Here is a 144,179-nt window from a genome sequence, read left to right on the forward strand (position 1 = left end):
ATGTACCAGAATGGGGAACTAGGATGGTGGACAATATATCACAGCCGCCTGCAAATTGAGGTTATCAGCTGATGTTGTGCGGGGGCAGGAAAGCCGACTCCGAAGTAGGCTTTCACAGCCTCCTGCTAATTCAAGAAGAAGAGAGAAGAGGAAAGAATAGGAACATAGTATGAAAAGTTGAAGGAAGACCTAACATGTTGATCCAGAGGAAGGCAAAAAAAAACATGCTCCGTTTGGGGGAAAAATTCCTTCCTGACTCCACATACGGCAATCAGACTAGTTCCTTGGATCAACGCCCTATCAAGAATCTAGTATATATAACCTGTAATCAGAGTCAGACTCATGGTGCACGGTATGGCAGATCATTGCCATAGAGTGCACGATGACTATGACCCCAAACACTAAAACAAGGGAAGTAGGAGGAGGAGGGGAAGAAGACCAGCTGGGAAGAAGACCAGAGGACACAGGGAGAAGACAGAAGACAGGTGATGAAGCCTGGAGCGGGAAGAGGAGAAGGGGAGGAGGTGATCACCAGCGGAGAGCAGGGATGGGAATGGAGGGGAGGGAACAGAGGGTGGGGGGGTCGGAGGGCAGGGGTGAGGGGTCCCACCCTCGGGAAGAGGTAAAGCAGAAAAGAAGACAACAAAAAACATTATTTCAATCAGGGGGAGATCGGAGGGCAGGGGTAAAGTTAAAAAAGGACAATAAAACATTTTTTTTTATAAACAAACAAAAATGTGAACAATTTTAACAATTTAAATAGGTATTAAATTAACAATATTTACAAAATGATAAAATTTGAAATGAAACATCACTACAGTTCTTCGTATCAATTGCCTGTATTTGTGTATCCATGCCTGGGGGAAACAAAAGAATCCGAACACATGGGATACTGTGGGGGGGGGGGGGCAAGGCTTTGTGGATGTCAGATACTCTGCACTGGTATGCTGCGAAGTGGGTCCGGCTTATGTTGTTGAAAAGGGCCAGGGTCGATCAGAGTATGTACAGTAGAAGTTTCATTAAGTTCACCGGCTGCCGCTTTATTTAAAGTCTCAAACATGACCCTTTCTGCGTGCGCCCTCTGTCGGTCATCCAGCCTCTGTAGTCTCTCGCCAGCAAATGTTGCGAAGTTGTCCCGCTTGGCCTGGGTCTGTAGCAGTAGAATCTTGTTCACCAGAGATATTAGATCTGGTGATGGCGGCAAGCTGGCCTTTATTTTCCTTGATTTTCTTTGTCGCTGAGGCACAAGGTCTTCACTTGTAGAGGCCATAGGGTCTTCATTCGCCGATGCCATAGGTTCCTCATTCCTTGACAGCACACTCGCCTCCTCCATACCACGTTCCGTAGCCGGGATGTCGTCATCTTGCCGATGGTGCTGTGGGAACACAAAATTAAAGTTAAGATTTTGGTTACAACATCCAGCAGGTATGTCATGACCAGCATGGGTACACGTGCACTAAAAAACAAATGTGAGGGGCGGCTAAACTATGGCATGTACATTGAAAGTATAAATGCTATTTACAGGGAAGCAAAGAAGGTACTTACATCTTCAACAGGGGAGTCAGTCTGGATATCAGGGTCTTCTTCCGGGGTCGGCCGCATCGTACACGCCATTTTCCGAGGTAGCTCCTGGTCACGGGTGAAGGCAAGCAAGTCATAATACCATAATGTTGGCACATAATGCTCATCTGTGCCGGTAACCGACTTCTTTGACTTCTCCACCCGGTTCTTTCTTATATATGGTGCGTAGACCCTGTATTTTTCTCTTCTCCAGCTCTTCATCCACCTTCTCGTTGGGGCCATGCCTTTTAAAGAGGGCAATCAATTGCTGGTATGCCTCCCTCTTTTTCTCTCTACTGCAGTAGTCTGTTGATTTTATTTGCCAAAGGCACAGCAGGGAGCGGTAGAGGTCAATCATTTCCCTCATAAACTCTTCACTTTTGAAAGCCATCTGAAAAAGGATAGCATTCAGTGAGCATACATGAAACATTTTAAAACACAGTAAAAAATACTGCACACTGTTTGTTGACCCCCTTAAAATGGCCTCCGATGCATAAGCAAATGTATACTTGTTGGGTGTGGCAAAAACCCACTAAAATAACTTACCGTGTAAACAATGCAATATAGCTGCCTGAAGAACCAAAACATCGATGTCGAGTCACAGCCGAAGAAAATTCACAAACCAGAAAGCTTGTCAGGAACAAAGCCCAGATGAATGGAATCACAGCTGTAGAACGCTGCTAGGATCCAAAATCAGGACGCTGACAGGGCCTTAACAAAGCCCAGATGAAAGAATCTTGCCCGGAGAACACTGCTACGATCCGAAAGCAGAGCGCAGATAGGAATAAAGGAACAATCCGAAACCAAAGCGCAGATAGGAACAAAGGAACGGAATTGCTGCAACGTCGCCTTATTTTAAACCTGCCGCCAATCAGAACGCAGTAGTGTCCACCAATCGGAGATGAGGGGGCACGGAAAAGTAATTTTATGCAAGCCTTTGTGACACAGTACAATTCCTATCAAGGTGTGGATCGTTGAAATAGGTGCTGTGTGAAAGCGCCCCAACGACCAACGAGATCGATAGATCGCTGGGGCGGCCGAAATCGTTGGCAAGTTCTGCATGTTTGACGGCTCCCCAACGATCACGATAAGACTCTCCAGCGATGTCAAAACCGTGACGTAGTAACGATCTCGCTAGCGATCTCGTTATGTGTGACAGGGCCTTTAGCTCTGCAGAAAGCCAAAGGAGAGATACAGTTATATGAAAAAGTTTGGGCACCCCTATTAATCTTAAGCTTAATGTTTTATAAAAATTGGTGTTTTTGCAACAGCTATTTCAGTTTGATATATGTAATAACTGTTGGACACAGTAATGTTTCTGCCTTGAAATGAGGTTTATTGTACTAACAGAAAATGTGCAATCTGCATTCAAACAAAATTTGACAGGTGCATAAGTATGGGCACCCTTATCATTTTCTTGTTTTAAATACTCCTACCTACTTTTTACTGACTTACTAAAGCACTTTTTTTTTGTTTTGTAACCTCATTGAGCTTTGAACTTCATAGCCAGGTGTATGCAATCATGAGAAAAGCTACATAAAGTGGCCACTTGCAAGTTGTTCTCCTGTTTGAATCTCCTCTGAAGAGTGGCATCATGGGCTCCTCAAAACAACTGTCAAATGATCTGAAAACAAAGATTATTCAACATAGTTGTTCAGGGGAAGGATACAAAAAGCTGTCTCAGAGATTTAACCTGTCAGTTTCCACTGTGAGGAACATAGTAAGGAAATGGAAGAACACATGGGCAGTTCTGTTAAGGCCAGAAGTGGCAGGCCAAGAAAAACATCAGAAAGGCAGAGAAGAAGAATGGTGAGATCAGTCAAGGACAATCCTCAGACCACCTCCAGAGAGCTGCAGCATCAACTTGCTGCAGATGGTGTCACTGTGCATCGGTCAACTATACAACGCACTTTACACAAGGAGAAACTGTATGGGAGAGTGATGCGAAAGAAGCCGTTTCTGCAAGCACGCCACAAACAGAGTCGGCTGAGGTATGCAAAAGCACATTTGGAGAAGCCAATTTCTTTTTGGAAGAAGGTCCTGTGGACTGATGAAACCAAGATTGAGTTGTTTGGTCATACAAAAAGGCGTTATGCATGGCGGCAAAAAAACACAGCATTCCAAGAAAAACACTTGCTACCCACAGTAAAATTTGGTGGAGGTTCAATCATGCTTTGGGGCTGTGTGGCCAATGCCGGCACCGGGAATCTTGTTAAAGTTGAGGGACGCATGGATTCCACTCAGTATCAGCAGATTCTTGACATTAATGTTCAAGAATCAGTGACAAAGTTGAAGTTACGCAGGGGATGGATCTTTCAGCAAGACAATGATCCAAAACACCGCTCCAAATCTACTCAGGCATTCATGCAGAGGAACAATTACAATGTTCTGGAATGGCCATCCCAGTCCCCAGACCTGAATATCATTGAACATCTGTGGGATCATTTGAAGAGGGCTGTCCATGCTCGGCGACCATCAAACTTAACTGAACTGGAATTGTTTTGTAAAGAGGAATGGTCAAAAATACCTTCATCCAGGATCCAGGAAATCATTAAAAGCTACAGGAAGCGACTAGAGGCTGTTATTTTTGCAAAAGGAGGATCTACTAAATATTAATGTCACTTTTCTGGTGAGGTGCCCATACTTATGCACCTGTCAAATTTTGTTTGAATGCAGATTGCACATTTTCTGTTAGTACAATAAACCTCATTTCAAGGCAGAAACATTACTGTGTCCAAAAGTTATTACATATATCAAACTGAAATAGCTGTTGCAAAAACACCAATTTTTATAAAACAATAAGCTTAAGATTAATAGGGGTGCCCAAACTTTTTCATATAACTGTAAGAGGAATCGATCTCCTTCTGTCTCACTTGATACTTGTTGTGGTCACTTTAATTGCATCAAGTAAATTGTTAATTAAGCAAACACTGGCAGCACTCAAATTCCTGTTACATCTCTGCTAGGAGGAGGAATTAAAAGCCGCAAAGCAGTAATCACCCAAGGATCAGGATTCCTGAGTGAGTAATCACTGCCCTTTCACATCCTAATGGAAAGTGGCAACTCTATAATGACATGAAAGGACAGTGCAGTGACGGGAAGTGGTTAACTGTTATAACTTCCTTTATCCTGAACATGAATACGGCTTCTCCTCTGAGTTCTTTGATGCATCACCCTTTCTGTGCCTTAAAGCCCAATGAGACGAGTAGATAATTGTAATGTGATTTACTATATGATCATCAGAAGTGACCTATCATTTAAGTCGGTCAAAAATTTACATGTAAAGATTATTGTGTACAAATAATTGCTTATTCTTTCGTCATTTACAGGTGTTGTTATGGAAACAACCTCCATCTCCACTGCATAATCAATGAGCATGAAATTATTATTTATTACATTACACAAATATTATAAATTGATAAATCATAAAAGGTTGTCCCACGAACCAAAGGACATATTAATCAATAGATCTTGGAATAAAAATAAGTTCCACAGTTGGATGTGTTAAAAAAAATGTTCCTGTGGCGAGATAATCTCATAAATGTGCCCCTGCTATTTACTGTATAATGACTGTGTCTAATTGTGTAGGAATATGGTCTGATCATACCACAGCTATTGGCGGTGGAGTAAATACAAGAGTATACAGAGAGGACAGAATGGGTTCGTAGATGCTGCTTGTGAGACAAAACATTTACTTGCCTCATAGAAAGAAACAGCTGGGATCCCATGTGTCATGATTCCACCACTCACTGTCCTGGATGCAGTGAGTGAAAGCTCAGCTGCCCTGTTGAATCAGGGTCGTGCTGAGCTGTCAGTATTGTGAATGACAGCTCATCCGTCCATTCTGAGGCTTTGGCATGCTGAGCTGTCGGTTTTGTGAGTGACAGTCCAGCCGCTTAATCAGGGCAGGGTCACAGTAGGTGTCTCCTATTTTGTGCGATTACCTGCATATTAAGACGGCTGTTAGTGTCCGATTATTGCCAGTCATAGCTTTATCTTGGTGGTGTGTGTGTGTGTGCCTTGTTTTCCAGTGCTGTTTCTGATCTTTTGCTGCCCAACCTTGGACCTTGCCTTTGACCATCCATTTGCCTAGTCCCTTTATATTGATAAGCTACCTTCCTCGAATTCTGACCTTGAACTGTGACCTGACTACACCTTTGTCTTGCCCCTCTGTTTATGATGAGCTCTCTATGTATTGGGCATTGAACCTTTAGACAAACATGCCTCAAGGCTTGTCCATGAGTAGTGACTCAGCACCACACCATGCTGTCTTGTCTATACACTCTGTATAATGTCTTGAGTAAAACATAAAAATGGCTTTAACCCTGTGGAAGTCCTTTGATGTTCAATCCTACTTGATTTAGAGCTATAATGTGTTCCACATTCTAAACTTGAAAATGTTTTTTCCTGTGTAAATTCACTGATGTTTAACAAGATCTGATCTAATAGTGAAACATTTTCCACATTCAAAACATGAAAATGGCTTCCCTTTCTGTGAACTCTTTCGTGTCTAACAAGAGCTGATTTTTACTAAAAACATTTTTCACATTTAGGGCATGAAAATGGCTTTTACCCTTTTTGAATCCTTTGATGTCCAATGAGATTATTTTTCTAATTGAAACATTTCCCACATTGTGAACATAAAAATTGTTTCTCCCATGTGTGAATTCTTTGATGTCTAACCAAGTGAGACTTCTGTTCAAAACATTTCCCACATTCTGAACATGAATACAGCTTTCCTTATCTGTGAATTCTCTCATGTTTTACCAGATTTGATTTCTGATTAAAGCATTTTCCACATTCCTCACATGAAAATGGCTTCTCCCCAGTGTGAATTCTCTGATGAGTAAGTAGATATTGTTTCCCGGAAAAACATTTTCCACATTGTGAACATGAAAATGGCTTCTCCCCTGTGTGAATTATCTGATGTCTAACAAGTTGACGTTTGCTGGCAAAACATTTTCCACATTGTAAACATGAAAATGGCTTCTCCCCTGTGTGAATTCTCTGATGTGTAACAAGATGTTGTTTTCTGCCGAAACATTTTCCACATTGGGAACATGAATACGGCTTGTTCCCTGTGTGAATTCTTTGATGTCCAATAAGATCTGATTTCTGGTGAAAACATTTCCCACATTCTGAACATGAAAATGGCTTCTCCCCTGTGTGAATTCTTTGATGTCCAATTAGAGTTATCTTTTGGTTAAAACATTTTCCACATTCTGAACATGAAAATGGCTTCTCCCCTGTGTGAATTCTCTGATGTGTAACAAGATATTGTTTCGTGATAAAACATTTTCCACATTCTGAACATGAAAATGGCTTCTCCACTGTGTGAATTCTCTGATGATTAAGAAGATATTGTTTCGTGATAAAACATTTCCCACAATGTGAACATGAAAATTGCTTCTCCACTGTGTGAATTCTCTGATGATTAAGAAGATATTTTTTCGTGGTAAAACATTTTCCACATTGTAAACATGAAAATGGCTTTTCCCCTAAGGGAACTTTTTGACGTCCGACACCCAGTCGGTCTTTTCTATTTTGCTTTACAGTCTGTGATGAATCATGAGATATGATCTGTGTAAAAGGATCAGATGAGACATTTTGGATATGAGGGGTGGAGGGTATATCTTCAATCTTGGCATTCTCCTCATAGGCATATTGAATGCTTTTACAATCATCTGCATAAAACTGTGAAGATACCGGATGTTCCTCTGGGTTCCAGGTAAAGTCATCTACAAAAATAAAACAAATTATATTATCTTTTAGCAATATAACCTCCATAATTATATTAATGTTTTATGACATTATAAAGAAGAGATTTATAAAAAAAAAATCACTCATTAACTGACTAAAATAATTGCAAAATAATTTAATTGCAAAACGGATCACAATGTCAGAGCAGGGAGCACAAGGTCACGATGTTACAGTTTTCTCCTTCTGTGCTGAAGACATCTTCATGTTTCATATGTCTCATTGCTCTTTTCTAGTAAATTACCAGGTGGAGAATCATAAGTGAACCTGTAGGTCAGAGCTGCGGGGGGCGTCTATCTCACATAATCCCGGTCATGTCTGCTACATTTACTTTAGCAGAGAGCATAGCAAAGGGGAGGAGAAGTATGGTCATGGTCAAAGAAAACCGATCAAAGGATCTCACTGAGAAGCCCTGTGATGTACACACTTGGATAAAGGGTGTATAATGAAATGAATAGTCATGTGACTGATAACACGGGCATATACAGTGGGTACGGAAAGTATTCGGACCTCTTTAAATTTTTCACTGTTTCATTGTAGCCATTTGGTAACTTCTAAAAAGTTAATTTTTTTTCTAATTAAAGTACACTCTGCACCCCATCTTGACTGAAAAATACCAGAAATGTAGAAATTTTTGCAAATTTATTAAAAAAGAAAAATTGAAATATCACATGGTCATAAGTATTCAGACCCTTTGCTCAGTATTGAGTAGAAGCCCCCTTTTGAGCTAGTACAGCCATGAGTGTGTATAATGAAACGTATACACGTGGTCAAAATTTTGGTACCCCTCGTTTAATGAAAGAAAAAAAACACAATAATCACAGAAATAACTTAAATCTGAGAAAAGTAATAATAAATTAAAAATCTATGAAAATGAACAACTGAAAGTCAGACATTGCTTTTCTGCTTCCAGAGAATTTTTAAAAAAAATTAAACTCATGAAATAGGCCTGGATTTTTATTTATAAGCAATTTTTCCTTTATTTGGTGCTGGATTTTTTCTCTTTTTGATGCGTTCTGCTGTTGGGGAAACCGGCCCTGCTATATCCGAGCATCAGTCCTGGTACTTCATATGTATAGGCCGGGACTTCATGGTGTGCTGCCAATCAGAGGTGGGGCGGGGTTATACAGAATATGAATATCATGAATACGCTAGACTACCTGGCAGCAGGTTTACTAGTCCTCTAGTGATAATCCCCGTGATATTATCAAAACTACAGCAATCAGCCCAATAAGAGACACATCTTTGGAATCAGGGTCTCTGACTGTTAAATATTAATTATGGATATTCATTTTATTTTGAATTCTGTAAGATTGCATCAGCCTCGTGCTAAGGGTGTCTAGATGACATGCGCTATTTGTGTGTGTATTTTTTGTTCACTACCATATACAAAATAAAAGGGCCTATAAAAGCCCATGTTAGAGATGGGGGGGTGGTCTCTTGCCATTCCACAGGACACAGGACGAGGGTCTGTGTGTTAACCAGCAGCTGATGTAGGGCCAAGGAAACACGTTCTTTACCCGGACACACGTGCTGGATCCCAGGAAAAGATGGGTGAATTTCAACTATTAAGCTAATTATGGACAAATGGACAATCACTCTATTACTATCTAATTATTGTATGTACCTTTTGCAATAATTCTTTTTAATGGACAATCCAAGAATAAATCGATACATTTTTTTATAAGAAAATCTTGATATTGATACCTTGAGAAGTCCTCGATAGAGAAAAATAATACAGAAACACCAAGGTTACTTACCGGTAGCCGGTTTTTACTGAGCTCATGACAGCACACCTTGAGAGAGAGGATCCGCCCCACCAAGGACAGGAAACCGTCTGAAATAAAAGGGCGGCACCTCTCCCTCGCTTCAGATGTTTACAGAGCATTGAGAGGACCTCCCTAAACAGGTTAGGCACATAACCAACACCACAATATACATATACACACCACCCCAAACAGTGCACACCAGTGTGTGAGAAACATAGAAAAAATAAGGGGGGGAAACTACGGGTGCTGTCATGGGCTCAGGAAAAACCGGCTACCGGTAAGTAACCTTGGTGTTTTCCCCTCCCCCATGACAGCACACCTTGAGAGAATTTTGGAGAATTTATGAGCACCCTAGGGAGGGACCACCGCCTGAAGTACCCTTCTCCCAAAGGTGAGATCAGAAGAGGATAGATCCAACCGATAGTGCTTAAAGAAGGTGGATGGTGTAGACCAAGTAGCAGCCCTACATATCTGCTCGATCGAGACGTCTGCTCTCTCTGCCCAGGAGGTTGCAACGGCTCTGGTGGAATGAGCCCTCACATTGTCCGGGGTTGAAACCCCTGTGGACGTATAGGCTAAGCAAATGGCCTCCCTGAGACACCTAGAGATGGTACCCTTGGACACCCCATGACCTTTCCTACACCCTTGAAAGGCCAGGAACAGAGAACAGTCTTTCCTCCACAGACTAGTCATGTGAATGTACTGTAGCAGGGACCTCCTAACATCTAGGCTATGGAACCTGACTTCCCCTGGGTTCTTGGGATTGCTGCAGAACGAGGGTAGCACAATCTCCTGACTACGGTGAAATCTAGATACCACCTTGGGAAGGTATGCTGGATCTGGCCGCAAGGTGACCCTATCCTCAAAGATTTGTGTGTAAGGAGGATTAACCGAGAGGGCCTGCAGATCACCCACCCTACGGGCTGACGTTAAGGCCACTAGAAGGATGGTCTTAAGGGTGAGAATTTTTCGAGAAACCTTGTGTAGGGGTTCGAATGGTTCACTAGTAAGAGCGTTCAAGACTAAATTCAGGTCCCAAGGAGGAACACCCATGGACCTAACCGGTCCAGCTCTGGCACAGGACTTGATAAACCTTGAGATCCACCTATTCCCAGCCAGATTACAATTGTAGAGTGCTCCCAAAGCTGAAACTTGAACCTTAAGGGTCCCTGTAGCTAGACCCAGGTCCCGCCCCTTTTGCAGAAATTCCAGGATCCCTCTGATCGGAGGTTTGCTCGATAGCGGAATATCTATAAACTCTAGGAATTTACCCCAAACCCTGCTATAAATCTTAGTTGTAATCGGTTTTCTGCTCCCCAATAAAGTAGAAACTAAGCCTGGTGAAAACCCCTTGCTACTCAATAGCGACCTCTCAAATTCCATGCCGAAAGATGGAACCCCCTGGCCTGGGCATGGAATACTGGTCCCTGCATGAGAAGGTCCGGCCTTTCTGGTAGAATCCAGGGATCTGACACCGACATTAGCCGAAGCAGAGAGAACCAAGGCCTCTTGGGCCAAAAAGGGGCTATCAAAATCACCCTGGCGCCTTCCTCCCGGATCTTCCTCACCACTACTGGAATCATCACTAATGGCGGAAAGGCATAGGCCTTCCTGAACCCCCAAGGAATCTGGAGGGCATCTACGGCATGGGGATTTTCTGCCGGATTTAGGGAGCAAAATCTCTGCACCTTTCTGTTTGCCCTTGTGGCGAACAGGTCTATGTCTGGCTGCCCCCATAACTGGACAATCTGATGGAAGACCTCCGGGTTCAACCCCCACTACCCCTGTCTTAGGGTATGGCGGCTTAGAAAATCTGCTTTCACGTTTTCTATCCCCTTTATGTGAAGGGCGCTGAGGGATAGGAGGTTTCGCTCTGCTAGACCAAGGATCCTGTCTGCCACCACCATCAGAGGGCGTGACCTTGTCCCTCCTTGGTGATTCACATAGGCTACTGCGGTCCGGTTGTCGGACCTGACCTGGACATGGTGATTTTGGATGTGAGGGAGGAAGCCCCTGAGGGATCTTTCTACTGCCCAAAGCTCCTTTAAGTTTGAGGATGATCCCCTCTCGTGGTAAGCCCAGTGACCCTGTATTGAGAGTTCTGCCAGATGACCCCCCCATCCGGAACTGCTTGCGTCGGTCGTAACTACCCGATCTATCGATCTGGACCATTGAACGCCTGTGGTCAGATTTCCCCTGACTGTCCACCACGAAAGAGAATCTACTACTTCTGGGGAGAGAGAGAGCCTGCCTTCTAAACGCCCGTTGCAGGACCTCTGTGCTGACAGGACCTCCCACTGAAGCCGCCTCATATGCCCCTGGGCCCACATTACTGCTGGGAGACAGGCCGTCATAGAACCCAGGAGGGACATTGCCTCTCTCAGAGACATCTCTGGAGCTTGAATGGACTTCGAGACTAATGCAATTAACCTGTAGATTTTGTCCTCTGGGAGGAAGCAGGTTTGACGACGAGAGTCTAGGATTAGACCCAGAAAGGTCTGAGTCCTGGAGGGGGTTAGTCTTGATTTTTGGAAATTTACTAACCACCCCAGCTGATGCAACACTTCCGTGACCACTAGGAGCTGACCGGAGCAGTGGGCTTCTGTTTTCCCTATTATCAAGAAGTCGTCTAAATATGGCACGATCACTACATTCTTGATCCGTAGGAAGGCTGTCACTTCTGCTATTAGTTTCGTAAATATTCTCGGGGCAATGGAGAGGCCAAAGGGTAGGGCAGCAAACTGAAAATGCCTCAGCTTCCCCTGAATAAACCGGGCTACTCTCAGATACTTCTGATACTCCGGATGGATTGGGACGTGATAATATGCGTCCTTCAAGTCTATTACAGCCATAAAGCAGTTGCGATGTAAGAGCTTCACTGCCGAGCTTACTGACTCCATCTTGAAAGTCTGGTTTTCTACTACTTGGTTCAGACTCCTGAGGTTGATGATGGTCCTTAAGGACCCGTTTGTTTTTTTTATCATGAATAGTGGGGAATAGAACCCCCTCCCTCTCTGTGTTGCTGGTACTTCGAGAAGGACCTGCTTTCCTACTAACTCTAACACTTCTGTTTCCAGGGCTAATTGTTCTTCCTGGACCTTCCGTAGGGGGGTAACCACAAAGGTCCGCCAGGGGGTCTGGCTGAACCGGATCTTCAGGCCCCCACTGATAATTTTCAGAATCCATGGGTTTGTTGTTATCGCGTCCCAAGCTGGAAAAAAGTGGGAAAGCCTTCCACCCACTTCCAGCCTGGCGTCATTGGGAGGATCTCTTCGAACTCGAGGATGGTCCTCCAAACATGTAGCCCGATTCTTTTTTGGACTTGGTTTCCCATTTCTTTTTGTCTCCCGGAGGACGACCCCGGTTAAATTTTCTCCTCCGAAAACTAAATCTTCTTGGTTCCCCCGAAAATCCCGGGAACCCTTTGGTTTTATCGCCTGCTTTTTCTAACCGGTCTTCTAACTTTTGGCCAAACAGGAGTCTACCGTCACACGGGAGGGAGCACAGTTTCTGTTTCGAAGGTAGGTCGCCTAGGCAACCCTTGAGCCACAAGGCCCGCCTGGCTGCGTTGGATAGTCCCGCTGCCCTAACTGACAGTCTGACAGAGTCAGCTGAAGAGCCGATGCTGTTTGTATTAAAGGTAGCTCTGCAAGTATTGCCTCCCGGGATTTAGATGCTCTCTCTTCCTCCAGACCCATGGTTGATCTTACTGCCCTAACCAGTCTGTCTGTATTCTTAATGGGGAAGCAGGGTCTACCGCCCCCCGATGAGGAAGAGGACGATGAATCCCACTGCTCCTCGGACTGGGAAGAATCAGAGACGGAGGAAACCTCTCTACGGGGCCTTTTCTTCCCTCTAAGGAACCCCTTCAGGGACCCCTGAACTTCTGCATGTACTATGGACTTTAAATTTGCAGCAAAATCCCGGGAATTCTCAGCTAAGGTTTTGGTCACACAGCCCTGGCAAAGTGGTTTCTGCCACTCTACTGAGAGAGAAGCTTGGCAAAGGGCACACATCCTATGCTTTTGCTTGGCACTACTCTTCTTAGGCTCCTAAAAAAAGGAAGCACATAAGAGACTTCCCGTTACTAACCAGTGACATTCACGAAGCTCACTCACCCTCGGAGGTCACAAAAGGGTACCGGATTCGGAGGCTGTCGCGGAACCGATGATTCCATTCTGGATGGTCCCGAGGCACTAGAAGCCTTACTCCTGCGGCTGCCACTACGATTACTCGAGCGGCTGTCTGTATACGATGCATCCCTCTGCTTCTGTTGCTGAGGTGGGGGGGTAAGCTGCTGCTCCTGGCTATCTGGATCAGCCATGTCTCAGAAGCGCACCACGCTTCCAGGATAGCTCCCCCCCCTTAAATATAGGGCCATCCAGCCTCCTCCGGTTTGTGGGCCCTCCCCCTTCCTCAGGCCGGAGCTCCGTTGGAAAAAAAAACAAAAAAAAAACGGCCTGGGACGCTCCGATGGGCGCCTCCATCTTCGATCGGCGCCGCCTCCTGACGTCACCCAGCGCGCCGCTCCCAGCGTGCCCTGCGCCGTGACGTCAGGCGCGTCACACCTGGAAGCGTTCCACACTGCAGGGGGAGGACGGCGCCGCGGTCTCCGGGAGGACAGAGCCTGCCTCACCGCGTGCGCCCCGCTCGGCGCAGAGACCCCAGGGGAAGCTGCGGACGGCGCTTCTGGGATACTGAACCCGGTGCACAGGCCAGTGCCCGCTCTTCCACACCGGGACAGCCCCAGGTAAGTCTTCTTTCCAGACAGGTTCCCCATCAAGGACAGGAAACCAACTGAAGCGAGGGAGAGGTGCCGCCCTTTTATTTCAGATGGTTTCCTGTCCTTGGTGGGGTGGATCCTCTCTCTCAAGGTGTGCTGTCATGGGGGAGGGGAAAAGAAGTATTATTTAACACTGATCCTATGATAAGCTGCACTGCTGATCAAGTGGGAAAGGCCTAATGACAGATTCCCTTTAAACTAAACTAGTAAGGCTTAGTGCCCACGATGCAGAAATGAAGCAGAAATTTCCTGAGCATATCTGCACCTCCTTGGCAGAAAAACGCATGCGTTTTTGACGTGGTTTTGCATGCGTATTTGCCATGCGTTTTTCCAATGCATTGTATAGGCAAATACGCATGCAGAAACGCACAAGAATTGGTCATGTCCGTATTTTTTCTTTGAGTAAAATCTGCGCAGAAAAAATCCGGACCATGTGCACAGAACTTGCAGAATGTCAAAGGAAGTCAAGGGAAAAGGTATGAAATGCGTTTCTGGAGCGTTTACGAGCTGCAAATACGCACCAAAAACGCATAGTGGGCTCACAGTCTAAGACTAAAAAGTGAATAATAATAATAGTTAAATTAATTAAACAAATGTAAATATATACATACATACAGTTATGTTATATATCTGTAGCGCCCCGAGGGTTCGGTCGCTACAGAGGTATTGCATCTCACCCAGAGGTGTGATATCTCACTTCCAGGTAAGGATGGAGTGTGGCTCAGGACCCTAACACCCACATGCACTACACCACATTTCCGGGGGGCAGGGCGACAATGCTCCCGGGTTTGAGCACAACTGTCCCTGTCCCTGGCAGGAGTGGGGGGAGAGAACACCTAGAAAGGGGGAACCCAGTAGTGTGTGGGTGGGGAGAGTAGATTCAGGGTGCACTGAAAGTAGGTGTATATAAGGTGGGCACCATCTTAGAGAAAGGGAGAGAGCAGAGAGAGAAGGCGGCTGGGAGCAGAGGCTCTGCATGGGCTCTGCTCCGCAGGCAGGCCAAGTCTCAAGGCCTGTGCCTGGAGGAGAAGAAAGGAGAGGAGAGAAACGGAGGAGGCTCCAGGAGTGGAATGAAGGGACACCAGGGGTGCGGACCGCTCAGCCGCCACCGCACGCCCGCCACTACCAGAGTAGGGGGGTCAGGCCAAGAAAGGGAACCGGATCCTTCATCTAGTGGAGGAGAGCAACTACCCTCAGCTAGTAACCGGAGGCCGTGGCATTGTACGTGCACGGCCCACCACTACACCCGTTAGGAAGGCACCACATAGGACCCAGGGAAACGGAACATACGTTTGCCCGCCAAGGCCCGAGGCAGCTGGACAGAAACGTGGTCAATTGTGGGGTACAACAGGCCAGAGAAAGGACACACGAAGGGGGTCCTGAAAAGCATTCCAAAGGTACCTGGGAGTTGGCTGAGCCCCCTCACCTGGTGAGCACAGCACGACGTGGGCAGCCATCACCTGCAGAAGTGGCTTGGAGTGTAAAACTGTGAGTAAAGACCCTGGACTGCATCACTGGACTCAGAGTCATTACTGTTGCTCCCGTGCACCATCACCCCCACCATCTGCACTCACTGCCCTGAGGCTATACTCCTCCCGTGGGGAGTTATACTACCCTCTGCTGCGCACACATCAGCCTCAGCGGTCTGCCCCGCAGCGGCAGTTCTCAGTGACCGCAATCCACGGGTGGCGTAGTCGGACATTTAAACATTACGAAACCAAGTAAACAGATCCGCCACTGGTTTGACCACCCTGAGCCACGGGACCGGGTCGCCGCCACAGAGACTACAACCCCCAGCGTTACACAGAGGCCCGGCTCCGGGTATTCTCATACACACATGGCCCAGGGGACACGTCAGCTTTGGCATAGTCGGCAGGATCGAAACCAACCCGTTATCATCGGGTATTGTGTGCCTAGAGACTGTTTCACTGTATTGAATGTGGCGCCCGCCCCAGAAGAATGGACGCCATTATGAGCGTGCCAAAAGACAACAAGAAGCCACCTCCCATCGTGGGCCAGGTCCCAGAATGGCGCCAAAGACAGAGCCCACCCCCAACAGCCATGAGTGCGGCTGTAGAGATGTCCATCAACGTGGGGGGGCTGCCCCTGAGAGTGATTGTCAGCAGATTGCCCCGGGACCACCCCCAACAGGGGTGGAAAGGAAAGAAAGCTGAAGGGCAGGGTGTGTTTGGATCAGTCTTTGCAGACCACACCCGGAGATGGTGGGGAGCGCCAGTCCCAGTACCCTGACCAGTGGCCTGCTGCAGGCCGAAGCGGCTTCGTGCAGCCTCACGGAGCTGATGGCCCAGCTCCCCGGAGAGGACCCTGAATTCCTCCGGGCTGGGCTGGATGAATTGGACCGGAGGATGGTCCAGGCACAGCGGGAGGCCATCGCGGGGTGGAAGGAAGAGATGGACCGGCGGGTCGCGGCCTGGCAGCAAGTGGCGCTGCAAGCACCCGACAGCGTGCCTGCCCCTGAGGACAGAGGAGGACCTCCGGAGGCTGAGAGCAGCGCTGCAAAGGGAATAAGTAAGGGGGACGCCCCTGCTTCAAGCTCGGGCGCCACTAGCCTGCCCCTAGACCCCGTCGCGGAGCCGATCGCCCCAGAAGTCGCTGCACCTCCTCCGCTCCTGCCGCCTACACCTAGGCCCCAAGTCCCGAGGGCAGGCACCGGACCACACCCCACGCCGTGCCTATTGATCCCGGGTGTGGTCAGAAGCGGCCCGCTCCAAGCCTGGTCGCAAGGCCTGATGCCCCCAGGAGCCTTCCACCAACGGGCGCCCCCGGTTCCAACACTACCACCCCTGGGTACGGACCTATATAGTCAGGATGCCGGTCCTGATGGAGAGCCGGTCCCCCTGCTACGCGGATGGGTTCACCATTGCCACCGGAGGGACCTGTCCGCAGGGACCAAAGCCCCGCTTCCTCCGCTACGCAGCCAGTCACCATCCCCCGGCTCCCGGATGAAGAGGTCCAAATATAGTGGGGCCAGACCGGGGAGGACTTGATGGGGTTCTCGCAAGAGACGCGGGCGGACGCAGCTCGCAGGCGGGAATTCTGCCGCTGGGAGATAGCCTAGTTGGAGAAGGAGAAGCAGGCGCGGCGCCAGAGAAAGGAACAGCTACAGGCCCGGAGCACGGAGGAAAAGACCCGGACCCGCTGAGACCCCCAGGCTGCACGCGGTCCCAAAGTCACCGGGATCGTGGTCAGGTTTCGCCAGGAGAAGGGGTGGGGGTTCATTCGGGACCCGACAACTGACACAGACCTCTTTGTTAATCGGAGGGATGTGGAGAGTCGCCTGCCCGCGGGTAACCCGAAACGGGATCTGTTTCCGGGGGATCAGGTGTCATACACCCGACACCGAGGCCTGCGGGGGTGGTACGCCCTCAATGTTCAGAGGGTAGAAGAACACCGCTACCCTGAATCCTGCTACTTGGAGGACCCGGACGAGTCTGAAGAGTATGAGGAGCAGGAACGTCCACCAGGGGGATACCGCTACTAAAGAGCAGCAGCAGAAACTGTAAATAGTTACCCGTCAGGGTGGAAGAAGAAAGAGACACGCCGTTTGGGGATTATAAAAAGTTCACCCGGTTCGGGATTGTTGTCAGTTTATTTGTTTGCTAAAGTTACCCGAAAAGGGTCAGTGAACTATCCGGCTGAGGACTGTGAGCAGCCAATCCTAACTATCCGGCTGAGGACTGGGAGCAGCCAACCCTTGTAAATAGTTGCACTTCTTGAAGTGCCCCCTATTGGTTTTATATACGCCTACCTCAAAAGATACCTGAAGGTGTTTGTTGCACTTAGTAAAATTGCACCTTGTTGGGTGACATGGACACCTGGTCGCGGCAAGGACTGTGGCCTGTTAAAGAGACTTCGCCGATGAAATATTGCTGATAATGTTTTATATTTTGTACTTAAAAGAATGTTGATGGAGAAAAATGTTTTATATGTGACAGATGTGTTTATGCAAGTGAAAAGAGTTTTATAATGTCTTAAGTACATGAAGAAAGTATTACAATATTTTTGAAAAGGAAAAAGTTTTATGGCAAGTAACGTTTAAAAAAAACCAAAACTTTAATTCTGCATGTTTTGAAATCAATTGTCTTTTGCTCTGTTCCAGCCCGCAGACGTGCTGTGATTTACCAGGGGGGAATGTAGCGCCCCGAGGGTTCGGTCGCTACAGAGGTATTGCATCTCACCCAGAGGTGTGATATCTCACTTCCAGGTAAGGATGGAGTGTGGCTCAGGATCCTAACATCCACATGCACAACACCACATTTCCGGGGGGCAGGGCGACAATGCTCCCGGGTTTGAGCACAACTCTGTCCCTGTTCCTGGCTGGAGTGGGGGAGGGAACACTTAGAAAGGGGGAACCCAGTAGTGTGTGGGTGGAGAGAGTAGATTCAGGGTGCACTAGAAGTAGGAGTATATAAGGTGGGCACCATCTTAGAGAAAGGGAGAGAGCAGAGAGAGAAGGTGGCTGGGAGCAGAGGCTCTGCATGGGCTCTGCTCCGCAGGCAGGCCAAGTCTCAAGGCCTGTGCCTGGAGGAGAAGAAAGGAGAGGAGAGAAACGGAGGAGGCTCCAGGAGTGGAGTGAAGGGACCCCAGGGGTGCGGACCGGTCTGCCGCCACCACACGCCCGCCGCTACCAGAGTAGGGGGGTCAGGCCAAGAAAGGGAACCTGATCCCTCATCTAGTGGAGGAGAGCAACTACCCTCAGCTAGTAACTGGAGGCCGTGGCATTGTACGTGCACGGCCCATCACTACATCCGTTAGGAAGGCACCACATAGGACCCAGGGAAACGGAACATTTGCCCGCCAAGGCCCGAGGCAGCTGGACAGAAACGTGGTCAATTGTGGGGTACGACAGGCCAGAGAAAGGACACACGAAGGGGGTCCTGAAAAGCATTCCAAAGGTACCTGGGAGTTGGCCGAGCCCCTCACCTGGTGAGCACAGCACGACGTGGGCAGCCATCACCTGCAGAAGTGGCTTGGAGTGTAAAACTGTGAGTAAAGACCCTGGACTGCATCACTGGACTCAGAGTCATTACTGTTGCTCCCGCGCACCATCACCCCCACCATCTGCACTCACTGCCCTGAGGCTATACTCCTCGCGTTGGGAGTTATACTACCATCTGCTGCGCACACATCAGCCTCAGCGGTCTGCCCCGCAGCGGCAGTTCTCAGTGACCACAATCCATGGGTGGCGTAGTCGGACATTTAAACATTACAAAACCAAGTAAACAATCCGCCACTGGTTTGACCACCCTGAGCCACGGGACCGGGTCGCCGCCACGGAGACTACAACCCCCAGCGTTACACAGAGGCCCAGCTCCGGGTATTCCCATACACACACGGCCAAGGGGGAGCGTCATATCTATGTATGTGTCTCTCTCTCGCTACATAAATATCTATCTATCTATCTATCCATATATATCTCTCTATCTATCTATATATATATATATATATTGGCTATAGATATACAGTACAGACCAAAAGTTTGGACACACCTTCTCTTTTAAAGATTTTTCTGTATTTTCATGACTATGAAAATTGTACATTCACACTGAAGACATCAAAACTATGAATTAACACATGTGGAATTATATATTTAACAAAAAAGTGTGAAACAACTGAAAATATGTCTTATATTCTAGGCTCTTCAAAGTAGCCACCTTTTGCTTTGATGACTGCTTTGCACACTCTTGGCATTCTCATGATGAGCTTCAAGAGGTAGTCACCGGAAATGGTCTTCCAACAATCTTGAAGGAGTTCCCAGAGATGCTTAGCACTTGTTGGCCCTTTTGCCTTCACTCTGCGGTCCAGCTCACCCCAAACCATCTCAATTGGGTTCAGGTCTGATGACTGGAGGCCAGGTCATCTGGCGTAGCACCCCATCACTCTCCCTCTTGGTCAAATAGCCCTTACACAGCCTGGAGGTATGTTTGGGATCATTGTCCTGTTGAAAAATAAATGATGGTCCAACTAAACGCAAAGCGGATGGAACAGCATGCCGCTGCAAGATGCTGTGGTAGCCATGCTGGTTCAGTATGCCTTCAATTTTGTGCTAAGATTTACATGGGGAGAGCTCTTATACTGACAAATGGTCAATTGCTAAATTCCTAGCTCTTGTCTTGTGACAATAGGTGGATAAGAGAGGGGTGAGAGGGGCTTCAGGGGAAGAAAGAATATGTCCAATATTTCTCAATATTTCCATGACATCGCCCCCTCTTTGAGGTGGCGTAGGGGCCGATTTACAGATCACTCCTTTAAGCCTACCTCCTGGCCCAACTTTCCTGGTGATCCGACTAGCCGTGGACCCAACTCGCCCACCATTTTGGCCAACTGGTGATCCAGCTTTCCGATCACCCTGACCGGCTCGGGATACCTTTTCCCCACACCTCTGACAGGCTATGGGTAACCTTCTTCCCATACTCCTGACAGACAGGGGGACACACATTTCTTTTACCTTGCCCGGTTGTGGGGCCTATGCTTCCTGCCATCATTTTTACCTTGGGAGCCGTGCTAGTTATGGGGCAGCTACCATCGACCATGTCACCATCTGACGTGACCCTGGTCACCTGCACGGAACGACCTGCTTCCTGGTGTCCGTGCCTGCTCCCCTTGACCTTAGCACTTATGCTGGCTCATTTTAGGGGATCCTCAGCAGCATCACCCCGCGGTGTGATGTGGCTGAGTTCCCCTTTACCGCAACACACATGTTTATTATGCATTACATCGACACTGACAGTGGCATTAAATGACGTATCAGATCTGGGAGGGTTGTTAGGAATGTAACGGGCAACCATCTGACCCAGATCATTTCACCAATAGCACATTATTGGGGAGATTCTCCAACACCCCCACTTCCCTTAACCCCCTCCCCGCACCCCAGTCCAGGAAAACTCGGGCCATCGGTATGGGACAGTCAGGGTCTTCCAAAGAAGGAGTTCCTCTGATAACACCAACTCAGGGCGTATGAGGGAACATTCTGCGCCAGTGTCCTTACGGCCAACAGTAACCGGTTGTGATTTCTCCCGGGCCCTTCCAACCGCCCCACCCACAAAAAGAATGGCTGCAGTAGGCCCGGGGGCCTCAGGTGTGGTGTCCCTTTTCTGCCTCTCCTGGGCAGACAAGGCTGAGGTGACCCATTTGGCCACAAGTATAGCACTTACGGGAATCAAATGCAGGACGGGTTATGGAAGATGGGGCAGAACACCCTGAGAACGGCTAGCTGGAGCACTGGGGGTGGTGGTCGGCCTACCCCCTTTCCAGCCGGCGGCGGCCGATTTCTGCACCTCTGGTGTGCAGTTGGCATCATATGCATCCACAATATGGGCTGCTTTGGCGGCCTCCTTTGGCTCCCGGTCCAGCACAAACTGTCGCATTTCCACTGGGCAAAGACAAAGAAACTGGTCCTTCACCATCATATCCTTCAAGTCCTCAAAGTTGGTCCTGAGCTCATCCACCATGTCACTGTAACTATCCCGTGGTCCAAGTTGGAGAGTTCTGAACTTTTTCCGGTAAATCTCCGGAGTCAGCTGGTACTTTTTTTTTTATCAGGGCCTGCTTGACGGCCTCATAGTGTCCATCTTGGTCTTGAGGGAGAGAAGCAAACACCTCCCCTGAGCCCTGGAGTTAAATATCTGACCCAATGGGCTTTGGGCAGCTGATACTGCTTGCAAGCTTTTTCAAATCCATGCAGAAATATGTCCAAGTCCCCATCCTTTTCCATCACAGGGAAATGCTCAGGAAGGGGCTTAAAACAGTTGGCACTGTTGGACTCACGGGTTTGGGTGGAGGATGGCTCCTTCTGGATCCGGGCTAGCTCCAGCTGGTACAGACGCTCCTCTTGGGCCTGTCGCTCAGCTCGCTCGGCCTCTCGGAATTTCATGATCAGCTGCAGTTATCCGTCACAATCGTCTGTGGTGTGCTGCTCCAAGGCCATCTGCAGGCGGGGGTCCACACTACCCTGGCTGCAGGTCTGGCTGGCAATCACAGGTGGGACCCATGTAGCAGCGCATCCGGGCCTTGGCTGGCTGCCCCATCATCAGGGTACTGCTGTCGGACGGGCTCTGCAGCACCTTGCAATAGTTCAGCAATCATTCGGGCCTTGGTTTTGTCCATGGGTTCAATCTGTCCCAGCTCACATAGGGCAGTAAGAGTGTCCTTTGACTGCTGATGATACCAGGGCTATCTACGCCAAATAAAAGATAGGACAGAAAAACAAGAGAAGGGGAGGGGATGCAACTGCTACACGTACCGTAATGTCCCAGATAAAAAATATTAAAACAATCAATCTGATTTCTTAAAACTCTGCACAGAATTCTTGGAAGAACCATGCAAGTTTTCAGTGACAGGAATGATTGCTCAATCCAGCCACTGATGTTCTGTAATATCCCACTGCTGCCAACAATTGGTCAAGGTCTCACAGAGAAGACACCGGGGAGATCGTGCAATACCTCAACGTTGCTGTGTCAGGATTTAGTCAGGGATTCACGAGCACACGATCCAGACTACTCACTACTTAGGTATCGGCAAGCGACCAGTTAGCGTATGGCGTCACACCTCCAGATTACAAAGCATGAAATATGTGTCTATGTCCCCGTATGGTCACTGTCAGCTTCACGATAGCCCAATTATTAATATTAGTCGATGCCGCCACTGGCCGACTTTGAAATATAATACAGGCCTGGCCGGACACCTGCGTTCTGGTAGCGTATGGCTTCGGAGGAGGGAACGATTACAGAGCAAAAGAAACAGGACTATTGAATTTTATATTTAATCCAAAAGGGAGGCAGTGTTATGAAAAATATACAAGATTTTACAAAAGGGGACAATACAATACAGAAAAGTCAGTTACATAAAATAAACAGGATTACAGAAGAAACTTACTATAGAGATCGCAGGGATGAATCAGTATAGCTGGAAGAGGGGCTCCGTTGGATATAGCACCTATAACCCCCTGGCAAAGAATGATGATCATCCTCAGTGTATTCTTTTTATGCCGAGAGAGAGACCGGCCCACACACCCCCTGGGGTGACATAACATGGGATGGGCTCCATCCTTCACATTTTATTAAGATATCTGTTTTTTGGGATAACTTATCGCTGGTTTATCCCAGAAGCCCAAAAGTGGTACCATATTTCCTACTATGATTTTACCTTTCTTTAGAGACCACGCATGATATAGCTGTGATTCATTATTTGGTACTTTTGCGCCACAGCTCCCTGGAGAGGCTTACAGCTCTTGAAAAATAAGCAAATTGGTCCTCAGCAGACCCTGCCACTAAAAATATAGATCCCACCATTATCGTATGTATGGAACTTTAGTTATTCCATATTTCGCTTAGGCTCCGAAGAGTGTGGGGTCTTTTGTTAAACTCTCTTTGAAGTCCTGAAAATGAAATTTCAACAGGCAGCTGTAGATTTATCGCAAGCCTGCATCTAATTGTCTCTTGCCTTTGCCAGGGAAAATCTACTCGCATTTTAAGTAGGTTGGTGGCACCTCTCTTGCCAGCATTTGTTTACAAGGCCTTACTCATGTGTGTGTTAATTGGGTTTTTGTGCTGAGATTCACATGGGGACAGCTTTTGTACTGACAAATGGTTGATTGCTAGCTCTTGTCTTGTGACAAAAGGTAGATAAGGGAGAGGTGAGAGGGGCTTCAGGGGAAGAAAGAATATGTCCAATATTTCTCAATATTTTCCTGACACATATTATAAATGCACGACCTGTGACATCACATATAACAGGATCACATTATTATCAATTCAGATTGTGGCTGAACAGTGAATATTCATCTAAAGCTCCTCACCTGGGCGGTTATCTGTAGGAGTTTCCTCTTTACACCGCTGATCGCCCCTCACATTTCTCTCTGGAGCAGTAATATTGTTCAGTTCCTGATCCAAAAGCTGCAAAACAAATATTGTAAAAGTCGCAGATGATTGGAGAAGTCACCGGGAATAATGGTGAGAAGATCCGGCCATGTCTGTGGTCAGCTGTGATCCTGCCGTCTCCATCGCTCTCATTACACAAGTATAAAACATCTAATACTGGAGGAGAAAACAAGACTGAACACAAGCAGGTCACAGCCGTCTACACATCATAGGGGAGATCTCCATCTACCTGATGGTCCTGTGCAGGAGGAGGAGCGGGACATCTCTCTGGGGCTGTCCTCTTACTGGAAAGACCTGCAGGAGACACAGACAGGACTGACATCATTATTACATACAGAGAATTATAGGCCGTGTGGATTTAGTCCTGTCTATTACCTGGTGATGTGCGGGGCCGGTGCTCCTCCATCATCACCTCTTTGTACCGATCCTTGTGTCCTTCTAGATACTCCCACTCCTCCATGGAGAAATGGACAGTGACGTCCTGACACCTTATAGGAACCTGACACACACAATGATACCGTCATCACCCAGAATCCTCCAGTGCTGTCCCGCATAATGTCCCAGCATTCCCAGCAGTGTCACCTCTCCAGTCAGCAGCTCAATCATCTTGTGGGTGAGTTCTAGGATCTTCTGGTCATTGATGTCCTCATGTATCCGGGAGTGAGGTGGAGGCCCCGGGATTGGGCTCAGGGTTCCTCCCTGTCCTCCAGACACAGGGGCCTGACAGCGATCACTAGAGGTCTTCTTCACTACTGTGTAATCCTGAGTGTGGAGACATTAATAATATCACTACAGACATTTCCAGAGTCCATCACCTCTCCGGTCATGTCACCTGTTATTCCCATACATAATGATGTCATGTGATGACATCACAACCTCTCACCTCTCCGGTAAGATGGAAGATTATCTCCAGGGTGAGGTTTAATATCCTCTCCTCCATCTGGTCTCTGTCCTTATTCATCCTTGACGAGTCAATCGGGAAAGTCATTTCATATAGAATTTATTAGCAGAGGATCCTTTTTTGAAGGAACCTAAATAGAAAGAAGACGAGACAATATAAAAATGACATTAATGTTATGTCGGTTGGTCACATCTGCACATGATGGCTGCAGCCAATTACTGGGACTGGGTGTAGTGCTGATATCAGTATGTACTGCGGAATACCATCAACGGCAACAATGGTCATGTGACATACATAATGTCATTAAGTTATACTTAACCCCGAAGGCTGTTTGTACGTTAATGACGAGGCCAATTTATAAAATTCTGATCACTGTCACTGTATGAGGTAATAAGTCTCTGTGCCCACGATGCAGAAATGCTCAGGATTTTTTCCTGAGCGTTTCTGCATCTCCCTTGCAGAAAAAAACGCATGCGGATTGTACATGCAGATTGTACATTCGGATTGTACATGAGTTTCCTGCCAGGGACATGCGGAAATGGAGCGTTATTCACTGACATTTCCGCATGCGGATTGACAAGCGCTTTCCAAGCGATTAACATCACTTGGAAAGTGCTTGTGACAACTAGGTCACACTATATAAATCTATGCAAACAGAGAGAGTGGTTAAAAATGGTTAAATGCAAACAGAGAGTGGTTAAAAATGTATACTTACCCTCAGATGGCCCCCGGTGTCCTGCTTTACACTCCGTTCTCCCTTGCCGACAGCGGTGGATTGAAAGACCTGCCGACGTCAGCGTCGCGTGACCCGTCACATGACTCTGACGTCAGCGCAGGTCCTTCTATCCACTGGGAAGCAAGGAGGAGCGCACCGCGGGTCGCCGGAAGGTAAATATACATTTATTATTTTATTCTTTTTTTACAGATTTTTTAATGGTATCTGGGTGTGGATGAGACTCTCCTCTCATCTACACCCGGGTACCATCCGCACATTAGAACGCTTGGATTACGCATCTAAATATACAGTGATGCTTAATCCATGCGGTCTAATGCAAGTCAATGGCGGCGAAGACGCAGCACTTCCGCAAAATAATTCGTAGTGCTGCGTTTTTTTCCGCAATGATAATCCGCAGCGGAAATTTCCGCACCATGTGCACAGCACATGCGGATTATCATTGGGGAACATTGCTGCCCTTCTACCATGCGTTTTTAATGCGTTTCCGCAGCTGCAAAAACGCTGCAGAAACGCATTAAAAACACATTGTGGGCACACAGCCTTACTCTGGAGCGCTTCAACAGATCCCCCCTGATTATGAGACAGTTTTTTTGTGACATATTGTACTTCATAATAGTGGTAATAATTATTTGATATGACTTGCGTTTATTAGTGAAAAATAAGAAATCTGGCGAAAATTTAGCAATTTTCAAGCTTTGAATTTTTATGCCCTTAAATCAGAGATATGTCACACAAAATAGTTAATAAAAAAACATTTCTCACATGTCTACTTTACATCAGCACAATTTTGGAGACAATTTTTTTTTTTGTTATGAAGTTATAAAGGTTAAAAGTTGACCAGCGATTTCTAATTTTTCCAACAAATTTCCAAAAAACATTTTTTTAGGGACCACATCACATTTGCAGTGACTTTGAGGGGTCTATATGACCCTAAATACCCAAAGATGACACCATTCTAAAAACTGCACCCCTCAAGGTGCTCAAACCCACATTCAAGAAGTTTATTAACCCTTCAGGTGCTCCACAGGAATTTTTGGAATGTGGAAGAAAACAATGAACATTTAACTTTTTTTCACAAAAATGTTACTCTAGACCCAATTTTTTTTATTTTCGCAAGGGTAACAGGAAAAAATGGACCCCAAAATTACTTGTGCTATTTCTTCTGAACATGCAGATACTGCATATATGGGGAAAACCACTGTTTTGGTGCACAGCAGTGCTCGGAAGGGAAGAAGGACTGTTTGACTTTTTCAACGCAAAACTTGCGTGTGTTTGGAGAGCCTGTGATGTGCCTAAAAGGTGGAAAACCCCCACAAGTGACCCAATTTTGGAAAATAGACCCCTTAGAACTTATCTCGATGTGTGGTAACCACTTTGAACCCCCAAGTGCTTCACAAATGTTTAGAACGTACAGCCGTGAAAATACAAAAAATCACTTTTTCTCCATAAAAATGATCTTTTTTATTTTCACTAGGGTAACAGGAGAAATTGGACCCCAAAAGTTGTTGTGCAATTTATCCTGAGTATGCTGATACTCCATATATGAGAGAAAACTACTGTTTGGGCGCACCTCAAGGCTCGGAAGGGAAGGAGTGACGCTTTGGAATGCAGAATTTGATAGCATGGTCTGCGGACGTCATGCCCTGTTTGCAGAGCCCCTGATGTGGCTAAACAGTGGAAATGCCCAATAAGTGCCCCTTTTTGGAAATTAGACCACTAATGAATTTATCTAGAGGTGTGGTGAGCACCTTGAACCCCCAGGTGCTTCACAGAAAATTATAATGTTGACTTGTGAAAATAAAAAAAATTATTACATTTTTTCTACAAAAATGTTATTTTAGACAAAATAAAATTATTTTCACAAGGGTAACAGGAGAAAGTGGACCCCAAAATTTGTTGTGCAATTTCTACTGAGCACACATATACCCCATATGTGGTCGAAAACTACTTTTGAGGCACAGTGCAAAGCTCAGAAGGGAAGAAGCACCATATTGGAGTTCATATTTTGCTGGGCTGGTTTGACGGTGCCAAGTCACATTAGCAGAGTCTATAAGGTGCCAGAACAGCAGAACCTCCTATAAAATACCCCATTTTACACCTCTAAATGAATTCATCTAGGGGTGCAGTGAGCATGTTGACACCATATGTGCCTCACAGAATTTTAGGCGGTAAAGAAAGAATAATTAAATTTTTACCATCAAAGTTTTGTTTTAGCCCCAGATTTTACATTTTCACACTGTGAAATGGGTAAAAATGACAACAAAATTTGTCACACAAATTTGTCGAGGCTTTCTTTTTTCACCACCATTATCTGCAGCGCTTCGGTTGTGTTTCGCCTGTACTCTGGTAAGATTTTGGGACCTATTGAATTTAGTTATGGCATTATGTGCACCTTTACCTTGTGAATTATGGCCCCTGCTTACTTAGTCTTAAGGAAAATTTTGGCAGATTACCCTCCCCTGGCTGACTCACCCTTATGCTCTGCAGCTGCCTGGCACACTTCACTTTTTTCGTCCATTTATTCTATGATAATTGAGTATTATGTATATTGTAATGCAGCGGCTTGCTGCATTGCTAAAATGACAAGGGTGTGTGTTCTAGCTGACCATTTACCTCCCCTCAGGTGACTGATCACATGACTGTGACATCATCACAGGTCCTGTGTGCACAGAAGGATATATAAATCCTGGTGGTTTTGAAACAGAGAGAGAGGCCTGGTGAGGCAAGAAGCCTGGTCCCTGTATCTCGGACTCCACTAGCCTGGAAGGCAAATGCTGGATCCCTGTGTCTGGGATACCAGTAGCCTTGAAAAGTAAGAGGCCTGGTCCCTTTGTCTGGGACTCCACTAGCCTGCAAGGCAAGACGCTGGATCCCTGTGTCTGAGATACCAGTAGCCTTGGAAGGTACGTGGCCTGGAGACTACGTCTGGGGAGCCTTAAAGCCACAGCTGTGGCAGAACAGAGCTGATAGAAGCAGCTGAGACCCAGCAAAGGTAAATCGTCTCTTTAAGTGAATATTGATGCTATACGTTGCTGAAGTCTGTATCTGTAGCCAAGGGGGCATAGCTGCCACTGAAAAGGCTCGAGGATATACATGTGTACCATTCCTGCGACCCATTGAGATGGACTATGTTATAAGCAGTTTATGAGGTGTAATAAACTGCTGGATTTCATATTACCGGAAAACGTTGAATTTGTGCTTTAATTGACCCGGTGAAGCGAGTGCCCTCAGCGTGATGAATAGCGCTACCTTACAATTGGTTGGAGAATGCGGGCAACTGCAGCCTGGTTGCTAGGGGTAACGGCACAGGAAAACGAATGTGGATGCAAGCATCTTGCTGTGGCTCGGGGGGGCCATGAAGATTAAAGCATCTGGCTGTAACTTGGCGGGGTTATGAAAATTGTCGTTGCACTGAAACCTGGTTTGCTGTGGCTTGGTGGGGCCACGAAAATTTTCCAGGGAAAGAGGTGTGAAGTGTCTAATGTGAACAGTGTACCGCGATGGCTATGATTGGAGCCATATCCCCAGACGGAATGGAGAAGTGGTTAGATGACCGGCTGCAAACTCTCTTCAGCAAAATAGAGTTTTCTGAAGAAATGCAGGAGCAGATAAAGATGGCTGTGAAGGGAGCAGCAGATGAGTCTGAAGCTGCTGAGCGGTTAAGGTACCTGTTAAAGTTACAGCAACAAGACATGGTGCAGGAATGGCAGGAGCTGTTGGCACCGTATAGAATGGCGGCAGCGGACCATTCTGTGAGTTCTCCTGGGGCGCCGGTATTGTACCAGAGTGCCCGGGGAGGTGGTAAGAGATGTTGTGAACTGGGTCCTGAGACTATCGCGTGTTTTTTAAAAAAAAATTCCCGTACAGGTGTGGGTGTCCGAAAGGGGGCGGAGTCTCAAAGGGGCAGAGTTTCCAAAGAGCGTGGAGTATAGAAAACCAAAATTGGTTACTGGTTGTGGGTTGGTACCGCCTAAAAATGTCAATTTGACCGTTGATAACGGGGTAGCTCCAGTAGAAGGGGTTAACGTCAAACTGGGAGGTGACTTGTTGGTCCACAACACCATGGGGAGTGACACAGACCCCAGATCCCATAGCTGACGGTGACACTACGAAAGTAGAAAGAGAGTTCAGTCATGAGGAGCTAGACGAGGTGAGAAAGTCCCCCTCTTGTCGTCGACAGCGCAAAGGCCACAAAAAAGTTGCTCCTGTAGCCTTTGCTGAAAGGGCAAATAAAGAAAATGCACTTTATTCCGAGTGTGGATCCTCCTTTAGAAGCAGAAGAGATCAGGAGAGAAGAGGAGGTGACGTTGCCAGTAGCAACCTCCGGTGCAGTATCAGACAACAATTGGAAGGAAAAGTTCCAGAAAAATAAAGACGAGGTTTTTCAGTTGGAGCTTGACAAAGCGGAGTTTCAAGATGAGCTGTGCGAGATGAAAGATCGTTTCTCCCTGGTACAGTTAGAGCTGATGCACGTGAAGCAAAAGCTGAATGAGGGTCTACACCAGAGGGATAGCCAGCTGTCTGCCTTAAAAGAGGCGCTGCAGGATGAAGTTTCTAGAAGTGATCAAAACCTAGAACGGCTGCGCGAACAGTTCAACCAGGAGCTGTGTGAATCCAAGAAGGAGTATGGTGAACTCAGTAAGGATCTGCAACAAATTATGAGAGATTATGAGGATCTCCTCAAGGTTAAGGAAAAACTAGAGGATGATAAGGCGGATACAGACCACATGCGCCAAGTGATTGAGACCACTCTACAGGACACCCAGGATGAGAATGATGATCTCCGCAGAAAGATCCTAGGACTGGAAGCTCAGGGGAAGGAGCCGCAGACGTTCTGTGATGATCTCCAGAGGGCAGAGACGTGCCTTAAGGATAGAATCTGCAGGATGGAGGAGTCTATCGGAGAAGGGAGGTATGAAGCAAATACCTCTTCGAATAATGCAAACTCGGATGATTCGGTGGATGTAAGAGCTGAGATCAAGGAGCTCAAGGAGACGCTACAAGCCCATTTGAAGCAAGAGCAGCTTGAGAGACTGGCTGTCGAGAGCCGAGTGGGCGCATTGGAGACAGAGAGGTCTGAGAAAACTCTACTGTTAAAGGAGCAGTTGAAGCAGGAAGAGCTTCAGAGATGGGCTGCGGAGAGGCAAGTAAGTGAGCTAGAGCAAGAAGTTTTCGAGCTCAAAGGTCGCCTGGCAAAGTACCAATCAGTGAACGAGGCCTCCTTGGGGAAAGAAAAGGGCAAACAAGTTGTGCTTAATCCTCTATACCATGAGAAGGTGGACCTGAGGAGAGCTGAGAGAGTGTTAAAAGAAGATAAGTATGAAATGGAGGTGGTCAAGACGAGAATTCTTGAGTTCATAACTGTGAGTCAGCTCAGGGAAAGCATACAGGGTGAAGAAGCTGAAAGTCAGTTGTCCCTGAAACCTGAGCCAGATGATCATTTGGAGACCACTGGTGAGACAGAAACGTCTCGGTACAAGAGCCTCATAGATGTACCCAAAGATTTGAGAGAAGAATGCACCAGAGAGTCAGTGCATGAAGAGTTTAAGAAGGCCGTGGGAGCCTGTAAGGTGTACTCGACCTCAGAAGCTAAACAGCTGGTGCTCCTGTCCACAACCGATGTCACAGTGAAGAGGGTGGCTATCCTAAGTGACATGCACTGGCGATGTGCTCGCACGAAGCGGTTTGTCCGGTTGAAGACGGAACAAGCCATTAGACAACTGGAGCTTATGAGAAAAGCTCAAAGTCTGCGGGAAGAAGTCATCCGGGTGCCTCAGGCTTTGGTAAGAAAGCTCATTGGGAGAAATGGCCAAACCATGCAAATGATAGTAAGGAAGTCTGGTGTGATGAAAGTAAGCAGTCCACGCGATCATCAGGACTGGATACCAGATGAAGACGGCATGGTGTCATTCTCCGCTGTTGGAACGAAAGAAAATATTGCATATATACGCAAGCTGATGGAGTACCGAGTGACCTACCTGCTAGAGGTAGAACAGTTGAATCTCGCCAGACTGCGAATGGAAAGACAGCATCGCCTGAGCAGCAGAAGATGGCAGCCGTCTAGAAATTGTGAGACCAGACAGAGAAAGGGCCCTTCAAATAATAGGACGGCTACAGTAGAAGTTAGAGACCTTTCAGGATGTCCTTAGGATAGTGGGCGTGGGTTTAGTGGTAGTGAGACCTCCAGTAACTAAGGTCTAAGAGGTCCATACAAACGACCCAATAGTGTACGGGACAGCACGAAGTCAGACCTGACCTTAGATAGAAGGGCAAGTAAGTCACACTGCTGTATTGACCACTGGGAGCGGGGGAGGTCTGACAAGGTTACGACTCGGAAATGTGACTTGACGAAGTTAGTGACAATGACAGATGGTAGGTCCCTAAGGAATGGGCTAATGTTGATGACTAATGTTCCAGGGGCTGAGCAGCGCAATTGTCAAGTACATGGTCTCTGTGTGAACCGTGGTTTATAATGTGATTGTGTATATTATGTGTTCAACCCCACGAGTTTGAACAGGGGGGGAAATGTAATGCAGCGGCTTGCTGCATTGCTAAAATGTCCAGGGGGCCTGTTCTTGCTGACCATTTACCTCCCCCTCAGGTGAATTATCACATGACTGTGACATCATCACAGGTCCTGTGTGCACAGAAGGATATATAAATCCTGGTGGTTTTGAAACAGAAAGAGAGGCCTGGTGAGGCAAGAAGCCTGGTCCCTGTCTGGGACTCCACTAGCCTGGAAGGCAAGAGGCTGGATCCCTATGTCTGAGATACCAGTATACTTGGAAGGCACGTGGCCTGGAGACTAAGTCTGGGGAGCCTTAAAGCCACAGCTGTGGCAGAACAGAGCTGATAGAAGCAGCTGAGACCCAGGAAAGGTAAATCGGCGCTTTAAGTGAATATTGATGCTATACGATGCTGAAGTCTGTATCTGCAGCCAAGCGGGCATAGCTGCCACTGAAAAGGCTCGAGGATATACATGTGTAACATTACTGCGAGCCATTGAGATGGACTATGTTATAAACAGTTTATGAGGTGTAATAAACTGCTGGGCTTCATATTACCAGAAAACATTGCATGTGTGCTTTAATTGACCCGGTGAAGCAAGTGCCCTCAGCGTGATGAATAGCGCTACCTTACAATATTTATACTCTAATAAAAATTACAATTTTATGCTATTCAAACTCTGATCTTTTTTTCTAGAATTTTTGCTGAATGTAGAAATACCCCATATGTGGCTGTGCAGTACTGCTTAGCAACATGACGAGACTCGGGAGGGATGGAGCGCTATTTGCCTCCTGGAGCGCAGATTTTCCTAGAATAGTATGCAGACTCCAAATACACAGTTCTTGATCCGCCTCTTGAGAAAGCCTTACGGTTGAGGGCGAAACGCGCGTCGAGGCGTTTTTCGTCCACATGGGCATTTGGCACTGAGCACTTTAAACCTCTGCATCCTTGGTAAGATGGCTCCTCTTATAATATTGAGCGAAGGGAACATTTGGGTGGTCTTATTGTCTATGATGATGTGATTCTACATACTGTCTGTTCTACTACAACTGTTCCTTGAGTCAGCCTCTTGCCTTAAAGGTCCCCACTGCATTATTTTGATACCTGACATCCCCATGTGGGGTCATTATTGTGTCTCTGCATATTATCTAGTGCTACTATCCCCTGGATTCTTTGTGTGTTCCCCATTTTCTAGTGCTATTAATTGCTATGATTACTTTGCCATAATCATGTAAAGTTTCGATATGTAATAAAATAATACTCTTGATATGAATCACTCTTTTTCCTCTTTTGTTGTTATACAGTTCTTAAGTGCTAGAAGAGCAGAAACCCCCTTCAAGTGGCACCATTTTGGAAATTATACCCCTTTGGAAATTTATCTACAGGTGTGGTGAGGATTTTAATGACATGGGTGCTTTCCAGAAACAAGCAGCAGTGGATGCTGCAGTGTTAAAATTGCAAATTGCCGTTGTAGTGATTAGTACATTATGCCCAGCTCGTGCTTCTGGACACATGCACCTGTAAATTAAGCGGGCCTATTGCCTATTGTCCTGTAGCCCATCCCAGACACGTCTACAATTTTGTCTCTGGTACCCTTAGACAGCTCTTTGGTCTTGGCCATGGTGGAGAGGTTGGAGTGTGATTGATTGAGTGTGTGAAGAGGTGTTTTTTATACAGGTAACAAGTTCAAACACGTGCAATTAATACAGGTAATGAGTGCAGAGTAGGAGGGCTTCTTAAAGAAAAACTAATAGGTCTGTGAGAGCCAGAATTCTTACTGGTTGGTAGGTGATCAAATAGTTATTTCATGCAATAAAATGCACAGTTGAAGTGCCCTACGATAAAAATTACAGACCTCTCCATTCTTTGAAGGTGGGAAAACTTGCAAAATCGGCAGTGTATCAAATACTTATTTTCCCCACTGTACTTAAATCACTATGTACAGACAAAGGCAGCATCTTATTCATTTAATAATCTACCCAGTTCATTGTTATATAAATTCGTGATTGAGGATAATGCCACATTTGCATGTAGCCAAAAAGTGGGGCCCTGGAGTTGGTTACTGGTTGGCCCTTGGCAAAGCAGTCCGACGCTGACGTTACATGCAAGTGGAGATAAGTCAGAGGGTTGGTCGCTCATCTGGGCAGGTTGTGTGAGGCACATCTGTGGAAAAGCTAGATGGATTCCAATATGGCTGCAGCTTCGCAGTTGTGCTCACACCAAATAGATTAAGGACATAATAAGTGAAAGAGAAGAGAGGGCGGTGGATGCGGGGCGCTGTCGCTGACAAAGGTGATTCCAGGCGCTAAGTGTAAAAAACTCCCACATTATTCATGCAGCACGTTTCAGAGTAGATTCTATTCCTTTCTCAAGTATACACTGCGTGCAGAATTATTAGGCAAAGGCGTATTTTGATCAATTTGATACATGTTGTCCTACTCCAAGCTGCATAGGCTTGAGAGCCAACTACCAATTAAGTAAATCTGGTGATGTGCATCTCTGTAATGAGGAGGGGTGTTGTCTAATGACATCAACACCCTATATAAGGAGCGCTTAATTATTAGGCAACTTCCTTTCCTTTGGCAAAATAGGTCAGAAGAGAGATTTGACGGCTCTGAAAAGTTCAAAATTGTGAGATGTCTTGTAGAGGGATGCAGCAGTCTTGAAATTTCCAAACTTTTGAAGCGTGATCACCGAACAATCAAGCGTTTCATGGCAAATAGCCAACAGGGTCGCAAGAAGCGTGTTGGCCAAAAAAGGCGCAAAATAACTGCCCATGAATTGAGGAAAATCAAGCGTGAAGCTGCCAAGATGCCATTCGCCACCAGTTTTGCCATATTTCAGAGCTGCAACGTTACTGGAGTATCAAAAAGCACAAGGTGTGCGATACTCAGGGACATAGCCAAGGTAAGGAAGGCTGAAAAACGACCACCTTTGAACAAGAAACATAAGATAAAACGTCAAGAATGGGCCAGGAAATATCTTAAGACTGATTTTTCAAAGGTTTTATGGACTGATGAAATGAGAGTGGCTGTTGATGGGCCAAATGGATGGGCAAGAGGCTGGATCAATAAAGGGCAGAGAGCTCCACTCCGACTCAGACGCCAGCAAGGTGGAGGTGGGGTACTGTTATGGGCTGGTATCATCAAAGATGAACTTGTGGGACCTTTTCGGGTTGAGGATGGAGTGCAGCTCAACTCCCAGACCTACTGCCAGTTTCTGGAAGACAACTTCTTCAAGCAGTGGTACAGGAAGAAGTTGGTATCGTTCAAGAAAAACATGATTTTCATGCAGGACAATGCTCCATCACATGAATCCATCTACTCCACAGCGTGGCTGGCCAGTAAAGGTCTAAAAGAAGAAAAAATAATGACATGGCCCCCTTGTTCACCTGATCTGAACCCCATAGAGAACCTGTGGTCCATCATAAAATGTGAGATCTACAGGGAGGTAAAACCGTACACCTCTCGGAACAGTGTCTGGGAGGCTGTGGTGGCTGCTGCATGTAATGTTGATCGAAAACAGATCAAGCAACTGACAGAATCTATGGATGGAAGGCTGTTGAGTATCATCATAAAGAAAGGTGGCTATACTGATCACTAATTTTTTTGGTTTTTGTTTTTGCATGTCAGAAATGTTTATTTCTAAATTTTGTGCACTGATATTGGTTTACCTGGTGAAAATAAACAAGTGAGATGGGATTATATTTGGTTTTTATTAAGTTGCCTAATAATTCTGCACAGAAATAGTTACCTGCACAAACAGATATCCTCCAAAGATAGCCAAATCTAAAAAAAAAACTACTCCAACTTCCAAAAATATTAAGCTTGGATATTTATGAGTCTTTTGGGTTGATTGAGAACATAGTTGTTGATCAATAATAAAAATAATCCTCTAAAATACAACTTGCCTAATAATTCTGCACACAGTGTATGTCTGAAATTGGAGTAGAATCTACTCTCAAACGTGTTGTATGAATACACTGGGATTTTTTTACACTGTGAGACAGTTAGGGGGATCATATGCGAAGGATGGTATGCATCCCCTAGGACGCGCATAGAGGATTATTAAATCCGCTGGAGTGCATTGCAGTCACAGATATAGCTGTGGTTGCAGTGCAACATAAAAGTAAGTTTGGACTTGGTCAAGATATTTGACCAAGTTGGATTGAAGAAAACCCGACATGGGCTTGTATTTTTGGAGTGATCTGCAGGATGGTAGTGGGGTGGATCATTTCCTCCAGCCCAGGTCTTATAAGTGGCTCATGGCCACAATTCTTCATTTAAACCAGCAGCAAAGGTTTGAGTGTGTCAGTGTTGGGATTGCTAGCAGCAGAGTTGGAAGCTCTGCAATGCAAGTCTGTGTGAAAGCTGAACACAGGCCTGTGAAGGCAACGTACCTGATGCACCCCAAGAGACACGGTGGTGCTGTCGTCCACGGCAACGGGTTTGGAACCGGACTGTTTTGACGACCTGGCTGTGATCTGGAGGATACTCTCTGCCTTCAATTTTTGAGTTTTGGAAAATAAATGTAGCATCAGCATCTCTGCCCCCTGCTAGGCAGAGACGCCATCCCCCTTACTGCTGCGGTCCCGCTCCGGCGTCTTCCGGCCTCCCTTCTGCACGCAGCTTCCCTGGCACTGTGCTTAGGGAACGCGCGCTCTCCCTATCGCTTCAAGGGGCCGTGCGCGCCGTCCTAAAAAGTCCCCGGCCGATGGCAGGAGGACTTTCTCTATAAAAGGTACCTCCTCCAATATGGAGGTGCCCGTGCAAGGTTGTTGCTCTGTGTTACTTACTTTGCTTCAGCCCTCAGGTCCTCCGCAAGTCAGTCCTGTCCGCCAGTCTGATCTTCAGTCCAGTTCGCCAGTCTGACTACTATCCAGCCCGATAGTCTGCCTGCAGTCCAGTTTGCCAGTGTGTCTATGGGCTCAGCCCGCCCGCTTACCTGGAAGCACCTGCCTGTTACCTGCCGTGCCCGCCAACCCGCTTACCTGGAAGCACATGCCTGTTACCTGCCGTGCCCGCCTGCCTGCTTTCCTGGAAGCATTTCCCACTTACCTGTTGTGCCCACCTGCTTGCTTACCTGGAAGCTCCTGCCTGTTACCTGCCGTGCCCGCCTGCCTGCTTACATGGAAGCACCTGCCAGCTTGCCTACCCGGAGCACCCGTCTGGCTATCAGCCGAATCAGCCTGCCTGCCATGCTCATCCGCTGTACCGGTCAGTTCCTGCCTTCTGTCCCGTCGGAGTCACCTGCTCTCATACAAGGTCGGTCCCAGAGTGGCACCTGGTCCCTCTGCTCGGTCCCTCCCTGGTTCACGGAGTCGACTGAGCCGCCGTGCGACCTTGGTCAGGCCGAGTAGATACTTAGTCATGCCCCTCTGGTCCCTCCTTGCACCGCAGCACAGAGGTTCCACCACTCGGATCACTAACAGTTTGCACGGGCTATGGAACCTGGTGGCCCCCAGGCTCCTTCGCTTTCTGACCTGTACCAGGAGGTTTCTCGTCAGAGATCCCAACAGGAAACTATCCTGACCTACCTGCGGTCTGTCAACTCCCGCCTGGACACGCCGTCCATCCCACCTGTGTCCGTCTCGAGCCGAGCGGCAACCTCTCCAGCGGCGCCTCAGCCTACTAGTGCCATGGCATCCGGCCCTAGTCCCCGACTCTCTGCGCCTCAACGTTTTGGTGGCGATCCCGTCTATGTCGGGGTTTTCTAAACCAGTGCACGCTGCACTTTGAACTCCTGGCACATCAGTTTCCCTCCGACCGGGCCAAGGTGGCGTTCATCATGTCTCACCTCACCGGGGAAGCATTGGCATGGCTAAACCCTCTATGGGAGAGAGGGGATCCCCTGGGGTCTGATCTTCCGGCTTTCCTCACTGCCTTCCGGAAAGTCTTCGATGAGCCCGGACAAAAGACTTCTACTGCCTCCTCTCTTCTCCGTCTCCGCCAAGGGAGTCTCACCGTGGGCCAGTATGCCATACATTTCGCACTCTCGCATCTGAGCTCGTCTGGAACAACGAGGCCCTGGTGTCTACCTTCTGGGAACATCTTTCCGGATGGATCAAGGACGAGCTAGCCGGTCGGGACATTCCTTCCACCCTGGACGACCTGGTGTCACTAGCTACCCGGATTGACATCCGTTTCTTGGAACGAGTTAAGGAGACTACCCGGGAGAGAAGATTTTCTCGTCTCGCTCCTGTATTCCAAAAACCTGCCTCCCAAAGAGCAATTCCCCGGGCACGCTCGTCCGAACCCATGCAAATTGACGAGACCAAGATGGTCAAGTCTCGCCAAGAGACGCGCAGAGCCGAGGGTAGCTGCTTCTACTGTGGCAGTAAGGAGAATCTGATCCGTTCCTGCCCGGTGAAGCCGGGAAACTCCAGTGTCTAGGACCGCTCGGAGAGGTCGTCCTAGGCAAGAGTAAATCCTCTCCGTCCTTGACTCTATCCGTTTCCATCTCCAGTGGTGTGACCCGCTTCTTTGAGACCGTCCACCTGGATTCCGAAGCCGCTGGGAATCTCATTTCTCAGGCCCTTGTGGAGCGGTATCAGATTCTTACCAAACATCTGGCCGAACCATTGGCAGTCGCTTGTGTGGATGGGAGACTCCTTCCGGAGACCATCTTGCTCGTTACAGAGCCTGTAACCCTTCAGGTGAGAATGCTGCACTCAGAGATCTCCTTTCATGTGCTATCTGGACTCTCTCACTCCCTTTTGCTAGGTCTACCCTGGCTACAGAGATATGAACCCGTCCTGAATTGGCGATCTGGTGAGGTGCTCCGTTGGGGCCAGGATTGCCATGAGACCTGCCTGGTTCCGGTTCGTCCGGCTCAACCTCCGTCTACTCTGGCTAATCTACCTGGTCTGCCGGCACCCTACTGGTCCTATGCAGACGTCTTCGACAAGAAGCAAGCTGAGACACTACGACCTCATAGGCTGTATGATTGCCCAATCGACCTGGTACCCGGTGCTTCTCCTCCCCGCGGGCGTATCTACCCCTTGTCGCTGGCTGAGACCCAGGCCATGTCTGAGTACATTGAGGAGAACCTTGCTAGGGGATTCATTCAGAAATCTACTTCCCCGGCTAGAGCAGGATTCTTCTTTGTTAAAAAGAAAGAAGGCTCGCTACAGCCATGTATTGACTACAGGGGTCTTAAACAGATTACCATCAAGAATAAGTACCCCCTGCCTCTCATCTCGGGGCTGTTCGACCGCCTTAAAGGCGTGAAGGTCTTCACCAAGCTCGATCTTCGTGGGGCGTACAATTTGGTCCGGATCCGCCAGGGAGACGAGTGGAAGAAGGCATTCAACACCCGGGACGGTCACTATCAATACCGCGTGATGCCCTTTGGTCTCTGTAATGCCCCTGCCGTCTTCCAGGAGCTGGTTAACGACATCTTCCACGATATCTCTTGTATTCTTGCGTGGTGGTGTACCTGGACAATATCTTCTCTCCGGATCTGCCCGCACACCGGAGGAATGTTTGTCAGGTTCTGTTAAGGCACCGGGAGAATCGTCTCTATGCAAAATTTGAAAAATGTATTTTCGAGAAGACTTCCCTTCCGTTCCTGGGATATATTATCTCCGAGACTGGTCTTCAGATGGACCCCGAGAAGGTTTCTGCCGTCTTAAAATGGCCCCGACGGGAGAGGTTGAAGGCGATTCAGTGATTCCTGGGCTTCGCAAATTATTACCGCCTCTTCATCCCTCATTTCTCCTCCCGGACAGCTCCCATCTCCACGCTCAGCCGTAAGGGAGCAAATGCCAAGAAATGGACTTCCGAAGCGGAGGAGGCCTTCGTCTCTCCTCCGCCTCGGTGCTGCACCGTCCGGATTGCAACAAGCAGTTCTTCCTGGAGGTTGATGCTTCCTCCTCCGGAGCCGGAGAGGAGCTCACCCAGAAATCCTCGTCTGGGAGAATGGTAACCTGCGGCTTCTTCTCCAAGCTCTTCAACTCTTCCGAGCGCAACTACTCCATAGGAGATCGTGAGCTGTTTGCCATCAAATTGGCGCTGGAGGAGTGGCGCTACCTGCTGGAAGAGGCTCTGCACCCAGTGATTACCTACACAGACCACAAAAACCTGGCCTATTTACAAAAAGCCCAGACTCAATCCGCATCAGGCCCGGTGGTCTCTGTTCTTTGCCTGATTCTGCTTTACTCTACATTACCGCCCTGCGGACAAGAACATTAAAGCCAACGCTCTATCCCGCTCATTACTGTCCTCCGACCAAGAGGAGGAGCCTCTGCATATCATCGACCCATCCAGAGTAATGACTGTGGCCCCAGTAAGACTTTTGTAGCTGTTCCGGATCGTAAGAAGGTTCTTCTCTGGGGTCATTCGTCCAAATTAGCCGGCCATGCAGGCCAGAGGAAGACCTTCCTGCTCATCATCCGGCATTACTGGTGGCCTTCTCTACGCAAGGATGTTGTGGATTTTGTCACGGCTTGTTCCTCCTGTTCTCGTAACAATGTTCCCAGGCATCTTCCTGCCGGCCATCTCCTGCCTCTACCCGTACCTTCCGCTCCGTGACAACACATTGCTATGGACTTTATTACAGATCTCCCAGTTTCTGCCGGTTGTGCTGTCATTTGGGTGGTCGCTGACCGCTTTTCTAAAATGGTCCACTTCATCCCTCTGCCTGGTCTCCCGTCCACATCTGTGCTAGCTAAGGACTTCATCCATCACATCTTTCATATCCACGGCCTACCCCTCCACATGGTGTCTGATCGCGGGGGCCAGTTCACTTTGCGCTTCTGGAGAGCTACGTGTAAGCTGCTGGATGTCACCCTGGATTTCTCCTCTGCTTATCATCCTCAGTCCAATGGTCAAGTGTAACGTATCAACCAAGTACTTACCAGCTTTCTCTGGCATTTCGTCAATGCTCACCATAACGATTGGGTTGAGCTCCAACCATGGGCCGAGTTCTCCTATAACAACCATGAGAGTGAGTCTTCTTCCAAATCCCCGTTCTTTGTGGTCTACGGTCAACACCCCCGGATTCCGATTCCCGTCTCCACTTCTGTGGACAATCCTGCCGCGGAGTCTCTGGTCAGCGAATTTTCTACTATTTGGGAGGACACTAGATCCGCACTTCTTCACTCCTCTGAGCGGATGAAGAAACATGCCGATAAGAGATGTCTGGATCCGCCTCAATTCCATCCGGGAGACAGGTTATGGCTCTCCTCCAAACATGTCTGGCTCAAAATACCATCGTATAAATTGGGTCCGCGGTTCATCGGCCCGTTTGAGGTTCTCAAACAAATCAATCCTGTGGCTTACAAACTAAAACTCCCGGCCACCTTACGGATTCCCAACTTCTTCCACGTATCTCTCCTTAAACCAGTTGTTCTTAATTCTTTTTCTGATGATTCAGGTACCACTCCAGCTCCAGTCTCCGCTAAGGACGTCTATGAGATAGAGAACATTTTGGCAACCAAAAGGGTAAGGGGAAAAACTTTTTTTCTGGTGGATTGGAAGGGGTTTCGCCCAGAGGAGAGGTCTTGGGAACCCAGGGAGAACATCCATGCCCCTCTTCTTCTTAAAGAATTTCTTGCAGGCCTAAAAAAGAGGGGGCGTAAAGGGGCCATCCTAAAAAGTCCCCAGCCGATGGCCGGAGGACTTTCTCTATAAAAGGCACCTCCTCCAATATGGAGGTGCCCGTGCAAGGTTGTTGCTCTGTGTTACTTATTTTGCTTCAGCCCTCAGGTCCTCTGCAAGTCAGTCTTGTCCGCCAGTCTGTTCTTCAGTCCAGTTCGTCAGTCTGACTACTATGCAGCCTGACAGTCGGCCTGCAGTCCAGTCCTGGTCTCGGCCCGCCCGCATACCTTGAAGCACCTGCCTGTTACCTGCCGTGCCCGCCAGCCCGCTTACCTGGAAGGACCTGCCTGTTACCTGCCGTGCCCGCCTGCCTGCTTACCTGGAAGTACCTGCCTGTTACCTGCCGTGCAAGCCTGCCTGCTTACCTGAAAGCACCTGCCAGTTACCTGTTGTGCTCGCCTGCCTGCTTACCTGGAAGCTCCGGCCTGTTACCTGCCGTGCCCGCCTGCCTGCTTACCCTGAAGTACCTGCCTGTTACCTGCCGTGCAAGACTGCCTGCTTACCTGAAAGCACATGCCAGTTACCTGTTGTGCTCGCCTGCCTGCTTACCTGGAAGCTCCGGCCTGTTACCTGCCGTGCCCGCCTGCCTGCTTACCCTGAAGTACCTGCCTGTTACCTGCCGTGCAAGACTGCCTGCTTACCTGAAAGCACATGCCAGTTACCTGTTGTGCCCGCCTGCCTGCTTACCTGGAAGCTCCCGCCTGTTACCTGCCGTGCCCGCCTGCCTGCTTACATGGAAGCACCTGCCAGTTACCTGTTGTGCCCACCTGCCTGCTTACCTGGAAGCACCTGCCAGTTACCTGTTGAGCCCCCCAGCTTGCCTACCCAGAGCACCCGTCTGGCTATCAGCCAAATCAGCCTGCTTGTCTACCCGGACCACCCGTCAGCCTGCCTGCCGTGCTCATCTGCTGTACCGGTCAAAGTCCGGTCAGCATTGAGGAAGTAGAGTCTGGAGGACGACATGGAAGCCATCCTCACCATCTATGAACACCACGGGGCAGGAGAACTTGCCAAATTCCCAGTGGGCTGAAGTAGTGGCCCCATTCCTGATAGGAGACGCCAAGAAGGCCTACTTTGACCACAGATGGGAGGATGCCCAGGACATGGGAAGCTGAAAGGTGAGATCCTTGCCCGACTGGGGGTTATTACATATGAGTAAACCCAACGTATGTTTCAATAGACCTTTGTGAATCCCCGACACGCCAGGTTTCAGGCGTATGACTTGATGCTGCTAGTCAAAAGACGGCTCCAGCCTGAGACCTTGTCTCCTTCCCAGATGGTAGAGAGGGTAGTCGTCGACCGTCTTGTGGCAACCCTGCCAGCAGCTATACAGCTTTGGGAGGGTCAAGGGGACCAGGGACGTCTAGACCAGGTAGTTAGCCTGATTGAGTGGTACACGGCCACTCATGACTTCATACGAGACTCTACCCCATTGCGGCTAACACGCTGGCCCTTGCAAGCAAAAGAGCCTGGGAAAGGGACACAACCCGTTGCTGACGTCAGTCAGGACCGATCCCGCACTGAGGGGGTACACCGGGGTGAGGGTGGCAGGAGACCAGTTCCCCCTAAACTGGTCTCGTGGACTAGCGGTTCTTCAGCAATCCGGTGCTGGCAGTGCCAAGGGCCAGGACATGTGGCTGCCAACTGCACATTAACGACTGTACCCATGAATTGCAGGTTTTTCAGCTGTGACAGTGACCCGCGGTAAATAGCTCACCACAGGTCATATGCGCTGGTTGATGGGGCTACTACCACCATCAGCTGGCGCCTGCTGTCATAGGAAATAGAGAGCACAGGCACCGCTGGATAGGAGCAGTAGTCTCTCATCCACCGGCGCCTGTGCTGAAAGTAAAAAAAATGTTAAAATTAAAAAAAAAAAAAAAAACACATTATACTCACCTGCACCTTGTCCCCGATGTTCTCATCCCCTGCAAAAAATAAAAAAACACCATATACTCACCTTACACCTAGTCCTCAAAGCCCATGATCACCTGCAATAAGATAAACCAACCTCATCCTCACCTGTCCGCAGTAGTCCATATAGCTAGGGTCCCACGATGATCTCATGAATAGAATGGCCACATTTTGAAATGTGACCACTCTATTCAGCAGCCAACGATACATTGACAAGAGCGCGATCGCTTCAGTCAGTGTACTGCCTAAGCTGCGGGAGTGAGGTCAGACGAGTTCATCATGAACTCGTGTGCCCTCACTTACAGCTGTACTGCTGCGTGGCAATTTCCGCAGTAGTGCTGTGAGGTCACAAGAGTTCATCAGCTGATGAACGTGTGTGAACTCTCTGTCAGCAGCTCAGTCTGTACACTGACACAGGAGTAATTTCACTCCTGTTTCAGTGTATAGCCTGCTGTTCTATAGTACAGTCACATGAGTGACTGCCGATGTGACTGTTCTTGAGGTGACCTGGATCGCCATGGGACAAGTGGGAAAATCTGGAGCATCATAGCGTCGGACAGGTGAGGGATATGTTTTTTTTTTATTAATTAAGAATCAAATAAATTTGTGTGTGCTTTTTATTTCAAATACAGGACTTTTTTCTGGTCGTGTTTTAATTTCTCCAATTTACTATAGAATAAGTAATGGAGGCATCTTATAGACGCCGCTCCATTACTAACCTGGGCTAATATCTATCTAGCAGTCTGTCTATCTATCATCTATATATCTATCACTTATCTATCTATATAACTATGCATCCATCTACCGATAGATAATAGTTAGATATATGGATATATAGATAAATAGATATATTATTAGATATATGGATAGATAAATAGATTAATAGATAGATATATAGATAAATAGATAGAAATATGGATAGATTTATAATAGATAGAATGATAGATAATTAGATAGGTAAATACACGTGGTCAAAATTGTTGGTACCCCTCGTTTGTTGAAAGAAAAACCCACAATAGTCACAGAAATTACTTGAATCTGACAAAAGTAATAATAAATTAAAAATCTATGAAAATGAACAAATGAAAGTCAGACATTGCTTTTCTGCTTCCACAGAATTTAAAAAAAAATTAACCTTATGAAATCGGCCTGGACAGAAATGATGGTTCTTCTTAACTTAATATTTTGTTGAACAACCTTTTGCGGCAATCACTGCAATCAAACGATTCCTGTAACTGTCAATGAGACTTCTGCACCTCTCGACAGGTATTTTGGCCCACTCCTCATGAGCAAACTGCTCCAGTTGTCTCGTGTTTGAAGGTCGCCTTTTCCAGACTCCATGTTTCAGCTCTTTCCAAAGATGCTCAATAGGATTTAGGTCAGGGCTCATAGAAGGCCACTTCAGAATAGTGGTAGCGTACCCCTCCTTGGTGCCCTTGTGTTTCCCTTCTAGTATTGTTCTTCTACCAGCTGGAGTTACATTATCGCCATCTGGATATTTTTAAAAAATTCTAAATAAAAGACATTTGTTTTTACTATTGGATTCTGTGGAGCTGGATCATTGTTTTTTCCATTACACTTTAGAATACTCCAATGTTTTCCTCTTCGCCATTCTTGGGTGTTTTTAGCTGTGTGTTTTGGGTCATTATCCTGTTGCAAGACCCATGAATTGTGACTGAGACCAAGCTTTCTGACACTGGGCAGCACATTTCTCTCTAGAATCCTTTGATAGTCTTGAGATTTCATTGTACCCAGCACAGATTCAAGACACCCAGTGCCAAATGCAGCAAAGCAGCCCCATAACATAATAGAGGCTCCTCCATGTTTCACAGTAGGGACAGTGTTCTTTTCTTGATATGCTTCATTTTTCCGTCTGTGAACATAGAGCTGATGTGCCTTGCCAAAAACTTCCATTGTTGTCTCATCTGTCCATAGGACATTCTCCCAGAGGCTTTGTGGTTTGTCAACATGTAGTTTGGCAAATACCAGTCTGGCTTTTTTATGATTTTTTTCAACAATGGTATTCTTCTTGGTCGTCTCCCATGAAGTCCACTTTGGATCACACAACGACGGATGGTGCGATCTGACACTGATGTTCCTTGAGCTTGAAGTTCACCTTTAACCTCTTTAGAAGTAATCCTGGTCTCTTTTGTTACCATTCGCATTATCCGTCTCTTTGATTTGTCATCAATTTTCCTCCTGCAGCCACGTCCATGGAGGTTGGCTACAGTCCCATGGATCTTACATTTCTGAATAATATGTGCAACTGTAGTCACAAGAACATCAAACTGCTTGGAGATGGTCTTATAACCTTTACCTTTAACATGCTTGTCTATAATTTTCTTTCTAATCCCCTGAGACAACTCTTTCCTTTGCTTCCTCTGGTCCATGTTGAGTGTGGTACACACCATGTCACCAAACAGCACAGTGAGTATCTATAACCCTATATACAGGCCCACTGACTGATTACAAGATTGTAGACGCCTGTGATGCTAATTAGTGGACACAACTTGATTTAACATGTCCCTTTTGTCACATTACTTTCAGGGGTACCATCATTTCTGTCCAGGCCTATTTCATGAGTTTAATTTTTTTTTTTAAATTCCGTAGAAGCAGGGTTGAAAAGCAATGTCTCACTTTCATTTGTTCATTTTCATAGACTTTTAATTTATTATTACTTTTGTCATATTCAAGTTATATCTGTGACCATTGTGGGTTTTTCCTTCATTAAACGAGGGCTACCAACAATTTTGACCACGTGTGTAATAGATAGATAAATAAATACAGTGGGTACAGAAAGTATTCAGACCCCTTTACATTTTTCACTCTTTGTTTCATTGCAGCCATTTGGTAAATTCTAAAAAGTTCAATATTTCTTTCTCATTAAAGTGCACTCTGCACTCCATCTTGACTGAAAAAAAACAGAAAAGTAGACATTTTTACAAATTTACTAAAAAAGAAAACTGGTCATAATTATTCAGACCCTTCTTCCTTGCAGCTCCTCTCCAGTTCCGTCAGGTTGGATGGTGAACGTTGGTGGACAGCCATTTTCAGGTCTCTCCAGAGATGCTCAATTGGGTTTAGGTCGGGGCTCTGGCTGGGCCAGTCAAGAATGGACACAGATGTTCTGAAGCCACTCATTTGTTATTTTAGCCGTGTGCTTAGGGTCATTGTCTTGTTGGAAGGTGATTCTTCGGCCAAGTCTGAGGTCCAGAGCACTCTGGAAGAGGTTTTCATTCAGGATATCTCTGTACTTGGCCGCATTCATGTTTTCTTCAATTGCAACCAGTCGTCCTGTCCCTGCAGCTGAAAAACACCCCCATAGCATGATGCTGCCACCACCATGTTTCACTGTTGGGATTGTATTGGGCAGGTGATGAGCAGTGCCTGGTTTTCTCCACACATACCGCTTAGAATTATCACCAAAAAGTTCTATCTTCGTCTCATCAGACCAGAGAATCTTATTTCTCATAGTCTGGGAGTCCTTCATGTGATTTTGAGCAAACTCTATGCGGGCTTTCATATGTCTTGCACTGAGGAGAGGCTTCCGTCAGGCCACTCTGCCACAAAGGCCCGACTGGTGGAGAGCTGCAGTGATAGTTGACTTTGTGAAACTTTCTCCCATCTCCCTACAGCATCTCTGGAGCTAAGCCACAGTGACCTTGGGGTTCTTCTTTACCTCTCTCACTAATGCTCTTTCCCACGATTGCTCAATTTGGCTGGATGGCCAGGTCTAGGAAGACTTCTGGTGGCCCCAAACTTCTTCCATTTAAGGATTATGGAGGCCACTGTGCTCTTAGGAACTTTGAGTAATGCAGAAATTATTTTGTAACCTTGGCCAGATCTGTGCCTTGCCACAATTCTGTCTCTGAGCTCCTTGGGCAGTTCCTTTGAGCTCATGATTCTCATTTGGTCTGACATGTACTGTGAGCTGTGAGGTCTTATATAGACAGGTGTGTGCCTTTCCAAATCAACTCCTATCCGTTTAATTAAACACAGCTGGACTCTAATGAAGTAGTAGAACCATCTCAAAGAGGATCACAAGGAAATGGACAGCATGTGCCTTAAATATGGGTGTCTGAGCAAAGGGTCTGAATACTTATGACCATGTGATATTTCAGTTTTTCTTTTATAATAAATTTGCAAAAATTTCTACATTTCTGGTTTCCTTCAGTCGAGATGGGGTGCAGAGTGTACTTTAATGAGAAAAAAATTAACTTTTTAGAATTTACCAAATGGCTGCAATGAAACAAAGATTGAAAATTTTAAAGGGGTCTGAATCCTTCCCTACTAAACAGAATCCCACAATGTCTGTCCGCTATGTCCTTCTCCGACAGATTTCTAAAACTTAACATGGATAAAACTGAGTTCATCATCTTTCCACCGTCTCATTCAACCCACCCCAACTGACTTATCCATCAAAGTTAATGGTTGCCCACTCTCCCCAGTCCCACAAGCCCGCTGCCTCGGGGTAACCCTGGACCTCTCCTTTAAACCACATATCCAAACCGTTTCCACTCCTGCCAACTCCAACTCAAAAATATCTCCCAGATCCGTACATTCCTCAACCACGAATCTGCAAAAACACTAGTGCATGCCCTCATCATCTCCCGCCTTGACTACTGCAACCTCCTGCTTTGTGGCCTCCCTTCTAACACTCTCGCACCCCTCCAATCTATCCTAAACTCTGCTGCCCGACTAATCCACCTGCCCCCCCGCTATTCCCCAGCCTCTCCTCTCTGTCAATCCCTTCACTGGCTCCCCATTACCCAGAGACGCCAGTTCAAAACCCTAACCACGGCATACAAAGCCATCCACAACCTGTCTCCTCCATATATCTGTGACCTAGTCTCCCGGTCCTTACCTACACGCAACCTCCGATCCTCACAAGATCTCCTTCTCTACTCCCATCTTAACTCCTCTTCCCACAATCGTATACAAGATTTCTCCCGTGCATCCCCCCTACTCTGGAACTCTCTACCCCAACACATCAGACTCGCCTACCGTGGAAACCTTCAAAAGGAACCTGAAGACCCACCTCTTCTGACAAGCCTACAACCTGCAGCAACCCTCACTCCACCATACCGCTGCATGACCAGCTCTGCCCTCACCTACTGTATCCTCACCCATCCCCTGTAGATTGTGAGCCCTCGCGGGCAGAGTCCTCACTCCTCCTGTACCAGTCGCCGACTTGTATTGTTCAAATTTATTGTAATTGTTTGTGCCATGTATACCCCTTTCACATGTAAAGAGTTATGGAATAAATGGAGCTATAATAATAATAATAATAATAATAATATGGATAGATAATAGATACATAGATAAATAGATAGATGATATATAGATAATATATAGTATATGGACAGATAGATAGTGTATGGATAGATAGATAAACAGATAGATCTATGGATAGAGATTTATAGATAGATAATAGTTAGATATAAGGATATATAGATAATTGATAGATGATAAACAGATTAATAGATATATGGATAGATAGATTATAGATATATGGATAGCTATATGCATATATGGATAGAAAGAGACGTGGTTAGCTAGATATATAGATAATAGATAGATATACATATGTGAGATATATCAGTGATTTGCGTGTGCACCTTACTGTTCATGTAATTTATTAATAAATTATTACATTTCTGGGAAAAAAAAGGCATGGGGTCCCCTGTAGTTTTATTAACCAGCAGAAGGAAAGCGGACAGCTGGGGCTGATGTTTTTAGCCTGGGAAGGGGGTAATACCCATGGAGCTTCTCAGGCTACTAATATCAGCCCTCAGCTGTATACTTAGCCTTTACTGGCTATTAAAATGGGGGAACCCCAAAAAAATTGACGTGAGGTCCCCCTATTTTAACAGCCAGCAAAGTCTAGGCAGCCACCTGGGGACTGATATTAATAGCCTAGCAAGGGGCCATGATTATTGGCCCCCTCTGAGGCTAGAAACAGGAGCTCTCAGCCGCTCCAGAAATTGCGTATCCATAAGATGGATATCTATCTATCCATCCATATATATATTTATTGATGTATTATCTAACTATCTAATTATCTATTAATCTATCTATCCATATATCTATCTGTGAAGAATATTCTAGAATAATCACATGTGCCCTGGTTGTCAGGCCTCCAGGCATAGTGTAATCCGACTCTCTTGAATTCCTTTACAGCCAGCAAAGGGGGGTGAGAAATACCCCTCCCCTGGCAGCTGTGAGCTGAGCTGACAGACAGGCTCCCTTTGTTTGTTCTCAACAGGTGCTATGTTTTGTAAGGTAGTATACTTCGATAAAAAGCTGTGGAAGAATTATATGTCCCAGCTCTTCACAAAATGAATTTGCTAGCTCAGGGGAAGATAGCGAATGCCAGACTGCATCCTAGCCCACTCTAGCGTGTAGTGATGAGGAGATACATGTCCCAGCATTTTGGAACCTCCTACAACTGCTGTGTTTGGTACCCACATATGGCAGGGTCCCGGTCGGGTCCATTGACACCCGAACCGGTTCCCTGGGACCATCCAGTAAGGAGGTATGGGCCACATTAGTTCTGGGAGTCTCTTAGTCAGGAAGGAACAGGGGGTGGAGACTTGGGCTGAACAGGGGACAGGTAGTGTGAGTTCCCAGAGAGTTGGAAGGTCTGTGTAGCAAAAGCCTATTGTCTTTTCCCTGGGGAAGTTCATGACATGCAGACGTGAGGGACAAGTCCAGCAACCAAGCAGGGCACACATTCTTCCCAATGTGGTCGCCCAACCCCCGAGCCATGCTTTCCATCTAACCGGTAATTGACCTTAAGATCTGTTATGCTTGAAGTACCATGCTTTTGTATTTGTAACTCTGACCACTGTATATGTAACCCTTATGTATATAGTAGATTGTTTAGTCAGCCCTTATGGCGATTAAATATATCATTTAATCTTGGGCTGTTTTTTTATCTCGACCCCCGAACCCTACGTCTGTTGTTCGGTCTGATGAATGCGCTACCGGGCTGGTTTCTAGTCTGATATAAGTCTGTTATATCAAAAAGAAACTGGTGGTTGTTCTATCCAGGCCAACAAGGCTCTGCTTCACTGGAATAGCGTCTGAGTGGACCACCTTGTCCCACTCCCTGGTTCCTCGATGCACCCATGTGGACAGGAGGTGACTGTGTAGAACTGTGCCGATCTGACCTTACGCGCCCAGTCAATCTGGGGGGGTGCGTACATCTGGTTCACGTCTGGGTGAATCAAGGAAATCTGGAAGTTGACGTGACATCAACAGACATCAGCGACGGCTACAAATGGGGTCACGTGGTGCGGACTGATTGAGCAGAGATAGCTCTGCTCACAGGCACCTATGGCAACCAGAGGTGTTTAAGAGCCACAGCATGCTAAATTATGTAGCGAAGACGCTAGTCTCCGCTGCGTAGTTTCACCCATAGTCAGTCATTAGATGCGGTAAATTCTCATAGTTCCCTAAACACATGTGAATTTAAGTGCGTGATCAGAACGCAGTTTTTTTCGACGCAACGAAAATACGCTGCATCCAAAACGCTGCTATTCCTGATCGTGGGCATGGACCCTTAGGAGCACAATTTTAAACAAGATTTTTTTTTCTTGCTAAAATTTGTGTCTAATAGCCCTAAAAGTACATTGTATAGAAAAAAAACTATAATGAGGTTGTGCAAAATAATGAAAACGATGCACACAGGATTCAATATACACTCCCCCTTATAGCTTGCAGATCTCCAGTGCCATGTCTCCGGTGCTTCTATTTTAACCCCCCATAAATGACCCCATTTAACAAACTACAACTCTCAATGAATTCATCTAGGTGTGCAGTGAGCATGTTGACAACACAAGTGCCTCACAGAGAATTATATCTTTATCTCTAAAATGTTGTTTTAGCTCCAAGTTTTTAATTTTTTTTAAGGGCTAAAAGTAAAAAATTAACCTCTCAGATTGTTGTAAAAATTTCTTCCCAATGAGCCAATACTCTACATACACTGCTTAAAAAAATAAAGGGAACACTTAAACAACAGAATATAACTCCAAGTAAATTAAACTTCTGTGAAATCAAACTGTCCACTTAGGAAGCAACACTGATAATCAATTTCACATGCAGCTGTGCAAATGGAATAGACAATAGATGGAAATTATTGGCAATTATCAAGACACCCTCAATAAAGGAGTGGTTCTGCAGGTGGGGACCACAGACCACATCTCAGTACCAATGCTTTCTGGCAGATGTTTTGGTCACTTTTGAATGTTGGTTGTGCTTTCACACTCATTGTAGCATGAGACGGACTCTACAACCCACAGAAGTTGCTCAGGTAGTGCAGCTCATCCAGGATGGCACATCAATGCGAGCTGTGGCAAGAAGGTTTGCTGTGTCTGTCAGTGTAGTGTCCAGAGGCTGGAGGGGCTACAAGGAGACAGGCCAGTACACCAGGAGACGTGGAGGGGGCCGTAGGAGGGCAACAACCCAGCAGCAGGACCGCTACCTTCGCCTTTGTGCAAGGAGGAACAGGAGGAGCACTGCCAGAGCCCTGCAAAATGACCTCCAGCAGGCGACAAATGGTTAGAAACTGACTCCATGAGTGTGGTATGAGGGCCTGACGTCCACAAAAGGGGGTTGAGCTCATATCCCAACACCGTGCAGGACGCTTGGCATTTGACACAAAACACCAGGATTGGCAAAGTCGCCACTGACGCCCTGTGCTCTTCACAGATGAAAGCAGGTTCACACTGAGCACATGTGACAGACGTGACAGTCTGGAGACGCCGTGGAGAGTGATATGCGGCCTGCAATATCCTTCAGCATGACCGGTTTGGCAGTGGGTCAGCAATAGTTGAGGTGGCATTTCTTTGGAGGGCCGCACAGCCCTCCATGTGCTCGCCAGAGGTAGCCTGACTGTCATTAAGTAACGAGATGAGATCCTCAGACCCCTTGTGAAACCATATGCTGGTGCGGTTGGCCCTGGGTTCCTCCTAATGCAGGACAATGCCAGATCTCATGTGGCTGGAGTGTGTCAGCAGTTCCTGCAAGATGAAGACATTGAAGCTATGGACTGGCACGCCCGTTCCCCAGACCTGAATTCGATTGAGCACATCTGGGACATCATGTCTCGCTCCATCCACCAACGTCACGTTGCACCACAGACTGTCCAGGAGTTGGAGGATGCTTTAGTCCAGGTCTGGGAGGAGATCCCACAGGAGACCATCCGCAACCTCATCAGGAGCATGCCCAGGCATTGTAGGGAGGTCATACAGGCACGTGGAGGCCACACAGAATACTGAGACTCATTTTGACTTGTTTTAAGGACATTACATCAAAGTTGGTTCAGCCTGTAGTGTGTTTTTCCACTTTAATTTTGGGGGTGACTCCAAATCCAGGCCTCCATTGGTTAATAAATTTAATTTCCACTGATGATTTTTGTGTGATATTGTTCTCAGCACATTCATCTTTGTACAGAACAAAGTATTCATTGAGAATATTTCATTCATTCAGATCTAGGATATGTTATTTGAGAGTTCCCTTTATTTTTTTGAGCAATATATATATATATATATATATATATATATATATATATATATATATATATATATATATATATATATATACACATATATATATATATATATATATATACACATATATATAAAGACTCACTTGAGCTGTCAGAGACAAACACAGGGGCACTTTGGGTCAAAGTCTGCAAGTGGTTTATTACTTCATGAACCCGCAAACAAAATAAACAGGGCCTTCCTGGCAAAACGGCAAAACAAAAGATAACTTAATGCACAGTCCATATACAGTACAGACCAAAAGTTTGGACACACCTTCTCATTTAAAGATTTTTCTGTATTTACTTGACTATGAAAATTGTACATTCACACTTAAGGCATCAAAACTATGAATTAACACAGGTGGAATTATATACTTAACAAAAAAGTGTGAAACAACTGAAAATATGTCTTACATTCTAGGTTCTTCAAAGTAGCCACTTTTTGCTTTGATGACTGCTTTGCACACTCTTGATGAGCTTCAAGAGGTAGTCAACGGAAATGGTCTTCCTTCCAACAATCTGGAAGGAGTTCCCAGAGATGCTTAGCACTTGTTGGCCCCTTTGCCTTCACTCTGCGGTCCAGCTCACCCTAAACCATCTCGATTGGGTTCAGGTCTGGTGACTGTGGAGGCCAGGTCATCTAGCATAGCACCCCATCACTCTCCTTCTTGGTCAAATAGCCCTTACACAGCCTGGAGGTGTGTTTGGGGTCATTGTCCTGTTGAAAAATAAATGATGGTCCAACTAAACGCAAACCAGATGGAATAGCATGCCGCTGCAAGATCCTGTGGTACCCATGCTGGTTCAGTATGCCTTCAATTTTGAATAAATCCCCAACAGTGTCACCAGCAAAGCACCCCCACACCATCACACCTCCTCCTCCATGCTTCACAGTGGGAACCAGGCATGTAGAGGCCATCCGTTCACCTTTTCTGCGTTGCACAAAGACACGGTGGTTGGAACCAAAGTTCTCAAATTTGGACTCATCAGACCAAAGCACAGATTTCCACTGGTCTAATGTCCATTCCTTGTGTTCTTTAACCCAAACAAGTCTCTTCTGCTTGTTGCCTGTCCTTAGCAGTGGTTTCCTAGCAGCTATTTTACCATGAAGGCCTGCTGCACAAAGTCTCCTCTTAACAATTGTTGAAGAGATGTGTCTGCTGCTAGAACTCTGTGTGGCATTGACCTGGTCTCTAATCTGAGCTGCTGTTAACTTGCGATTTCTGAGGCTGGTGACTCAGATAAACTTAGCCTCAGAAGCAGAGGTGACTCTTGGTCTTCCTTTCCTGGGGCGGTCCTCATGTGAGCCAGTTTCTTTGTAGCGCTTGATGGTTTTTGCAACTGCACTTGGGGACACTTTCAAAGTTTTCCCAATTTTTCAGACTGACTGACCTTCATTTCTTAAAGTAATGATGGCCACTCGTTTTTCTTTACTTAGCTGCTTTTTTCTTGCCATAATACAAATTCTAACAGTCTATTCAGTAGGACTATCAGCTGTATATCCACCAGACTTCTGCACAACACAACTGATGGTCCCAACCCCGTTTATAAGGCAAGAAATCCCTCTTATTAAACCTGACCGGGCACACCTGTGAAGTGAAAACCATTTCCGGTGACTACCACTTGAAGCTCATCAACAAACTAAAACTACACATCACCCTGAAAACACCATCCCCACCGTCACATATGGTGATGGCAGCATCTAGTTGTAGTGCAACTGTGTGTTTCTTTAGAGTCTTCTCTGGGGCCTTGCACTTTTAATCCTCCTTCATAGTTCCTGCAGCATCTAGGAGGGAGGAGTGAAAGTGAACACCCCCATAGAATACCCTAAAGAAATGCCCAGTTGCACTGGAACCAGAGGTTACACATACTCCTATCTTCTTCATCCCACAACCCCTAACAGTTATTCAACACTTTTAACTGCCTCCTCGGCCCACTATTGCTCCTTCCAACCTCCCTCATCTTTGAAATGTGTGGCAAAATCTTCTGCAAAAACAAAATCAAACAAATCAGACAAGTCTTTACTAATCAACCACCACATCACTTCCATATAATAGATCAATGCTCTTCCCCCATAACCTTCCTCCCCACCATCACTGAAGGAGAGCTTACTCATCTCTCCAAATAACACCGCACCACTTGTGCACTTTATTTTCTCTTCACTTGGTGTCAAAGACCTTGTCCTCTCCTGGATCTCCTCATATATCACTAACCACACGTTTAGTGTCTCCCATTCCCACACTACCTTCTCATCCCACCCTCTCTCTGTTGGTGTCCCTCAAAGCTCTGTCTAGGGACCCCTACAGTTTTCCATCTATACCTTTTGGCCTGGGACAACTTATAAAGTCCAATACCATCTATATGCCGATGATCTACCTCTCTGGCCCAGACATCACCTCTCTGCTGTCTAGAATCCCAGAGTGTCTGTTTGCCATATTCTCCTTCAATAGATCTTGGAAGAAGAATTTCCACAATTGAATGTGTTTAAATAAAATGTTCCTGTGCTGAGATAATCTTATAAATGTGCCCCTGCTGTGTACTGTGTAATGGCTGTGTCTGATCGTACCACATCTCTTCGGCAGGGGAGGAAGCAAAAGAATATACAGATATTACAGCCCGGGATCACAGCTGATTCTTTTTCTGAGGCAAAACATTTCACTGCCTGTTTTTAAACAATGTTTTACTTCAAAGAAATAATCAGCCGCAATTCCATGCTGTAATGTCTGTATACTCTTTTGCTTCCTCCCCTGCCCAGGAGCTGTGGTATTATCAAACCGTGTTCTCTACACGGTCAGACACAACCATTAAACAGGGGAACATTATCTCAGCACAGGAATACTTTATTTAAATACATTAAATTGTGGAACTTATTATTATTTAAAGATCTATTGATTAAACTGAACTTTTGTTCGTGCGAAAACCCCTTTAATTAGACATCTAGATTTGTTAGGCCAAGAGTAATAAACTATTGTGTTTGTGTTGACTTTTGATTGTGTGTGTTTCATTGGTGGGTCAAGAAGGACAGACTAGTATTTGTATAACCCTGATTGTTGACTTCTCTTGGTCTGTGAATAATGATGCATGTTACTATGCTAACTGCATATTGTACTAAGCCAGCTAGTTGTTGATTTACAAGAGCAGGAGGATACCAACTAGGTAAATTGATTAAATGCTCAAACAATCAGACCTGAGCCCTGCATCTTTCTCCCTGAACTGTGAATGATGACCTGAGCCACAGTAAATTATAAAAAGGGATTTCTAGCGTGCTACAAGGAGAATCAAAGATTCAGAGAGACTCTTCTGGACAGCAGTTTGGTAGCATGGCTCGATCCAAAGAGACACAGATTTGGATTCTACAGGATTCCAGCCTAAGGGTACACGGCCCTGGCTGGAAGGATACAGGGTCTGCTTCATTGACCATCAGAGAACCCATGGATACATTTAGGGAAACCAGGTTGGGACAATGAGGTCACCTCGCCCCATGGATATGTTGTTTGGAGTAGCCAGGTGGGACCCTCCGGTCGCCTGGAACACATGGAAACTCTAGGAGAAGCCAGGGTGGGACCCTCGCACCTCGATGGACTGTCAGCTTCCTAAGCTTGCTGCTACTTCCTCTCTGTGGGGGCCCACCAAAAGGGGGGGGGGGGGCACTGGTTGAGGTAGTTGGCCCTGGAAGTCCCAAAGTTGCAGCTGCTCTATTCCAAGCGGGCCAGTGGAAGGGTGAGACTATGTAATTTTACACCATCTTGGGTATTTGCTGGGACTGTTCTATATGTTTATTGTCTGTTTGGTGGTTCAATAAAATATTGCCACACTATTTTACCCTCCTCCTGTGTTGTCTGAGTAGTATTACGGCCACGGAAGACCCTGGGTCTTCACACAGCACATCCAAGCCCTTACCACCTCCAGCTGCCCCCAACTCAAAAATTGTCAGAATCCGTACTTTCCTCAACCCTGAATCTACTCAAATGCTAGTGCCCTCATCTCTTGCCTCGACTATTGCAATATACTCTTCTGTGACCTTCCTGCTAACACTCTCACACCTCTCCAGTCCGTCCTTAACTCTACTTCCCAAAGAATCTACCTCTCTCCTCTACTCCTCTGTCATACTAGAGAAGAGAGAGAGAGGATTCAAAAAGACCTAAATAAACTGGAGCAGTGGGCAGCAACCAACAGAATGGTTTTTAACAGGGAAAAATGCAAAGTACTACATCTGGGCAATAAAAATGAAAAAAGCATATACAGAATGGGAGGAATAGAGCTAAGCAACAGTACATGTGAAAAAGACTTAGGTATACTAATAGATCATAGACTGAACATGAGTCAACAGTGTGATGCAGCAGCAAAAAAGGCAAATACAATTCTGGGATGTATTAACAGAAGCATACAGTCTAGATCACGTGAAGTCATTATCGGTCTTTACTCCTCTTTGGTCAGACCTCATCTGGAATACTGTGTACAGTTTTGGGCACCACATTTTAAAAAAGACATAGACAAACTGGAGCAAGTTCAGAGAAGAGCGACCAGAATGGTGACTGGTCTGCAAACCATGTCCTATGAGGAACGGTTGCAGGATTTGGGAATGTTTAGCTTGCAAAAAAGAAGACTGAGAGGAGACTTAATAGCTGTCTACAAATATGTCAAGGGCTGTCACATTGTAGAAGGATCATCTTTATTCTCATTTGCACAAGGAAAGACTAGAAGCAATGGGATGAAACTAAATAGGAGGAGACACAGATTAGATATTAGAAAAAACTTTTTGACAGTTAGGGTGATTAATGAGTGGAACAGGCTGCCACGAGAGGTGGTGAGTTCCCCTTCAATGGACGTCTTCAAACAGAGGCTGGACAGACATCTGTCTGAGATGATTTAGCGAATCCTGCTTTGAGCAGGGGGTTGGACCAGATGACCCAGGAGGTCCCTTCCAACTCTACCATTCTATGATTCTATGATAATAAGAAGCAATGAAATCCCTGAAGAGCCCTTGCAGGATGTACCATTAATAAGAAGAGACTGCCATCTACTGGCCAGGCAAAATCAAGTGGAACCAAACTGCACCAGAAAAATTGCAGGGGGAGCAAGTGCTTGTGCCATGCATGACAGAATTACAGGATATAAAAGCCCTGCGCGCCAAATCGTAGGGGGCTTTGGAGCTAAGAGAGCGCAAGGTGCAGAAGTGCACAGGAGAAGACGCTGCAACCAGAGTGAAAGGCCACAGCATGAAACGTGTACCATCAGGGTGCTGGCTGCTTGCAGACAAGGTCCAGACAATGCCCAGTGAGACTCAGAGTTCAGACTGCGCCGGTAACTACCTGGACCGGCATCCTATGCCGGTCAAGCCTTGGAGACCAGACATCGCCTATTAGGATCCGAGGCCCAGTCCTTTCCGCCCCATGCCCAAGAGACTTTTGCCGGCGGTCAAGCTGAGTAGATCCGCGAGGAAACTGCACCAGGAGAGGCATGCGATCGTGGGTGTGATTAGGACAGCAGGCTGGGAGGGGCCGGTTGGTGTGTGGGAGGCTCAAAGTGCTTTAATAGACTAGGTCAGAGAGAGACTTGCTGCCTAGTGGGAAAATCCAGTGACCCCCACTAGGCCAGAGCTGCAGAAGGAACTTATGTGGTGACTCCAACAAGTGAGTGTTAAAGGAATTAGAATATTAACATTATACAGTGAAAGACTTTATTTGAAATTCCAAGCTTATTATTTGTTTCAATGATTATTTGCCTAGTTACTAACACAAATTGTTCAGTTACTTTAAATTACTGTAAAATTACTACTGCATTTAGGCTGTGTGCCTACAGTGCAGATTTAATGCATTTCTGCGCGGCGGCATTTCCGTGGCAGAAACGCATTAAAATGTCTGCCATGTTTCCCAATGATAATCCGCATGCGCTGTGCACATGCAGCGGAATTTTCCACTGCGGATTATCATTGCGGAAAAAAACGCAGCACAACCAATTTGGGCGCGATTTTGAGGCGAAATCGCAATTATTGACTTGTATTGAACCGCATAAAATCCGCATGTATAGATTTAAACATGCGGAGTTTATGCAATTCAATGCGCGGATGGTACCTGGGTCTGGAGAAGAGGAGACTTTCATCTGACCCAGGTACCATCGTACCCGCAAAGTTAAAAAAGAATTATAAAGTAAAAAATAAAAAAAATTATTCATAATCACCTCTCCGGCCGTGGTCAAGCGACCATCACCTGACCGCTGACGTCAGGGGTCGCGTGACCATCAGCTGACTAAATGACGTCACCGCAGGTCCTGCCAGTAAACCGCGGGCCGCCGAGGAGGGAGGATCGCCGCCGGGAGGAGACCGGGAGCCGCCGGAGAGGTGAGTATAAGGGTTTTTTTTTTTTAATTATTTTTTTCAGTATAGATGCACCATTTGAAAGCAGAACTCTCCTCATAAGTTGGTCACACAATATAAATCCATGCCAGTTGCATGGATTTATATTGTGTGACCATTGAAAGCAGAACTCTCCTCATAAGTTGGTCACACAATATAAATCCATGCCAGTTGCATGGATTTATATTGTGTGACCAACTTGTCAAGCCCTTTTTCAAGTGATGCTCAAAATCGCTTGGAAAACTGCTTGAAAGAGATTAGTTACTTACCGGTAACGGGATTTCTCGGAGACCATGACAGCACCACGAGAGAGGGAATCCGCCCACCAAGGACAGGAAACCTACAGGCTTAAAAGGGGGCGGCCCTCCCTCTCGCCTCAGTTTGGATTACAGAGCATTGAGAGGACCGCCCAGTTAGTAGACATAGCAACATAATCATGAAACAAACAGTATATACATTTTCTTACAACACCAATGTGTGAGAATAAAGATTGAAAACAAATAAGAAGTGCTCCCAAAAGGGGTGAAGGGAGGGAATATAAGGGTGCTGTCATGGTCTCCGAGAAATCCCGTTACCGGTAAGTAACTAATCTCTTTATCGGTCCACCATGACAGCACCACGAGAGAATTGCAGAGATGAAGATTCTAGGGAGGGACCACCGCTTGGAGCACCCTTCTCCCAAATGTGAGGTCAGACGAAGTACCCGGATCTAGTCTATAGTGCTTATAGAAGGTAGATGGAAAAGACCAGGTAGCTGTCTTACATACGTCCTCCATCGAGACGCCAGACCTCTCTGCCCATGAGGTTGCCACCGCCCGGGTAGAGTGAGCTTTCAGGCCACGAGGTGCTTCCTCTCCGCTGGATACATAGGCTAGCGTAATGGCCTCCCTAATCCATCTAGCTATGTTGGATCTAGAGACCTTGAGCCCCTTCCTAACCCCCTGATAGGAGATAAACAAGGAACTCTCTCTCCTAAAGGGCTGAGTGACAGCAAGGTACCTAACCACACACCTTCTCACATCTAAAGTATGGAAATCTGCTTCTCTCTGATTACTAGGGTTCGGCAAAAAGAGGGTAATGTTACTTCCTGAAGTCTATGAAACCGGGAAGCTACCTTAGGCAAGTATGCTGGATCTGCTCTAAGAATTATTCTGTCGTCCAGGACCTGGGTGAAGGGAGGGCCAGAGGACAGAGCCTGAATATCACCAATCCTCCTAGCAGATGTTAGGGCTACAAGAAGCGCTGTTTTGAGGGAAATAGATCTCAGGGATACAGAATCTATCGGCTCAAAGGGTGACCCAGCTAACGCTTTCAGAACCAGGTTTAGGTCCCATGGAACGAAATTAGTTTTGGTAACCGGCCTAGACCTACCTACCGCTTTTATAAAGCGGGAAATCCAATAGTTTCCTGCGAGGACACAGCTATAGAGAGCACCTAGTGCCGACACTTGGACCTTCAGGGTGCTCGTTGCTAACCCCAGCTCGAAGCCCCTTTGTAGGAACCCTAAAATCTTCCCAATTGGCGCTCCCTCATCCACTGAAGATTTAGAAAAAGATAAAAACTTGTTCGAAATTTTTGCATAAATTTTGGTAGTGACAGGCTTTCTACTACGTAATAAAGTAGATACTAGACTCTGGGAAAACCCCTTTAGTTCTAGCAGGGACCTCTCAAATTCCACGCCGTCAAGTGGAGGCCCGGAGCTTGCGGATGGAGCACTGGACTCTGGCTGAGGAGATCTGGAACTTCGGGCAGGACCCAAGGGTACGAGATGGACATGTTCCTCAGGCATGAGAACCAGGGTCTTTTGGGCCAAAAGGAGGCGATCAAGAGAACCCTTGCCTTGTCCTCTGTGATCTTTCTTAGCACCATAGGCAGAAGGTTTAACAGTGGGAAGGCATACGCCAGACTGAAGTTCCAAGTGATTTGTCAGGGGCCTTTCTCTCGGATCTAGGGAGCAAAAAATCTTTGTCTTCAGGTTTTGCTTTGTGGCGAAGAGATCCACCACCGGAAGACCCCATTTCCGGACTAACAGGGAAAAAATGTCCGGTTTTAGTTCCCATTCGCCTTGCCTTAAAAAATGACGGCTTAAGAACTCTGCCTTTGAATTTTCTTTCCCTTTGATGTGGAGGGCTGTTAAAGAGAGGAGATGGTGTTCCGAGATCTGAAAGAGATGATCCGCCACTCTCATTAGCGATCCAGCACGTGTACCCCCCTGATGGTTAATATAAGCTACTGCTATATTATTATCGGACAGGATCCTAATGTTCTTATTGTGAAGAAATGGTAAGAAATGATCAACAGCTCTATCAACTGCCAGTAGTTCCCTAGTATTAGAGGAAAGAGCCCTCTCAGCGTCCGACCAGGACCCCTGGGCAATCATATCCCCTAAGTGAGCTCCCCATCCATGTAGACTTGCGTCAGTTGTAATTATTTCAGATATTCTGACCACCCAGGGAACTCCTCGAGACAAGTTTTCTAAATTCACCCACCACTGTAGAGAGTCAATTGACCGAGGAGATAAGAACATCCGTCTCTCCAAGTGCCCACGTAACGAGACCTCATTCTGTAGGACGTCCCAGTGTAAAACTCTGGAGTGGTATTGTGCCCACATTACCCCCGGCAGACAAGATATTAGGGTACCAAGCAAGGACATTGCAGCCCTAAGGGACATGACCGGGTTCGCAAGAGCTCCTTCCACCAGCCTTTTGACCTTCTGTTTTTTGGCTTCTGGAGGTCTGAGTCTAGCATGATACCTAGATACTGCTGTACTCTCGAAGGGACTACCCAGGATTTCTCCAGATTTAGGATCCAGCCCAGACCTTCCAAAATAGTGGAGACCAATTTAAGATGGGAGACACATTGAGAGGCTGAGTCTCCAACGATCAAAAAATCATCTAAGTAAGGGATAATTAACACATTATGTTCCCGTACATGAGCCATCACCTAAGCTATCACCTTCGTAAATACTCTAGGGGCTATAGCGAGACCGAATGGCAAGGCCGCAAATTGGAAATGTTTGATTTCATCCCCTATGACCAAGGCCACTCTAAGGTATTTTTGGAAGTCTCTGTGTATAGGTATATGGTAATATGCGTCCCTTAGGTCCAATACTACCATGTGACAGCCTGAAAACAACAGTTTTATTGTAGACTTAATAGACTCCATTTTAAAGGTGGGAATTAACAAAAATTTATTCAGGGCCTTAAGGTTAATAATACACCTAAAGGATCCGTCAGGTTTAGTGACCAAAAATAACGGTGAGTAGAACCCCAGTCCCTTCTCTGCTATCGGGACCTCCACTAAGACGGCCTTATGGACCAGATTCAGGACCTCCACTTGCAGGGCCATCAGCTCCCGTGTTGAGGACCGGTTTGGGGTCAGGACGAACCTCCCACGAGGGACTCGCTGAAAGTCGAGTCTCAGGCCGGAACCTACCAGACCAAGGATCCAATTATTAGAAGAGATATTTGTCCAGGCAGATAAGAAGCCCAATAACCTCCCCCCTACCAGGGCCGTGAGTCATTGGCTCGGTTTTCGGGGGCTTTGGCTAGTAGAAGAGGATCCGAACAGGAGCCCTTTACCTTTCGGTCTACGGTCTTCCCATTTATCCTGACTCTTCTGCCGCTTATTACGTAGAAATCTTCTTTTCTGAAAAGGACGTTTGTACGTGGGGGCAGATAGGCTAGGAAAACCCCTTTTTGTGTCACTTGCTCTATCCAGCAGTTCATCCAGAACCAACCCAAAAAGATGTTCCCCTTCACAAGGGATAGCGCAGAGTCTTGTCCTCGCTTGAATGTCCCCCGGCTAACATTTTAGCCACAAGGCTCTCCGGGCCGAGTTAGACATGGCGGCCGAACTTGCTGCTAATCTGACAGATTCTGCCGATGCGTCCGCCAGAAAGGCTGCCGCCCCCTGAAGAAGAGACATGTCCACCAAGATTTTCTTCCTGGGGGTATTGTTTTTAAGATGGACTTCAAGCTGGTCCAGCCAGATCATTAGGGACCTGGCGGTACAAGTAGCTGCCACAGCGGGCTTTAGGGCTCCCGCCGAAGTCTCCCAGGTCCCTCTAAGGAAAGTATCAGCCTTCCTATCCAGGGGGTCTTTAAGAGCTCCCATATCATCAAACGGAAGGGAGGAACTTTTAGAGGCTTTGGAGATGGCCACATCTATCTTGGGGGCTTTTTCCCAGGAGGAAGAAGCAGATTCCTCAAAGGGGTATTTCCTTTTGAAGAATGGAGGTAGAGCACCCTTTCTTTCCGGTCTTTTCCACTCACTATGGATTAAGCCCTGAATTTTTTCGTTCAACGGAAAACTCCTGCTCTTCCTTTGTCCCAGCCCCCCGAACATAACGTCCTGGACTGACTTCTCCTGTCTGGCCTCTGTGATGCCCACAGTGGACCGAACCATTTTAATCAATCCGTCCACTTCACCAAGGGGGAAGCAATTTTGTCCCACAACACTATGAGAGGAGGAAGCAGAGGAAAAAGCTGCACCATCTGAATCGGACTCATAGGGAGAGGATAGGGGGTCATCCAGGACTAAGGGGATCTCATAGTCCGAGTCCACTCTCCCTTTAACTCTCTTGGAGAGGACCTTGTGAATCTCTGTTTTAACTAAGGTTTTTAAACCATAAGTTAGAGCAGGACCCTCTTCTGCCAGGGTCTGGTTTATGCATAACTGACATAGCTTTTTAGGGTATCCGTCAGGAAGAAGAGACTTGCATAGCACACACTGTATATGCCTTGCCTTGGAGGTACATTTCTTCCCCTGTTAAAATTTGGAAGGGGAGAAGGGATACCATATTACTAAGTGAACTTACTCGAAGATCACTTACCCAGGCGGCTCAGGAAGAAAAAACAGCTGGTACCGGTTTGGAGGAAGGACCCTTCTCAGCCGGGGGATCTTCCCTAGAGGCTGCAGATTCGTCCGTTCTACCGGAGGTATGGTGACCGGACCTAGACACCGAGCTCCGTTTTCCTGAGGACCGGCTACCAGAACCACGTGCGCGATGCGTTTTTTGGGGCTCCCTAGACAGCCGCTGAGATGGTGAAGATGGCGGCTGCTCAACTTGCTGCTGCTGCTGCAACTGAACACCTTCAGATTCCATAAGGAAAGAATTAAGTTTTGGGAAGCTCTGAGTCATGTTACCTGATGGGTTAAATAGGTATTGGCTCCTCCCCTCTAGCAGCGCATCAGCACACTTTTTCCATTTTTTTTTTTTTGAATTTCGCGCTCTTTTGACACCGGAACCACTACTTCCGGGTTCCGGTCACATCATCGCCGAGTCGCGGTGATGTCATCGGGCCGCGATTTACCGAAACCCGGAAGTACGCGTCGCGCGAGGACGCATGCCGTTAGCGCTCCCTCAGGTAAGCCGCGCTTTAGCGATGCACCGCGCTGCGTTCACCCAGGGCAGGGCGAGGGGACACAATCACCTTGGCCCTCGCCCCCTTTCCCCATACTTACGGAGGGTGATGGTGGGTTGTCACCCCCACTCGGAGTGCAGACCCCACCGCACTTTTGGGGCTCAGCCAGGGCCTACACTCCCACGGGAGGCGCACCTGGCTGAGGCAGAAAAGGGGATGCCACCCCAGACAGGGCAGAAGGAACCCCCAGTGCCTCAGGATGCTGTGCCTCTCCCATATAGGGGCGCACGAGCATCGGCCAAATGCTGGAGCTGCCGTCCCCAGAGAGGAGCGCAGCATCGACAGCCGTCGCCATCCACGTTTTTCGCCTGCGACAGGCTTCCTCCATCAAGGACAGGAAACCAAACTGAGGCGAGAGGGAGGGCCGCCCCCTTTTAAGCCTGTAGGTTTCCTGTCCTTGGTGGGCGGATTCCCTCTCTCGTGGTGCTGTCATGGTCGACCGATAAAAAACGCATGTAAAAACGCTGAAAAAATGCATGTAAAATCTGCATGCGTTTTTTCAGCCAGGGAGAGGAAAAAACACTCAGGAAATTTCTGCATCAAATCTGTATCATGGGCATATACCCTTGAATAGATTTTTATCGATCATTGACTGTCGTTGCCTAGTGATATCTGTGCGTTGCATCCGACACCTGCATTATATCTCCCCTCTGTAAACCCCTTCACTGACCCCCAGTTCCCAACGTATCCAGTTCAAACTACTGACGTTGACCTACAAAGCCATCCATAACCTCTCTCCTCAGTATATCTCCGAGATAATCTCCCGATATCTTCCAACAGGTCATCTAAAGACCTCCTTCTCTACTCCACACTCATTCATTCCTCACCCAATTGCCTCCAACACTATTCCAAAGGAGACTTCTCCATGAACTGGAATTCGGTGCCTCAACACGTCCGATTATCCATCACATTCGGAACTTTCACACGGAACTTGAAAACCCATCTCTTCAAGAAAGCTACAGCCATCAATGACAACGCTGCCTCCTCACCACCACCAGAGCTGCTGCAACCCCCCAAAGCTACTGTCTCCTTCCCCATTATCCTATAGACTGTAACCCTGCAAAGACAGGGTCCTCTCCTTTCTTTTTCAGTCTGTCATTGTTAGTTTGTTCACAGTATTTTATATTTGTATTTTATATGTACCGAAACTCATTGTCATGTACAGCACCATGGAATCTATGGATATTTTTTTTTATATAAAAAGTTAAAATCAGACTTCTTTATCACTGTTAAATATTAATTAGGGATATTCATTTTATTCTTAATTCTGAACCATACATTGCATAAGATTGAATCAGCCATCGTGCTAGGGTTTCTAGATGACATGCGTTATTTGTGTATTTTTAGTTAGTAGTACCATAAATAGAAGAACAGCTGGTATGACCGGCTATATAACCCCATGTTAGAGACAGGGGGAACTTTTGCCATCTCACAGGACGAGAATCTGTGTGTGAAGAAAACAGCTGCTGATATAGGCCCAAGGAGACACGTCCCTTACCCGGACACATGGTGTCATCCTGACACACGTGCTGGACACAGACAGATGTAGTCTACCATTCAGGATCCCAGGGAAAGATGGGTGAATCTCAACTATTAAGCTAATTATGGATAAATGGACAATCACTTTGTAATTAACTAATTTATGTAACTATTGCAATCATTCTTTTTAATGGACAATCCAAGAATAAATCAATACGTTTTTTACAATTAGTCCTCGATAGAAAAAATATACAGAAATAAGTATTCTTTTACAATCACCAATCAAAAGCAATATTAGATATATACACGTATGTGATATCACCTCATGTATAAAAGTCTGATCTGTCATAATATGAGTAATTAAGCCAATCAGTAAACACCGTAACAAGAAAGAGAAGAATGGAAACATCAGAACTGCAGCAACTCTACAATAAGAAACAATCAAAACGTTTTATCTGCTCCCAAACGGTATCAATAAAAGCATCAGCTCAGGGGGCAAAAAACAACCCCTCACAGCCCGATCCACCGATGAATGCGAACGCCACGGGTCTCTGACACAATGCTGGCGCATTGCTGTATATAGCACGAGAGGTCGGAGGATCACAGGTTCAGGTCCCCTAAGGGGACTAACAAATACTTTGGAAAAAGATTTAAAAAATATGAAAAAAAAATTTTTTTTAAAAATTATAAAAAAAAAAATGTAAACTCACCAGCTTCTCTCCATTAAAAATTAAGAAATACAAAAACCCTTATAATACAGATATTTGGGATCAGTGTGTTCATAAAGCTCCAATCTATCAAAATATAAAATAAATGAATGTGATCAGTAAATGGTGGAGAGGGAAAAAGTCACAATGTCAGAATTGTGTTTTTTTTGGCAGCCAGAACATAAGAAAATGTAATAAGAGGCGATGAGAACATGGCGACTGCCCCAAAGAGACCCCAATAAAAGCATCGAGTCAGGGGGCGAAACACCAGAGCCAGGATGGCTATAGGGAGGGAGAAACAACAGCGTTATGGAAGAAGGGAGGAAAGAAGGAGAGGAGCGAAGACAAAGAGGGTCAGGAAGGGGTTAAACGCTACAACTTATCCCGCAAAGAAAACCTTCACCGTCTTTCAGCCCAAAACCGGCCCCAAAGGGGTTAATGAGCCGGAGCTGAGGAGACACACACGCACATACCTGCACGGCAGCGACTAGATCGGAGCGGAGGATTGGAGGGGGTGACGTCACCGGAAGGGGCGGGGCCTCCTCAGTCCAGTGAGGACCCGATGGCGGGAAGCAGCGCTTGTCTCTGTGCTGAGGAGAGGACGGAGCAGCTGCAGATGGAGCTGTGTGCAGATGGGCTGAGGATGAGGGTCCTGTATGGGGGCTGCACAGGGAAATGGCCGCTGCTGCTTGTATAAGGCTGCTTATGGGGGAGGCATTCACAGGAAAAGGGTTTATGTTATTTGAGTGGAGCTGCATGGGAGGGGGACGAGGGTGATGAGGAGGGGCTGTGAGGAAGGAGGACGAGGGTGATGATGAGGAGAGGGATGAGGGGCTGTGATGAGGATGATGACTAGGAGGGGCTGTGAAGAGGGGGACGAGGAGGGGCTGTGGGGAGGGTGATGACGAGGAGGGGCTGTGGGGAGGGTGATGACGAGGAGGGGCTGTGGGGAGGGTGATGACGAGGAGGGGCTGTGGGGAGGGTGATGACGAGGAGGGGCTGTGAGGAGGAGGGGCTGTGAGGAGGGTGATGACGAGGAGGGGCTGTGAGGAGGGTGATGACGAGGAGGGGCTGTGGGGAGGGTGATGACGAGGAGGGGCTGTGGGGAGGGTGATGACGAGGAGGGGCTGTGGGGAGGGTGATGACGAGGAGGGGCTGTGAGGAGGAGGGTGATGACGAGGAGGGGCTGTGAGGAGGAGGGTGATGACGAGGAGGGGCTGTGAGGAGGAGGGTGATGACGAGGAGGGGCTGTGAGGAGGGTGATGACGAGGAGGGGCTGTGAGGAGGGTGATGACGAGGAGGGGCTGTGAGGAGGGTGATGATGACGAGGAGGGGCTGTGAGGAGGAGGGTGATGACGAGGAGGGGCTGTGAGGAGGAGGGTGATGACGAGGAGGGGCTGTGAGGAGGAGGGTGATGACGAGGAGGGGCTGTGAGGAGGAGGGTGATGACGAGGAGGGGCTGTGAGGAGGAGGGTGATGACGAGGAGGGGCTGTGAGGAGGAGGGTGATGACGAGGAGGGGCTGTGAGGAGGAGGGTGATGACGAGGAGGGGCTGTGAGGAGGAGGGTGATGACGAGGAGGGGCTGTGAGGAGGAGGGTGATGACGAGGAGGGGCTGTGAGGAGGAGGGTGATGACGAGGAGGGGCTGTGAGGAGGAGGGTGATGACGAGGAGGGGCTGTGGGGAGGAGGGGCTGTGGGGAGGGTGATGACGAGGGGCTGATCAGTTGTAGAAGTAATATGGGATGAAACATTTTTTTTTACAGATTTTTATGAAAGGGCTGTGAGTTGCTGAGGGTCTGACTGCAGGAGCCCCCACTGCTCCATAGGACGGGTTCTGGCAGAGGTCATACTACATATTTTACAGAGGGGTAAAAAATACTCCTCTCACCATTTTTGAGGAATATTTTTAGCTAAGAAGGAGGACATCATTTGCAGTAACTCAAATCTATATACATAGATGGGTGCACATTAGACCTGGGCAAAGTGCAGCGCGCAGGCCACGTCCGGCCCTTTGGCTGCTTGGTTCGTGGACTAAGGCAGCTAAAGGGCTGAAAATAGTGGCCCACGGGCTGCACCATGCGTCCACTCTGCCCCCTCTCGGAGTCCAAAGATACCAACCGTCCACAAATTCCAGGGCAGTCTATAAAAATATGGCAATTTTTTTTCCCAGTCTGTAAAAAAAAATGTAATTGTTCACGATTTTTTTTTTTTTAGAAGAAACTTATGCAGATAATTTTGACTGGAATTGTCATCATTTTTTGGTGACAGCAGCTATTGTCTTAATATCAGAATTATGGGCTGTAGAGATGTATCATTTACTGTCATTATGATTTTTCAATGTGTGCATGAAATTTTTTTTGCCCGTCTAATTTTTTTGATAAGCTGTCCAGAAAAAAAAGTAAAGTTTGTGGCCCTGCCGGCGTCCCAATGTTTAATGGAGGAGGCGGCCCTGCCGGCGTCCCAATGTTTAATGGAGGAGGCGGCCCTGCCGGCGTCCCGATGTATAATGGAGGAGGCGGCCCTGCCGGCGTCCCGATGTATAATGGAGGAGGCGGCCCTGCCGGCGTCCCGATGTATAATGGAGGAGGCGGCCCTGCCGGCGTCCCGATGTATAATGGAGGAGGCGGCCCTGCCGGCGTCCCGATGTATGATGGAGGAGGCGGCCCTGCCGGCGTCCCGATGTATGATGGAGGAGGCGGCCCTGCCGGCGTCCCGATGTATGATGGAGGAGGCGGCCCTGCCGGCGTCCCGATGTATGATGGAGGAGGCGGCCCTGCCGGCGTCCCGATGTATGATGGAGGAGGCGGCCCTGCCGGCGTCCCAATGTATGATGGAGGAGGCGGCCCTGCCGGCGTCCCAATGTATGATGGAGGAGGCGGCCCTGCCGGCGTCCCAATGTATGATGGAGGAGGCGGCCCTGCCGGCGTCCCAATGTATGATGGAGGAGGCGGCCCTGCCGGTGTCCCAATGTATGATGGAGGAGGCGGCCCTGCCGGCGTCCCAATGTATGATGGAGGAGGCGGCCCTGCCGGCGTCCCAATGTATGATGGAGGAGGCGGCCCTGCCGGCGTCCCAATGTATGATGGAGGAGGCGGCCCTGCCGGCGTCCCAATGTATGATGGAGGAGGCGGCCCTGCCGGCGTCCCAATGTATGATGGAGGAGGCGGCCCTGCCGGCGTCCCAATGTATGATGGAGGAGGCGGCCCTGCTGGCGTCCCAATGTATGATGGAGGAGGCGGCCCTGCCGGCGTCCCAATGTATGATGGAGGAGGCGGCCCTGCCGGCGTCCCAATGTATGATGGAGGAGGCGGCCCAATGTATGATGGAGGAGGCGGCCCTGCCGGCGGCCCAATGTATGATGGAGGAGGCGGCCCTGCCGGCGTCCCAATGTATGATGGAGGAGGCAGCCCTGCTGGCGTCCCAATGTATGATGGAGGAGGCTGCCCAACTGACATGAATATATTGAAGGAGAGGGAGCCTCTGTCTCCTCCCACTATTCAGCACAAGCAACTGTGACAGCAGACATGAGGATGTCACTACATCTTGTCTGTTGTGCAGAATGTCAGTGCACACAGGAAACACAGAACAAGAGTGCCGGGGGAATGGGAGCAAGGTATTTTTTTGTGTGTGAAGTCTCATCAGTATATAGGGGGTCTGTGTGTGGGAGCTTATGTTATATAGGGTGGTTGTGGTGGATCATACTGTGTATAGAGGCCATTATACCATGTGTTGGGCCCTGTGAGGGCAGTCCTGCCATGTGTGGCTGGCTGTGAGGACCATCCTGTGTGTGGGGAGGGCTGTGAGGACCATCATTACTATCTGGGAGAGGGGGATATGGGTGCTATCCCTGTTTTTAGGGGGCTGTGATGACTATCAAACCATGTGTATGGGGGGGGGTCCTGTCAAATTCGTCATACTGTTTGTGTGGAGCCATCAAATTTTATTGGGGAGCTGGGGCTGTGGGGGCATTGTACATTGTGTGGGAGGGATGTGGTGACATTGTACAACAGACACAACAGAAAAAAAAATAGCAACGGAGTATTTAACTCTGCTCATCCACACCCTGAGGAGAGGTAGAGTGAATGACTTCCCACCCGATCTCTATGCCATTCACACAAAACCACACCCTTTGTAGGCGAATTAACCCCCCAACACATAACATGCTGGAGAATAGTTCATGGTTCAGTTCACACAGGCCATCAGCCAGAGTGACACATACCTCCCCTCGCATATAACACCAGTGACTCTGTCACAAGTATAACATGCCCAATTCTAACAGCGTGTATTATACGCACTGTCAGGATGTGGCTCTTCTTGCCGGTTCCAGCGGTCATCACTTGAGTGATCACTCATATGCGATTTTCATATTTCCCAACTCTCTCAGTGAAGCAGGGGCTGTAGTATTTCACTGAACATTGAGTCACGAAAAACAGTTCATCGTCCCGTCACTGTAAGTATGCAAATCACATAAGTGGTTACATGACAATTCAAACCCCTTGAGCAGGGGGGTGGACAAATTTAATTCTTGCCCCGGAAAACCTAGATACACCTCTGATTAATGTGCTACTTTTTGTTTAGAATGACAATAACAAATTCATTTCGATTTTTCAATGTTTTTATTAGAATACATGACTTTTTTTAAAATTTAAAATCGTTTTTTTTACAATATTTATTGGTCCCACAAGGGGAATTGAAGACCAGATCTGTTCCCATTGGTAATATTCTGTACTACATAGACAGTACAGATCATTACCCATCCTCTCAGTGTTAAGGTAGGTTCACACGACAGTTTTCTCCACGTCTGAGAAAAATGGTCCGACTATTCTCATTAGACTCTGATCAATCAGTTTTTGTCAGACATGGGGAGAAAAAAGTTTCTCAACTTTCTCCATTTTGTTTATCCGTGAAATTCGGACTGCACTAGGATGTCGTCTGAGAGCGGTCCAATTTTCATTCATTGACCCATAGACACTCGGTTCAAAATCGGACATGTCTGATTTTTTCCATGGCCCACTCGGTCCGAGGAGAAAATCGGACATAGAATATCATGGGACCAAGTGCTATTCGTGAAAACCATGGAGATGAAAATCGGTTGTGTGCACGAGACTGTACAGACTGCCTAATAAACCGTGCCTCAGCATATTATATTAGGCTTTGATCTATGGCAGACCCGGAGGTCATCCTTAGGTCTCCAGTAGCCCTAACAATCATTGGCTTTCTTAGCTCTGCAGAAAGCCAATGGGGTCATTCCACATCAAGTGGACTAGTTTTAAAAATCGTCCCCACTCGACCTCCAATTTTGTTGAAAATTTATAAGGATGTACATGTATGTTTGAAAAGAGGTTCTGTAAATTTTTAGGGCCAGATCTCAAATACATTGGGCACTGTTGACCTTTCACTGGAGGTTCCACCAAGCCTGCGGCTTCAGCTAAGAGGATTTTGCAAACTTTGGCACATAGCCATTAGAGTTCTATACTGGCTATGATGCTGAAATTTGGCATACTAGCTCACCTTTTGCTGCTAAACACAATAAAATTATTACCGGCTATGACAAAACAATATTTCGGCCGCAATTTTGTGTCAAAGTAGCTTGTAAAACGCGTCGCATAAAATTTATGCCAAACTTTGCCCATATATAACTCAAGACCAAAAACCAATAGTAACTGGTGCTTTGCCCTGTACACCAAACATCTACATGACTTTGCATTGCTGCAATATCACGGTCAAACCATATGTATTTGTGGAAATATTCACACCCACATATGATGAAAAACTTTAAAAAAACGAATTTTACCTATTTTTAGGGCAAATTTCTCAAAAAGGGTACCCCTAAAATATATTAATTCTGATATCATTAGAAAGAGCACATTTTTCTCTACAAGGATCATTGTTGTTTTTTTTTGGAGTCTCTCGGTTTAAGAAAAGAAAAATGCCACTGAACATGGTGTTATTTATGCGCGTAATGCATTGATTTTGTGTTTGATTTTCAGATTCTTATCACATGTTACAGAGTTGTATTGTTGCTAGCAATGTCTATTATAATCAAAAACCTATAAACCTTTTTGTTTATGAAAAGTTATTGACTATTGTTACATTTTAATGCATATATTATTTATTTTTTAGCGATGGAGAATGAAATTGATGAAGAATCGGCCCAGTGCTCTATCGGCCTTGCGAACAATTCGAAGTGCCACCTTAAGACATTCACCCATAGCAAGGATGAGTTGAAATTGTTTACAAGCTTTGGATTGGATGAACAGAAATTGCTGCGTCGACGAGTGGGACTAAATTTTGACGAACATTCACAAATCTGTTTACACCATGAAGCTTCTTTCTTGACCAAATATGAGCATTTGCAAAAATCGTGTTGCAATCCTTTTGGGAAGAAAGGTCATAACACCAAAAAGAATTTGCGAGCTATCAATTTGTTAGCAGCTGACCAGTTGAACGAATTTACAAATAATGATGTGAAGCCTGGCCAGAAGATGTGTGCATCATGTCGAAAAGAATTTGCTAACAGGAAAAAATCAGCAGGTCCAGTTTCCTCTGAATCAGATCCAGATGGAATGGAATGTTCTCCTGAAAGTCTAAATTCAAGCTTAACATCCATTGGCATCTCTCCCCTGAAATATCCACGGGTAAGCCAGCGGGATTCACTTGGATATGCAAGGAGAAAGATAAGCCAGGTACAAAATGCATTTTCTAGCAAGATTGCTTCAATTGGAGATCTTGAGCCGAAAGACATTGAGCAAACAAAAACAGCACAGTGCAAAATTTTCTCAACTTGTGCCACCACAATGCTGATTTCAATATCAGCGCTGAATGGAATTTTTTTGGTACCAGTCATGGAAAGTCGCCCTGTGATGGGATTGGAGGGACAGCAAAGAGGTTGGCAGCTCGTGCCAGTCTTCAACGCCCAACTGAAAACCAAATACTGACCCCGGTGGATTTATTCAACTTTTGCAACGAGCAACTGCATGGAATCAAATTTTTTTTTGTTCCAAAAGAAAAAATTGATGAAATACGGGTAGTTCAAGAGGAAAGGTTCAAAGATGGACATACAATTGCTGGAACAAGAGAAAATCACCAGTTTGTGCCAATTGATGACAAAAAGATTCGCATTTCAAGGGTGTCAAATGACCCATCATCTTTCATTGCCCATGTAGATAGATCTGTCAGATCAGAAATGCCTTTTGTGCCAATTGCAAACCTCCAGCCAGGGCAATACATTGCCTGCATTTACGATAGGAACTGGTGGATTGGAAATATTTCTGAAATTTCAGTCTACGACCATGATGCATTAATAAATATTATGCATCCTCATGGACCAGCTAGCTTCTTTCACTGGCCTGTGAGAAATGATACATGCTGGATTCCCGAGCAGTCAATCATTGCAATAATTCCAGCACCAGCTGCAACAGCAATGGGCCGACAATACAGCTTCTCTGAACCGATTATGTTGCAAATTCAGCAAGAATTCCAGACCACTTAGACTGAACATTATGGCTTGGGAACCAACAAAAGATACCCAATATTAGGCTTGGGATCCTAGGCAAAGACACCCACCCTCAGGCTTCGGAACCTGCGATAAAGAGACCGCCCGCGGCTGGCCTTGCACGGCTATCGGCCATGGCTCCTAGGCGATGGGGCTGCCAATTCTCGAAAGACAGCATTATTACAATTCTTAATAGGATTATAATACCAATTCTTAGGGAATTGGTTGTGGTATAACCACCATGGACCAACGCAAGGGTTTGAATAGTGCAGTTACCATTCATTGCTTATTAATAAATAACACCATGTTCAATGGCATTTTTCTTTTCTTAAACTGAGAGACTCCAAAAAAAAAAACAATGATCCTTGTAGAGAAAAATGTGCTCTTTCTAATGATATCAGAATTAATATATTTTAGGGGTACCCTTTTTGAGAAATTTGACCTAAAAATAGTTAAAATTCGTTTTTTTTTTAAGTTTTTGATCATATGTGGGTGTGAATATTTCCACAAATACATATGATTTGACCGTGATATTGCAGCAATGCAAAGTCATGTAGATGTTTGGTGTACAGGGCAAAGCACCAGTTACTATTGGTTTTTGGTCTTGAGTTATATATGGGCAAAGTTTGGCATAAATTTTATGCGACGCGTTTTACAAGCTACTTTGACACAAAATTGCGGCCAAAATATTGTTTTGTCATAGCCGCTAATAATTTTATCGTGTTTAGCAGCACAATTTGAGCTAGTATGCCAAATTTCAGCATCATAGCCAGTATAGAACTCTAATGGCTATGTGCCAAAGTTTGCAAAATCCTCTTAGCTGAAGCCGCAGGCTTGGTGGAACCTCCAGTGAAAGGTCAACAGTGCCCAATGTATTTGAGAACTGGCCCTAAAAATTTAAAGAACCTCTTTTCAAACATACATGTACATCCTTATAAATTTTCAGCAAAATCGGAGGTCGAGTGGGGACCACTGGTCCACTTGACATGGAATGACTCAATGGAGAGATAAGAGGAATCTATCTCCTTCTGTCTCACTTGATACTTGTTGTGGTCACTTTAATTGCATCAAGTAAAATGTTATTTAAGCAATCACTGGCAGCACTCAAATTCCTGTTACATCTCTGCTAGGAGGAGGAATTAAAAGCTGCAAAGCAGTAATCACCCAAGGATCAGGATTCCTGAGTGAGTAATCACTGCCCTTTCACATCCTAATGGAAAGTGGCAACTCTATAAGGACGTGAAAAGACAGTGCAGTGACGGGAAGTGGTTAATTGTTATAACTTCCTTTATCCTGAACATGAATACGGCTTCTGCCCTGTGTGAATTCTCAGATATTTAACAAACTGTGATTTATAAAACATTCTGGGCATGCATACGGCTCCTCCTCTGAGTTCTTTGATGCATCACCCTTTCTGTGCCTTAAAGCCCAATGAGAGGAGTAGATAATTGTAACAGTGATTTACTATATGAACATAAGCAGTGAACTATAGTTTGTCGGTCAAAAATTTACATGTAACGATTATTGTGTACAAAAATTACTTATTCTTTCGTCATTTACAGGTGTTGTTATGGAAACAACCTCCATCTCCACTGCATAATCAATGAGCGTGAAATTATTATTTATTACATTACACAAATATTATAAATGATAAATCATAAAAGGTTGTCCCACGAACCAAAGGATATATTAATCAATAGATCTTGGAATAAAAATAAGTTACACAGTTGGATGTGCTAAAAAATATGTTCCTGTGCCAAGATAATCTCATAAATGTGCCCCTGCTATTTACTGTATAATGACTGTGTCTAATTGTGTAGGAATATGGTCTGATCATACCACAGCTCTTGGCAGTGGAGTAAATAAAAGAGTATACAGAGAGGACAGAATGGGTTCGTAGATGCTGCTTGTGAGACAAACATTTCCTTGCCTCATAGAAAGAATCACCTGGGATCCCATGTGTCATGATTCCACCCCTCACTGTCCTGGATGCAGTGTGTGAAAGCTCAGCTGCCCTGTTGAATCAGGGTCGTGCTGAGCTGTTAGTATTGTGAATGACAGCTCATCCGTCCATTCTGAGGCTTTGGCATGCTGAGCTGTCGGTTTTGTGAGTGACAGTCCAGCCGCTTAATCAGGGCAGGGTCGCAGTAGGTGTCTCCTATTTTGTGCGATTACCTGCATATTTAGATGGCTGTTAGTTTCTGATTATTGCCCTTCATAGCTTTATCTTGGTGGTGTGCGTGCCTTGTTTTTCAGTGCTGTTTCTGATCTTTTGCTGCCCAACCTTGGACCTTGCCTTTGACCATCCATTTGCCTAGTCCCTTTATGTTGATGAGCTACCTTCCTCGAATTCTGACCTTGAACTGTGACCTGACTACACCTTTGTCTTACCCCTCTGTTTATGATGAGCTCTCTATGTATTGGGCATTGAACCTTTGGACAAACATGTCTCACGGCTTGTCTATGAGTAGTGACTCAGCACCACACCATGCTGTCTTGTCTATATACTCTGTATAGTCTCTAGAGTAAAACATAAACATTGCTTTAACCCTGTGGAAGTCCTTTGATGTTCAATCCTACTTGATTTAGAGCTATGTTTTCCACATTCTAAACTTGAAAATGTTTTTTCCTGTGTAAATTCACTGATGTTTAACAAGATCTGATCTAATAGTGAAACGTTTTCCACATTCTAAACATGAAACTGGCTTCCCTTTCTGTGAACTCTTTCGTGTCTAACAAGAGCTGATTTTTACTAAAAACATTTTTCACATTTAGGGCATGAAAATGGCTTTTACCCTTTTTGAATCCTTTGATGTCCAATGAGATTATTTTTCTAATTGAAACATTTCCCACATTGTGAACATAAACATTGTTTCTCCCCTGTGTGAATTCTTTGATGTCTAACCAGGTGAGATTTCTGTTCAAAACATTTCCCACATTCTGAACATGAATACAGCTTTCCTTATCTGTGAATTCTCTCATGTGTTACCAGATTTGATTTCTGGTTAAAGCATTTTCCACATTCTTCACATGAAAATGGCTTCTCCCCAGTGTGAATTCTCTGATGAATAAGAAGATATTGTTTCCCGGAAAAACATTTTCCACATTCTAAACAAGAAAATGGTTTCTCCCCTGTGTGAATTCTCTGATGTGTAACAAGATCTGATTTCCTGGTAAAACATTCTCCACATTGTGAACATGAAAATGGCTTCTCCCCTGTGTGAATTCTCTGATGTGTAACAAGATTTTGTTTCCCGGAAAAACATTTTCCACATTCTAAACAAGGAAATGGTTTCTCCCCTGTGTGAATTCTCTGATGTGTAACAAGATCTATTTTCCTGGTAAAACATTCTCCACATTGTGAACATGAAAATGGCTTCTCCCCTGTGTGAATTCTCTGATGTGTAACAAGATTTTGTTTCGTGGTAAAACATTTTCCACATTGTGAACATGAAAATGGCTTCTCCCCTGTGTGAATTCTCTGATGTGTAACAAGATTTTGTTTCCCGGAAAAACATTTTCCACATTCTAAACAAGGAAATGGTTTGTCCCCTGTGTGAATTCTCTGATGTGTAACAAGATCTGGTTTCCTGGTAAAACATTCTCCACATTGTGAACATGAAAATGGCTTCTCCCCTGTGTGAATTCTTTGATGTCGAATTAGATTTATTTTTTGGTTAAAACATTTTCCACATTGTGAACATGAAAATGGCTTCTCGCCTGTGTGAATTCTCTCATGTCTAGCAAGTTGACGTTTGCTGGCAAAACATTTTCCACATTCTAAACATGAAAATGGCTTCTCCCCTGTGTGAATTCTCTGATGTTTAACAAGATGTTGTTTTCTGCCAAAACATTTTCCACATTGGGAACATGAATACGGCTTGTTCCCTGTGTGAATTCTTTGATGTCCAATTAGATCTGATTTCTGGTGAAAACATTTCCCACATTCTGAACATGAAAATGGCTTCTCCCCTGTGTGAATTCTTTGATGTCGAATTAGATTTATTTTTTGGTTAAAACATTTTCCACATTCTGAACATGAAAATGGCTTCTCCCCTGTGTGAATTCTCTGATGTGTAACAAGATATTGTTTCATGATAAAACATTTTCCACATTGTGAACATGAAAATGGCTTTTCCCCTATGGGAACTTTTTGATGTTCAACACCCAGTCTGTCTTTTCTATTTTGCTTTACAGTCTGTGATGAATCAGGAGATAGGATCTGTGTAAAAGGATCAGATGATACATTTTGGATATGAGGGGTGGAGGGTATATCTTCAATATTGGCATTCTCTTCATAGGCATATTGAATGATATTACAATCATCTGCATTACAATGTGAAGATACCGGATGTCCCTCTGGGTTCCTGGTACAGTCATCTACAAAAATAAAACTAATTATATTATCTTTTAGCAATATAACCTCAATAATTATATTAATGTTTTATGACATTATAAAGAAGAGAGTTATAAAAAAAAAAAATCACTTATTAACTAACTGAAATAATTGCAAAATAATTTAATTGCAAAATGGATCACAATTTCAGAGCAGGGAGCACAAGGTCACGATGTTACAGTTTTCTCCTTCTGTGTTGAAGACATCTTCATGTTTCATATGTCTCACGTCGGTCACCGCTCTTTTCTAGTAAATTGCCCGGTGGAGAATCATAAGTGAACCTGTAGGTCAGAGCTGCTGGGGGCGTCCATCTCACACAATCCCGGTCATGTCTGCTACATTTACTTTAGCAGAGAGCATAGCAAAGGGGAGGAGAAGTATGGTCATGGTCAAAGAAAACCGATCAAAGGATCTCACTGAGGAGCCTTGTGATGTACACACCTGGATAAAGTGTATATAATGAAATGTATAGTTATATGATTGATAACACGGGCGTATACAGTGGGTACGGAAAGTATTCAGACCCCTTTAAATTTTTCACTTTTTGTTTCATTTCAGTCATTTGGTAAATTCTAAAAAGTTAATTTTTTTCTCATTAAAGTACACTCTGCACCCCATCTTGACTGAAAAATACCAGAAATGTAGAAATTTTTGCAAATTTATTAAAAAAGAAAAACTGAAATATCACATGGTCATAAGTATTCAGACCCTTTGCTCAGTATTGAGTAGAAGCCCCCTTTTGAGCTAGTACAGCCATGAGTGTGTATAATGAAATGTATACACATGTGGTCAAAATTGTTGGTACCCCTCTTTTAATGAAAGAAAAAAACACAATCACAGAAATAACTTAAATCTGAGAAAAGTAATTATAAATTAAAAATCTATGAAAATGAACAACTGAAAGTCAGACATTGCTTTTCAACCCTGCTTCCATAGATTTTTTAAAAAAAATTAAACTCCTGAAATAGGCCTGGATTTTTATTCATAAGCAATTTTTCCTTTATTTGGTGCTGGATTTATTCTCTTTTTGATGTGTTTTACTGTCGGAGAAACCGACCCCGCTATATCCGAGCATCAGTCCTGGTACTTCATTTATATTTGCCTGGACTTCATGGTCTGCTGCCAATCAGAAGTGGGGCGGGGTTATACAGAGCTCATGAATACCCTGGACTACCTGGCAGCAGGTTTACTAGTCCTTCAGTGATAATCTCCATGATATTATCAAAACTACAGCAAGCAGCCCAATAAGAGACACATCATTGGAATCAAGGTCTCTGACCCTGTGATAAGCTGCACTGCTGATTAGGTGGGAAAGACTTAAAGACAGATTCCCTTTAAACTAAACTAGTAAGGCTTAGTGCTCACGATGCAGAAATGAAGCAGAAATTTTCCTGAGCATTTCTGCATCTCCTTGGCAGAAAAGCGCATGCGGTTTTTACATGCGTTTTTGATGAGTATTTGCCATGCGTTTTTCCAATGCACAGTATAGGCAAATACGCATGCAGAAACGCACAAGAATTGGTCATGTCCTTTTTTTTTTCTGCGAGTAAAATCTGCGCAGAAAAAATCCGGACCATGTGCACAGAACTTGCAGAATGTCATAGGAAGTCATGGGATAAGGTATGCAATGTGTTGCTGGAGCGTTTACCAGCTGCAAATACGCACCAAAAACACATAGTGGGCACAGAGCCTAAGGGTATGTGCACACGATGCAGAAATGCTCAGGATTTTTTCCTGAGCATTTCTGCATCTCCCTGGCAGGAAAAAACGCATGCGGATTGTACATGCGGTTTCCTGCCAGGGACATGCGGAAATGAAGCGTTCTTCACTTTCATTTCCGCATGCGGGTTGACAAGCGCTTCCCAAGCGATTTTAGCATCACTTGGAAAGTGCTTGTCAACTTCACACTATATAAATCCATGCAACCGGCATGGATTTATATAGTGTGTGAATGTCAAAAAATAAATATATACTTTACCCTCTGATGGCCCCCGGTGTCCTGCTTTGCTCGGTCCCGGCTGCAGGCAGTGAAGACTTTAGGACCTGCCGACGTCAGCGCCACGTGACCCGTCACATGACTGACGTCAGCGAAGGTCCTTCTTCATTCAACCCCGAAGTGCCGGGAACCAAGCAGGAGCGCTGCGCGGGCCGTCAGAAGGTGAGTATATGTGTGTGTGTGTGTATATATATATATATATAGATAGATAGATAGATAGATATAGATATAGATTTTTTTATTCTTTTTTTTTTAATGGTACCTGGGTCTGGATGAGAGTCCTCTCATCCACACCCGGGTACCATCCGCACATTAGACCGCATGAAAAGCGCATCAACATATACAGTGATGCGGATTCCATGCGGTCTAATGCAAGTCAATGGCGGCAAAAAAGCAGCGTTTCCGCAAAATTAATTGACATGCTGCGGATTTTTGGGCACAGCACATGCGGATTTCAATTGGGGAACATTGCTGCCCTTCTACCATGCATTTTTCATCCGTTTCCGTGGCGTTTACGCAACTGCAAAAACGCCGCGGAAATGCATTAAAAACGCATCGTGTGAACTCAGCCTAAGACTAAAAAGTGAATAATAATAATAGTTAAATTAATTAAACAAATGTAAATATATACATACATACACTTGATATATATATATATATATATATATATATATATATATATATATATATATATATATATATATATATATATATATATAGACACACACGTTTTTGTGAAATAAGGTACTGTAGGATGTGGCCGAAGGATATCAACACTGTCCATGCAGCTCGTTTTCTTTATGTAAAATGGGTAAAAAAAAAAGATTTAATCGACTCTGAAAAGTCGCACAATGTTGCAAGACAGACAGAGGCCGCAGCTCCTGAAATTGCTGAGATATTGGGACTAGTGTTGGGCGAACCCGAACAGTAACGTTCGGCGTCCGTACAGAACATCTACTGTTCGGTCCAGGACCCCGAACACGGATTTCCTCTGGATGTTCGTGTTACTGTTCGGGTTCAGGTGTTTCCAGCGCTGTCATTTGCGTGACAGCGCAGGTAACACAGGCTCTGATTGGCGGTAATAGTATTACTGTGACCAGACCGCTGTGACAGTGACCCGGCGGTAAAAAGCTTACTGCGGGTCATAGGCGCCGGCTGATGGTTCTACTACCACCATCAGCCGGCACCTCCTGCCATTGGAAACAGCAAGCACAGGCGCTACTGGATGGGGGCAGTAGTCTCCCATCCACCGCAGTCTGTGCTCTTCTGAAAGTAAAAAAAAAAAAATGTGAAAAGTAATAGAAAAATATTAAAATAAAAATAAAACACATTATACTCACCTACACCTTGTCCCCGATGTTCGCCGCCCCTGCAAAAAATAAAAAAACACTATATACTCACCTTACAGCTCATTCCCAGAAGCCCGCAATCACCTGTAATAAAAGTAAAATAATAAAGCAACCTCATCCTCACCTGTCCAACGCAGTCCAAATAACGAGTGTCCCACGAAGATCCCATGAACAGAGCGGCCACATTGTATGTGACTGCTCTGTTCATTTACCGGCAACACACTGAATCAGTGTATTCCCGGCAAATGGAGGTCTGCGCATGCGCAGTGAGTATTTTGCCATGCTTACAATGAGTTCAACTCATTGCATACGTGGGAAAATATTCACTGCACATGTGGTGACCACATTGCCGGCAATATACTGAGTCAGTGTATTGCCGACAAATGAACAGAGCAGTCACATACTATGTGGCCGCTCTGTTCATGGGATCTTCGTGGGACACTCGTTATTTGGACTGCGTCGGAAAGGTAAGGATGAGGTTGCTTTATTATTTTATTTTTATTACAGGGGACGTTGGCTTCAGCTGGAATGGGCGTGACAGTATCGTTTAATTTAGGATGTTAAAGGAATACTGTCTTTATTTAAAATAAAATATTTTATACACAGTGTGGGGGTTTTTATTTTACATTTTACTTCCACTATATGATTAGAAATGGGGGTGTCTTATAGACGCCTCTCCATTACTAACCTGGGCTTGATGTCAGCTGGCATTATAAGCTGACATCAACCCCAACCCTATAACCAACCGCACTGCCACCACTACAGGGCAGTGGGAAGAGCGAGGCCAAGTGCCAGAATTGGTGTATCCTATGGATGCGCCATTTTGGGGGCGGCTGAGGGCTCCTAGCCTTGGAGGGGGCCAATATTCATGGCCCCTTCTTAGGCTATTAATATCAGCCTCCAGCTGTCTGAATAGCCTTTGCTAGCTGTTAAAATAGGGGGACCCCATGTCATTTTTTTGGGGGGGGTCCCCCATTTTAAAAGCCAGTAAAGGCTATGTATACAGCTGGGGGTTGATATTAGTAGCCTTGAAAGCTCCATGGGTCACACCCAGCATCCACCGCGCGCTCTCTCAATGAATGGTCGCGCGGTGGATGCCGGGTGTGATGTGATGGGGGATAACCCCGCCCACAACCCGTCACTCACCGTGGAACGCGGAACAGGAGACCCCTGGCTGCAGCCGCAAATAGTCGTGACGTAAGAGGGGAGTCACGTGCTGCCTGTGCGCGGTCAGCGATAGCGCCGCACACAGGCAGTATTGGCAACGTGAGGTATTTAAGAAATTCATTAGGGGCCCCAGGGGGATACATTGGGGGGTTTTAAAGTAGTGGACAACCCCTTTAAACCCCACTTCGCTGATTGGTCGCACCCAGCCGGCCACGTCCAATCAGCGATATTGGTGCGCAATTTAAACCCCGCTTCACAGATTGGTCGCGCCCGACTGGCCGTGACCAATCAGAGATATTTGCGCGGAATTTAACCCCCAGTCACAGAGCGACGTAGTTCACTCACGTTTACTGAACAAGTTCTGTCAGTCACAGTGCCACGTAGTTCAGTCAATAAACTACATACAGTACAGACCAAAAGTTTGGACACACCTTCTCATTTAAAGATTTTTCTGTATTTTCATGACTATGAAAATTGTACATTCACACTGAAGGCATCAAAACTATGAATTAACACATGTGGAATTATATACTTAACAAAAAAGTGTGAAACAACTGAAAATATGTCTTATATTCTAGGTTCTTCAAACTAGTCACCTTTTGCTTTGATGACTGCTTTGCACACTCTTGGCATTCTCTTGATGAGCTTCAAGAGGTAGTCACCGGAAATGGTTTTCACTTCACAGGTGTGCCCTGTCAGGTTTAATAAGTGGGATTTCTTGCCTTATAAATGGGGTTGGGACCATCAGTTGTGTTGTGCAGAAGTCTGGTGGATACACAGCTGATAGTCCTACTGAATAGACTGTTAGAATTTGTATTATGGCAAGAAAAAAGCAGCTAAGTAAAGAAAAACGAGTGGCCATCATTACTTTAAGAAATGAAGGTCAGTTAGTGCGAAAAATTAGGAAAACTTTGAAAGTGTCCACAAGTGCAGTTGCAAAAACCATCAAGCGCTACAAAGAAACTGTCTCACATGAGGACTGCCCCAGGAAAGGAAGACCAAGAGTCACCTCAGCTTCTGAGGATAAGTTTATCCGAGTCACCAGCCTCAGAAATCGCAGGTTAACAGCAGCTCAGATTAGAGACCACGTCAATGCCACACAGAGTTCTAGCAGCAGACACATCTCTTCAACAACTGTTAAGAGGAGACTTTGTGCAGCAGGCCTTCATGGTAAAATAGCTGCTAGGAAACCACTGCTAAGGACAGGCAACAAGCAGAAGAGACTTGTTTGGGTTAAAGAACACAAGGAATGGACATTAGACCAGTGGAAATCTGTGCTTTGGTCTGATGAGTCCAAATTTGAGATCTTTGGTTCCAACCACCGTGTCTTTGTGCGATGCAAAAAAGGTGAACGGATGGCCTCTACATGCCTGGTTCCCACCGTGAAGCATGGAGGAGGAGGTGTGATGGTGTGGGGGTGCTTTGCTGGTGACACTGCTGGGGATTTATTCAAAATTGAAGGCATACTGAACCAGCATGGCTACCACAGCATCTTGCAGCGGCATGCTATTCCATCCGGTTTGCATTTAGTTGGACCATCATTTATTTTTCAACAGGACAATGACCCGAAACACACCTCCAGGCTGTGTAAGGGCTATTTGACCAAGAAGGAGAGTGATGGGGTGCTACGCCAGATGACCTGGCCTCCACAGTCACCAGACCTGAACCAATCGAGATGGTTTGGTGTGAGCTGGACCGCAGAGTGAAGGCAAAAGGGCCAACAAGTGCTAAGCATCTCTGGGAACTCCTTCAAGATTGTTGGAAGACCATTTCCGGTGACTACCTCTTGAAGCTCATCAAGAGAATGCCAAGAGTGTGCAAAGCAGTCATCAAAGCAAAAGGTGGCTACTTTGAAGAACCTAGAATATAAGACATATTTTCAGTTGTTTCACACTTTTTTGTTAAATATATAATTCCACATGTGTTAATTCATAGTTTTGATGCCTTGAGTGTGAATGTACAATTTTCATAGTCATGAAAATACAGAAAAATCTTTAAATGAGAAAGTGTGTCCAAACTTTTGGTCTGTACTGTACATATTCTAGAATACCCGATGCGTTAGAATCGGGCCACCATCTAGTATTACATATTTATATCTATCTGTATATCTATTATCTATATATCTAGCTATCCATATATCTATTTTCTGTTGACCTAATTATCTGTATAAGATAGATAATAGATATATGGATAGATTGATAGATGGATATATAGATAGATATATTGATAGATAATAGATCGATAGATAATAGATAAATGGCTATATTGATAGATAATAGATATATGGATAGATAAATAGATTAATAGATATATGAATAGATACAGTACAGACCAAAAGTTTGGACACACCTTCTCATTTAAAGATTTTTCTGTATTTTCTTGACTATGGAAATTGTACAGTTAGTCCTGAGCTCATCCACCACGTCACTGTAACTGTCACGTGGTCCTTGTTGGAGAGCTCTGAACTTTTTCCAGTAAACCTCCGGAGTCAGCTGGTACTTTTTTTTCATCAGTGCCTGCTTGACGGCCTCATAGTCTCGATCTTGGTTTCGAGGGAGAGAAGCAAACACCTCCAGTGCTTTTCCTCTGAGCCCTGGGGTTAAATATCTGGCCCACTGGGTTTCGGGCAGCTGATACTGCCTGCAAGCTTTTTCAAATACCTGCAGAAATATGTCCAAGTCCCCATCCTTTTCAATCACAGGGAAATGCTCAGGATGGGGCTTAAAAAAGTAAGCACTGTTGGACTCACGGGTCTGGGTGGAGGATGGCTCCTTCTGGATCCGGGCTAGTTCCAGCTGGTACAGACGCTCCTCTTGGGCCTGTCGCTCAGCTCTCTCAGCCTGGACCTGTCGCTCAGCTCGCTCGGCCTCTCGGAATTTCATGATCGTCCGTCACAATAGTCGGCGGCGAGGTGCTCCAAGGCCATCTGCAGGCGGGGGTCCACACTACCCTGGCTGCAGGTCTGGTTGGCAATCACAGGTGGGACCCATGCAGCAGCGCATCTGGGCCTTGGCTGGCTGCCCCATCATCAGGGTACTGCTGTTGGACGGGCTCTGCAGCACCTTGCAATAGTTCAGCAATCATTTGGGCCTTGGTTTTGCCCATGGGTTCAATCTGTCCCAGCTCACATAAGGCAGTGACAGTGTCCTTTGACTGCTGATGATACCAGGGCTATCCACGCGTAGCCATTATTGCCAAATAAAAGATAGGACAGAAAAACAAGAGAAGGGGAGGGGATGCAATTGCTACACGTACCGTAATGTCCCAGATAAAAAATATTAAAACATTCAGTCTGATTTCTTAAAACTCTGCACAGAATTCTTGCAAGAACCGTGCAAGTTTTCAGTGACAGGAATGATTGCTCAATCCAGCCACTGATGTTCTGTAATATCCCACTGCTGCCAACAATTGGTCAAGGTCTCACAGCGAAGACACCGGGGAGATCACACAATACCTCGTCGTGGCGGTGTCAGGATTTCGTCAGGGATTCACGAGCACACGATCCAGACTACTCACTACTTAGGTATCGGCAAGCGACCAGTTAGCGCATGGCGTCACACCTCCGGATTCCAAAGCACGAAATATGTGTCTACGTCCCCGTATGGTCACTGTCAGCTTCACGATAGCCCAATTATTAATATTAGTCGATGCCACCACTGGCCGAGTTTGAAATATAATACAGGCCTGGCCAGACACATGCGTTCTGGTAGTGTATGGCTTCTGGCCAGACACATGCGTTCTGGTAGCGTATGGCTTCGGAGGAGGGAACGATTACAGAGCAAATGAAACAGGAATATTGAATTTTATATTTAATCCAAAAGGGAGTCAGTGTTATAAAAAATATACAAGATTTTACAAAAGGGGACAATACAATACAGAATAGTCAGTTACATAAAATAAACAGGATTACAGAAGAAACTTACTATAGAGTTCGCAGGGACGAACCAGTATAGCTGGAAGAGGGGCTCCGTTGCATATCGTACCTATAACCCCCTGGCAAAGAATGAATATCCATCCTCAGTGGATTCTTTTTATGCCGAAGGGAGAGACCGGCCCACACACCCCCTGGGATGACATAACATGGGCTGGGCTCCATCCTTCACATTTTATTAAAATATCTGATTTTTAGGATAACTTATCGCTGATTGATCCCAGAAGCCCAAAAGGGGTACCATATTTCCTATTATGATTTTACCTTTCTTTAGAGACCACGCATGATATAGCTGTGATTCATTATTGGGTACTTTTGCGCCACAGCTCCCTGGAGTGGCTTACAGCTCTGGAAAAATAAGCAAATTGGTCCCCAGCTGACCCTGCCACTAAAAATATGGGTCCCACCATTATTGTATGTATGGAACTTTAGTTATTCCATATTTCGTTTAGGCTCCGAAGAGTCTGGGGGCTTTTGTTAAACTCTCTTTGAAGTCCTGAAAATGAAATTTCAACAGGCAGCTGTAGATTTATCGCAAGCCTGCATCTAATTGTCCCTTGCCTTTGCCAGGGAAAATCTACTCGCATTTTAAGTAGGTTGGCGACACCTCTCTTGCCAGCATTTGTTTACAAGGCCTTACTCATGTGTGTGTTAATTAGGTTTTTGTGCTGAGATTTACATGGGGACAGCTCTTGTACTGACAAATGGTTGATTGCTAGCTCTTGTCTTGTGACAAAAGGTAGATAAGGGAGAGGTGAGAGGGGCTTCAGGGGAAGAAAGAATATGTCCAATATTTCTCTATATTTTCCTAACACATATTATTAATGCACGACCTGTGACATCACATATAACAGGATCACATTATTATCAATTCAGATCGTGGCTGAACAGTGAATATTCATCTAAAGCTCCTCACCTGGGCGGTTATCTGTAGAAGTCTCCTCTTTACACTGCTGATCGCCCCTCACATTTCTCTCTGGAGCATTAACATTGTTCAGATCTTTATCCAGATCCAAAAGCTGCAAAACAAATATTGTAAAAGTCCCAGATGATTGGACAAGTCACCGGGAATAATGGTGAGAAGATCCGGCCATGTCTGTGGTCAGCTGTGATCCTGCCGTCTCCACCGCTCTCATTACACAAGTATAAAACATCTAATACTGGAGGAGAAGACAAGGCTGATCACAAGGAGGTCACAGCCGTCTACACATCATAGGGGAGATCTCCATCTACCTGATGGTTCTGTGCAGGAGGAGGAGCGGGACATCTCTCTGGGGTTGTCCTCTTACTGGAGAGACCTGCAGGAGACACAGACAGGACTGACATCATTATTGCATACAGAGAATTATAGGCCGTGTGGATTTAGTCCTATTACCTGGTGATGTGCGGGGCCGGTGCTCCTCCATCATCACCTCCTTGTACCGATCCTTGTGTCCTTCTAGATACTCCCACTCCTCCATGGAGAAATAGACGGTGACATCCTGACACCTTATAGGAACCTGACACACACAATGATACCACCATCACCCAGAATCCTCCAGTGTCGGCCCTGTATAATGTCCCAGCATTCCCAGCAGTGTCACCTCTCCAGTCAGCAGCTCAATCATCTTGTTGGTGAGTTCTAGGATCTTCTGGTCATTGATGTCCTCATGTATCCGGGGGTGAGGTGGAGGCCCCGGGATTGGGCTCAGGGTTCTTCCCCGTCCTTCAGACACAGGGGCCTGACAGGGATCACTAGAGGTCTTCTTCACCACTGTGTAATCCTGAGTGTGGAGACATTAATAATATCACTACAGACATTTCCAGAGTCCATCACCTCTCCGGTCATATCACCTGTTATTCCCATAGATAATGAATTCATGTGATGACATCAGAACCTCTCACCTCTCCGGTAAGATGGAAGATTATCTCTACAGCGAGGTTTAATATCCTCTCCCCAATCTGGTCTCTGTCCTTATTCATCCTTGACGAGTCAATCGGGAAAGTCATTTCATATAGAATTTATTAGCAGAGGATCCTTTTTTGAAGGAACCTAAATAGAAAGAGGACGAGACGATATAAAAATGACATTAATGTTATGTCAATTGGTCACATCTGCACATGATGGCTGCAGCCAATTACTGGGACTGGGTGTAGTGCTGATATCAGTATGTACTGCGGAATACCATCAACGGCAACAATGGTCATGTGACATACATAAAAACGTCATTAAGTTATACTTAACCCCTTTACCCCCGAAGGCTGTTTGCACGTTAATGACCGGGCCAATTTATAAAATTCTGACCAGTGTCAATTTATGAGGTAATAACTCTGGAACGCTTCAACGGATCCCACTGATTCTGAGAATGTTTTTTTGTGACATATTGTACTTCATAATAGTGGTAATAATTATTTGATATGACTGGCGTTTATTTGTGAAAAATCAGAAATCTGGCGAAAATTTAGCAATTTTCAAGCTTTTAATTTTTATGCCCTTTAATCAGAGAGATATGTCACACAAAATAGTTAATAAAAAACATTTCCCACATGTCTACTTTACATCAGCACAATTTTGGAGCCAAATTTTTTTTTATTATTAAGTTATAAAGGTTAAAAGTTGACCAGCGATTTCTAATTTTTCCAACAAATTTACAAAACCATTTTTTTAGGGACCACATCACATTTGAAGTGACTTTGAGGGGTCTATATGACAGAAAATATCCAAAGGTGACACCATTCTAAAAACTACACCCCTCAAGGTGCTCAAAACCACATTCAAGAAGTTTATTAACCCTTCAGGTGCTCCACAGGAATTTTTGGAATGTGGAAGAAAACAATGAACATTTAACATTTTTTCACAAAAATGTTACTCTAGACCCAATTTTTTTTATTTTCGAAAGGGTAACAGGAAAAACTGGACCTCAAAATTACTTGTGCTATTTCTTCTGAACATGCAGATACCGATATATGGGGAAAACCACTGTTTGGGCGCACAGCAGTGCTCGGAAGAGAGGAAGGACTGCTTGACTTTTTCAACGCAAAAAATGCGTGTGTTTGGAGAGCCCGTGATGTGCCTAAACGGTGGAAAATCCCCACAAGTGACCCCATTTTGGAAAATAGACCCCTTAGAACTTATCTAGATGTGTGGTGACTAGTGTTGATCGAGCACTAAAATGTTCGGGTGCTCGAAGCTCGGGCCGAGCTCGCCGTGATACTCGGGTGCTCGACCCGAGCAACGAGCCCAATGTTAGTCTATGGGAGACCCGAGCATTTTTGCGGCGGCACCCCCGGCAGTCTTTTAAAAGCCTAACAAGTGCCCAAAACGATAGTGACAGTGCTCAAATGACATGGGGACAGCATGGAGATTACCCCAGGAAGCATTTCTCATGCTCAGGTCACTGCTGTCAACAACGTGGTCAGAGTTATTAAGCCACTTTTAAGGCCTGACAATAAAACGTTCAAAAACGAAACTGAAACTGCTTTCCTGTGAAATATGTTAAGGAAGTTCCTTTCCAGGGTAAAGACTTGTGTATAAGGTAAAATAAATAACCAAAAAAAAAAATACTCCTTCACACCTTGGGCTATGTTCACAAGTAGCATTTTTTATGCGTTTTTGCACTTTTGTATTGCTTTCAACCGTGACAAATGCATTCACCGGGAAATGTCATTTTAACATTTTACAACCTTATCTGGCCATGTGCTGTGTGACACATGCATACAGTGCTGAGAAGACATGGGAACAGCATGGGGAAGACCCCTGGAAGCATCTCTGACACCCAGGTCACTGCCTAAAAGTGTGCCCATCAGAAGTCATCCTTGCCGCATCAGAAGATGCAGACTTGCAACTACCCCCGTGCAAGTTCTTGTCCCAGGGCACTGTTCAATTGTTCCTCCCCCATTCCTTGCAATGTAAGCACAAATATGCAGCCAACCACCCACCCACCCACCCCCAGGCTGCAATACCATACTGCTTGCTTGCACTTGAAATTGGGCCTTTTAGGCATGTGGAGGCGGAATCTGGCCACCACGTCATGGCTGTGTTGGCAGCCTGGAATCCATACTCAGTCCCCAGCCACCCGGGTGTCCACACTCGGTCCCCAGCCGCCAGGGGGCGGCCGGGTGTCCATACTCGGTCCCCAGCCGCCCCGCGGACGGGTGTCCACACATGGTCCCCAGCCGCCTGGGGGCAGCTGGGTGTCCATAAACGGTCCCCAGCCGCCCCTATTTCTCCTGTCAACTTCCCTCCACACACTTTTCTTAGCCCGGCCTGCTTTAGGGCAGCATTGGACGAGCCCACCAGAGAACCAGACTCCTCCAGTGGGCCCTGGCTTCTCCATCAGGGGAGTTGAGAGTGCCAAGGTGAGGAGCATGATGATGATGATAGAAGTTAGCATCTGCTTTGTTTTCTTTTAATGCAAGCATAAGTGTGCAGCCTGCCACCCACCCACCCCCAGGCTGCAATACCATACTGCTTGCTTGCACTTGAAATTGGGCCTTTTAGGCATGTGGAGGCGGAATCTGGCCTCCACGTCATGGCTGCGTTGGTGGCCTGGAATCCATACTCAGTCCCCAGCCGCCTGGCGGCTGGGTGTCCACACTCGGTCCCCAGCCGCCAGGGGGCGGCCGGGTGTCCACACACGGTCCCCAACCACCTGGGGGCAGCCGGGTGTCCATAAACGGTCCCCATTTCTCCTTTGAAAATCCCCCCACACACTTTTCTTAGCCCGGCCTGCTTTAGGGCAGCATTGGACGAGCCCACCAGAGAACCAGACTCCTCCGTTGGGCCCTGGCTTCTCCATCAGGGGAGTTGATAGTGCCAAGGTGAGGAGCATGATGATGATACAAGTTAGCATCTGCTTTGTTTTCTTGGAATGCAAGCGCATGTATGTAGTAGCGGCTAGGCCTGAGGTGGTCAGCGTTTTGGCGCATATCCTACCTCTTCCGAGGATTGCTGGATGTTTTCCTGCTACTATCCCAGTTCTATGACTCCCGTTAAAACAAAGCTTCAGGTGATAAATGATGGATGAGGTAGTGGCAAAGGAGAAAGAGCAGGAGGAACAGGGACCATTCACATCAATATCAGGCCAGTCAACCACATATGTCTTGTAGGATATGTTTCTGTAACAAAAGCAGCGGTTCGGCTACGCAGTTATAGGGCATACAGTGAGTGCAATGCCTACCAAAAGTTTTGAGGCACTCCAATGCCCCTGGGAAATGACATGGAGGTCAGAGGGCCTTAACTAAACCGTTTTTTCCATTTATAGCAACTGGGTCTCCTGTACAGTGTTGGCCTAAGCAGTGAATGGAAGGCTTTTCAAAAATTATGAGGAACTGCAATGCCCCTTGAAACAGACGTGGATTGCAACGTACTAAAAACCTTCTACCCATTATTGGGGAGTGGGTCTCCCTTAGTGTTCGCCTATGCATTGAAAAGCAAAAGCTGACTAAAATTAGGAGGAAATGCAATGCCCGTTGGAAGAGTCGTGGAGGTTAGAGGTAATTAAAAACAACATTTCAATGCCCCTTGGAAGAGCTGTGGAGTTCAGAGTGGCTTAAGAAGACGCTTTTAATGCCCCTTGGAAGAGACGTGGAGGTCACAGTAGCTTAACAAGACGCTTTTAATGCCCCTCGGAAAAGTGGTGGAGGTCCCAGTAGCTTAACAAGACGCTTTTCATGCCCCTCGGAAAAGTGGTGGAGGTCACAGTAGCTTAACAAGACGCTTTTAATGCCCCTCGGAAAAGTGGTGGAGGTCACAGTAGCTTAACAAAACGGTTTTAATGCCCCTTACAAGAGCCATACAGTACAGCATCTTAAAAACATTATTCCCATTATTGGGGAGTGTGTCTCCCATTGTCTTTGCTTATGCCTTCCAAGCAAAAGCTGCCAAAAATTAGGACGGAGGAACTTGCAATGCCCCTTACAAGAGCCATGCAGTACAGCATATTACAAACATTATTCCCATTATTGGGGAGTGGGTCTCCCATAGTCTTTGCTTATGCCTTCCAAGCAAAAGCTGCCAAAAATTAGGACAGAGGAACTTGCAATGCCCCTTACAAGAGCCATGAAGTACAGCATATTACAAACATTATTCCCATTATTGGGGAGTGGGTCTCCCATAGTATTTGCTTATGCCTTCCAAGCAAAAGATGCCAAAAATTAGGACGGAGGAACTTGCAATGCCCCTTACAAGAGCCATGCAGTACAGCATAGTACAAACATTATTCCCATTATTGGGGAGTGGGTCTCCCATAGTATTCGCTTATGCCTTCCAAGCAAAAGCTGCCAAAAATTAGGAGGAAATGCAATGCCCATTCGAAGAGTCGTGGAGGTTAGAGTTAATTAAAAACAACATTTCAATGCCCCTTGGAAGAGCTGTGGAGTTCAGAGTGGTTTAACAAGACGCTTTTAATGCCCCTCGGAAAAGTGGTGGAGGTCCCAGTAGCTTAACAAGACGCTTTTAATACCCCTCGGAAAAGGGTTGCTGGTCCCAGTAGCTTAACAAGACGCTTTTAATGCCCCTCGAAAAAGTGGTGGAGGTCACAGTAGCTTAAAAAGACGCTTTTAATGCCCCTCGGAAAAGTGGTGGAGGTCGCAGTAGCTTAACAAGACGCTTTTAATGCCCCTTACAAGAGCCATACAGTACAGCATCTTAAAAATATTATTCCCATTATTGGAGAGTGGGTCTCCCACAGTCTTTGCTTATGCCTTCCAAGCAAAAGGTGACAAAGATAAGGAAGGAGGAACTTTCAATAATGCCAACACGGACCATGGTCACCCTGGTGGTATAGTGGTGGTGGAGGCTGAGGATAAGGAGAAGAACATAAAACAGCCGAAATGAGGAAGTGTATACCCATGTGTGGGTGTGAAGCGGTGCATGTGAATACACCTCCCGAAATAACACAGTGGATTAGACTTTATGTTACTCTGCTGTCATTTGGTGATGATGAGAAGTCTGGCCCAATCCAGCCCTTGTTCATTTTGATAAGGGTCAGCTTGTCAGCATTGTCAGTTGACAGGCGAGTGCGCTTATCAGTTATAATTCCCCCAGCGGCACTAAAAACACGCTCCGATAACACGCTAGCAGCAGGGCAGGCCAGGGTGTCCAGCTTGGATACCCAATAATTAAAAGGCACAGAGGAATCACGGAGGACGCTGGTAAGGTCGGCAACGTACTCCCTCACCATCTTTTGAAACTTTCCATCCTTGTGAGAGTACCCCGCGCCTCAGGGCCTGTAAGCTGGGTGGGTCTCAGAAAACAGTCCCAGAATGTTGACAGTCTTCTCCTACCTCTGCTGGATTGGAGTTGCCTCTCTCTCGCTTGTACGCCTTGGTTGGTCAACAAACTGTGACCTCTGCCGCTAGCGTGTTCAGATGGGAAGTTTTTTTAACAGTTCTGCAGCAAGGGCCTTCTGGTACGGCCCCATTTTTGTAGACCTCTCCACCTCAGGAATAAGAGAGTGAAAGTTCTCCTTGTAGCGGGGGTCTAAAAGTGTCACCAACCAGTAATGACTGTCACCCAACATTTTGACAACGCGAGGGTCACGGTTAAGGCAGCGTAACAAAGTCAGCCATGCGTGCCAGACTGGTAACGGGCAAGACTTCCGTGTCCTCACCAAGATGACGACTGACCATGCTCTCCTCCTCCTCCCCCCTGTCCTCAGGCCACCCACGCTGAACCGACGGTATGACAGTTGTACAGGTACTACCGTCTACAGTACATGATACAAGCTCCTGTTCATCCTCCTCCTCCTCCTCTCCCTCATTGTCCCCCAATGCACGTTGGGATGAGCTGAGGCTGGGCAGTGTGTAATCGACCGCTACGGCTTCTGATCCATCTTATCATACTCTGGCTGCAATGCCTCCTCTTTAATTCTCTGCAGAGAGCGTTGCAAAAGACAGACAAGAGGAATGCTGACGCTAATGATGGCGTCATCGCCACTCACCATCTTGGTGGACTCCTCAAAGTTTGTCACGATGGTACATATGTCAGACATCCAGGTCCACTCCTGAGGTCTTATGAGTGGAGTCTGACCTGAATATCGACAGCCTTGTTCCAGCTGGTACTCCACAACTGCTCTCTTCTGCTCACAAATCCTTTGCAACATGTGGAGGGTAGAGTTCCAACGTGTGGGAACATCACACACCAGTCGGTGTGCCAGAAGCTGCAAACGCTGCTGCAACACAGCAAGGGCGGCGGAAGCTGTAGAAAACTTGCGAAAATGAGCTGACAGGCGTCGTACTTTGACGAGCAGATCTGGCAACTCGGGGTACGATTTAAGAAACCGCTGAACCACGAGGTTAAGCACATGAGCCAGGCATGGTACGTGTGTGATCTCACCTCGCCTCAGAGCCGCCACCAGGTTACGGCCATTGTCACACACGACCATGCCTGGATGTAGGTTCAGCGGTCTCAGCCACAGATCTGCCTGCTCTTCCACAGCTGTCCACAACTCACAAGCAGTGTGAAGTTTCTCACCTAAGCTTATGAGTTTCAGCACAGTCTGTTGCCACTTGGAGGAGGCAGTACTGCAGTGCTTCCAGCTTGTAACTGATGTGGTGATATCTGAGATGGAGGCTGAACATAAGGAGGAGGAGATTGATGATGCACAGGAGCTGTACACTGTGGGGGCAACTCTGACTGACATAGGGCCAGCAATCCTCGGTGTGGGGAGGATGTGTTCCGTACCAAGGTCCGACTGGGTCTCGGCTTCCACTATGTTTACCCAGTGTGCCGTCACGGAGATGTACCGTCCCTGGCCACAAGCACTTGTCCACGTGTCCGTTGTCAGGTGGACTCTCCCAGTAACTGCGTTGTTGAGGGCACGGCAGGTGTTTTGGGACACGTGCTTGTGTAGTGCGGTGATGGTACACCGGGCAAAATAGTGTCGGCTGGGGGCTGGGGACCGAGTACCGAGAGACGGCCACCGCCATAAGGTTGCGGAAGGATTCCGTCTCCACCAGCCTAAAAGGCAGCATTTCCAACGCAAGCAGTCGTGAAATGTGCAAATTTAGGACTGTGGCCTGTGGGGCGTTAGCTGCGAATTTCCACTTTCGTTCAAAGGTCAAGGATATGGACAATTGAACGCTGCAGTGGGACGTGGACGTTGATGCTGTTTCTTGACAAACTGCCATAGCAAGTGAAGACTGAGAGGAGGGGGCATCTTTGCATGCAGTATGGACAGGGGATTGCCTTGCACACACAACAGGGGGTTCTGCTGGTGGTGGTCAGGCTGGTAGTTTTGTCACCCCTGCTGATGCTGGCATGGCAGGTGGTACAAATGGCGTTTTTGGGGTTATTAGCAGAGTCTTTAAAAAAATTCCAGACTCTGGAAGACCTACCGATTGTACTGGCAACGTCCCTCGTGTTGGTGTTACGGGGAACTGTTGCCCGCCTTCTGAGTGCGGCCACCACACTGCTTCTTCCTGCCTGTTGGGGTAATCTGCCTCCCATCCCCTGTGTGCTGCTGGCCTCACTCTGCATGTCCTCCTGCCACGTTGTGTCAGTTACTAGATCATCCACCACCACCTCCTCTTCCACTTGCCCACCACGATCCTCCTCCTCACTTCCTGGCAATTGTGTCTCGTCATCGTCCACCTCTTGTGACAAATTGCCAGCGTCGACTTCCTGTGGCCGTGGCTGTTCAAATATTTGGGCATCGCTACATGGGATCTCGTCTTCCACCACTTCAAGCGGAGCAGGCGAGGGGCACAAATATGGAAATGGACCAGTAAACAGCTCTTCAGAGTGTCCAAGTGTGGGATCAGTTGCTGTCTGACGACACTCGGCATGGTGGGAGGAAGGAGCATCAGAGTGAGGAGGAGTATGCGGTCGAGACTCATGGCTACTAAGAGTTGACCGTGTGGAAGACAGACCAGAGGTGGTGGTGCCCAGGAAACTGGAATTATTATCTGCTATCCAATTAATAACCTGTTCACAGTGATCAGTTCGCAATACTGGTGTTGTTCTGTGCTTCCCTAGTAATTTGGTCAAGAAGTGGGAGCGAGAAGATGTGGCTGTTCGTTGTGGCACATTTTCACCTTGGCCACGGCCCCGTCCTCTGCACGCACCATCACCAGAAAGTCCACTTCCACGTCCCTTGCCACGCGCCTTGCCCATTGTAAAGGAAGTAAAATAGCTTACACTCGCATTATCAATGGAAAAAGGGTAATAAAAAGTAGATTAGAACTGTGGAAGAGGAAAACCACAGTTCTATTTCTCTGGCTTACACCCGACTCTTTTAAACAATCTGAACAATCAGGGAGAAACTATTACTGTTTTTCTTTACGGAAAAAATACCAAAAGCTGAATAATAGAGATTTTTTACCGTGGAATAGCAAAACCACAGTTATAATTTACTGGTGTATACCAGACTATTTTCAACAGATATATTTGTGTCTTCAAGAGACACTACTACTGTTTTTCTTTACGGCAAAAAATGCCAAAAGCAGGATAATACAGAGATTTGACCCGTGGAACTGCAAAACCACACTTGTATTTCTCGGGCCTACACCAGACTATTTTCAACAGATATATTTGTGTCTGAAAAATCAGGGAGACACTACTGTTTTTCTTTACAGCAAAAAATGCCAAAGGCAGGATAATAAGAGATTTTTTACCGTGGAATAGCAAAAACACAGTTATAATTTACAGGTGTATACCAGACTTTTTTAAATATATATATTTGCGGCTGAGCAGTGAGCGACACACTCAAACTGTTTTTTTTAGATAAAAATGTCCCAAAACCAGATAATACAGAGGTTTGAAACGTGGAACTGCAAAACCACACTTCTGTTTCTATGGCCTACACCAGACTATATTCAACAGATTAATTTGTGTCTGAAAAATCAGAGACACACGTTTTTTTTTTTTTAGGGGGGGGGGGGGGGGGACGCCAAAAGGTTAATATGACGGGTATTTGTACAGTGTGAAGGAGGAAAAAAAAAGCGCATTTAGATGAAAAAAAAAGGATTTTTCCTGGCCCCCGACACCTGGAGCTAAGTCCAGCAATTTCAGCAACAGGAGCACACAGGACTGTAATGCAGCGTTTGCTGGTATAACCACTGCGTCTCCTATACAGCCTGCCTGCCTGAAATCTGGGATGGATATTAGTCCTGAGAAGGACTGTTTGTTTGATCTGGCAGCCTTTACAGACCCTACACTAACTATTTTGCATTATATATCTCTCCCTAAATCAGCAGCGCTGTCCCTACACTGTCTGATCCGGAGTGACTGTGTCCAAGATGGCGGCGCCCGGTTTTAAATACTCGAGGTGACGCTGTGCGGCCAGCCAATCAATGTAATGCCCACAACCAACATGGCTGCGGCATTACAGTGACTGGCTGGCAATCCCTGCATGTTCATTGGCTCAGTAAAGAGCGCCAAACATGCAGGGGGGAGACCCGAGCTCCCGCCCGAGTAACCCGGAAATGCTCGGTGCTCGCCAAACATCCCGAGTAGCGTGATGCTCGGGCGAGTACCGAGCAGTGTCGAGCATGCTCGCTCAACACTAGCAGTGACCACATTGAACCCCCAAAGTGCTTCACAAATGTTTAGAACGTACAGCCGTGAAAATACAAAAAAATCACTTTTTCTCCATAAAAATTATCTTTTTATTTTCACTAGGGTAACAGGAGAAATTGGACCCCAAAAGTTGTTGTGCAATTTATCCTGAGTATGCTGATACTCCATATGTGAGAGAAAACTACTGTTTGGGCGCACCTCAGGGCTCGGAAGGGAAGGAGTGACGCTTTGGAATGCAGACTTTGATAGAATGGTCTGCGTCTGTCATGCCCTGTTTGCAGAGTCCCTGATGTGCCTAAACAGTGGAAATGCGCAATAAGTGCCCCTTTTTGGAAATTAGACCCCTAATGAATTTATCTAGATGTGTGGTGAGCATCTTGAACCCCCAGGTGCTTCACAGAAAATTATAACGTTGACTTGTGAAAATAAAAAAATATTTTTTTTTTTCCACAAAAATGTTATTTTAGACAAAATAAAATTATTTTCACAAGGGTAACAGGAGAAAGTGGACCCCAAAATTTGTTGTGCAATTTCTACTGAGCACACAGATACCCCATATGTGATCGAAAACTAATTTTGAAGCACAGTGCAAAGCTCAGAAGGGAAGAAGCGACATATTGGAGTTTATATTTTGCTGGGCTGGTTTGACGGTGCCAAGTCACATTAGCAGAGTCCATAAGGTGCCAGAACAGCAGAACCTCCCGTAAAAGACCCCATTTTACACCTCTAAATCAATTCATCTAGGGGTGCAGTGAGCATGTTGACACCATATGTGCCTCACAGAATTTTAGGCGGTAAAGAAAGAATAATCACATTTTTACCATCAAAGTTTTGTTTTAGCCCCAGATTTTACATTTTCACACTGGGAAATGGGTAAAAATGACAACAAAATTTGTCGAGGCTTTCTTTCTTCACCACCATTATCTTCAGCGCTTCGGTTGTGTTTCGCCTGTGCTCTGGTAAGATTTTGGGACCTATTGAATTTAGTTATGGCATTAGGTGCACCTTTACTTTGTGGATTATGACCCCTGCTTACTTAGTATTAAGGAAAATTTTGGCAGATTACCTTCCCCTGGCTGACTCACCCTTATGCTCTGCATCTGCCTGGCACACTTCACTTTTTTGTCCATTTATTCTATGATAATTGAGTATTATGTATATTGTAATGCAGCGGCTTGCTGCATTGCTAAAATGTCCAGGGGGTGTGTTCTGGCTGACCATTTACCTCCCCCTCAGGTGACTGATCACATGACTGTGACATCATCACAGGTCCTGTGTGCACAGAAGGATATATAAATCCTGGTGGTTTTGAAACAGAGAGAGAGGCCTGGTGAGGCAAGAAGCCTGGTCCCTGTGTCTGGGACTCCACTAGCCTGGAAAGCAAAGGCTGGATCCCTGTGTCTGGGATACCAGTAGCTTTGGAAGGCACGTGGCCTGGAGACTACGTCTGGGGAGTCTTAAAGCAACAGCTGTGGCAGAATAGAGCTGATAGAAGCAGCTGAGACCCAGCAAAGGTAAATCGGGGCTTTAAGTGAATATTGATGCTATACGTTGCTGAAGTCTGTATCTGTAGCCAAGCGGGCATAGCTGCCACTGAAAAGGCTCGAGGATATACATGTGTACCATTCCTGCGAGCCATTGAGATGGACTATGTTATAAGCAGTTTATGAGGTGTAATGAACTGCTGGACTTCATATTACCGGAAAACGTTGCATGTGTGCTTTAATTGACCCGGTGAAGCGAGTGCCCTCAGCCTGATGAATAGCGCTACCTTACAATATTTATACTCTAATAAAAATTACAATTTTATGCTATTCAAACTCTGATCCTCTTTTTTTCTAGAATTTTTGCTGAATGTAGAAATACCCCATATGTGGCTGTGCAGTACTGCTTAGCCACATGGCAAGACTCGGGAGGGACGGAGCGCTATTTGCCTCCTGGAGCGCAAATTTTCCTAGAATAGTATGTAGACTCCAAATACACAGCTCCTAAGTGCTAGAAGAGCAGAAACCCCCTTCAATTGGCATCATTTTGGAAATTATACCCCTTTGGAAATTTATCTACAGGTGTGGTGAGGATTTTAACGACATGGGTGCTTTCCAGAAACAGGCAGCAGTGGATGCTGATGTGTTAAAATTGCAAATTGCCGTTGTAGTGATCTGTACGTTATGCCCAGCTCGTGCTTCTGGACACATGCACCTGTAAATTAGGCGGGCCTATTGCCTATTGTCCTGGAGCCCATCCCAGACACGTCTACAATTTTGTCTCTGGTACCCTTAGACAGCTCTTTGGTCTTGGCCATGGTGGAGAGGTTGGAGTGTGATTAATTGAGTGTGTAACGAGTTCAAACAGGTGCAATTAATGCAGGTAATGAGTGCAGAGTAGGAGGGCTTCTTAAAGAAAAACTAATAGGTCTGTGAAAGCCAGAATTCTTACTGGTTGGTAGGTGATCAAATAGTTATTTCATGCAATAAAATGCACAGTTGAAGTGACCTACGATAAAAATTACAGACCTCTCCATTCTTTGAAGGTGGGAAAACTTGCAAAATCGGAAGTGTGTCAAATACTTATTTTCCCCACTGTACATAAAATCACTATGTAGAAAGGCAGCATCTTATTCATTTAATAATCTACGCAGTTCATTGTTATATAAATTTATGATTGAGGATAATGTCACATTTGCATGTAGCCAAAAAGTGGGGCCCTAGAGTGGGTTACTGGTGGGCCCTTGGCACCCCAGTCCGACACTGCGGCTACATGCAAGTGGAGATAAGTCAGAGGGTTGGTCGCTCATCTGGGCAGGTTGTGTGAGGCACATCTGTGGAAAAGCTAGATGGATTCCAATATGGCTGCGGGTTCGGCAGTTGTGCTCACACCAAATAGATTAAGGACATAATAAGTGAAAGAGAAGAGAGTGCGGTGGATCCGGGGCGCTGACGCTGACAAAGGTGATTTCAGGGGCTAAGTGTAAAAAACTCCCACTTTATTCATGCAGCACATTTCAGAGTAGATTCTATTCCTTCCTCAAGTATATGTCTGAAAAAGGAGTAGAATCTATTCTCAAACGTGTTGTATGAATACACTGGGTTTTTTTTACACTGTGAGACAGTGAGGGGGACCATATGCGAAGGACGGTATGTATCCCCCAGGACGCGCATAGAGGATTATTAAATCCGCTGGAGTGCATTGCAGTCACAGATATAGCTGTGGTTGCAGTGCAACATAAAAGTAAGTTTGGACTCGGTCAAGATATTTGACCAAGTTGGATTGAAGAAAACCCGACATGGGCTTTTATTTTTGGAGTGATCTACAGGATGGTAGTAGGGTAGATAATTTCCTCCACCCCAGGTCTTCTAAGTGGCTCATGGCCACAATTCTTCATTTAAACCTGCAGCAAAGGTTTGAGTGTGTCAGTGTTGGGATTGCTAGTTGCAGAGTTGGAAGCTCTGCAATGCAAATCTGTGTGAAAGCTGAACACAGGCCTGTGAAGGCAACGTACCTGAGGCACCCCAAGTGACACGGTGGTGCTGTCGTCCACGGCAACGGGTTTGGAAGCGGACTGTTTTGACGACCTGGCTGTGATCTGGAGGATACTGTTCGCCTTTAATTTTTTAGTTTTGGAAAATAAATGCAGCATCAGCGTCTCTGCCCCCTGCCAGGCAGAGACGCCGTCCCCCTTACCGCCGCGGTCCTGCTCCGGCGTCTTCCGGCCTCCCTGCTGCTGCTGCTGCACGCAGCTTCCCTGGCACTGTGCTTAGGGAACGCGCGCGCTCCCTACCACTTAAAGGGGCTGTGCGCGCCGTCCTAAAAAGTCCCCGGCCAATGGCAGGAGGACTTTCTCTATAAAAGGCACCTCCTCCAATATGGAGGTGTCTGTGCAAGGTTGTTTCTCTGTGTTACTTACTTTGCTTCAGCCCTCAGGTCCTCTGCAAGTCAGACCTGTCCGCCAGCCTGTTCTTCAGTCCAGTTCGCCAGTCTGACTACTATCCAGCCCGACAGTCTGCCTGCAGTCCAGTCTGCCAGTGTGTCTATGGGCTCAGCCCGCCCGCTTACCTGGAAGCACCTGCCTGTTATCTGCAGTGCCCGCCAACCCGCTTACCTGGAAGCACCTGCCGGTTACCTGCCGTGCCCGCCTGCCTGCTTACCTGGAAGCATTTGCCAGTTACCTGTTGTGCCAGCCTGCCTGCTTACCTGGAAGCTCCTGCCTGTTACCTGCTGTGCCCGCCTGCCTGCTTACCTGGAAGCACCTGCCTGTTACCTGTTGTGCCCGCCTGCCTGCTTACCTGTAAGCACCAGCCAGTTAACTGTTGTGTCTGCCAGCTTGCCTACCCAGAGCACCCGTCTGGCTATCAGCCGAATCAGCCTGCTTGTCTACCCGGACCACCCGTCAGCCTGCCTGCCATGCTCATCCGCTGTACCGGTCAGTTCCTGCCTTCTGTCCCATGGGAGTCACCTGCTCTCATACAAGGTCAGTCCCAGAGTGGCACCTGGTCCCTCTGCTCGGTCCCTCCCTGGTTCACGGAGTCTACTGAGCCGCCGTGCGACCTTGGTCAGGCCGAGTAGATACTTAGTCACGCCCCTCTGGTCCCTCCTTGCACCGCAGCACAGAGGTTCCACCACCCGTATCCGTAACAATAAAGACATTTAAGGTGAACTTTCCTGGGTCACTGACTTATTACCGCACTGTGTGAATACCGCTGCACTACATATGGTAGAGAATGCAGGCAGTGTGAACTGAGGCATACCCCGAAAGCTGCATGTCGGTGATTAAGCCGACAACGCTACAACTCAAGCCTGCTGACAAAATGGCATAACTGCTAAGGCAACTTGTCCTCACTCAGCGGCACAGCAGGAGCAGTTCCCACAGTTGTGCACTAACAACCTGATTGTGCAACAGATTGCGGCTCTGCGACAAACGTCCCCACCGTCGACCCCAGTTCGTCATGAGGCCCCGTTCAAAGTCCGGTCAGCATTGAGGAAGTTGAGTCTGGAGGACGACATGGAAGCCATCCTCACCATCTATGAACGCACCACGGGGCAGGAGAACTTGCCAAATTCCCAGTGGGCTCAAGTAGTGGCCCCATTCCTGATAGGAGACGCCAAGAAGGCCTACTTTGACCACAGATGGGAGGATGCCCAGGACTATGGGAAGCTGAAAGGTGAGATCCTTGCCCGACTGGGGGTTAATGCATATGAGTAAACCCATGGACCTTTGTGAAGCCCCGACACGCCAGGTTTCAGGCGTATGACTTGCTGCAGCTAGTCAAAAGATGGCTCCAGCCTGAGACCTTGACTCTTTCCCAGATGGTAGAGAGGGTGGTCGTCGACCGTCTTGTGGCAACCCTGCCAGCAGCTATACAGCTTTGGGAGGGTCAAGGGGACCAGGGACCTCTAGACCAGGTAGTTAGCCTGATTGAGTGGTACACGGCCACTCATGACTTCATAAGAGACTCTACCCCATTGCGGCTAGCACGCTGGCCCTTGCAAGCAAAAGAGCCTGGGAAAGGGACACAACCCGTTGCTAAGGTCAGTCAGAACCGATCCTGCACTGAGGGGGTACACCGGGGTGAGGGTGGCAGGAGACCAGTTCCCCCTAAACTGGTCTCATGGACTAGCGGTTCTTCCGCAATCTGGTGCTGGCAGTGCCAAGGGCCAGGACATGTGGCTGCCAACTGCACCCTAAAGATGAACCCATGGATTGCAGGTTTTCTTGCCGGCTATCAATGTACGCCCAGGCCGTATACACTGCGGACGCTGTCACCCCATTGAGTAAACCAAATGAATGCCAGGTGTGTGTCAAGGGACACCGGGCAGAGGCTCTCTTGGGCTCGGAGAGCCTAGTGAATTTCGTCCATGGGTCACTGATCTCTGGGTTAGAACCCCCTGGGGGAAAAGTTTGTGTCGTCTGTATACATGGTGAACTGAAGTATCTGACAGTAAAGGTTACCTTTTCCACACAGTGTGAGGAAGTTAAACACGTGGTTGGGGTAGTAAAAACCATTCCTTACGGGACTGTGCAGGGAATATACTTGCCCCTGTTTCGGTATGTGTGGGAGAGTAAAATGAACCCTCCCAGGTAGTGATGGGCGAACCTGAACACTAAAGTTCAGGGTCCGTACCGAACACCTACTGTTCCAGCACGCACCCCGAACACGGACTTCCTCAGGAAGTCCGTGTTACTGTTCGGGTTTGGGTGTTTCCTGCGCTGTCACCTGCGTGACAGCGTAGTAAACACAGGCTCTGATCAGCGTTAATAGAGTTACCGCGGTCAGATCGCTGTGGTACCATGCTGACAGGCGTCAGCATGATCCCACAGCTGTGACAGTGACCTGCGGTAAATAGCTCACCACAGGTCATATGCGCTGGTTGATGGGGCTACTACCACCATCAGCTGTCGCCTCCTGTCATAGGAAATAGAGAGCACAGGCACCGCTGGATAGGAGCAGTAGTCTCTCATCCACCGGCGCCTGTGCTGAAAGTAAAAAAAATGTTAAAATTAATAAAAAAAAATCAAAAAAAACATTATACTCACCTGCACATTGTCCCCAATGTTCTCATCCCCTGCAAAAAATAAAAAAACACCATATACTCACCTTACACCTAGTCCCCAAAGCCCATGATCACCTGCAATAAAGGTAAAATAAACCAACCTCATCCTCACTTGTCCACGGTAGACCATATAGTGAAGGTCCCACGATGATCTCATGAATAGAACGGCCACATTGTGAAATGTGACCACTCTATTCAGCAGCCGGCGATACACTGACAAGAGCGCGATCGCTCCAGTCAGTGTACTGCCTGAGCTGCGGGATTGAGGTCAGAAGAGTTCATCATGAACTCGTGTGCCCTCACTTACGGCTGTACTGCTGCGTGGGAATTTCCGCAGTAGTGCTGTGAGGTCACACGAGTTCATCAGCTGATGAACGTGTGTGAACTCTCTGCCAGCAGCTCAGCCTGTACACTGACACAGAAGTAATTTCACTCCTGTTTCAGTATATAGCCTGCTGTTCTCTAGTACAGTCACATGAGTGACTGCTGATGTGACTGTTCTTGAGGACAATCTGGAGCGTCATCGCGTCAGACAGGTGAGGGATATGTTTTTTTTTTACTAATTAAGAATCAAATAAATTTGTGTGTGCTTTTTATTTCAAATACAGGACTTTTTCTGGTCGTGTTTTAATTTCTCCAATTTACTATAGCATAAGTAATGGAGGCATCTTATAGACGCCGCTCCATTACTAACCTGGGCTTCATGTCAGCCGCCAATACAAGGCTGACATGAACCCCAACCCCTATTAACCCACTCACCATCGCTATATGGCAGTGGGAAGAGCGGAGGCTAAGCGCCAGATTTGGGGCATCTTATGGATGCGCCATTTCTGGGACGGCTGAGGGGTGATATTATTAGCCTCAGAGGGGGCTAGTATCCATGGCTCCTTCCCTGGCTATTAATATCAGCCCACAGCTGTCTAGCCTTTTCTGGTTAGATTTTATAGGGGGACCCTATGGCAATTTTTTTCTGGGGTCGCCTGTAAACTATGTATCTATTATCCATCTATCTATTAATCTATTATCTATCTAGCAGTCTGTCTGTCTGTCTATCATCTATATATATCTATTACTTATCTATCTATATAACTATGCATCCATCTACCGATAGATAATAGTTAGATACATGGATATATTGATAAATATATATATTATTAGATATATTGATAAATAGATTAATAGATAGATATATGGATAAATAGATAGAAATATGGATAGATTCATAATAGATAAATAGATAGAATGATAGATAATTAGATAGGTAAATACACGTGGTCAAAATTGTTGGTACCCCTCGTTTATTGAAATAAAACCCCACAAGGGTCACAGAAATAACTTGAATCTGACAAAAGTAATAATAAATTAAAAATCTATGAAAATGAACAAATGAAAGTCAGACATTGCTTTTCTGCTTCCATAGAATTAAAAAAAAAATTTAACTCATGAAATAGGCCTGGACAGAAATGATGGTTCTTCTTAACTTAATATTTTGTTGAACAACCTTTTAAGGCAATCACTACAATCAAACGATTCCTGTAACTGTCAATGAGACATCTGCACCTCTCGACAGGTATTTTGGCCCACTCCTCATGAGCAAGCTGCTCCAATTGTCTCGTGTTTGAAGGTTGCCTTTTTCAGATGACATGTTTCATCTCCTTCCAAAGATGCTCAATAGGATTTAGATCAGGGCTCATAAAAGGCCACTTCAGAATAGTGATAGCGTACCCCTCCTTGGTGCCCTTGTGTTTTCCTTCTAGTATCATTCTTCTACCAGCTGGAGTTACATTATCGCCATCTGGATATTTTTAAAAAATTCTAAATAAAAGACATTTGTTTTTACTATTGGAGTCTGTGGAGCTCGATCATCGTTTTTCCTATTACACTTCAGAATAGTCCAATGTTTTACTCTAAGCCATTCTTGCGTGTTTTTAGCTGTGTGTTTTGGGTCATTATCCTGTTGCAAGACCCATGAACTGCGACTGAGGCCAAGCTTTCTGACACTGGGCAGCACATTTCTCTCTAGAATCCCTTGACAGTCTTGAGATTTCATTGTACCCAGCACAGATTCAAGACACACTGTGCCAAATGCAGCAAAGCAGCCCCATAACATAACAGAGCCTCCTCCATGTTTCACAGTAGGAACAGTGTTCTTTTCTTGATATGCTTCATTTTTCCGTCTGTGAACATAGAGCTGATGTGCCTTGCCCAAAACTTCCATTTTTGTCTCATCTGTCCATAGGATATTCTCCCAGAAGCTTTGTGGCTTGTCAACATGTAGTTTGGCAAATACCAGTCTGGCTTTTTTATGATTTTTTTCAACAATGGTGTTCTCCTTGGTCGTCTCCCATGAAGTCCACTTTGGATCACAGAACGACGGATGGTGCGATCTGACACTGATTTTCCTTGAGCTTGAAGTTCACCTTTAATCTCTTTAGAAGTAATCCTGGTCTCTTTTGTTACCATTCGTATTATCCGTCTCTTTGATTTGTCATCAAATTTCCTCCTGCAGCCACGTCCATGGAGGTTGGCTACATTCCCATGGATCTTACATTTCTGAATAATATGTGCAACTGTAGTCACAGGAACATCAAGCTGCTTGGAGATGGTCTTATAACCTTTACCTTAACATGCTTGTCTATAATTTTCTTTCTAATCTCCTGAGACAACTCTTTCCTTTGCTTCCTCTGGTCCATGTTGAGTGTGGTACACACCATGTCACCAAACAGCACAGTGAGTATCTATAACCCTATATACAGGCCCACTGACTGATTACAAGATTGTAGACACCTGTGATGCTAATTAGTGGACACAACTTGATATAACATGTCCCTGTTGTCACATTATTTTCAGGGGTACCATCATTTCTGTCCAGGCCTATTTCATGAGTTTAATTTTTTTTTTTTAATTCCGTAGAAGCAGGGTTGAAAAGCAACATCTCACTTTCATTTGTTCATTTTCATAGATTTTTTAATTTATTATTACTTTTGTCATATTCAAGTTATATCTGTGACAATTGTGGGTTTTTCCTTCATTAAACAGGGGTACCAATAATTTTGACCATGTGTGTAATAGATAGATAGATAAATACACTGGGTACAGAAAGTATTCAGACCCCTTTACATTTTTCACTCTTTGTTTCATTGCAGCCATTTGGTAAATTCTAAAAAGTTCAATATTTTTTTCTCATTAAAGTACACTCTGCACTCCATCTTGACTGAAAAAAAACAGAAAAGTTGAAAATTTTGCAAATTTATTAAAAAAGAAAACTGAAATATCACATGGTCATAAGTATTCAGACCCTTCTTCCTTGCAGCTCCTCTCCAGTTCCGTCAGGTTGGATGGTGAAAGTTGGTGCACAGCCATTTTCAGGTCTCTCCAGAGATGCTTAATTGGGTTTAGGTCAAGACTCTGGCTGGGCCAGTCAAGAATGGTCACAGAGTTGTTCTGAAGCCACTCATTTGTTATTTTAGCTGTGTGCTTAGCGTCATTGTCTTGTTGGAAGGTGAATCTTCGGCCAAGTCTGAGGTCCAGAGCACTCTGGAAGAGGTTTTCATTCAGGATATCTCTGTACTTGGCCGCATTCATGTTTACTTCAATTGCAACCAGTCGTCCTGTCCCTGCAGCTAAAAAACACCCCCATAGCAGGATGCTGCCACCACCATGTTTCACTGTTGGGATTGTATTGGGCAGGTGATGAGTAGAGTCTGGTTTTCTCCACACATACCGCTTAGAATTATCACCAAAAAGTTCTATCTTCGTCTCATCAGACCAGAGAATCTTATTCCTCATAATCTGGGAGTCCTTGATGTGATTTTGAGCAAACTCTATGGGGGCTTTCATATGTCTTGCACTGAGGAGAGGCTTCCGTCGGGCTGCTCTGCCACAAAGGCCCGACTGGTGAAGAGCTGCAGTGATAGTTGACTTTGTGAAACTTTCTCCCATCTCCCTACTGCATCTCTGGAGCTAAGCCACAGTGACCTTGGGGTTCTTCTTTACCTCTCTCACCAAGGCTCTTCTCCCACGATTGCTCAATTTGGCTGGACGGCCAGGTCTAGGAAGACTTCTGGTGGTCCCAAACTTCTTCCATTTAAGGATTATGGAGGCCACTGTGCTCTTAGGAACTTTGAGTAATGCAGAAATTATTTTGTAACCTTGGCCAGATCTGTGCCTTGCCACAATTCTGTCTCTGAGCTCCTTGGGCAGTTCCTTTGAGCTCATGATTCTCATTTGGTCTGACATGCACTGTGAGCTGTGAGGTCTTATATAGACAGGTGTGTGCCTTTCCAAATCAACTCCTATCCGTTTAATTAAACACAGCTGGACTCTAATGAAGTAGTAGAACCATCTCAAGGAGGATCACAAGGAAATGGATAGCATGTGACTTAAATATGGGTGTCTGAGCAAAGGGTCTGAATACTTATGACCATGTGATATTTCAGTTTTTCTTTTTTAATAAATTTGCATAAATTTCTACATTTCTGGTTTTCTTCAGTCAAGATGGGGTGCAGAGTGTACTTTAATGAGAAAAAGTGAACTTTTTAGAATTTACCAAATGGCTGCAATGAAACAAAGAGTGAAAAATTTAAAGGGGTCTGAATCCCTCCCTACTAAACAGAATCCCACATTGTCTGTCCGCTATATCCTTCTTCTCCGACAGATTTCTAAAACTTAACATGGATAAAACTGAGTTCATCATCTTTCCACCATCTCATTCAACCCCCCCAACTGACCTATCCATCAAAGTCAATGGTTGCCCACTCTCCACAGTCCCACAAGCCCGTTGCCTCGGGGTAACCCTGGACCTCTCCTTCAAACCACATATCCAAACCCTTTCCACTCATGCCGACTCCAACTCAAAAATATCTCCCGGATGCGTACAATCCTCAACCACGAAACTGCAAAAAAACTAGGGCACGCCCTCATCATCTCCCGCCTTGACTACTGCAACCTCCTGCTTTGTGGCCTCCCTTCTAACACTCTCGCACCCCTCCAATCTATCCTAAACTCTGCTGCCTGACTAATCCACCTGCCCCCCCACTATTCCCCAGCCTCTCCTCTCTGTCAATCTCTTCACTGGCTCCCCATTACCCAGAGACTCCAGTTCAAAATCCTAACCACGGCATACAAAGTCATCCACATCCTGTCTCCTCCATATATCTGTGACCTAGTCTCCCGGTACTTACCTACACGCATCCTCCGATCCTCACAAGATCTCCTTCTCTACTCCCCTCTTATCTTAACTTCCCACAATCGTATACAAGATTTCTCCCATGCATCCCCCCTACTCTGGAACTCTCTACCCCAACACATCAGAGTCTCGCCTACCGTGGAAACCTTCAAAATGAATCTGAAGACCCACCTCTTCTGACAAGCCTACAACCTGCAGCAACCCTCGCTCCACCATACCGCTGCACGTCCAGCTCTGCCCTCACCTACTGTATCCTCACCCATCCCCTGTAGATTGTGAGCCCTCGCGGGCAGGTTCCTCGCTCCTCCTGTACCAGTCGCCGACTTGTATTGTTCAAATTTATTGTAATTGTTTGTGCTATGTATACCCCTTTCACATGTAAAGCGCCATGGAATAAATGGAGCTATAATAATAAATAATAATAATAATATGGATAGATAATAGATACATAGATAGATAGACGATATATAGATAATATATAGTATATGGACATATAGATTGATAGTGTATGGACAGATAGATAGATAGATATATGGATAGATAGATATATGGATAGAGATATAGATAATAGATCGATAGATATATGGATACATAGATTTATAGATAGATAATAGATATATGGATATATAGATATTTGATAGATAATAGATATATGGATAGATAGATAAACAGATTAATAGATATATGGCTAGATAGATAAATAGATATATGGCTAGATAGATATATGGATAGCTAGATATATAGATAATAGATAGATAATATACAGATAGATATACATATGTGAGATACATCAGTGATTTGCGTGTGCACCTTACTTTTCATGTAATTTATTAATAAATGATTACATTTCTGGGGAAAAAAAGGCATGGGGTCCCCTGTAATTTTATTAACCAGCAGACGGAAAGCGGACAGCTGGGGCTGATGTTTTTAGCCTCGGAAGGGGGTAATACCCATGGAGCTTCCCAGGCCACTAATATCAGCCCCCAGCTGTATACTTAGCCTTTACTGGCTATTAAAATGGGGGACCCCCCCAAAAAATTGATGTGGGGTCCCCCTATTTTAACAGCCAGCAAAGTCTAGGCAGACACCTGGGGACTGATATTAATAGCCTAGCAAGGGGTCATGATTATTGGCCCCGTCCTAGGCTAGAAACAGGAGCTCTCAGCCGCCCCAGAAACAGCGTATCCATAAGATGGATATCTATCTATCTTTATTGATGTATTATCTATCTACCTATCTATCTAATTATCTATTAATCTATCTATCCATATATCTATCTGTGAAGAATATTCTAGAACGATCACATGTGCCCTGGTTGTCAGGCCTCCAGGCATAGTGTAATCCGACTCTCTTGAATTCCTTTGCAGCCAGCAAAAGGAGGTGAGAAATCCCCCTCCCCTGGCAGCTGTGAGCTGAGCTGACAGACAGGCTCCCTTTGTTTGTTCTCAACATGTGCTATGTTGTGTATGGCACTATACTTCAATACCAAGCTGTGGAAGAATTATATGTCCCAGCTCTTCACAAAATGGATTTTCTAGCTCAGGGGAAGATGGCGAACGCCAGACTTCATTCTAGCCCACTCTAGCGTGTAGGGATGAGGAGATACACGTCCCAGTATTTTGGAAACTCCTACAACTGCTGTGTTTGGTACCCACATATAGCAGGGTCTCGGTTGGGTCCGTTGACACCAGAACCGGTTTCCTGAGACCATCCAGTAAGGAGGTATGGGCCACGTTAGTTCTGGGAGTCTCTTAGCCAGGAAGGAACAGGGGGTGGAGACTTGGGCTGAACAGGGGGCAGGTAGTGTGAGTTCCCAGAGAGTTGGAAGATCTGTGTAGCAAAAGCCTATTGTCTTTTTCGTGGGGAAGCTCATGACATGCAGACGTGAGGGACAAGTCCAGCAACCAAGCAGGGCACACATTCTTCCCCATGTGGTCGCACAACCCCCGAGCCATGCTTTCCATCTAACCGGTAATTGACCTTAAGATCTGTTATGCTTGAAGTACCATGCTTTTGTATTTGTAACTCTGACCACTGTATATGTAACCCTTATGTATATAGTAGATTGTTTAGTCAGCCCTTATGGCGATTAAATATATAATTTAATCTTGGGCTGTTTTTTTATCTCTACCCCCGAACCCTATGTCTGTTGTTCGGTCCAATGAACGCGCTGCCGGGCTGGTTTCTAGTCCGATATAAGTTTGTTATATCAAATAGAAACTGGTGGTAGTTCTATCCAGGCCGACAAGGCTCTGCTTCACTGGAGTAGTGAAAGAGCCTGTCAGAAGTGTGGGAGAGTGTGGGGCCACGTTAGCGTCTGAGTGGACCACCTTGTCCCACTCCCTGGTTCCTCGATGTACCTATGTGGACAGGTGACGGTGTAGAACTGAGCCGATCTGACCTTACGGGCCCAGTCAATCTGGGGGGGTGCGTACGTCTGGTTCACGTCTGGGTGAATCAAGGAAATCTGGAAGTTGACGTGACATCAACAGACATCAGCGACGGGGGCAGATGGGGTCACGTGGTGCGGACTGATCGAGCAGAGATAGCTCTGCTCACAGGCACCTATGACAACCAGAGGTGTTTAAGAGCCGCAGCATGCTAAATTATGTAGCGAAGACGCTAGTCTCCGCTGCGTACTTTCCCCCATAGCCAGTCATTAGATGCGGTAAATTCACTTAGTTCCCTAAACACATTTGAATTTAAGTGCGTGATTAGAACGCAGTTTTTTCGACGCAACGAAAATACGCAGCGTCCAAAACGCTGCTATTCCTGATCGTGGGCAGGGACCCTTAGGCGCACACTTTTAAACAAGATTTTTTTTCTTGCTAAAATTTGTGTCTAACAGCCCTAAAAGTACATTGTATAGAAAAAAAACTATAATGAGGTTGTGCAAAATAATGAAAATGATGCACACAGGATTCAATATACACTCCTCCTTATAGTTTGCAGATCTCCAGTGCCATGTCTCCGGTGCTTCTATTTAAACCCCCCATAAATTACCCCATTTAACAAACTACAACTCTCAATGAATTCATCTAGGTGTGCAGTGAGCATGTTGACAACACAAGTGCCTCACAGAGAATAGTTATATTTTTATCTCTAAAATGTTGTTTTAGCCCCAAGTTTTTAATTTTTTTTTAAGGGCTAAAAGTAAAAAATGGACCTCTCAGTTTGTTGTAAAAATTTCTTCCCAATGCGCCAATACTCTACATACACTGCTCAAAAAAATAAAGGGAACACTTAAACAACATAATATAACTCCAAGTAAATCAAACTTCTGTGAAATCAAACTGTTCACTTAGGAAGCAACACTGATTGACAATCAATTTCACATGCTGTTGTGCAAATGGAATAGACAATAGATGGAAATTACTGGCAATTATCAAGACACCCTCAATAAAGGAGTGGTTCTGCAGGTGTGGACCACAGACCACATCTCAGTACCAATGCTTTCAGGCTAATATTTTGGTCACTTTTGAATGTTGGTTGTGCTTTCACACTTGTGGTAGCATGAGACGGACTCTACAACCCACAGAAGTTGCTCAGGTAGTGCAGCTCATCTAGGATGGCACATCAATGCGAGCTGTGGCAAGAAGGTTTGCTTTGTCTGGCAGCGTAGTGTCCAGAGGCTGGAGGCGCTACCAGGAGACAGGCCAGTACACCAGGAGACGTGGAGAGGGCCGTAGGAGGGCAACAACCCAGCAGCAGGACCGCTACCTCCACCTTTGTGCAAGGAGGAACAGGAGGAGCACTGCCAGAGCACTGCAAAATGACCTCCAGCAGGCCACAAATGTGCATGTGTCTGCACGAGCGGCTAGAAACCGACTCCATGAGGGTGGTATGAGGGCCCGACGTCCACAGATGGGGGTTGTGCTCACAGCCCAACACCGTGCAGGATGCTTGGCATTTGCCACAGAACACCAGGATTGGCAAAGTCACCACTGGCGCCCTGTGCTCTTCACAGATGAAAGCAGGTTCACACTGAGAACATTTGACAGACGTGACAGTCTGGAGACGGGGTGGAGAGCGATCTGCTGCCTGCAACATCCTTCAGCATGACCGGTTTGGCAGTGGGTCAGTAATGGTGTGGGGTGGCATTTCTTAGGAGGGCCGCAGAGCCCTCCATGTGCTCGCCAGAGGTAGCCTGACTGCCATTAGGTACCGAGATGAGATCCTCAGACCCCTTATCAGACCATATGCTCGTGCGGTTGGCCCTGTGTTCCTCCTAATGCAGGACAATGCCAGACCTCATGTGCCTGGAGTGTGTCAGCAGTTCCTGCAAGATGAAGGCATTGAAGCTATGGACTGGCCTGCCCGTTCCCCAGACCTGAATCCGATTGAGCAAATCTCGGACATCATGTCTCGCTCCATCCACCAACGTCACATTGCACCACAGACTGTCCAGGAGTTGGTGGATGCTTTAGTCCAGGCCTGGGAGGAGATCCCACAGGAGACTATCCGCAACCTCATCAGGAGCATGCCCAGGTGTTGTAGGGAGGTCATACAGGCACGTGGAGGCCTCACACAATACTGAGCCTCATTTTGACTTGTTTTAAGGACATTACATCAAAGTTGGATCAGCCTGTAGTGTGTTTTCCCACTTTAATTTTGGGGGTGACTCCAAATCCAGGCCTCCATTGGTTAATAAATTTGATTTCCATTGATGATTTTTGTGTGATTTATTTTTCAGAACAAAGTATTCAATGAGAATATTTTATTCATACAGCTCTATAATGTGTTATTTGAGTGTTCCCTTTATTTTTTTGAGCAAAATATATATTATATATATATATACACATACATACATACACATATATATATATATATATACACACACATATATACACACATATACAGTACAGACCAAAAGTTTGGACACACCTTCACATTTAAAGATTTTTCTGTATTTTCATGACTATGAAAATTGTACATTCACGCTGAAGGTATCAAAACTATGAATTAGCACATGTGGAATTATATACTTAACAAAAAAGTGAGAAACAACTGAAAATATGTCTTATATTCTAGGTTCTTCAAAGCCACCTTTTGCTTTGATGACTGCTTTGCACACTCTTGGCAGCTCTGATATTGCTACTAAAAAGTTGGACGAGTGGAATCCGTATGTTACAACTTATGTTATGCGAGTAAAAAAAAATGACATAGGGTTTCCCATATTTTTCATAACCAGCCAAGGTCAAGCAGACAGCTGTGGGCTGACATTATCAGGCTGGGAAGGGCCTAGTTTGGTCTGATCTGACAAATGTGGAAGAAGATGCTCTGGCCAGATGAGACCAAAGGTGAACTTTTTGGGCTAAATGCAAAACTGTGTTGTCTGTGATGGAAAACTAACACTGCACATCACCCTGAAAACACCATCCCCACAGTCACATATGGTGATGGCAGCATCTGTTTCTTTAGAGTCTTCTCTGGGGCCTTGCACTTTTAATCCTCCCTCCTACTTGCTGTCAATTAGAGCTCTACAGCTTCTGGGAGGGAAGAGTGAAAGTGAACACCCCCATAGAATACTGTAAAGAAATGCCCAGTTGCACTAGAACCAGAGGTTACACATACTCCTATCTTCTTCATCCCACAACCCCAAACAGTTATTCAACACTTTTAACTGCCTCCTCGGCCCACCATTGCTCCTTCCAACCTTTGAAATATGTGGCAAAATCTTCTGCAAAAAAAAAAATCAAACAAATCAGACAAGTCTTTACTAATCATCCACCACATCCCTCCCATATAATAGATCAATACTCTTCCCCCATAACCTTCCTCCCCACCATCACTGAAGGAGAGCTTACTCATCTCTCCAAATAACACCGCACCACTTGTGCACTTTATTTTCTCTTCACTTGCTGTCAAAGACCTTGCACTCTCCTGGATCTCCTCATATAGCACTAACCACACATTTTGTGTCTCCCATTCCCACACTACCTTCTCATCCCACCCTCTCTCTGTTGGTGTCCCTCAAAGCTCGGTCTAGGGACCCCTACTGTTTTCCATCTATACCTTTTGGCCTGGGACAACTTATAAAGTCCAATACCATCTATACGCTGATGATCTACCTCTCTGGCCCAGACATCACCTCTCTGCTGTCTAGAATCCCAGAGTGTCTGTTTCCATATCCTCCTTTAATAGATCTTGGAAGAAGAAGAATTTCCACAATTGGATGTGTTTAAATAAAGTGTTCCTGTGCTGAGATAATCTTATAAATGCACCCCTGCTGTGTACTGTGTAATGGCTGTGTCTGATCGTACCACATCACATCAGCAGGGGAGGAAACAATAGAATATACAGATATTACAGCTGATTCTTTTTCTGAGGCAAAACATTTCACTGCCTGTTTTTAAACAATGTTTTACTTCAAAGAAAGAATCAGTCGCAATCCCATGCTGTAATGTCTGTATACTCTTTTGCTTCCTTCCCTTCTACAAGGTCAGACACAACCATTAAACAGGGGAACATTATCTCAGCACAGGAATACTTTATTTAAATACATTAAATTGTGGAACTTATTATTATTTAAAGATCTATTGATTAAACTGAACTTTTGTTCGTGGGAAAACACCTTTAATTAGACATCTAGATTTGTTAGGCCAAGAGTAATACACTATTGTGTTTGTGTTGACTTTTGATTGTGTGTGTTTCATTGGTGGGTCAAGAAGGACAGACTAGTATTTGTATAACCCTGATTGTTGACTTCTCTTGGTCTGTGAATAATGATGTATATTACTATGCTAATTGCATATTGTACTAAGCCAGCTAGTTGTTGATTTACAAAAGCAGGAGGATACCAACTAGGTAAATTGATTAAATGCTCAAACAATGAGACCTGAGCCCTGTATCTTTCTCCCTGACCTGTGAATGATGACCCGAGCCACAGAAAAATATAAAAATGGATTTCTAGCGTGCTACAAGGAGAATCAAAGATTCAAAGAGACTCTTCTGGACAGCAGTTTGGTAGCATGGCTCGATCCAGAGAGACACAGATTTAGATTCTACAGGATTCCAGCCTAAGGGTACACGGCCCTGGCTGGAAAGATACAGGATCTGCTTCATTGACCATCAGAGAACCCATGCATACATTTAGGGAAACCAGGTTGGGACAATGAGTTCACCTCGCCCCATGGATATGTTGTTTGGAGTAGCCAGATGGGAAACTCTCGGAAAAGCCAGGGTGGGACCCTCGTACCTCGATGGACTGTCAGCTTCCTAAGCTTGCTGCTACTTCCTCTCTGTGGGGGCCCACCAAAAGGGGGGAGCCACTGGTTGAGGTAGTTGGCCCTGGAAGTCTCAAAGTTGCAGCTGCTCTATTCCAAGCGGGCCAGCGGAAGGGTGAGACTATGTAATTTTGCACCATCTTGGGTATTTGCTGGGACTGTTCTATAAGTTTATTGTCTGTTTGGTGGTTCAATAAAATATTGCCACACTATTTTACCCTCCCCTTGTTTTGTCTGAGTAGTATTACGACCACAAAAGACCCTGGGTCTTCACACAGCACATCCAAGCCCTTACCACCTCCTGCTGCCCCCAACTCAAAAATTGTCAGAATCTGTCCTTTCCTCAACCCTGAATCTACTCAAATGCTAGTGCCCTCATCTCCAGCCTCGACTATTGCAATATACTCTTCTGTGACCTTCCTGCTAACACTCTCACACCTCTCCAGTCCGTCCTGGAGATTTAAACATGCGGAGGTTATGCAGTTCAATGCGCGGATGGTACCTGGGTCTGGAGAAGAGGAGACTCTCATCCGACCCAGGTACCATCATACCCGCAAAATTAAAAAAGAATTATAAAGTAAAAAATAAAAAAAATTATTCATACTCACGTCTCCGGCAGCCCCTGACGGCGTCCTCTCTCATCGGCGGCCCGCGGTGTACTGGCGGGACCTGCGGTGACGTCATTTAATCAGCTGATGGTCAAGCGACCATCACCTGACCGCTGACGTCAGGGGTCGCGTGACCATCAGCTGACTAAATGACGTCACCGCAGGTCCTGCCAGTACACCGCGGGCCGCCGAGGAGATAGGATCGCCGACGGGAGGAGACCGGGGGCCGCCGGAGAGGTGAGTATAAGGTTTTTTTTTCTAATTCTTTTTTTCAGTATAGATGCACCATTTGAAAGCAGAACTCTCCTCATAATTTGGTCACACAATATAAATCCATGCCAGTTGCATGGATTTTTATTGTGTGACCAACTTGTCAAGCCCTTTTTCAAGTGATGCTCAAAATCTCTTGGAAAACTGCTTGAAAAAACACATGCATAAAAGCATGTAAAAACGCAGAAAAAAAACGCATGTAAAATCTGCATGCGTTTTTTCTGCCAGGGAGAGGAAAAAACGCTCAGGAAATTTCTGCATCAAATCAGTATCGTGGGCACATACCCTTGAATAGATTTTTATCGATCATTGACTGTCATTGCCTAGTGATATCTGTGCGTTGCATCCAGACACCTGCATTATATGTCCCTTCTGTAAACCCCTTCACTGACCCCCAGTTCCCAACGTATCCAGTTCAAACTACAAACGTTGACCTACAAAGCCATCCATAACCTCTCTCCTCAGTATATCTCCGAACTAATCTCCTGATATCTTCCATCATGTAATCTCTGGTCCTCTAAAGACCTCCTTCTCTACTCCACACTCGTTCATTCCTCACCCAATCGCCTCCAACACTTCTCCAAAGGAGACTTCTCCATCATCTGGAATTCTGTGCCTCAATACGTCCGATTATCCATCACATTCGGAACTTTCACACGGAACTTGAAAACCCATCTCTTCAAGAAAGCTACAGCCAGCAATGACAACGCTGCCTCCTCACCACCACCAGAGCTGCTGCAACCCCCAAAACCTACTGTCTCCTTCCCCATTATCCTATAGACTGTAACCCTGCAAAGACACAATCCTCTCCTTTCTTTTTCAGACTGTCATTGTTAGCTTGTTCACAGTATTTTATATTTGTAGTTTATATGTACCGAAACTCATTCTCATGTACAGCACCATGGGATCAATCGATATTTTTTTTTATATAAAAAGTTAAAATCAGACCTCTTTATCACTGTTAAATATTAATTACGGATATTCATTTTATTCTTAATGCTGAACCATACATTGCATAAGATTGAATCAGCCATCGTGCTAGGGTTTCTAGATGACATACGCTATTTGTGTATTTTTAGTTCAGTGCCACATGCAGAAGAACAGCTGGTATGACCGGCTATATAACCCCATGTTAGAGACAGGGGGGCGCTCTTGCCATTTCACAGGACGAGAATCTATGTGTGAAGAAAACAGCTGCTGATATAGGCCCAAGGAGACACGTCCTTTACCTGAACACACGGTGTCATCGTGACACACGATGGACACAGACAGAGGTAGTCTACCATTCAGGATCCCAGGGAAAGATGAGTGAATCTCAACTATTAAGCTAATTATGGACAAATGGACAATTAATTTGTAACTATTTCATCTATTTGATGTAACTATTGCAATCATTCTTTTTAATGGACAATCCAAGAATAAATCAATACATTTTTTATAAGAAGTCCTCGATTGTATAAAAAATACTTATTTCTGTATATTTTTTCTATCAGCAATCAAAAGAAATATTTGAAATATACACGTATGTGGTATCACCACATGTATAAAAGTCTGATCTGTCATAATATAAGAGTAATTAAGCCAATCAGTAAACGCCGTAACAAGAAAGAGAAGAATGGAAACATCAGAACTGCAGCAACTCTACAATAAGAAACAATCAAAACGTTTTATCTTCTCCCAAACGGTATCAATAAAAGCATCAGCTCAGGGGGCAAAAAACAATCCCTCACAGCCCGATCCACCGATGAATGCGAACGCCACGGGTCTCTGACACAATGCTGGCGCATTGCTGTATATAGCACGAGAGGTCGGATGATCACAGGTTCAGGTCCCCTAAGGGGACTAACAAATACCGTGAAGAAAGATTTAAAAAATATGAAAAAAATAAAACCATTCTAAAAAAAAATTTAACTCACCAGCTTCTCTCCATTAAAAATTAAGAAATAAAAAAAACCTTATAATACAGATATTTGGTATCAGTGTGTTCATAAAGCTCCAATCTATCAAAATATAAAATAAATTAATGTGATCAGTAAATGGTGGAGAGGGAAAAAGTCACAATGTCAGAATTGTGTTTTTTTTGGCAGCCAGAACATAAGAAAATGTAATAAGAGGCGATGAGAACATGGTAGCGTCTAGTTTGGAGTTGATTTCTTGAGGGGGAGGAGTGATTTCATGAAATCATGACGGCACCGGAAGGGGTGGGGCCTTCTCAGTCCAGTGGATATTAGCCGTGCAACCGCAGCAGTGTGTACATTGTGCAGGGACGGGAGGACTGGTGATGAGGAGCTCCTGTAGTTGCTCCTGACTTGTACTGTGGAGAGGACTCCAGGACTCGGCTGAGGTTCCTGTACTGAGCTGTGTGCGGAGAGAGCTCCTGGGAAGGGAGGTTTGTTTTTCCATCTGGGACTTTTTGTCTGCCCCCTTCCCAGGAAACAAGGCTCAGAGTGGGACTGGCCTCCGGGGCTGGGCCCCCGGCTCCCACCTCCCGGTCTAAGCCGGCGGGGGGTGGGAGGAACACCAACCAGGCTATGGCTGCAACATCAGGCCGAGGCAGCAGGGGTTCCAGAATGAAGACCCAGAGGACCCCCGAGGCTACGACCGCGGCGGCTCCTCCCTCCGGAGGTAGGTCGAGTGCCAGCAGAGGTGCTGCAGCGGTGCCCCCTGATTGGGGTACCAAGGTGGCGAGGGAGGCAACCGTCACCTATGCCTCCCGTGTCCATGCGCACCTCTGTGAGTATGAGGACACCGCAAAAAAGCTAAGTTCCCTCTGGGGGGAGTTGAGGGTAGCTCAGGAGAGGTCCGAGAGGGCCTCTGGCACCAAGAAGCCTGAGCTATCCGCCGCGGTCCGGAAGATCAGACGGGCCATTGAAGAGCTAGAGGACCGCAGGAGCACCATCATGGCGGGCAGTGGACCCTTTCGGGAAAAGCTGGAAAACGAGGACCGGTTCAGAGCCATGACCGGTGGGGCTCTGGAGGGGTTGCAGGGCCCCGGCCAGGCGGTGGTAGAGGAGGAAGAGGTATGCGTGGAGGAGGTCGCACCCTACCCACCGCCTGGTGGCCTGGTAAGTGATCTCCAGGCATCACATAGCGGGATAGCCCCTGAGCAGATGGCTCTCCCGTCTGATTCTAGCCCTTCAGAGGGCAGAGGGAGCGAGGGGGAGGATGAGGAGGATGGGAGTAGCAGCAGTGAGGGGGGCTGCCTTATCATGCAGCAGATCCAGCAGATCGAGTCCCCGATACGTTTTGGTCAGCTTACGTTCGGGGATGAGATCTGCGAGGATGAGGCACCCGGGAGGGGGATAAAGAGAAAAGAAAAAAAAAAGAAGAAAACATCTATTGCACATAAGTTTGTGTATGTCCCCCTCTCTGGGGCCCCCCTGTCCCGTTGTGCGGCACCCGCCACCCACCCCGGCTTGGACTCTGTTGTGGGTCCACAGCGAGGGAGCGGGGAGAATATAGGCCATGGCACGCAGAGCGCTGCGTCTGTTTGTGATAATGGAGGCAGTGGGTCCGAGGTGTCTGATATGGAGCATGGCGCGGAGGGCGGCCCGACGGTGGGTGTCATCGGTGGTGGTGCTCGTGCTGGAGCCCCTGTAAAAAGGGGGTCTGGCCTGGCACCTGGTGCGCCTGCTGGCGTGCAGGGGGCGGCGTGTACATCTGACGCTGGTGCGCAGGAGACGACAGCCGGGGCCGCATCTCCGGCGGCGTGTGCTGGGGTGTCTGGGTCCCTCACACGCGGAACCACTAAAAAATCTGGATCACTTTTAGGGACCCAGACGCCTGGTAAGGTAAAGGGCGCGGGGCCTGCGGCTCCGGCAGAGCCGGCTCATAAGCGTAAGGTGGGGCTTGCTCCCCTGGCAAAATCCGCGGCGAGGTCGGGGCCCCCTGCGCAGGGGCCCAGTAATGGGTCAGCGCGGGGGGCTCCACCGCCGCTGGGTGCCGAGGGGGAGTGGCCTAGCCTGGGGCCGGCCGCCGGAGCTGGGGTAGCCAGGCTTTTTGTGGTGAAAGGTGTGACGGTAGGGGGTGTTATGCCCCTGAGAGCTGGTGCCGCTGGTCCAGGGGCCCCTGTGAGTAGACCCGGCTCCGGGTCAGCTTCGGGGGTCCCGGCGCGGCCGGCTTCGCCTTCCAGCCGTCCACGGCGCCAGTGGGAGTGGCCTCTGGGGCCCCCACCGTGCTGCCTGGTGTGGGGGGCGTGGCCTCCCAGCCATCCATGGCAAAGGTGGGAGTGGCCTCTGGGGCCCCCACCGTGCTACCTGGTGCGGGGGGCGTGGCCTCCCTGTCATCCACGGCACCGGTGGGAGTGGCCTCTGGGGCCCCCACTGTGCTGCCTGGTGCGGGGGGCGTGGCCTCCCTGCCACCCACGGCACCGGTGGGAGTGGCCTCTGGGGCCCCCACCGTGCTGCCTGGTGCGAGGGGCGTGGCCTCACAGGCAAAACCCGCCCAAGTGGGCGTGGCTCCGCCCGAAAAGGGGCGGGGCTTAGAGCTGGCAGCTGCTGCTGGGAGCAGTGGTGCCACGGCTGCAACAGACAGCAGAGGTGGTGCCTGCCTGTCGTTGTCCCTTGTGCTCGTGGGCTCATCTGGGGCAGGGGCGCCGGCAAAAGTCTCAGCACCTGGCTCCCAAATCCCCCCGGCAGGGAATGTGCTGCCAGCAGGTGGCAGCAGTGCTAATGCTGTTGAAAAACCTGCTGGTAAAAAATGTGTGGCGAAAAAAAACAACTGTGACCCCAGTGTGCATGTGAGTGGGAGTGGGGCAAGTGGGGTGACTGTGGGTATGAATGTGTCTGTGGTGGAGGATATAAGTGTTGGTATGTCTGTTGGTAGTGGGGGGGAGTGGGGACAGGGCTGGTCCATCTGCCCCCCCGGCTGCTGGTCCTCGGAGTTTTGCAGGGGTAGTAGCCGGGGCCTCGGGGTCTTCTCGGGGGGCTTCCTCACCTCTGGACCTCAGGGATGGTGACTTGCAGCGCCGTTTCCTGGAGGCCCTCAAGAAGGGAGAACGGACGATCCAGGTAGAGGGAAGAGAGGTGGACCTGGCCTTTTGGCTGGATAGACACGGCCTGGCCGCCTTCCAAGATAAAAGGGAGGGGGAGACAGCGTGGTCCCTCCCGACAGCCGGGCAGGGGGTGGCCAGGAGGAATGTAGTCCGTCTTCGGTGGAGGGGCAGTGAAGCGTGCCCTCCAAGAGCGAGGGTCGTGGAGCTCCTCCTGAAGATGAACTTCAGGGCGACTGACATCTTTGCCCTGATCCATCCTTTTGGTACCCCCATCTTCGACATCAGCTTTGTTCGGCCAGAGGGCCTAGAGCTTTTCTGGTCGAATTTTGAACTGGTGAAGGGGGAGCCCGGCTGGCGAGACTTTGCCGTGCAGGCGGTGTCTCGCCAAAATGGCGTAAAGAGGGTGACCGTTCTAACCAATAACGAGTCACTCTCTGGGGTCGATATCTTGACGTGGCTTTCTCGCTATGGGGAGGTCACGGACGTCCCAAAGAAGAACAGGGACGAGTTTGGCATTTGGTCAGGGGGCTGGACCTTCATGATGAGGTTGAAGGTCTCAGGCGGTACTGTCACCCACATCCCCTCCTCAGCATTTCTGGGGAGGGACAGGATCCTGATCTTCTACCAGGGGCAACCGAAGGTCTGCCACAGGTGCGGTGATCCCCGCCACTTCACCGCGGGCTGCAAGGTGCAGAAATGTGCCTTGTGTGGCAGGGTAGGTCATCTTGCCGCGGCCTGTGGTGACATTAGGTGTCACCTGTGTGGTGACCTAGGTCACCCGTATAGCCGCTGCCCCCGCTCCGTTTCTAACACCATCTCTGGTCAGGCGAGGGAGAGCTGAGGGGGGGTCCCTGGCGGTGCATCCTCAGCTGGAGGTGGGGGCGGGAGAGGAGCTGAGGGGCCAGTGAAGGAAGGCGATGCCAGTTCATCTGCCCACCAGTGGCAACAGGTGAGGCGCCGTGGGGGTAAGGGGCAGGATAAGCCTCAGGCGGCTGGGGTGGTGTCTGTCCCCACCCCAGAAGCGGCAGCCGGAGCCCCTGAGGCCCTGGGGGAGGAGGCAGTGAACGAGGAGATCAGGAGGATGGAGAGGGAGGAGGTGGCTGCTTCTGATGATTCCTCCCAGTATGAAAGTCTGGACGAGGAGGTGGTGGAACAGCCTAAAAAATCAGGTGACAGTAAGGCCGGTAAGAGTCAGGAGGAGGAAGAGCCGGAAAAGGGCAAAAACATCTAAAGCCCCCCCCTTGGCCGCTAAGGTGCCTACGGAAGGGCTCACCGGCTCCCCTCTGATCCCCCTCTCCAACCGGTTCCATGCCCTCGATGACTCTGCTGTGTCGGAGGTCGGGGGCGAGGGACCGGCAGTAACATCTGAGGTGCCTTCAGGGAGCGGCGGGGTCCGTCCTCCGGGGGGCTCTCTTTCCTCTGGGGGGGGGGGGGGGGACTGCCCCGGGGTCCAGAGGTGAGGAACCCAGTACTGGGAAGGAGGTGGCGGGTACCATGGACACCTCGGTGTCACTGAAGAGGAGGGGAGAGTCTGGCTCCTCCTCTGAAGGTGAGCGGAAAAAATCGAGGGGTACGGTCAAAAAGAAGGCCGTCTAACTCAATCACCCATGATGGCGGAACCTACCCCGTTGACTCTGGCGTCGATTAATGTCGCCAGTATAAAGTCAGATACGGCCAGATTTATGGCCTTTGATTTTTTCAACCGAGTTGAGGCTGACCTTTTATTTTTGCAGGAGACCAGACTAACGGACATGGGGGCCATTTACAAAGCAAGGAGGGAGTGGAGGTGCGGGCCCTCATACTGGTCTCTTGCGGCCGAGCCGTATAGCGGGGTAGCGGTCCTTTTTAAGGCCGCTTCGGTGGAATGCAGACGGGTGATCGAGGTAGAAATGGGGAGGTGCATGGTCCTTGACGTCTTCATGGGGGGACAGGAGCTCCGGCTCATTAACATCTATGGTCCACAGTCAAGGTGGGACCATAAATGTCTCTTCCTGAAGATCAAGCCCTATCTTTTTACCAGCCGGCAGGTGGTCTTCGGTGGGGACTTTAATACTATAACTAGATCCCGTGATAGGGGAGGCCCCGGAGACCGAAGGCTGGCTTTTGATAGTAATACTCTTAATAGCATAGCAAGCGAAGCTCGCCTGGTGGATGTCCACATCCGGCACACCCCAGGTCACGGGGGTTTCACCTTTCATAGGGGTAGTTGTAGGTCTAGGATAGATAGTTTTTTTTAAAGGAGGAAGCCGTCTCTTCTGCAGTGTCCGCTGTTGAGGTGGAATTCTCAAATCACTGTTTCATTTTCTTTTCCTTGAATGTTACAGAGACTCCCCGGATAGGGAGAGGCCTATGGAAGCTGAATTCGTCCCTGTTGGAAGAAGCGAATGTAAGACAATCCTTTGAGGAATTTCTTCAGAGCCAGGTACCTCTCTTGGGTCTCTGTAGCACTAAGTCTGAGTGGTGGGAGATCTTCAAAAGAAGGGTTGCGGGGTTCTTCCGTCAGCTCTCGAGCCTCAGAGGCCTGAACAGGTACCGCCTGTATCGGGAGCTGGGGAGGAAACTCGAGCAGCTCGTCTCGACTGGAGGGGACCGTGAGGAAATCTCCAGGGTGAAGGCCTTGCTCAAGGGGTGCCAGTATGATAGGCACACATCCTTAGTTTTTGAGAGGGATTTCGGGAGGTACCGCTCGCCCGACCCCTACAGGAACTGCAGGATGTCAGTGAGTTGCAAGATGGTAACAGGACTGATCGACAGTACGGGTTCCCTGAACAGATCCAAATCAGGGATCCTGGAGGTGGTCAGATCCTTCTACTCGCACCTCTTGGGAAGGAGGGATCCAGATCGGGATGAGATGTCGGCTTTCCTGGCTGAAACCATCCCTGAGCCAGGGGATGACCCCTCTCTTCATGTTTTGGCAGAAGCAATCAGGGAAGAGGAAGTGAGACGGGCCATTGATGGGCTCCGGCCCAAAAAAATCGCCCGGGTCGGATGGCTTAACATCCGAGTTTTACAGGACTTTTAGGGACTCTTTGGTCCCCCTCATGACTGAGGTTTTTAATGAATGTCTCTCCTCGGACTTTCTGCCCGGTTCAATGAGGAAGTCCGCCCTGATTATTCTGTCGAAGGGTAAAGACTCGTCCCGTATTGAGAATTGGCATCCCATAGCGCTTCTCAATAAGGACCGAAAGGTTCTGGCAAAGGTGCTTTTTAATCGGTTGGTAAAGTTTGCACCCCGGCTCCTTTCGGGGGCCCAGCACTGCTCTGTTCCAGGCCGCAGTACTTTTAGTGCTGTGCTCGGTGTCCGAGAGGCAGTGGAGCAGAGCAGGGCAGGTCACTGGAAGGGGTACTTGCTGTCCTTAGACCAGGCGAAGGCCTTTGACCGGGTTAACCATGAGTACCTCTGGTCCGTCCTTCTGAGGTACGGTCTGCCCGGGAGGTTTGTTGAATGGTTGAGAGTATTATACAATGGGGCAGAGACTTTTCCGCTTGTGAACGGTTGGGTCGGACCCCCTTTTGAGGTGAAGTCTGGTGTCCGCCAGGGCTGTCCTCTGAGCCCACTGTTATACGTGTTCGCAATCGACCCCTTTTTAAGGAGAGTGGAACGCGGACCGTTGGTGGGAGTCGGGATGGACCGGGCGGAGCCAGAGACCACCTTGAGGGTAGTGGCGTACGCCGACGACGTTTCCCTTTTTGTATCCTCGAGAGAGGAGGCAGACTGGGTCATGTCTGAGGTTGAGCGCTACTCTGTGGCATCTGGGTCCATGATCAACCGGGATAAGTGTGAGAGTCTCTGGCTGGGAGGGGGAGATCCTAGTTTTGATCTCCCGGACACCCTTCCAGGGCCTCAGGCCACAGCAAAAATTTTAGGCATCAGTTTCGGCCCGGGGGACTATCCCCAGCAAAACTGGGAGGGCAGACTTAAGATTGCCGCCCAGAAGGTGGATCAGTGGAAGGGTTGGTCCTTGACCCTGAGGGAAAGGGTTAACCTGGCCAAAGGGTATTTGCTCCCTTTATTAATATACCTAGGCAGCGTCTGCATCTTGCCAGAACCTCTTTGGACACGGGTCTACAGCCTGTTCTTCCAACTATTATGGGGGAATAGGCTGAACCTAATAAAGAGGGAGGTCACGTACCGCACGAGGAGACTAGGAGGGTTGGGTATGGTCAACCCAGTGGTGTTTCTAGTCAACACCTTTCTTAAGGCAAACATCGCCAACCTCTGGTTAGAGAGGGCTCCTCCGTGGGTATTCTCCTGTAGGGGGTGGTTTCGGCCTTTCTTCCAGGAATGGGAGACAGGAGGGCGGGTGAAGGACCTTCGCACGCCTCATGGGCATCTTCCGGCTTATGCTACCCTGGTTGTGAAGGTGATCCGCCGGTGGGGTCTGGGAGTGTGGGAGATCAGGACCTTGTCAAGGAGGTTACTTGACAATAGGGTTCTGTTGACCCACTTCCAGAAGCCCCTGGCCCTCAAGGATTGCTCAAGCCGGGATCTGGAGGTGGGGCTCGGGTTATTAAACTCTAAGCGGATCCCCTTGAAGTTTTGGGACTTGGCTTGGCGCTGCTTCCATGGGAGACTGTATGTGAGGGACAACCTGAAGTACAGGAACTCTGATGACCGGGATTGTCCCCGCGAGGAGTGTGGCGACATGCTTGAAAGCATGGAGCACTTTCTGCTTCGGTGTCCTTTTAATACAGAGGTCTACAAGAGGGTGGGTGCTTCCATTGGCTGGCCCAGGCTGGCAGGCCTTTCCTATGCGGAGTGGGCCTATGGGGCATTCAGATCCCTTGGTGGCTGAGATCGGGGCACTGTTTTCTTAGTTAGCTTAGTGACTAGGTTTTACACGTGGAACGCACGGTGTTTAGTGTCCACCCAGCAGAAAGTCCTCCCACGGGAAGAGGTGATTAGGAACATCCTGGGTGACCTGGCAAAAGTGCGCTCGCTGGAGTATGAGAGGCTGGGTGCAGGGAGGGCTTCCCTTCTATGGAGGGGGTTCTCATTTAATGTGCCCTAGGGAGAGTTAGGGAATGTGTGTCTGTGATAGGGTTAGTTTAGTCCCTTTCTATATTTTATATTTATTTGTAGGGTCAGATAGATGTGTAGGGTCAGGGAGGGACAGACAGGGACAGTCTTTAGGGATAGGTAGTTAGCATTAGGTTGGTAGTGAGGGTCAGAGAAGGACAGGTAGGGACAGGTAGGGAAAGATTGGTAGGGCGGTAGGGACAGGTTTTTCTTTTTCTTTAATAGGGAGGGACAGGCTGTTTGTGTGTTAGATTAGGGTGAGAGCCTCGGTAGTCTCCAGTTTCCTGGTGGTGGGCTGCTCCCCTCACATTTGTAGTTTTTTGTTTTACGGTATCAGAATCTCAATATAGGGCTTGCAAGCACTGAACTTGGGTCTAATCTTTTGGTTCATGGTTATGGTCTGTTGTTTATATTGTGCTATTGTTATGTTGCTATAGTGATGTTGTGTAGTGTATATACCTGTATAGTTTTGTGTATTGTATGTATATGTATATGTATTTTGCGTGCTGGGGGGGTTCAGTGTAGGTTGGGTGGGGGGGGGGGTTTGTGGAAAATGGACGTCCTACGGGATGCGGGAAAAGGGACCCGGTATGGGGGAAAAAAAAAAGTGTGAATTTAATAGCCACAAACTTTCGTGGTGACCTTGCCGTGATAAGGCCACAGACTTTCGTGGGACCTTGGGTGTTTTAAAAAATGGTGGTGGGAAAAAAAAAAAAAAATTAAAAATATTAAAAAAAAAAAAAAGTTTGCTGTGAATTAAGTTTTCGGCCAGGTGGCCTATTTTCTTTATTGGCAGTGGGCCAGTTTGTTGTTTTCTTTTGGGGGTTAGGTATGAATGTGAGTGAATGTTGGAAGGGGATATTCTGTTTATTTAAAAAAAAAAGAGGTTAAGGTCTTCCATTGCTGGGGGGAATAAGGATTTTGGGACTGTATGGTCATATGTTTTATGCTGGACATTTTATGTTTTATGCGGGACATTTTTGCTTTATGTTTACTGGACGTTATAATTGTTGGTTTTTTTTTCGTTTTTGTTCTTGGTGTAGTATTTATTTATGGTTTGTTTTATACTTTTATAATAAAATAGAGTTCCAGGACTCTGCTGAGGTTCCTGTACGGCGCTGTGTGTAACAACCTGTGCCCTGGCTATGGCTCTGCTCAGGAGCTCGTGTTCAGTGTTCTGCTGTGAGGACTGATGCTGATCCGGAGTGGACTGAGGTGGGGAGAGCTGACTATGTGAATAAATGTTGTAGAGGCCTCCAGGTGGCTGTGTGGCTGGTGTGAGGGGGCATGGGGTATGTAGAGGGGTATCCAGGGGGCTGCATGGCTGGTGTGAGGGGGCATGGGCTAGGTAGACGGCCAGCCAGGGGGCTGCGTGGCTGGTGTGAGGGGGCATGGGGTATGTAGAGGGGTATCCAGGGGGCTGCATGGGTGGTGTGAGGAGGCATGGGGAATGCAGAGGGGCATCCAGGGGGCTGTGTGGCTGGTGTGAGGGGGCATGGGGTATGTAGAGGGGTATCCAGGGGGCAGTGAGGCTGGTGTGAGGGGCATGTGGTATGTAGAGGGACATCCAGGGGGCTGTGTGGGTGGTGTGAGGAGGCATGGGGTATGTAGAGGGACATCCAGGGGGCTGTGTGGGTGGTGTGAGGAGGCATGGGGTATGTAGAGGGACATCCAGGGGGCTGTGTGGCTGGTGTGAGGAGGCATGGGGTATGTAGGGGGACATCCAGGAGGCTGTGTGGCTGGTGTGAGGAGGCATGGGGTATGTAGAGGGACATCCAGGAGGCTGCGTGGGTGGTGTGAGGAGGCATGGGGTATGTAGAGGGACATCCAGGGGGCTGCGTGAGGAGGTATGGGGTATGTAGAGGGACATCCAGGGGGCTGTGTGGGCGGTGTGAGGAGGCATGGGATATGTAGAGGGACATCCAAGGGGCTGTGTGCCTGGTGTATGTAGAGGGACATCCAGGGGGCTGTGTGGCTGGTGTGAGGGGCATGTGGTATGTAGAGGGACATCCAGGGGGCTGCGTGGGTGGTGTGAGGAGGCATGGGGTATGTAGAGGGACATCCAGGGGGCTGCGTGGGTGGTGAGGAGGCATGGGGTATGTAGAGGGACATCCAGGGGGCTGCGTGGGTGGTGTGAGGGGGCATGGAGTATGTAGAGGGACATCCAGAGGGCTGGTGTGAGGGGGCATGAGGTATGTAGAGGTGTGTCCTGGAGACTGCGTGGCTGGTGTGAGGGGGAATGGGGTATGTAGAAGGGTATCCAGGAGACTGAGTGGCTGGTGTGAGAGGGCATGGGGTATGTTGAGGGGCATCCAGAGGGCTGGTGTGAGGGGGCATGGGGTATGTAGAGGGGCGTCCTGGAGACTGCGTGGCTAGTGTGAGAGGGCATGGGGTATGTATAGGGGCATCCAGGGGGCTGCGTGGCTGGTGTGAGGGGGCATGGGGTATGAGGACGGTGGCCGACACAACTTCCTTAAAGACGATAGCACGCCATTTTAAAATCGGTCATGGGAGAAATCCTAAAACATTTATGGTATGTGGTATCGATGTCATCCATAGTGGCATTAGGGGTGGAAATGTAAAAAAACTTTGGCTCAAAGGGAAACCAAATGGATAGTGGAACTAGGAACAATGACGCCAAATGGCCTTAATGAGGCCCTGAGCTTCACTCCATTTCTTTAATAGATATAATCTTTGTGGTATTTTTAATCAATTGTATGTGTTGATTTTAATTTGTTTTCTTTGTCATTTGTAACTTTCTCCCTCCATTGTGCATATAGACTATCTATATGGATCACCTATATGTGGTTAATCAATATGAGGATACTACGAGCAACAATTAAATTGGACCAAGAAAATTGATTTTCGTACTGACAGAATCGTGTTGCAATTCTAGGAAAATGATACTGCTTACTCTAACACATTTTTGCATTAAGTAGTTGCGTTACTATACTTGTCTAAATGCGTTGCTGTGTTCTCTTTGGCGAGCGCGTGGGAGCTGTGCATCCCCTTGCCTCTGCGTCATGCACGGCATCTGCATGGTGTCTGCGCATGTTGGGGGGCCATGGCAACGTGTCCTGGTTCCCTGTCATGCGTGGTTCACCTTGATGGCCATGCATGACGCATCTGGCTCGGGCGGTTCAGCGCGCATGCGCTGATGCTCCAGGAGATGATTGGTCCGTTGTGGTCACGTGACCGCAGGCCCTAAAGTATATTTAAACAGACATGGAAGGTCCTATTAAACAATCCCCCCTAGAAAGCCATAGGATATACCACGCGAAACACGCATTGGGATTCTTGTTTATTCTGGGTGCTGATCTAATATGGGTAAGAGTGCAATATAATTCTTTAGCATTTTTTCATAGGGCACTATAGGCCATATGGCACGTGGTACATATCCATAGTGATGAAATATGCCATAATTTTGTACCAGTGCATAAATGCCTTGAATACGAGCACTTCTTGCACTTTGTCCCAATAGATATTTAACATCTATTATTATGTTGTATATGTGTCACCCAGTTTGGTTGTCTGTGTGTCGTCCTTTTTAATCATGTTTGTCTTTTCTGTATATTGTTTACAATAAAGTTTTTTGATTCTTTGCGATATACTCCGTATTTGGTTCGTTTTTGCTATATAACAGCAGAAACAAGTCCAGGGGCGCCTCCCGCCAGAGAAAATATAGAAATAGTCCTTGAATGAGTTCAATGGATCCAGCAGATGAGGGACACAACACAATCCCACGTGGCAGCTTCTATCAATCCACACAAGCCACGAGGATCTGGCTGCAGCCTGAGACCCTCCAGCGTCGGGAGGCACCACGCAACTGACTGGGCCAAACATGAGTCTATTGTTCTGTCTACTGGGATCAGCCCCTGGATGGGGAAAGGGTTCAAACCCACTAGATGCAACAAGAGATGTTGACCTAGGCCTGATTACATTACAGTCCATGAACACAGGCCGGGGGAGGGACACGCTGTTAGGCTGTGCGCCCACGATGCGTTTAAGCATTTCCGCACCCGCAAAAACGCTGCAGAAATGCTTAAACGCATGGTAGAAGGCCTGCCATGTTCCCCAATGATAATCCGTGCTGTGCACATGCAGCGGAAATTTCCGCTGCGGATTATCATTGCGGAAAAATACGCAGCATGTCCATTAATTTTGCGGACATGCAGCGTAATTGCCATAATTGACTTGCATAGAAAAGCATATTATCCGTGTCAGCACATTTGCACACACGGATAATATGCGTTTCTATGTGCGGATGGTACCCGAGTGTGGAGGACAGGAGACTCTCCTCCAGACCCGGGTACCATAGAACCTGTGAAAAAAAGAATAAAATAAAAAATAAATATTATACTTACCTCCTGATGGTCCCCACTCTCCTTGTCTTCACTTGCCGGCAGCGTGCTGTGGACTGAAGGACCTGCGCTGACGTCATTTAGTCATGTGACGGCAGGTCCTTCAGTGTACCGCGAGCTGCGGAAAAAAAACGCAGCACTACCAATTATTTTGGGGAAGCGCTGCGTTTTCGCCGCCAGTGACTTGCATTAGAACGCATGCATTCCGCTTCACTAGATAAGCACATGCGGAATACAAGCGTTCAATGTGCGGATGGTAACCAGGTCTAGAGGAGAGAAGACCCGGGTACCATAGACACTGTGAAAAAAAGAATAAAATAAAAGTTATATTTACCTTCTGGCGGCCCCCACTGCGCTCGTCCTCCCATGCCGGCAGATCGCGATGGACTGAAGGACCTGCGCTGATGTCATAGTCATGTGACGGGTCACACGACGCTGACGTCGGCAGGTCCTTCAGTCCATCGCGATCTGCCGGCAGCCAGAACGGTGCAAAGCAAGACACCGGGGGCCATCAGAGGGTAAGTATAGATTAATTTTTTTATTTTTAACCATTCTTTTACGGTCACACTATATTAATCCATGCCGTTTGCATGGATTTATATAGTGTGACCAAGTTGTCAAGCACTTTCCAAGTGATGCTAAAATCGCTTGGAAAGCGCTTGTCAACCCGCATGCGGAAATGCAAGTGAAGAACGCTTCACATCCGCATGGCCCTGGCAGGAAAACGCATGTAGAATCCGAATACGTTTTTTCTGCCAGGGAGATGCCGAAACGCTGAGGAAAAATCTGGAGCATTTCTGCATCGTGGGCACATAGCCTTACACCCCTTACACTAAAGCAGGTTACATTACATAGAGTACATGAACACAGGCTGGGGAGGGACACACTGTTAGTCATATTGGATAAAACATAAGTTGCTGAGGTTAGGACCACCAGGGACCCCAATGTTACTTAGGAAAGACTATGTCCATGTTTAATAAAATAATTTTCACGTATGCATAGCACAGGTCTGTCCGTCCATTCATGGATTCTGTATGGGACTAATAAAAATAGGCCATCACAGCACTCGGCTATGTCATTTATGTACATAAATGCATACAAAATATTAACTACTTGAGCTAAATTGCTGCATTGTCACCTTGAAAAGAACTATGCACCCGATTAATGTTCATGCCGGTCTTGATGAGAGGGCGGGGGTGAAGGACGCAGCTCCTGATTCATTAAGAGACATATTCATCAGAAGCGTCTGATGACTGGACGGCGCCTCCATGCGCTATGCCACTGACTGGAGTAGGATTTGTAGCGACCACCGCTGCTCATGATGAAGTTGCCAAACAGCAGTCATCACAACCCTGCCCACTTACCGATAAAAAATGGCATTAGAAAGCAAAAAGGTGCAACATTTTTACATAGTCTTCAGTTGCATCCAAATTATATGATTGAGCATTTTATAACAGAATTCTGGAGTAAAAACTATGATGAATAGGGGGAGTCCTATGGGTTTTGCTCTGTTTAAGCTGAGTTGATGCAGGTCTGTGCTATGACGTCAATTCAAGTTAAGAAACCCTTTTATCTACAGGTGCATCTCACTAAATTAGAATATCATTAAAAAGTTACTTTGTCAGTTCTTCAATACAAAAAGTGAAACTCATATATAGAGTCATTACACACAGAGGGATGATCTATTATATAGAGTCATTACACACAGAGGGATGATCTATTATATAGAGTCATTACACACAGAGGGATGATCTATTATATAGAGTCATTACACACAGAGGGATGATCTATTATATAGAGTCATTACACACAGAGGGATGATCTATTATATAGTCATTGCACACAGAGAGATCTATTATATAGAGTCATTACACACAGAGGGATCTATTATATAGAGTCATTACACACAGAGGGATCTATTATATAGAGTCATTACACACAGAGGGATCTATTTCAAGTGTTTATTTCTGTTAATGTTGATGATTATGGCTTACAGCCAATGAAAACACGACAGTCATTATCTCAGTAAATTAGAATACTTTTGTAACAGTTTGAAAAATTATTTTAAAACCGAAATGTTGTGCTACTGAAATTTATGTTCAGTAAATGCCCTCAATACTTGGTCGGGCTCCTTGTGCATCAATTACTGCATCAATGCGGCAATGTGGCATGGAGGCCATCAGCCTGTGGCCCTGCTGAGGTGTTATGGAAGCCCAGGTGGCTTTGATAGCAGCCTTCAGCTCGTCTGCATTGTTGGGTCTGGGGTCTCTCATCTTCCTCTTGACAATACCCCATAGATTCTCTATAATAGATTCTCTATGGGGTTAAGGTCAGGCGAGTTTGCTGCCAATCAAGCACAGCGATACTGTTGTGTGTAAACCAGGTATTGGTACTTTTGGCCGAGTAGACAGGGGCCAAGTCCTGCTGGAGAATGACATTTCCATCTCCAAAAAGCTTGTCGGTAGAGGGAAGCATGAAGTGCTGTAAAATGTCCTGGTAGACGGCTGCGCTGACTTTGGTCTTGATAAAACATAGTGGACCTCCACCAGCAGATGACATGGCCCCCCAAACCATCACTGATTGTGGAAACTTCACACTAGACCTCCAGCAGCTTGGATTGTGGCCTCTCCACTCTTCCTCCAGACTCTGAGACCTTGTGGAGTGTGTAAGGCTGTGTGCCCACGTAGCATTTTTCAAGCGTATATGCTGCGGAATTTCCGCAGCGTAAACGCTTGAAAAACGCATGTATATCCGCACCCCATGGTCCCCAATGGGATTCCGCAAGTTCTATGCACATGCTGCGGATTTTTCCGCAGCGTTTATGCCGCGTTCAAAAATCCGCAGCATGTCATTTAATTTTGCGTTTCTGCAAGCGGAATTGCCTTTGTCCAATGCATAAAAAACGCAAGGCAATTCCGCATGTGGAAAACGCGTGATAAACGCGCGAAAAATGCGCGATAAACGCGTGCGGAATTCCGCATGCGTTTTTCCGGGAGAGGACTTGCATTTATGCAGCAGAAATTTTCTGCTTCATAAATGCAACGTGGGCACATAGCGTAAATGACTGCCTTCTGGACATCTGTCAAGTCAGTAGTCTTCCTCATGATTGTGGAGCCTACTGAAACAGACTAATGGACCTTGTTAAATGCTTAGGAAGCCTTTGCAGGTGTATTTTGTTAATTATTCTAATTTACTGAGATAATAACTTTTGTGTTTTCATTGGCTGTAAGCCATAATCATCAACATTAACAGAAATAAACACTTGAAATAGATGACTGTCTGTAATGACTCTATATGAGTTTCACTTTTTGTATTGAAGAACTGAAATAAATTAACTTTTTGATGATATTCTAATTTAGTGAGATGCACCTGTATTATTAGAATTATCACACCAGTACACCTGTTTTCTCATTTACAAGACTTAAGTAAACCTTGTATGATATATTTTTCATTTGTGAATGTCATTATACTTTCAAGCAGAACCTAGACACCCCACAATGCAATAACCCATCGATCACTACAAGCCCTCTGTTTTCGATGGATATCAATATTATGGACAGTGTATACGTTTCTTATGCCTGAACTGCGCACCCCTCGGTGAAGACAGTGAGTTTTTTGGGGGCAGCTTATGGTCGTCTCAGGATATGAACACCCCCTGATCTGCTTGAAAATATAACTGAAATAAAATGTTGAGAAAAAATTTCAAATATCAAGTTGACCCTTCAAGTCACTGTCTTGTAAATCTTTATCACTTCTCCACAGAATAAGTGATTGGTCTCAGGGTGTAAAGAGCCTCTGTCATCACAGAATAACTAATCAAACCAATGGCAGCCCCTCAGTATATCATGGCACCCTGTAGCTTTATAGACTTGAGTGGGGGTCTCAAACATTTGGCCACAGAGGCTGCTTGAGGTCCTCAAAAAATCCACTCCAATCCAATGTGGTAAATTATGAGGACTCTCTCGGCTGCGCTCTGTTACGTTTATCCCTGCGAGGCTCCGCCACTTTTTGAAAAACTGAATTCCAGTCACCTCAGCACCAAACTGTACAGAATGGAGGCTACAGGAAGATCCTCAAAAAATCCACTCCGATCTAGACAGCTCACTAGTGAATCAGCTAGAATGGAGTTACTAAAATGAGGTCCTCAAATAATCAACTCCAAACTAGACGCAACCATGAGAACATGGCGACTGCCCCAAAGTGATATCAATAAAAGCATCGAGTCAGGGGGCGAAACACCAGAGCCAGGATGGCTATAGGGAGGGAGAAACAACAGCGTTATGGGAGAAGGGAGGAAAGAAGGAGAGGAGCGAAGACAAAGAGGGTCAGGAAGGGGTTAAACGCTACAACTTATCCCGCAAAGAAAACCTTCACCGTCTTTCAGCCCAAAACCGGCCCCAAAGGGGTTAATGAGCCGGAGCTGAGGAGACACACACGCACATACCTGCACTGCAGCGACTAGATCGGAGCGGAGGATTGGAGGGGGTGACGTCACCGGAAGGGGCGGGGCCTCCTCAGTCCAGTGAGGACCCGATGGCGGGAAGCAGCGCTTGTCTCTGTGCTGAGGAGAGGACGGAGCAGCTGCAGATGGAGCTGTGTGCAGATGGGCTGAGGATGAGGGTCCTGTATGGGGGCTGCACAGGGAAATGGCCGCTGCTGCTTGTATAAGGCTGCTTATGGGGGAGGCATTCACAGGAAAAGGGTTTATGTTATTTGAGTGGGGCTGCATGGGGAGGGGGACGAGGGTGATGATGAGGGGCTGTGAGGAGGGGGACGAGGGTGATGATGAGGGGCTGTGAGGAGGGGGACGAGGGTGATGAAGAGGGGCTGTGAGGAGGGGGACGAGGGTGATGAGGAGGAGCTGTGAGGAGGGGGACGAGGGTGATGAAGAGGGGCTGTGAGGAGGGTGGTGAGGAGGGGACGAGGGTGATGAGGAGGGGGATGATGATGGGCTGTGAGAAGGGGAACGAGGGTGATGAGGAGGGGCTGTGCGGAGGAGGGGGACGAGGGTGATGATGACAGGCTGTGAGGGGGACGAGGGTGCGGAGGAGGGGCTGTGCAGAGGAGATGGGGCGGTGAGGAGGAGCAGTGCGGAGGAGGATGACGTGGAGGGGCAGTGCGGAGGAGGGTGACGAAGAGGAGCTGCGCGGAGGAGGGGCGGTGCGGACGAGGGGGACGAAGAGGGGCGGAGGAGGGGGACGAGGGTGATGATGACAGGCTGTGAGGAGGAGGATGAGGGTGCGGAGGAGGGGCGGTGCGGAGGAGGGGGACGAGGGTGCGGAGGAGGGGCTTGCAGAGGAGGAGGGGCGGTGCGGAGGAGGGTGACAAGGAGGAGCAGTGCGGAGGAGGGTGACAAAGGGCTGTGCGGAGGAGGGGCGGTGCGGACAAGAGAGACGAAGAGGGGCGGTGCGGAGGAGGGTGACGATGAGGGTGGCGAGGAGGGGCGGTGCGGAGGAGGGGCTGTGCGGAGGAGGGGCTGTGCGGAGGAGGGGGATGAGGGGATGTGCGGAGGAGGGGGATGAGGGGCTGTGCGAGGAGAGGGATGAGGAGGGGCTGTGCGGAGGAGGGGCGGTGCAGACGAGGGTGACGAGGAGGGGCAGTGCGGAGGAGGGTGACGAGGAGGGGCTGTGCGGGCGGGGCGGAGGAAAGAAACGAGGAAGGGCTGTGCGCAGGAGGGGGGCGAGGATGGGCGGTGCGGACGAAGGGCTGTGCGCAGGAGGGGGCGAGGATGGGCGGTGCGGACGAGGGGGACGAAGAGGGGCGGTGCGGAGGAAGGGGACGAGGAGGGGCGGTCCGGACGAGGAGGGGCGGTGCGGAAGATGGGGACGAAGAGGGGCGGAGGAGGGAGACGAAGAGGGGCGGTGCGGAGGAGAGTGACGAGGGGCGGTGCAGAGGAGGGGCGGTGCGGAGGAGGGTGATGAGGAGGGGCGGTGCGGAGGAGGGTGACGAGGAGGGGCGGTGCGGAGGAGGGGCTGTGCGGAGGAGGGGGACGAGGAGGGGCTGTGCGGAGGAGGGGGACGAGGAGGGGCTGTGCGGAGGAGGGGGACGAGGAGGGGCTGTGCGGAGGAGGGGCTGTGCGGAGGAGGGTGGCAAGGAGGGGTGGTGCAGAGGAGGGGCGGTGCAGACGAGGATGACTAGGAGGGGCGGTGTGGAGGAGGGGCGGTGCGGAGGAGGGTGACGAGGAGGGGCGGTGCGGAGGAGGGGTGGTGCGGAGGAGGGTGACGAGGAAGAGCTGTGCGGAGGAGGGTGATGAGGAGGGGCTGTGCGGACGAGGGTGACGAGGAGGGGCGGTGCGGAGGAGGGGCTGTGCGGACGCGGGTGACGAAGAGGGGCGGTGCGGAGGAGGGTGACGAAGAGGGGCGGTGCGGAAGAGGGTGACAAAGAGGGGCGGTGCGGAGGAGGCAAACGAAGAGGGGCGGTGCGGAGGAGGCTGACGAAGAGGGGCGGGGACGATGAGGGGTAGAGGAGGGGGACGAGGAGGGGCGGTGCGGAGGAGGGGGACGAGGGGCGGTGCGGAGGAGGGGGACGAGGGGCGATGCGGAGGAGGGGGACGAGGGGCGGAGGAGGGGGACGAGGGGCGGTGCGGATGAGGGGGACGAGCGTGACGAGAAGGGGCAGTGCAGATGAGGGGGACGAGCGTGACGAGAAGGGGCAGTGCAGATGAGGGGGACGAGCGTGACGAGAAGGGGCAGTGCAGAGGAGGGGGACGAAGGTGACGAGGAGGGGAGGTGCGGAGGAGGGGGACGAAGGTGACGAGGAGGGGCGGTGCGGAGGAGGGGGACGACGGTGACGAGGAGGGGCGGTGCGGACGAGGGGCTGTGCGGATGAGGGGGACGAGCGTGACGAGAAGGGGCAGTGTGGAGGAGGGGGACGAAGAGGGGCGGTGCAGATGAGGGGGACGAGCGTGACGAGAAGGGGCAGTGCAGATGAGGGGGACGAGCGTGACGAGAAGGGACGGTGCGGAGGAGGGGGGCGAGGGTGACGAGGGGCTGTGCGGAGGAGGGGGATGAGGAGGGACTGTGCGGAGGAGGGGGATGAGGAGGGGCTGTGCGGAGGAGGGGGATGAGGAGGGGCTGTGCAGAGGAGGGGCTGTGCGGAGGAGGGGGACGAGGGGCGGTGTGATGGAGGGGGACGAGGGGCGGTGCGGAGGAGGGGGACGAGGAGGGGCTGTGCGGATGAGGGGGACGAGCGTGATGAGAAGAGGCAGTGCAGAGGAGGGGGACGAGGAGGGGCGGTGCGGAGGAGGGGGACGACGGTGATGAGGAGGGGCGGTGCGGACGAGGGGCTGTGCGGATGAGGGGGACGAGCGTGACGAGAAGGGGCAGTGTGGAGGAGGGGGAGGGGCGGTGCGGAGGAGGGTGACGGGGAGGGGCGGTGCGGAGGAGGGGCGTGCGGAGGAGGGGGACGAAGAGGGACGGTGCGGAGGAGGGGGGCGAGGGTGAAGAGGAGGGGGATGAGGAGGGGCTGTGCAGAGGAGGGGGATGAGGAGGGGCTGTGCAGAGGAGGGGGATGAGGAGGGGCTGTGCGGAGGAGGGGGACGAGGAGGGGCTGTGCGGAGGAGGGGGACGAGGAGGGGCTGTGCGGAGGAGGGGGACGAGGAGGGGCTGTACGGAGGAGGGGGACGAGGAGGGGCTGTGCGGAGGAGGGGGACGAGGAGGGGCTGTGCGGAGGAGGGGGACGAGGAGGGGCTGTGCGGAGGAGGGGGACGAGGAGGGGCGGTGCGGAGGAGGGGCTGTGCGGATGAGGGGGACGAGCGTGACGAGAAGGGGCAGTGCAGAGGAGGGGGACGAAGGTGACGAGGAGGGGCAGTGCGGAGGAGGGGGACGAAGATGACGAGGAGGGGCGGTGCGGAAGAGGGGGACGACGGTGACGAGGGGCGGTGCGGACGAGGGGCTGTGCGGATGAGGGGGACGAGCGTGACGAGAAGGGGCAGTGCGGAGGAGGGGAACGGGGAGGGGCGGTGCGGAGGAGGGTGACGGGGAGGGGCGGTGCGGAGGAGGGGGACGAGAAGGGGCGGTGCGGAGGAGGGGGCGGTGCGGACGAGGGTGACAAAGAGGGACGGTGCGGAGGAGGGGGGCGAGGGTGACGAGGAGGAGGGTGACGAGGAGGGGCGGAGTGGAGGTGGGGGACGAGGAGGGGCTGTGCGGAGGAGGGGGACGAGGGGCAGTGTGATGGAGGGGGACGAGGGGCGGTGCGGAGGAGGGGGACGAGGAGGGGCTGTGCGGATGAGGGGGACGAGCGTGACGAGAAGAGGCAGTGCAGAGGAGGGGGACGAAGGTGACGAGGAGGGGCGGTGCGGAGGAGGGGGACGAAGGTGACGAGGAGGGGCGGTGCGGAGGAGGGGGACGAAGGTGACGAGGGGCGGTGCGGAGGAGGGGGACGACGGTGACGAGGAGGGGCGGTGCGGACGAGGGGCTGTGCGGATGAGGGGGACGAGCGTGACGAGAAGGGGCAGTGTGGAGGAGGGGGACAGGGAGGGGCGGTGCGGAGGAGGGGGACGGGGAGGTGCGGAGGAGGGGGACGAAGAGGGGCGATGCGGACGAGGGTGACGAGGGGCGGTGCGGACGAGGGTGACGAAGAGGGGCGGTGCGGAGGAGGGTGACGAGGAGGGGCTGTGCAGACGAGGGGCGGTGCGGAGGAGGGTGACGAGGAGGGGCGGTGCGGAGGATGGGCGGTGCGGAGGAGGGGGACGAGGATGGGCGGTGCGGAGGAGGGGGACGAGGAGGGGGACGAGGAGGGGCTGTGCGGAGGAGGGGAACGAGGGGCGGTGCACAGGTGGGTGGCGAAGAGGGGCGGTGCGGAGGAAGGTCACGAGGGGCGTTGCGGAGGAGGGGGATGAGGAGGGGCTGTGCGGAGGAGGGGGACGAGGAGGGGCTGTGCGGAGGAGGGGGACAAGGACGGGCGGTGCAGAGGAGGGTGACGAGAAGGGGCGGAGGAGGAGGACGAAGGTGACGAGGAGGGGCGGTGCGGAGGAGGGTGACGAAGAGGGGCTGTGTGGAGGAGGGGCAGTGCGGACGAGGGGGACGAAGAGGGGCGGTGCGGACGAGGGGGACGAAGAGGGGCTGTGCGGAGGAGGGTGTCGAGGAGGGGCGGTGCGGAGGAGGGGGCGAGGGTGACGAGGAGGGGCGGTTCGGAGGAGGGTGGCGAGGAGGGGCGGTGCGGAGGAGCATGACGAGGAGGGGCTGTGCGGAGGAGGATGACGAGGGGCGGTGTGGAGGAGGGAGACGAGGGGCTGTGCGGAGAAGGGACGAGGAGGGGCTGTGCGGAGGAGGGGGACGAGGAGGGGCTGTGCGGAGGAGGGGCGGTGCGGAGGAGGGGGACGCGGAGGAGGGGGACGAGGAGGGGCGGTGCGGAGGAGAGGCGGTGCGGAGGAGGGGGACGAGGAGGGGCGGTGCGGAGGAGGGGGACGAAGAGGGGCGGTGCGGAGGAGGGGGACTAAGGGGCGGTGCGGAAGAGGGGCGGTTCGGAGGAGGGGCTGTGCGGAGGAGGGGGACGAGGAGGGGCTGTGCGGAGGAGGGGGACGAGGAAGGGCTGTGCGGAGAAGGAGGGGCGGTTCAGAGGAGGGGCTGTGTGGAGGAGGCTGACGAGGAGGGGCGGTGCGAAGGAGGCTGACGAGGAGGGGCGGTGCGGAGGAGGGGAACGAGGAGGGTCGGTGCGGAGGAGGGGCTGTGCGTATGAGGGGGACGAGCGTGACGAGAAGGGGCAGTGCGGAGGAGGGGGACAAGGAGCGGCGGTGCGGAGGAGGGTGACGAGCGGCGGAGGAGGAGGACGAAGGTGACGAGGAGGGGCGGTGCTGAGGAGGGGGACGAGGGTGACGAGGAGGGGCGGTGCGGAGGAGGGTGACGAAGAGGGGCTGTGCGGAGGAGGGTGACGAAGAGGGGCTGTGCGGAGGAGGGGCAGTGCGGACGAGGGGGACGAAGAGGGGCGGTGTGGACGAGGGGGACGAAGAGGGGAGGGGGGGGACGAAGAGGGGAGGGGGGGGACGAAGAGGGGAGGGGGGGGACGAAGAGGGGAGGGGGGACACGAAGAGGGGAGGGGGGGACGAAGAGGGGAGGGGGGAGGGGGGGACGAAGAGGGGAGGGGAGGGGGGGGACGAAGACTGGAGGGGAGGGGGGGACGAAGAGGGGAGGGGGGGACGAAGAGGGGAGGGGAGGGGGGGGACGAAGAGGGGAGGGGAGGGGGGGGACGAAGAGGGGAGGGGGGGACGAAGAGGGGAGGGGAGGGGGGGACGAAGAGGGGAGGGGGGGACGAAGAGGGGAGCGGAGGGGGGGGACGAAGAGGGGAGGGGAGGGGGGGACGAAGAGGGGCGGGGCGGAGGAGGGTGACGAGGAGGGGCGGGGCGGAGGAGGGTGACGAGGAGGGGCGGGGCGGAGGAGGGGGACTAGGAGGGGCGGAGGAGGGGGGGTGACGAGGAGGGGCGGTGCGGAGGAGGGTGACGAAGAGGGGCGGTGCGAAGGAGGGTGACGAGGAGGAGGGTGACGAGAAGGGGCGGTGCGGAGGAGGGGGACGAGGAGGGGCTGTGAAGATGAGGGTGACGAGAAGGGGCAGTGCAGAGGAGGGGGGCGAGGAGGGGCGATGCGGAGGAGGGGGACGAGGAGGGGCGATGCGGAGGAGGGTGGCGAGGAGGGGCGGTGCGGAGGAGGGTGACGAGGTGGGGCGGAGCGGACGAGGGTGACGAAGAGGGGCGGTGCGGACGAGGGTGACGAGGAGGGGCGGTGCGGAGGAGGGGGACGAGGAGGGGCGGTGCGGAGGAGGGGGACGAAGGGGGGAGGGGGGGGACGAAGAGGGGAGGGGAGGGGGGGACGAAGAGGGGGGGGGACGAAGAGGGGAGGGGAGGGGGGGGGACGGGGAGGGGAGGGGGGGACGAAGAGGGGAGGGGGGGGACGAAGGGGGGAGGGGGGAGGGGGGGACGAAGAGGGGAGGGGGGGGACGAAGGGGGGAGGGGGGGACGAAGAGGGGAGGGGGGGGACGAAGAGGGGAGGGGGGGACGAAGAGGGGAGGGGAGGGGGGGACGAAGAGGGGAGGGGGGGACGAAGACGGGAGGGGAGGGGGGGGACGAAGACGGGAGGGGAGGGGGGGGACGAAGAGGGGAGGGGAGGGGGGGACGAAGAGGGGAGGGGAGGGGGGGGACGAAGAGGGGAGGGGGGGACGAAGAGGGGAGGGGGGGACGAAGAGGGGAGGGGAGGG

General features: G+C 47.8%; 2 protein-coding genes and 1 pseudogene across 2 annotated transcripts; all 3 read right to left on the reverse strand.

The window, feature by feature from the left end:
- Positions 1-838: 838 nt before the first annotated feature.
- Positions 839-2,443, reverse strand: LOC141169530 (uncharacterized). Its single transcript, XM_073655110.1, has 2 exons — positions 1,546-2,443; positions 839-1,375 (listed from the first exon to the last, which is right to left on the reverse strand). Exons 1-2 carry the CDS (start codon positions 1,801-1,803, stop codon positions 926-928), a joined length of 708 nt encoding a protein of 235 aa, XP_073511211.1. The 5' UTR covers positions 1,804-2,443; the 3' UTR covers positions 839-925.
- A 2,361-nt stretch (positions 2,444-4,804) lies between these two features.
- LOC141272092 (uncharacterized) lies at positions 4,805-67,798 on the reverse strand. Its single transcript, XM_073682402.1, has 7 exons — positions 67,416-67,798; positions 24,652-24,799; positions 24,351-24,530; positions 24,144-24,267; positions 23,998-24,062; positions 23,687-23,783; positions 4,805-7,298 (listed from the first exon to the last, which is right to left on the reverse strand). Exons 2-7 carry the CDS (start codon positions 24,754-24,756, stop codon positions 6,301-6,303), a joined length of 1,569 nt encoding a protein of 522 aa, XP_073538503.1. The 5' UTR covers positions 24,757-24,799; positions 67,416-67,798; the 3' UTR covers positions 4,805-6,300.
- Positions 67,799-75,883: 8,085 nt separating this feature from the next.
- Positions 75,884-137,693, reverse strand: LOC141273098 (uncharacterized; annotated as a pseudogene).
- Positions 137,694-144,179: the final 6,486 nt, after the last annotated feature.

Source organism: Phyllobates terribilis, unplaced genomic scaffold, assembly GCF_046119375.1.
Source record: "Phyllobates terribilis strain yellow unplaced genomic scaffold, ASM4611937v1 Scaffold_1__5_contigs__length_1240528914, whole genome shotgun sequence".
In the NCBI taxonomy this organism is placed as follows: Eukaryota; Metazoa; Chordata; class Amphibia; order Anura; family Dendrobatidae; genus Phyllobates; species Phyllobates terribilis.

Excerpts from the sequence above, each read along its gene's own strand:
- LOC141169530 (XM_073655110.1), bottom strand. The coding sequence starts at position 1,803 with ATGGCCCCAACGAGAAGGTGGATGAAGAGCTGGAGAAGAGAAAAATAC. Across the intron at positions 1,376-1,545 it reads CTGACTCCCCTGTTGAAGAT|CACCATCGGCAAGATGACGA; the intron begins GTAAGTACCTTC and ends GTGTTCCCACAG.
- LOC141272092 (XM_073682402.1), bottom strand. The coding sequence starts at position 24,756 with ATGACTTTCCCGATTGACTCGTCAAGGATGAATAAGGACAGAGACCAG. Across the intron at positions 24,531-24,651 it reads TCTTCCATCTTACCGGAGAG|GATTACACAGTAGTGAAGAA; the intron begins GTGAGAGGTTGT and ends CTCCACACTCAG. Across the intron at positions 24,268-24,350 it reads TTGAGCTGCTGACTGGAGAG|GTTCCTATAAGGTGTCAGGA; the intron begins GTGACACTGCTG and ends TGTGTGTGTCAG.